This window comes from Taudactylus pleione, unplaced genomic scaffold (assembly GCF_031769625.1).
Source record: "Taudactylus pleione unplaced genomic scaffold, aTauple2 ptg000156l, whole genome shotgun sequence".
Taxonomy (NCBI): domain Eukaryota; kingdom Metazoa; phylum Chordata; class Amphibia; order Anura; family Myobatrachidae; genus Taudactylus; species Taudactylus pleione.
In genome coordinates this window covers 7,040,567-7,184,745 of record NW_028284558.1, presented here as the reverse complement: position 1 = coordinate 7,184,745, position 144,179 = coordinate 7,040,567, and the positions used below count along the sequence as shown (strand labels likewise).

Below are 144,179 nucleotides of genomic sequence, written 5' to 3'. Positions count from 1 at the left end.
AAACAAAGGTCCCTGGTGTGGGAAGGTGACAGATAGCACTTGTTCCAAGATTATTCGGCTGAAGAGACAAGGGCCTGTAAATTCTCTGGGATTTTCAGTTGACTTATTAAAAAAGGCCATAAATTTGCCTTATTGTATTCTTCTCTGCTTATTCACTGGGAACTCCCTGACTGATTTCACCTCCCCAGACGATGCTCTGGCATACTTGCTATGTCTCAAGAATCTAATTCCAATGACCCAATGAATTTGCATACTGACACTTGACTTTTGATGTTTCCTGTTCATTAATCTGGTGTTCTGCTTTTTTGTTTTGAGACTGGATAAATCTCTCAGGACCATTCTCTTTCATTGCTAGGAAGAACATTCCAATCTGTAATGTTTCCAGCATATTTCAACATCCCCCTGTGTTTGATTTCTGCAGAACTATTTAGATTAGGGGAGGGCAATAAGCAGCCCCCCAGATGTTGTAGAACTACACATCCCAGCATGCCCTGCAACAGTTTTGCTATTTGGACATGCTTAAACTGTTGCAAGGCATGCTGGGATTTGTAGTTCCACGACAGCTGGAGGGCCGCTTATTGCCCACCCCTGATTTAGATGCTACTTACCTCCTATGCTGGACCACTACTGTCATGGTTTTTCTTCATCTCCATGTTTTCCGCTCCTATGGTATTGCCTGCGGATTACATTTAACTTTATTGCAGGATTTGAATTCCTCCTATTTGGCTGCAAAATGACCAGCAGCTGGGAGGTAAGAGGACTTTTATCAATGTCCTAATGCGTGGAGCTGGACTGGCTTATCACAGGCAGTGCATCAACTGATATTCTAGTGGAGCCGAGCACAATAAGGGCTCATGGAACTAACAAACCAGACATATTGACAATAATAATTATTTGGACTTATTAACATCACATTACTAACCAATTTCATGCTTGGACTGCAACAAACTATAATATTGTGGATCCAGTCTAGAAACAAGCATACCATTAACAATATTTTGGTCTATAAGATCTATGGCTGCAAAAACAGTATAAAGTATTATTTTTGTATCTATTATTCTACATATGACATTTATAGTGAACTTATAATTTATATGTATTTTATTTTCAATCGTCATATGCAAATATTTTTTATAATGTTGAATATTAATTGTGTCACATATTGTGAAATAAAAAAAATATTTAGGAAAACAATGCCTCCTATTGGAAATCTTTTTTTTCTATTATTCTTTTGCTGACTATTATCATTTACTGTTGCCAAAAAATATAATTTTACGTAACAGTACAGTACTGTTCCCACTCCACCATCCGTGGAAGCTGTCAGACATTTTTGCTTCACATTTTGTACTAGGATAGGAGGACCATGCTGTCCCACATAGAGAAATTTGTTATCCAATGTTATGCTAAATTGGGCTTGTGTACCCCAAAAAATTATTCCATGAAAAGAGAGAGAAAGAGAGAGAGAGAGAGAGAGAGAGAAGGACCACTCACTGACCTGTATACAGGGTACTTTGAAACGGGTTACGAAACATCTAATTTTTTTCTATATATTGGAAGCTTGGAGAGCTGTATATACTTTAACCGCAGTGCTCGAAGTGTGCTGGTATACAACGGTATGGTATACCGGCACTTCAAGCACTGAGCCCAGTCACGTCCCCAGTACTAAGGGGAATTGAGATCAACCTGTGTGGCAATTAGGGAGACGCTGGGCTGATCCGGCGGGGAGTGAGGAGAAACCAGTATGTGTGGGAGGTGTGAGGGGAAGGTAACTTTTGGAGCAGAGAACCTTCACAACAAGAAACTTGGGAGACCGAGTCCCTACTGCGGGAGGAGAGGAGCCCCCCCTCCCCTGAGGTAAGTTGCTGCCATATTGCACTTCTCCTTCCGCGGTCTGGACAGGTCCTGCTGCTCTGCACGTCTCTCCCTGCATTCTATCAGGGCTCCCAGCCAGGCTGACAGGTCCGCGTGTCACTTGGAATTTGCCGACCTTGGAGCCCTGGCAGGCCACAGGAGGAGAAGTGCAGAGCAGCAGCAGCTTACCTCAGAGGGGCTCGGTCCCGTGGATTTCTAGTTGTAGGCAGTCACTCTGCACCAAAAGTTAACTCCCCCGGGCCCCGCTGCTGCTGTCACCTTGATCAGGACCAGCATCTCTCTGCCCGCTGCTGCTTCCCACCCTCCAGTCCCTCGGGGCTCCGGCTGTTTGCTTAGTGCAGAGGAGCCACCGGCTCTGGAGCAGCGCTGATTGTGGAAAGGTGCTGACAGGAGCTGTCAGCTACAGCGGCAGCCAAGGCAGTGAGGGGCCGGCCAGGCATCACACATTCTGGGAACTGGGGCCAGCCTGTCCAACATTACTGGCTGGCCCCTCCCCAAGGGTCACCAGCCTACCTATCACCGCACTCAGTGGGCTGCATGGATCAGCCATCCTCTTCCTGCTCCTCGACTGAGACACTCACTGCATGTGCCTCCTCTGTGTCCCCACCCCCCTCACCACACTGACTGTCCTGGCTCCCTGCTCTTTTCACAGGACAGGAGGACAAGGTAGGAAGAAAACTGACTGTACCTGCATGTGGAGGACTGTGTCATTGCAGGAGGTCATGGGGCTAAAACATGCAAACACTCAAAGCACCCACGTGTTACTTGCCTTACAGAACCATTAGAAATAAATAACACAAAAAAAATAAAATAAAAACAGCTAATCACATTTAAACATGTTTATGTAAACGTTTCCATACCATAACTTGAGCATTTGTTTACTATTGCGCATTCACAGTGATCGCAAAGTGAGTGACAGGACAGCATTTGGAGGAGTTAATGGGGGGGGGTGGTCCAAAAAATGCAGGTGTGTCTGAATGTTTGAACACCGTTTCATGGGCGTGCATAAATTAGCCCTTGCAATTGCATTCAGAGTATGAGACCTCTCTGCGTGTCAGGAAAGGTGCAGTGTTTGTGTCTGATGACTGCCCGATGTACGGCGATAGTACCGATGTGTACACGGTTGTACGTCGGCATACGTTAATGAAAAGCTGGCAGTGGGCGTCCCTGTGCTTGGCTGTGCTTTGGAGGGCATTAGCATATTTTAGCAACTGCGATCCGTGAGAGAATGCAGCTGCGATTGTACTCTAGTGAATTAAGCTTTGTATTCTTCAATGGGAAAACTGACTGGGAGTTTGCTTTCCTTACCAAGATCTCACATTAAAATATCTTTAGTTCTGAGAAGTGAAAGGTTTCTGAATGTTGTTGATAGTTCTGTTATATAATTTGCCTTGTACTTTAGGTTTGGTGACCCCTTACGTAGCATTCACAAACACAATACAACAATCACTTTCAATTAGGTTGGGTACGGACCCGGCGGTCACAATACCAACAGCACCCTAACCATCCCACCTGCAGCCTAACCCTCCCCCTAGCTCCTAACCCCTAGCCCTAAACCTAACCTGCCTCCTAATCTTAATACTTACCATCGGGATTCTGGTGCTAGGATTTTGACTGCTGCGCCCATTTTCGTGCGACGTCAGGATGTCATGCGCACAATGTCATGAAGTTGCACACTTAGTGTTGGCGAGGCCGGCACAGGCTGCAACTGTGCCCTGTTATGGCCCAGATCTCACCCCCCTCTACAGACCCCGTCCCCTCAACTAAGATCACCTCAATTAGGGCTGCTTCCAGAAATGGTTTTCCATCCCAATCCACCCCTGAGAACTGTTGCCCGACTATATACATTTAACTTATACTTTGTCTCCTGCCTACTCTCTACTTACTTATCTAACACCTGCCTACATACACTGTGTACTTACTAACTACCCATTCATTTACCTACTACCTACCTTACTACTTATCTACAGTCTGCTCTCTACATACTGACCACTTGCTTACATACCACCTACCTGCTACAAACCTACCTATTGTCTTCATACCTACTGCCCACTTTTCTACTACATACCTTATTACTTACCGGTCTACTCTCTACTTACCTATGACCTGCCAACATACTACCAACCTGCTATTAACCTACCAATTGTCTACTTACCTACTGCCCACTTTCCAACTACCTACCTTACTACTTAATGATCTACTGCCCACTTACCGACTATCAACAATGCAAGAGAGATGGTTTTGTTACACATGTAGCATTACAGGAGGTGGTTCCTGATTGGCTGCCGGTCTGTGAGCTCCAATTGTTTAGCAGACAGTGGGCGGGATGCATGATGCATCGCACTCCTGTTGCGATGCATTCCGCCAGTAAATGCATGCTGTTCCCCGTAAAGGACCGCTCTGTTGGTAAGAATGGCCCTTTTTATGGTGGAGGAACTTTTGGGTCTATGACTGTCTCCATTCTGTGGAGAGAGAAGCCCATAGGCTTCTATAGGGTAACGCCATCAGGAAGATGGCGTTACCCACCGCAACTAAGTCCTAGAGTGCATCGCACTCCGGGGCTTGGAGCATATGAAAAATGCGGTTAAACCTGCATTTTCAGGGCCTGACCGCATTTTTACCCTTGATGCATCTCGCCCAATGCCAGATTAAAAATGACACTGGCACTGTGCCACTGTCCCTCCATGGATGTCTGCCTGACCCATCACCAAATCCACACCTGCTGCTGTGGCACATAAGGGGGAGGTCTGAGGCTGCTGCTGGTTTCCCCATGATGCGGAGGTGAGATGATGCTGGAGGGACACAGGGGGAGATAAGAGGCTGTGGGGAAGGGGGGGGGCAATTCTGAATGGCATAATTTGTAGAGGGCATTACTGTGTGGCATCATGTGTATAGGGCATTACTGTGCGACATAATGTGTAAGGGGCATTACTACAGCATGGAATAATGTGCATAAGGGGTACTACAATGTGGTACACTACACTGATGAAAATTGGCGCATCTTAAGAACACACCCCTTTTGAGGGACCACGCCCCCTTTTCTGACACATAAGTACGACCTTAACTATTCCATACCCCCACTTCAAAATTCCCACTTCGACCACTGCTTTAACCTATACGGTCTAATAAAGGCATACTGTATGTATCCCAAAAAATAATTCCTTGAAAAGAGAGAGGGAGGGAGAGAGAGAGAAATGTAAAAGGACCACTCACTGACCTGTATACAGGGTACTTTGAAACGGGTTACGAAACATCTAATTTTTTTCTAATAGTTTTTCCTCTTTATTGTTTTATTATTCTTTATTGCTTCATTATTCTTTATATATTACAGTAATTTCAAAACTAAAAGAACAGCTTTTATTGTGATTGTTTTGACAGAATACTTTTGCCGAGACATTATTAAAATAGATTCACTACTCAGTAAATGTAAATGTCTATGTAAGTACTTGTCAAATATAATTATATATTTACTATTTTACAAGATATTATTCATATAAATATTTTGTTAATATAGTAAGTATTGTTTAGTGATATTCAATACAAAAGCACATTTTAACTTGAAGTTGCTGGTTGTTTGCTATGGTAATATTTCTGAGTATTGTATTAACCTTTGTCAGGTGCCCTCTTGGAAAACTGAGAATTTGAGCATTGAGAATAAGACTTGCCACATCATCTGGAGGTACCTGAGAAGCAATGTTGAGCCAAATACTATGCAGAATATAAGTGGAACTATCAGTGATGGACTTTGGATTGAGATAGAAACCAAACCAATGGTCCACAAAATAATGGGAGGAAAGTTTAATATTATGACCATTCAAAGTCCTTTGGCTGGTGGATGGAGGAGAACATTAGCAATATATATAAATATATATTTCCTGTTTAAGAACAAATGTAATAAAGCCATAACCTAGTGGTTGCCAAACTGGGTGCATGGCACCATGGGGTGCCAAAGTGCAGTCACAGGTGTGCTGTGGGTCGTCCAGTCCCCAAATAAAATTATTTGAGTAAGTTAATGATAGGCTGGGCCATGCACTGCCTGTTAGCCTTAAAGATGCTGCGTGCAGCCATTTACATGGGCTACATTGCTTTTGTGTGGCTGTGCTCTCCTCCTCTGTGCGGCAAGCTAAGAACAGGTTAATGAGCACTGATACTGCCAAGACTTTATCTCTAAATATTTATCTCTGCTGACAACCAAGTGGAATACATCATGGCTCCCGGCTGAATTCAATTTAAACAGAGTCCCATCTCATCGTCTGCTAACCTCTGATTCTGGTCTCCCCTCACAAATTTCTTCTTCAGGGTCCATACGGTCCACAGGATCTACCTTGGGGTATGTAGTTGGAGGGATCCATTGCACCAAACAGCTACAGCTTTAAAGCTCCCAGCATGCACTGGTCCTCCTCCCTATATACCCCACCTCCAGCCATAGGCATTCAGTTTTTTTGTTTGGTGTGCGGCAAGTATTCAGACGCACCTGTTTAACAGCGGGACTGCCTAGGCAGTCCCAGGCTTTTTCCTTTATGATTTACCTTAGTTTTTTTAACTTCTGAGTTGAGCAGTACTAAGCTCAACTCAGGTACTGCTACTCCATCTACCTCCGCCGATGCCGAAACGCTAGTACCGCTATATGCCCTGGGGATTTCGACGGGCCTCAGCGAGGCTTAGCTAGCGGCGTCGCTGGGGTCTGGACTCCGATCGGATTCACGGAGATGGCAGGTAAGTGATTCCTCATGAGGGGAATCGTGCGTGACGCAGTCCAGGCCTCCGGTGTAGGAGAAGCACCAGAGGTGGCTGCGGGTGAAGGCCTCGTGTAATGTGTACTCACTAAGGCGGCCGGGGCCATATTATTATTATTATTATCCTTTATTTATATGGCGCCACAAGGGTTCCGCAGCGCCTTACAATGTACATGAACAAATGAGCACACAAGAAAACAGTTATTAACAGTACAAACAATGCAGGACAGATACATGATTAATACATTGCTGAATAACACTTAGATAAGCAGCATGGTGCGGGCAACCAAGGGTGGGGTACTGTTGTATAATCAAGTGAAGGAGAAGCACACGAGGGAAGAGGGCCCTGCTCGTGAGAGCTTACACTCTAAGCGGAGGGGGCAGACCAGTGGCAAACTCAGGATTTTGAAAGGGGGGTTTCCAATTTCCGAATACAGAGCCAATTAAAAAAATCCACAGACATACACACATATATATATATATATATATATATTTTTTTTTTTTTATTGGAAATTGGAAACCCCCCTCCAACGGTGCTGATTTGATATAAACCCAGATGAAAGCAGCACTCGTTGTTTCAAATATATATTTATATATATATATATATATATATATATATAAATATTTGATAGACTGTTCAGCATTACACACACACTAACAGACACACTCACAAAAACTGCACACAACGACACAGACACACTGATAGGGCACTCACAAAGACTACACACACATACACTCACAGACACACAAAGACTACACACACATACTGATACAGACTATACACACATACTGATACAGACACACTGATAGGGCACTCACAAAGACTACACACACACACTGATACAGACTACACACACATACATACAGACACACACACTGATAGACACTCACAAAGACTACACACACAGCCTGACACAGACTACACAAACACACACTGACACAGACACACAACACATAATCCTTTCACTTACAAACATGAAAGCAGGCAAACAACTACTGCATCGTTTAATATAGAAATCCCCCTCCCCCCGCAGGCAACCCCCACCCCCTAGCACCCACTCCCCCCTTCACTGCGGCCAGGAGAGAGTGCCGGGAATAGTCAGCACCCGGCGGCAGCTCGGCTTCTCAGCCGCCTCTCACAGTGCCCCATCGGAACTACCTGGGAGGAGCTGCGCGCTGCCGCTGCTGCTCCCCCTATGTTCAGCCAGCAGCCAAGCCCCAGCCAGTTTTAAGCTGAACTCCGGGCCCGGCTGCTCCTTCGCTTTACAAAAAAAAATAATTCAGCCGGCCAGAGATGGAGCAGCGGCCAAGGGGGGTTTCTAGGTACTCGGAATCCCCCCTGCGTGCGCGTATGCAGACAGACAGGGGTGACACAGATGGGCTAGATACAAGGGTGACAGTAATATAACATTTATGGAAAGGTTAGTATAACTTTAAGAGGAAATAACAATGATTTGATCCAAATTTCACCAAGCCTCAATATTTGGGGGCCACAACCATGGTCCATTAGAGGGGTCAACTTGCTGCATTGTTTGGTATGGCATAGTTGGAGTGGATAAGCAGATTACATGAAGAGGTCAGGAGGGATGTGAACAGCATTGGGGATCCAGGTACAGGCACAATCCATAGGCATGTTGGTTTTTAAAAACAGTCCTTAATAGCAGGATTAGTTGATTTGTTAGTTTCTTCTTCTGTTCTCCCCCTGTTTAACTCCTCCTTTAAATTGAAGCCGGAGTTATTCAGGTCTCCTCCTGAATAACTCCGGCTTCAATTTAAAAATTCTAGTTACACTTTAAATTAAGCACTTCAACATTAAGCACTCTTGCAAACACAGCCCTGGCTTAGCAGCCCAAGATGTAAGTAATAAGTATGGCTGAAACCAGGTGTCCACACTGATTCTACCCCTCCCCAAACAGTAAAGGGTCAGCAAGCAAATAAACAAATGGTCAGAGAACAACCCACAAACACAGATACAGAGTAATTTCCTGCCTTGGTACAGATTTTAAAACTATATGAAATACTCTATAGTTAGATTACCTAGCAATTTTAAAGGCTGTGTAATAGAAACACCAAGCAGCAAGATATGTTGGAAGCAGTAGTTAGATTACCTAGCAATATTGTCTGGTGCCGGGGATGGGTAGTAGATGCACTAGAACGCACTAGTTAGCGTCTACTACTGTGGGGCCAGCATACCCGTTCCATCAAAATCGCAGCTTAGGGGACATAGGCGCTCCCCCGGTAGCTCCTCCCCCGACCCAGATGCAACTTCTCTTTACAGATTCCCGCCTCTGAGTTGCTACTTCTGACCATCTCGTGTGTGTGAGAGCAGCTCGCAGTTCACAGTTGTGCGTACTGCTGCAAGCTGGTTGTCTCAGAGGCTGGTCTGTCTCCCTGTATACCTCTCATCTGGGTCTGGTATATAGCGCTCTATATCCTGCCAATACCCCGGCGGGGCTGGCCAGTTGATTCAGAGTCAATTTGCAATAGCAATGTTTGTATTTTATGCATTGTATGTGACTTTCATGCTAGCTGCTGTGTATATATACTGTCTTTTGTTTTCAAACTGTCAGTTATACCTATCACTGTTTCTCCTCATCCCTCTGAAAAGGTGTGTGAAGTGGGTAAAGGTGAGAAGGGTGGGCCTCCGGTGCTAAAGTCATGTAAATCCTGTTTTGCAGGCCTGTCTGAACAGGATTTTGTGCAAGATGGATTTTGTAGTGCCTGTTGTAAACAGCCACCTTTTCTATCTGGTACACCTGCACCTACACAAGAGCCATCTTGGGTGGCGTCTTGGTCACAGGTTTTGTCGCATATGGTGGACAAGGTCGCAGCGTCGCGTGCTCCTACCACAATATTGCCTCCTACTGTGGGATACCCACAGCAGTTGCATCCTTCTATGTACATGTCCCCTATGAATCCCTTTTGGTTTGATTCTTCTGCTCACTCTAGTCAGAGTATGCTGCCATCTATAGCCCCTCAGCAGGTGGTACAGGCAAATAGACCAGTGGCAGTAAATAAGCAGGGGCATAAGAGAGGCTGTCTTCAGACATTGCCTCAGGATTCTGACCTAACTCCTCATCACACTCTGATACTCAGAGTTCTGGCTCTCCATCAATCCTCTATGGATGTTCCCTCTCTGGTGAGAGTGGTTAGATCTGTCCTCAATATAGAGGAAGAGGAGGTGTCGCCGAAAACCTAGGACTCTGGTCTTTAGGCGTCAGAAGGTGGCTAGAGATTACTTTCCTCTGAGTCTGAGCAACTGACGAATCTCATGTCTGAAGCATGGTCTACTCCAATAAGCATTTCCAAGGAATTTAACCTCTCGATATCCATTTGCTCAGGGTGAATGTAGCAAATGGGAAGTTCCTCCATCAGTAGATGCTCATGTGACTAGATTGATCAAGAGCTCTACGTTACCCATTCCTGCAGCATCCTCTTTGAAGGAGGTTTTAGATAGAAAACTTGATAACTATTTAAAATCAGTGTTTTCATTATCTGGAGCTATTACCAGGCCAGCTATGGCTGTAGCCTGGGTAGCCAAGGCTATGGAATAATGGACGAAGTCTCTGGAGGATAGCATGCCTGATGCTACCAGAGAACAGCTGTCTTCCCTCTGTCATATGCAAGAAGCAGCTATATATATGGGGGAAGCGGTCATTGACGCAGGTATCTTAGCTTCTAGGGTATCGGCAGCTTCAGTTGCAGCTCGAAGAACCCTTTGGCTAAAACCCTGGAAGGCGGATACAGGTTCCAAGAAAGCCTTGCCTTTTGTGGGGAAGGTACTGTTTGGACCAGAGCTGGATGACATAGTGTCTTCTCTGGCGACATTTAAATCTGCGGGGGTTGCCATCTACGACTACTCCTAAAAATAGGCAGTCATCAGCTTAGTCCTTTAGCCTACAGAGTAGGGCAAAGGGACAGTCTTCCTCTAGACAGGATAATTCCCACAGGGGACGGCAGACCAAGAAATCCTGGTCATCCAAGCATCCTGCTACCAAGCTGGATGGTGAGCCCACTGCCTGATGAGGCGAGCCTCCCCCTGGGGGGTCTCAGGGTTGGAGGCTGACTCCTACAGTTTTCTCAGGCCTGGCATCAGACCACGACAGATGCATGGGTTCGAGAGGTGGTCTCTCAAGGTTACGTCATCACGTTCCTGAGGCATCCCCCTCAAAGGTTTGTTGGTGACCCGGTCAGGTACTCGGCCTTCCGGGAGTCTATTGGGGCCCTCCTGAGGTCAGGAGCCATAATCCCCATTCCTGTGATGCAACAGGGAAGGGCTTATTATTCAAATTTGTTTTTGATTCAGCAACCAAATGGGTCACATCGTCCTATCCTGAATCTGAAGTCTCTCAACAGATTCATCCATGTGCCCAAATTCCATTTGGCAACCCTAAGGTCAATTATGCTAGCAATGGAGCCTTGAGATTTTATGGTCTCACTGGACATACAGGATGCATAGCTGCATGTTCTGATTGCACGATTCCACCAAAGATTTCTAAGATTGGTGGTAGATCAGCAACATTACCAATTTTAGGCTCTACCCTTTGGGCTGGCCACAGCCCCTCAGGTATTTACCAAGATAATGGCAGAGATGACGGCTCATCTCAGACGACAAGGGGTCAGGATACTGCCATATTTGAACGACCTCCTGATATTAGCACAATCGCAGGAGTTGTTACAATGTCATCTTCAGATGACCTTTCTCTGCTTACAAGAGCATGGCTGGATAATAAATTGGAAAAATCCTCTCTTTCTCCAACTCAGCGGATGGTGCACTTGGGGGCACTGCTGGACTCTCTGGGCCAGAGGATTCTCCTACCAGAGAAAAAGATTGCGGCACTACAGTCTCGTGTGTGCAGTCTACTCTGCAAACAAAGTGTGTCAGTTCACCTTGCAACGCAGGTGCTGGGCTCCATGGTATCCACATTCGATATGGTGGCATATGCCCAGTTCCACTCCAGGTTCCTGCAGCAATGGATTCTGTCTCATTGGGATGGTCACTATCATCGGATAAAGTCTCAGATGATCCGCATCTCGCCAGAGGTTTGGCTCTCACTCGCTTGATGGCTGGAGACGACTCATTTAGACAAGGGTCATCAATTATGGGTCCCAGATTGAGTACTCCTCACCACGGATGCAAGTCTGTGAGGATGGGGAGCAGTGACAGGGTGTCACACCTTTCAGGGAAGGTGGACGAATCAGGAAAGTCACCTACCGATAAATATATTGGAGCTTTGTGCAGTGCACAGAGCACTCAGTCTGGCGCAGGACCTTCTTCATGGCAGGCCTGTCCATATTCAATCTGACAATGTGACCACAGTGGCATACATCAACCATCAGGGAGGCACACGAAGTCCGGCAGCCATGAGGGAAGTGGCGAACATTCTGCTGTGGGTAGAATACCATCTTCCAGCAATCTCGGCAATATTCATCCCAGGAGTCCTCAACTGGGAAGCAGACTTCCTAAGTCATCAGGATATTCACGCCGCAGAATGGGCTCTTCATCCGGACATCTTTCAACTCCTGGTGGACAGGTGGGGACTACCAGATGTAGACCTCATGGCATCATGCCACAACCACTAGGTCCCCAGGTACGGATCCAGAATGAGGGACCTCTCAGCTGCCTTCGTGGACACTCTGGTGGTGAGGTGGAACTTTAGGTTGGCATACCTATTTCCTTGGATATCCCTCCTCACAAGAGTCATCAGAAAGTTCAAGCAGGAAGGCTTGGGATTTGGAATTCTTATTTTTGTTGGTGTTCCCAAACAAAATATGACCCTAAGGTTTACAAGGTTTCAAGAGTACTTGCTTTTCTGCAGGCTGGGTTAGACTTAGGTCTGCGCCTGCCTACCTTGAGGGTTTGGGCTTCTGCTTTGTCAGTTTTGTCCCAGCGCAGATTTGCGCCCCTGGCAGATGTAAGAACATTTTTGCAGGGGTTTGTCCGACTGCAACCTCCATTTGTCCCTCCGGTAGCACCATAGGATTTATCCTTGGTTCTCAGGGCACTGCAAGCTCCCCCTTTTGAACCCTTGGATAGGGTGGACTTTAGATTGTTGACAGCGAAGACACTTTTTCTCCTCGTTATTTTCCTCAGCTCGTAGAGTTTTTGACTTGGCAGCACTGTCATGACGCTCGCCATATTTGATTTTTTATCAGAATAGAGCTGTCCTTCGTACTAAGGCGGGTTACCTTCTGAAGGTAGTATCCCGTTTCCATATGAATGAGGAAATTCTAGTCCCGGCTTTTCAGTTTTCAAACCTCTCTACAGGTGAAGCTTCCCTGGATGTGGTTCGAGCCCTTCATATCTACGTGGATCGTACCAGCTCCATCAGGAAATCAGATTCACTCTTTTTGCTATATGGGTTTCACAAATGAGTCTGGCCAGCAAACAAACAGACTTTGGCTCACTGGCTGCGTACCACTATTGCTCAGCTCTATATACAGGCTGATCTCTCTGTTCCTAACAAGGTGACAGCACATTTTACTCGGTCTGTTGGACCGTCGTGGGCGGTTAGACATGGCGCCTCAGCTAAACAGCTGTGCAAGGCAGCCACTTGGTCTTCCGTCCATACTTTTATAAAATTCTATGCATTTGATACTTTTGCCTCCCAGGATTCTTCCTTTGGGCGGCAGATTCTCCTCTCTGCTCAGGAGCGTCCCCACCCTTAAGGGAACTGCTTTAGGATATCACCAAGGTAGATCCTATGGACCTTGAAGAAGACAATAAGAGTTATGGTATAACATACCTTAGTTAACTCTTTTTCTTCAAGGTCCATAGGGTCCACAGGGCACCCACCCCGACGCACGTGTCCTCAGTTGGGATCGGTTCTTGCTTTTTTGTATCACTGATTCCCTCTTCGTATTTTGAGAGTGTTTCTTGGGTACATTGTACTTCCTTTTCCACTTTCCGTCTCTTGCCATTAGGCTTGTTTACAAACTGAATATCTGTAGCTGGAGGAGGATCAGTGCATGCTGGGAGCTTTAAAGCTGTAGCTGTTTAGTGCAATGGATCTCTCCAACTACATACCTCAAGGTAGATCCTGTGGACCCTATGGACCTCAAAGAAAAAGAGTTAACTAAGGTATGTTATACCATAACTCTTATTTTTTCATATCCTCTGTATATGTCTTAGATCCCCCTATGTGCCTATGTCTGTCACCTCCTTTGTGTTAGCCTCTCCGTCTCCAATTTTGAATGTGCACCAGTGTCTCTATCTCTCCATGTGTGCCTCTCTGTCGCCTCTTTTTGTATATGTCTTCCATTCCCCCCCATCCCATCTATTCCCCTTACTTTTTTCTTCTATGTACCCACAACCCACTGACCACTTGAACCTTGCCAAAACATCTCCCCCATGGCCTAGGGGTGGCATGAAATTAAAAATACTGTGAACCTATGATGAACTACAAGAGTTAGGGAACCACTATCATAATCTATTCAAATTTTATTTCAGATTTGTGAAATGGTTATTTAGATGTTACTGTCCCAGAAGAAAAATGTGTCTTACATTACAAACGTAATAATGTTTGATAACACCTTTATCCAGGCATTCATATTTGATAGATACAATTACTGTTTATATTTTCAACCTAATGTGCCAGATTGCTAATACTGCAATTAGTCCTCTGCTCTATTGGATACTAACTGGAGATGGCGGGTGGGCATGAATTTAATGGTGCATGATTTTTTTGGGATGGGTATGAAATGCCAATGCCGCAAGCCCGAACAAGCAGAATCCCGTCGGCTAAGTTAAGTTCTTTGCTCAACCCTAACCTCCTCCGGTGGCGCCTAACCCTAACCCCCCCTTCCCCTAGCCTAACCCTAACCCTCCCCGAGGGTGTTGCATAACCCTAAGTCCCCCCGGGAGTGCTTAAACCTAACCTTCCAGCCCCGCGGCTAACGCTAACCCTGTCCCCGTTTACCTTTATTCGGGAAGCCGTCTGTTAGGATTCCGTTGTCAGGCTAAAGATAGGTGTCGGGATTTAGACGCCTATCTTTAGTCCTAAATCGGGATTTCGACGCCGGGATTCCTTCAGACGGCTTCCCGGGCGTCTGTATTCCTACTACATCCCAATTTTTTTATGGGCCCAGACTTTCTAAGTATAATTCTGGTTGCTCATGGGACAGAGCCACTCAAATGATTTTTTACAAATAAAAAACCCATTAGTATGAAAATAAATTAAATGTTTTTATAAAAACAATGTATTCAGTACTCTGATATGATGAAAAAAACCCATTAACAACATAATGTGGCCATTTCTTGGAATTTTTGTAGGAAAATTGCAGGGTGTATTTTCTTCAATACGAACACAGAATACGACCTTTTTAAATCTGAGCTGAAAGACAAATACTCAGATTCCTGTTCTGTGAAATTGCTGTAATAAATACACACATTGGCCTTAAAGTCATGTGTAATAATTATAGTAGAAATGGCTCAAATTATGTCTTGTGATATTGGATTATGTTATAGTGTTGTAATAATTGAGGTTTAATACGGATTTTTAATGTGCGTAGCAACTGGTCGAAGTGACAATATGTCATTTCTATGTGTGCATTAGCCTGTGTGGTGCGTTTGATGGGTTCTCTTATAAGAACACACATTACCGGGGAAAGTACATTGAGGCCTTGGGGATTTTTTTAACAGCTGCCTGAATTTGATAACAGCACAGAGATGACCATCTGTTCCATAGTTTTTGGAAATTTTCTCACTGCCTTATATTATATATTGTCATTGTTATGAGGATATAATAAAATATGAAGGTTAAGCTAATATTGGATTTTTATTCCATAAATTTGGCTTGTAGCAGAGTGACCTGTTTAAGATGATGTATTCAATCAGCTAAATGTAATTGCTTTCATATCACTCAGATACATTTTTGTTGCTTTTTCACCTTTTGTTGCTGTTTCTTTTATGAGACCAGGAATTTATTTGTTTAAGGCAAACAGTTGACGACATCCCTGAATACATTTGAAATTTTCTAGGGTCCCTTTGCTGTTGGGCAAACAGATCTGTACTCACTGCAGAAAAAATCCTGTATGCACATGTCCGTAAAGCGAGTATACGCCTATGCACGATTGGTGAACACATCTATCAGAGCTAGAATGGGCATGGAAAGGAGCAATATGGGTGATACAAATTTTGGACCAACTTTGCATCATCCACAAAATTTGCATCTTCTTTTGCAGCATTACTGTTTAGAGGCCCCCATACATCAGCAATTGATTGCAGCAATTGTGCAATTTGCAATCGATTGTGTACAAAAATCTTTCCCTTTTTCAATCATTTGTGGCAATCCTGCAATCTGCAATCGATTGAAAAAGGGAAAGATTTTTATGCACAATCAATTGCTGATGTATGGGGCGCTTAACTCATATTGTAATTAAACTCAGGTGTGAGTTACAAACGAGTTGAACTAAAGCAGCAGTTTGCTGGGAAAGCAATACCTTGGGCACAATTCTATTCTATGCGATGTCAATAGCGCCAGGAGTGAGCTCCCGGAGCTATTCAATACACTGCGCTGCCAAGTCCGACTAGGATTTCTTCTCGCATCCCCCCGGGGATGAGAGCAGAAATCCGACAAAAGTCCTGGCACGAGGCTGTTTTCTGCCCTTAGCACCGGGAAAACAGCATCGCGCCGGGAAGTTAGGTCGGGGAATGCCCATTATCACGCCTTAAACAGGGTGTTTAGTCGCGAGAAAGGGCATTCTCCGACTAAACACCGCGCACAATTGAATAGCGCCAGGAGCTATCTCCCGGCGCTGTTCACATCGCATAGAATAGAATCGTGCCCCTTGTGTCAGTTAGGATTCCTAAAGTACTTTGCGTTCTACCAAAATATTATGCATTTATAATTTGCAAAATGCTGTATAAAGTCTTGTTCTGCTTCTGCAGTGCTCTAAGTATACGTCTAACCGTATATGGCTAGGATCAAGGTTACACCTTGGTTAATATTAGTCTTATGCCAGGTACACACTAGACAATATGTCATCCGATCCGGCCGGATCGGACGACATATCAGGCACATCACCTAGTGTGTACCCTCTATGTCTCTGACAATGAATGCTCACGCACGTAATCAGCGACATCACCTGTCGGACCTGTATGCAGGTCCGACAGGCGACATTGTTAGCGTGGGCCATGCTGCCAAATGTAGCATGGCCCCTGCCGTCGCCCTGTTGCTGCAGGCATCGCCAAGTGTATGTGCCCCCTGCCGGGTAGCATCGCTAACGAGGTCGGTACACACTAGACATCGTCTAGTGTGTACAGGCCTTTAGGGCTGTGGCTAATGTTAGGTACAAGGTGGTTATGACCGGCTAGGTAATGTTAGCTTATATTAGGGTTAGGGTTACATTCTTATACTTCCCTGATTTAAATGGGGCAGTCCCATTCTGCATAGCCTGTAACTCCACCTTCATACTCACAAATACAGTCTCCCTCAACTTACATGAGAATGTCCCATTTAGCAACTGATGTGCATATAACTCTGAACTGCTTGTAGGTTCGTGCACCAGGTTCTGATGCATGCACAGTTGATAAATATCGCAAGATCCGTCCACAGAAAGGCCTTGCATGCAAATCTGAATCAGGCCTTAAGTCTTTATGTAGACCAGCCCCAGTGCCTTGTTTTTGTTTTGTAGCAGGGTGGTGCCGTATACTGTATATTATTTATGTATTACGGTACATATAATGAGGCTATGCTAAAAAGTGGTGGAGGCATTTCTAAGCTAGAAGGATAGTGGGAGTAGTGTTACAGGAGTGCTTACCCTTGTTCCTCCCCGTCTCCTTAGTTCAGTTAACCTAAAATAAAAGGGGGTATATTTAACCAAAAATGTTCTGCAGTTAATATTATTGTCATCTTCAATCCCATGGCCAGAACCTATATCCCAAGGGCATTTATGTAATATAGATATTTATAAAATGCACAAATATATATGTAAAAGTTTCAGAGGTTGTCAGAACTTTGAATAAAATGTTCTGCTCACAAAGGTGTGTCCCGACACACAGAAGACACTGTCACTGATTCCTTTGAAGGACACTGCAAACATTTCTAGAAAATTCCCTGATAACAGACAACAGTAGCTTGGACTCATCTCACAACGTACGTAAACAGAATTTCCAATATGTCATGTTCAGTATATTTACTAAAGTGAGTGTTTTTAGAAGTGGAGATGTTGCCCATAGCAACCAATCAGATTCGATTTAACATTTAACTAGCACCTTCTTGAAGATAATAGCTAAAATCTGATTGGGTGCTATGGGCAACTTCTCCACTTCTAAAAATGCTCACTTTAGTAAATTTACCCCCTAGTATGGGAACTGTTATATATATTTTAACTTTTTTTTTTTTAAATATATATATATATATATATATATATATATATATATATTTATTTGTAAATGTTAACAGAAGCTCTTTTATATAACTAGCTGATATGCCCAGTTTCACCCGGGTAGACCTTAGATATTTACTATTTCCATCATAATATTTTAACTTAACTTATATGCTTAGTTCATTTTATGCCTTTAGGGTAAATGAGTGTGGTAGTATCAAAATTAAATAAGTTCAGTTGTTTAACCTTTTTTTAATAAGAATGAATTGAAGGTGGGTTATAAGACATTTGTAAACCTTTTTTTCTCTACTTAAGGATTTCTTTGTGAACCACATTGGTGGTTCTCTACTCAGGTGCTAGGATCACCAGGCTGCTGGGTGAACTAACTCTGGAGCAAGTCACGTAGAACTGCCCATGTGAGAAGCAGTCCTCCCTCAAGTCAATCCCTGCCACCTTCAGCGACTGCCCCTTGTACTTATTGATGGTCAATGTAAAGCAGACCTTGAAGGAGGAACTGCAGCCTCTTGAACGCGAAGGGATAGTCTGATGGTATGAGTGGTATGAACACTCACTCCCCCCGAGCACAGCCGGTGAACACTGTGGCCTCAACGACGTACTTTACTTGCAGCCTGGTGCCATTGCTGAGGATGGGCAAGTTGAGGTTCCAAACCATCATCTCTGGAATCCCCGCCTTTGAGGAGAAGCTTGTGCACTGGGAGGCCAGGAGGGTTGAGGGTGTTGAGAAATTCCACGGGGTAATGGACCGCTTCCACAGACCTGTACTCCTTTTCTGTCCCTTCGATGACTGAAGTAGAGTGTCATTAATGATGGTAGCCATGCCGTTCTTGGGGATCAGAATGGCACACTCGCACAGACAGTCCATGGACTTTTTTTTGGATATCGGCAATATCAGGGTATATCCTGGCTGTGAGGTCTGCTAGGGTTGTCACTACTGTGCCTAGGCCTACAGGGATTGGTCACCTTTCCCTTAGACTTGAGATAAGCTTTAGTTCCCCTCGGTACTACTGGCAGAGTCTGCCGGAAGTCTCCAGCTAACTGTATGGTGACATAACCAACTGTCACTTCAAATGCGACCAAACATCACTGGCAGTTGGTGTGGCTCCCCTATTTGAATATTGGACTGCGCTGCAGCCACACTTCTGAAGCCGCAATTCGTCTCAGACAATGAGCTTACAGTCCCTCAGCACTTGGGCCATGTTGTTGTGTTACCCAATTACCTCGGTTGAGAGGAAACATTTTACCCCTTTTTAGCCCCTTAGGAGTTGGCTTTTGAAAAAATCTCTACTTAGTGGGAGCTTATGTCATGGAAGTGTCCTACTCCCCAAATTTCATGCTTCTAGGTCCAAACAGGGCTGGACTGGCGATCTGGCACTTTTGGCACATACCAGAAGGACCGATGGCCTGATGGGCCAGTCAGGATTCATTACTCCCTGAATTTCATGTTTCTAGGTCCAGCGGTATGGGCTGTGCGTTGATGAGTCAGGATGTTTGTTTATATATATTAAAATGTCTTGTAGTTTAGGCTTAATGGTCCTTTAATGTCCTTTGATGTTTACTACATTCATTTCCAGGGCATTCACAGTAGGTTATATGCTTTGATTACACACAATTTCTGCATTTTGTAAAATCACAGTGCGAAGTTCTCTTAATGAAGAAGCCATTGTGCACTAATGTCTTCTCACAGAATGACTAACAATTTAGTCTTATGATTTTGTTTTTTCAATTGCAGATCACCTTAATTCCTAACTTTTAATTAAACAACAAAGAGATACCTTCTGAAACTCTTGAGTCATCTTTTTATTCAAGATAGATTTCCTTACAAAATTACAGTCATTACAAAATATTTACATGCCTCAGTAGCTTTTGCCTTGTACATTAAACAATTTTGTGTTTGCACACTATGTTCTCATATATTTGCATAGTTTCTCAGTAGGTAAGAAAAATAAACAGAAGCTCATCAGGTTTAAGCTATGCTAGTTTTCTCTGTTGTTGGATAGAAAGTTAAACTAGAAATAAGATTGTACCTTTGAAACAAAGGAAACCTTTTTTTCCATGACATGGCTATACAGATAAAACACTCAGGCCTACCGCAGGTATATACACAGAGGGGTTGGTTACGGGATGCTGGCAGTCGGGATCCCAGCAGTCGGCATCCCGACAGGGTTAGTATACTGATACCTGTCGGTAAGTAACCTTACCCTATCTCTACCCCTAACCCTCCCTCCGCGCAACCTACTCCTAACCTCCCCCTAGTGCCAAAACCTAACCTTCCCCCCTAGTGTCTAACCCTCCCCCACTAGTGGATAACTCTCCCCATAGTGCCTAACCCTTACCCTCCCCCTAACCACACTACTTACCGTTAGGATGCCAGCACCAGGATTCTGACTGGTGTTGGGATTCAGGTGCGAGCATTCTGAGCACCTGCATCCCGACAGCTGGTATTTCACCTCCTTACACAGAGTGCGTGGTGCTGCAGTGAGGCAAACATGACCGATCAGTTCAGTGTGCGTGTATAGAAATATTAGGGATGTTCGCAGACCTCGTGTTTGTTGTGTTTTAGTTTTGGGAAAACCACCCTCATGTGTTTTGGATTTCTTTAAAAAAATAATAAAAACATGTGACTGGCATCGGGGGACATGTGGTTGGGTACAGCTAGTATTATTAATAAGAACATACTCCCGAGGATACTCTACTTGCTCCAGACCCTCCCGATACATGTGCCTAGAAGCTGGTTACAGAGCATTAACCATCTGGTAAGGGAATTTGTCAGGGGTGTGCGACAACCTCATTTCACACATGATGTGCTCTTCCAACATAGACATTTAGGTGGCTTTCAGTTACCCCATTTTCCGTATTATGAAGCAGTGTCTCTCAGTAGAACTCTAGATGGTCTAGACCGGATTTGGACAAACAGTGGGTGAGGATTGAAATTTAAGGACTTATCGTGAGCCTTGGACTTGCGCCGTGGCTACCCACTCTTCCTTCTATTTCTCACCCTACTGTTAGCTCAACTCTGTCTATATGGAAATCACTATGAAAGAGATCCTGTATTTTTCCAAGATCTCCCCTATGACTCCGCTCTTTCATAATCCCGACTTTCCCCCTGGTATGACCCCTGTGTCTTTTCATCTCTTATTACAGGCCAGAGTTGTGCGTATTGGCCAGCTGATGTCTTCATTTGGTGTACACTCTTTTAGCCAGGTCCAAACGCCTTGGGGCCTGTGAGATCTGTAAGTACCTTCCTATTAAACACTTCCTTTCTAGCAAATTGATACACAAGGCTTCTTGCAGGTCACCTACCTTTTTCAAATCACTTTGCCAGTCCCAGGATCAAGCTCAACACTTTCTCTACTTATGCTACCAAATCCTCATAGTAGATACCTTCTCAGTGCTACCATGTTTTACGGCAGAGATCTTGGCATACAATTGGAACCTAAGAATTGGGATCTTCCAGACCACTATGTCATGTTCGGTTAGCTATTCGGTAGTAGAGACTCAGTTTAAGGTTCTTGCCCGCTGGTACAGATGTCCTTCAGTGCTTGCCAAAATGTTCCCGGGTGTTCCCGCCACATGTTGGCGATATGCCTCAGCTGTAGGCTCCCCGCTACACATCTGGTGGGATAGTGTACCACTATGCTCCATTTGGAATGTAGTGATACTCTTGTCTAGAGAGATGTTGGGTCGGGAAGTCAGTGTGGAACCTATGTTTTAGCTTCTCAATAAGATCACTGGCCCTGTGTCATCTTATAAATGTTACTTCTGAACTATTTCAATAGTGCAGCCAAAGCTGTAATTCCAGTTCACTGGAAATTTACGACTTCTTCTATTATGGAATGGTTCACCAGATTGGAGCTCTATATGACTATGGACGATTTCATGATATCCGGTGCCACTAAATTTTAAGTGTTTAGTGCATTTGGGAGCCCATGGCTCCTACCTCAGTAATGCTCAGGGTGCCAATTAGTCACTTAAGTGGCCTCATTACCTAATTGTAATCTTTCTCTGGTGGTTTCCCCTTTCCTATCTCCCCTCCTTTCCCTCTATCTCTTTTCTTTGCTCTTTTATTATAACTAATTGTTTTGAGAAATTGGTGCATATGGTGTGAGTTATTTTGTTCTTTTATAGTGTTAAATCCACTATTGAATATTTGATTGATATTGAATGTACTCTGTTTTGTAAGGATGGTTTACACCCTGTGTCAGTGATTCTGGTGATCTTAATAAAAACTTTTATTGCAAAAAAACAAATGAATAGCTAATATCAAGTAACTTTGACCTGTTTGTGCTCCTATAGTGTTATTAACATCAACAAGATTAATTTCCAATCATATCTAGTCAAATTTGACCACCTCACAGCACCTGCAATCATGAGGGAGGGACTTAAATGCAATCCAAAATATGCAAGATATGTTTTTTAGATCTGAGTTCTGAACTTGACGTGAAGACCCGAGTAGGGGCTCCATTCTACTCTGAACCCCAAAGTGATCTAAGGCAGGACTCGGTTCAACCTCAGAACCCCAAAGTTCAGGTGTGTTCAGTTTTCTGCAAAACTGATCTGCTCATCTCTAATAAATATGTGTATATATATTTGTGCACGTGTGTGTATTATTATTGTTGTTCTTTATTTTTATGGTGCCACAAAGGTTCTGCAGCACCATACAAATGAGCAAAAAAGGAAAACATTGACTTACAGTACAAAACAATGCAGGACAAGGCCTTCTGAAGATTAGTACAGAAGTGGGGAGTCTGAAGAAAGGGAGAGAATTCCAGAGGTAGGGAGCAGCATGGGCAAAATCTTAGCGGTGGGAGTGGGAGAAAGTAAAAGTTTTTTTTTAAATTTAATATGTTCATACTAATGCCACAATTGTCACAATTAGTAGTACAAATAGCAGTGCTTTACAATAACCAATCTTTAGAATGATCATCATTATTCATCATGACACCATCACAGCCTACAGATGTCACAATTTCAGGATCTTCTCCTTGTAAGGGTATTTTTTGTCAACAACAATCATATTAATTCCAATACACATACATTAGGGATGTAGTCAGGAAGCCGGCGGTCGAAAATGCCGACCGCCGGCTTCCCAACTGTGAAATCCCGGCATGGGACTAATGATAGGCGTCTAAATATCGATGCCTATCATCAGCCCCACGACAAACTCATGATGCCTGGCATACCGAATGTAGGTAAACCGGGTGTTGGGAGTACTTAGCCACGGGGGGAGGGGATTAGGCACCCCCCCGGGAGAGTTAGGTCTAGACTAGGGGAAGGGGTGGTTAGGGTCAGGCACCACCGGGGGGAGGCTAGGTTCAGGTACCTCTGTGGGGAGGTTAGGGTTAGGCACTAGGGGGGGAGTTAGGGTTAGGCACCCTTAAGGGAGGGTTGGGGGGGGAGGGGAGGGTTAGGGGTGTTACTTACCCTAGTCGGGGATCTTCAGCTGCCAGCCATCCGGCGTCTGTATTTCATCCGCCGGGCTTAGGTCCGGCGGTGATTCATACCGATTCCATACATTAAGGCACTTACAGTATGCTGCATATATTACTGTTTGTTTACTAAACTGTATACTTCTATTATGACTCTACGGATAGTTTGTGGTGGTGCCTAATAATAATAGTAATAATAATAATAATAATAATAATAATAATGCCACAAATAGAAAGACCATCTAAGCTTTATTGCAAATACATAAACAATTTTGGAAGCTGCTTGGACTTGTAGGGGGTACCATAACTAAGGATAAATTCACTATCAACAGCTATATTAATGAATATTTATATTGCAATATGTGCAGCTCCCCAATGCTTGTTTATGTACACAAATGCACCTACTTGTCACTAGAGATGAGCGGTTTAGTTTCTGAGAAATCCGACAGAACCGAATTTTGGGGTACCGAGTCGAAATGAGGCATGCCTCGGCCCCTTCCAGCAAATTTATCAGATCCCGAATATTTTGGATTGCATATAAGTCCCCTCTGTCATATTTCTTCTACTTCCTCTTCCACCCTGAGGAAGCTCTGCCTTTGTGGGTAGGCTGAAAACACTGCACAGATCAGTATGAGGATTCATTACATGTTAAATATAGAAGAATAAGTTTCAAAAATAAAAGCAAATTCATAACCAGCCCTCGACCTCTGAGCCTGGTCTGGTATTGGAAATAGGGAAAAAAAATGTGTGGGATTCCCCCTATTTCTCAAAAACCAGCACCAGGCTGAACCAGCTGGGTAATCCTATAGCAGGGAGACACACATCGTGGGGTCCTCCTGCCATAAAATTAACCAGCCCCAAACTGGTCAGCCCAAGGTTGTAATCTCTCAGAAAGTCAGGACACCCAGAAAATAGTTGCAGCGCTCTCAGCCAATCAGCACTTCCCCATTTATTTCTATGGAGTGAACAACAGTAACCTGTCACATTATTTGAGGCTCTGCTGCGATTTTTTGACAAGTGTCGAGATGCTACATGGAATGAAGAGGACGTGATCTCTGCATTTTGTAAGTAACAAATTGGTGTAAAAGGGATGTGTGGGGTATTGTTTTTTTACTAAATGTATACAACATTGTCCCTCAGAAGGGGGGATCCCATTTTTGGGGGGTCTGACTTTCTGAAGTATCTCAGCTCTGGACTAACCAGTTTTGAAGCTGGTTAACATTATGGCAGGTGGACACACTATGTGTCCACCCGGTCCCGGCTGGTTCAACTTGCTGATGGTTATTGGGAAACAGAGGGATACCCACAACGTTTCCCCTATTTTCCAGAACCAGATCAGGCTCAGAGAAGTTAATAATTTATATTTTCTACTAGGCTTTTCATTTTAGGCTATTAGTTATTGATTAATGAAAAAACTCTATATAGGGTAATATATAATCTGCCATTCTGTCTGCCACTGCTATATCACCATGTTTCATAGATGGGCTGTGTTCTTTTACATTTCCATATGTTTGCTCACTGCAGACATTGGCCAATATTGGTGAGAACAATATTGTGAGTTGTGATGTGGTCAAATTGACTGGTAATTAATGTTGTTGATGTTAATAATACTGTAGGAACTAAAACGGGTCCAAATTACATGATTTTAGCTGTTTTTATACATTTTTAAAGAAACCCAGATCCAAATCCAAATCACTTGAGGATGGTTTTGTCATAACCAAACCAAAAAACAACGATGATTTACTACCAAAACCAAAATACAGGGGGCTATTTTAAAGTACACACACTTCAAAGACCTTACAACCAGTCCGCAGGTTGTTGGATAGTCTGCAAAATACACTTAGCAACAACAGTATAAATGTAACCACACGGTATACCTCATATCCACTTTGGTGACACCTATCGGTTGAATCATTGAAACTTTTTGTCCATAAATACAGCTTATCTTGAAAGAGTTTTAAGGTATCTGATATTGGTGTTTATTTGATATTTTTAATAGGACACATTTTGCATCTTTCAGTACACTTTTATGGAAAAGAGCATTTTTAGTGGCAAAATAAAATAATGTTCAAAGGTCACACATATAATAAATATTTTGCTGTTGTTCCATTACTCTCATAAATAATTTAGGAAATAAATGAGGCTAAATTGAGCAGCATTTTAGTAGAAAAAACGTGAACTAAAAGATCTTAAAGGTTTCATTCTTGTACCACATCCTTGCAGAGAGGCAAGGATTTCAACAGATGTATTTGCATACACACAAATGCTGAGACTATGTATAAAATAATTATTGTAATTTATTACGCAATTTAAGAGGAAAGGAAATGGTCCCACTTATGTAAACATGAAAAGGTTCAAGCACCTTCTACACAACATTTAGGGGGATATTTATCAAACCTTCTAAAGAGATGGATGTGTTGCCCATAGGAATAATTTTCTAGCTATCGCTTTATAGAATGCACAAGATAAATGATTGCTAGAATCTGATTGGATATTAATGGGCAACACCTCCACTCTTTAGAAGGGTAGTTAATTCCTCCTTAGTATGGCATGGAACTATTGATCTCTCATCAAGAATTGCATACAATTAAGGTCTTCCCATCTACAGTATGAACATCCACAATTGAACAAGTGGCAACGAAAAAAATGAACAAATTTAGTGGTAACACAGGCAATATACTCAGGAGGAGATGTAAGAAGTGGTGTTACCTGTATTTTTGGTATTTGCACGTTATGTGCTGCAGTTACCTCTTCCCTGCATGTAAATATACAGGGAAGTGACCAGAATGACAGGGGCACTAGGGTGCCGATCTAGTGTGGCAATGTATGAACAGTCAGTGGCACTGACTGTTCCAACAGCTGCAGCTATCAATTTTGGCCGCTGCAGCTGTCATTGCCCGACCACACAGCACTGTCCCTGGCTGTCAGTTCTAACAGCCAGGTATTGTGCATACAAAAATTTTTTTTTTGTTTTTACCAAAGCCACAGTAGCCACTGGGAGAAAATGACCACGCCCGCTCAGAATCTATACAAGCGTCGGTCACACAACAAAAAGAGGGAAAGCACAATTTGCAGGACAGATGGATTACCACTCTGACTCATCGCCAAAACAAATAATAATACATGAGGGTGGTGTCTGGACCTGCTTCACCACAATAAAAGCAGGTCCAGACATTTACTGCTCATTAGCCGCCACTTCATACATCTCCCTGCAACACTTACCACACTTAGGGGCATATCCAATTACCCGCGGGACTTCTCCTTCGAGTAATTGAGGCTTGAAAGTCCCGAGGCGCGGGGTCAAGCTATTCAATAAAATAGCTTTTTCCCTATGCCGTTAAATCGGCTCTCGTGCGTGAGAACACACTGTGTCCGCGAGAAATGCGGAAACAGTGTGTTATTGCCTCTCGCGCAAGGCCGATTAGGGCGGCTTCACACAGATTTTACCTTGCACCTACATGAGGTGCGAGGAAAAGCCCGACAGCGGGGACTCGCGCGCGGGGTCTCGGGGACACCCACGCGTGCAATCCCCGCTAATTGAATTCCGACCAGCATGATAATTAGCCGTGGGGTAAACCCCGCGGCTAATTGGATATGCCCCTTAAGGTGCATACACATGGGACGATTCGCTCCATAAACAAAATCATCCCGTGTGTCCCCGGCAGGGGTGTGCTCAGTGTCGTTAACGACACTGAGCACAAACACTGAACGATTTCATGAACTAAATTGTTTAGTGCCAGGCTCCCTCCCTCATCCCCGAACATGTTCAACTTGACAATATCGTCAGGTTGGACGGGAGGCTCGGGCGATGAACAATAACTACCAACTTCAAACGGGAACGCACATTGGTAGTTATTGTTCATCGTTTTGGGGCGTCCAAAAAATTGTCCCATGTGTAAGGAACCTTTATACTTACATCTAGCAACACTTTATATCAAGTATATACTGTATTTGTGTAACTTTTTACTTAATACTATTGTATTTAAATAAATGAAAACATTATTTTGCTTTAGCTAGTGTCCAGCAGTTAATTGTTAGAGCCCTATAATATGGCTGTGCATACCTGGAACTTTGAAGGTAACCTGAGTTACAAAGAAATTTTGTGCAAATTGGGGCCCAGTTACCTTGGTGGCTAACAAACATGTTGGGCCAAATGTAATAGGATGACAGTTTAGAAAATGTGAGAGTTTAGCAGTAAACTCTCACATTGGTCGGGTTTTATCTTCAAAACGGGAAAACATATAGATGAGAGTTTAAATCGTGAGAGTGTTACTGTTTGCATGTTCTCAGACTCTATTACATTGGCCGAGTTTAAAAAGTGTGATAGTTTACTGCTATAATCTCTTACATTTACTAAACTCTCAGCCTATTACATTTGGCCCATAAAGTGGTTAATCTCTTTACACAAGTTAAATAAACATTTCATTGCTGTATGTTAAATAAGCATATGATAAGTGGGCTGTAATCGTGGGTGAGGTATTAAAGTTTGACAGTGATAATGTTGCATTGAATATGTACGACACCATAGTGTCGACAAGTACAAAATCCGACATTGAAAATGTTGACAGGTACAAAATGTTGGCAATCAAAATATCGTCGTGACACAAAATGTTGGCATTCAAAATATCGGCGTGGTACAAAATGTTGGCAATCAAAATATCGTCGTGACACAAAATGTTGGAAATCAAAATATCGGCGTGGTACAAAATGTTGGCAATCAAAATATCGGAGTGGCACAAAATGTTGACAATCAAAATATCGTCGTGCTACAAAATGTTGGCAATCAAAATATCGGCGTGGTACAAAATGTTTACAATCAAAATATCAGCGTGGTACAAAATGTTGCCAATCAAAATATCGTCGTGACACAAAATGTTGGCAATCAAAATATCGGAGTGGCACAAAATGTTGACAATCAAAATATCGGAGTGGCACAAAATGTTGGCAATCAAAATATTGGCGTAGTACAAAATGTTGCCAATCAAAATATCGGCGTGGTACAAAATGTTTACAATCAAAATATCGGCGTGGTACAAAATGTTGCCAATCAAAATATCGGCGTGGTACAAAATGTTTACAATAAAAATATCGGCGTGGTACCAAATGTTTACAATCAAACTGTCGGCGTGGCACAATATGTTGACAATCAAGCTGACAACAGGCACAAAATGTGGTAATGTTAGAAAATGTTGATGTGGTACAAAGTGCCAACATGCAAAAAAAAAAAAGATCAATCAAAATGTAGTTAGTTGAATTTTATGTTAGTATTTCCTGCAAACATCTGATTTTGGATTCATTAATATAAAATATAATGGAAGAGAGGGCAAGGATGTGGTCCGGGTTGTAACTTGTAAGTGATCGGTGCTAGGCCCACTAGGGGTGATTGCTGGGGTTTTCATTGTTGGTATTGTGACCGCATACCGATTAGGGTACTGTACTGTGCGGATATGGGTTTCTGTATATGATATTGCCTCTCTTTTTGATAAAAAAAAAATCACATACAACAGATGTACCGTACAATATTGCTCGTACATTTAGAGATGCATCAAACCTTCTAAATATAAATAGTGGACAAGTAGGGAAGTTGCCCATAGCAACCAATCAGATTGTATCTATAATTTTAAAAAATGTACTTGATAAATACTAGCTAGTAGCTAATTGGTTTGCTATGAGCAGGGCTCTAGTCATGAAGATTGGTTAGGTCGATGTTGAATCTTTTCACATCTCTCAGCTCTCTTCGTGGAAAAAATCTGGACCAATACAGTTGTCGAATCTGGAATTTTGCGAATGGCCGCCTAAGCGCCATTTTAGATAAATTCACACTTTAGTACATGTGGCGATATTACTATTAGCATCATGCGATTGCATCTGTGACCATCGCCATAAGTTACGGCGATTCATCAAAAGCCCATTTCATGACTTTACGTAGTTTGGGTGCTCTGGATAAAGTGTGTATATTATTATAATTCCCCTAAAGGATATATTTCAGAAATGGCTGTACAGTATGTCAAAATTGGATTGCATTAGCTAAACAGAGCAAATGGCCACATGACAACTAGCCTGTGTAGACAAGCTTCATGGACATAACGTCTGCTCTCACTCCAGGTGGCCCTGCTCGAATACAGCAAGAGGGTCGTTTGTAGCACCTTACATTAGCAGGCTTCCTACAATAAAATACCTTCAAAGCCAAGAGTGTTATCTGAGGTTTGGGTCTTGTAGCTGTGCTAATTTGCATCCACACAGGCCCTGGGAGAACAAAGACCAGTATTTTGGAGCCTGAAAAGGGTGGGGGCTGCTGGGGCATGAGCAAGTCATGGAACTATAAGGCTCAGCATTCCGCACTGCTAGGTGTTCACTTAGTTTAAGTGAGATTTAAGTGCACCATTTCTCATACACACATTAATACGCACAATTGCGCTGTTAACTAGTCGCATATTAGCAAATGCATAAGATCCTGTATGAAAACGCTGTTTATTAGCTTCATGCGCACGCATCTGCCTCAAGTTAACTAGCGTCTTTACATCACACCTCTCATACTTACACATTACATATTCACATAAAAGGTTTAATAAGCTTTAAAGTATAAGATTTAAGTTTGTTCATTTAGCATAAATGCTGTGAAATAAAGATTATTTGGTAACTAAGGTTTTATACATAAGTAAGCCATGTTTGGTATTGTACTGATGCGTACTCTTTCAACAGTATTCCGGTACCATCGGTGTGGAGATCGCATCATGCATTCTCAACTTATGGACCGCAGAGACTTCAAGCAACAAAATGTACATTATATGAACAACTGTTAGGATGTTGCGTGAGGCAGGAAACCAGAGACCCCCAGTTGTTATAGGCAGGGTTGTGTCTATTTGAATCAACCTGTTAAATGCCTTGTAACATATGCCCTCTCCTTTAGGACCAATGGTATTAGCAACAAACTTCTCTATTGTGTTATTTATTTCTGGGGGGTATAAATATGTGTGCTCTGACCCTGGGTTCCTAGTCTTTGTGCTGAATGCTGATTGACGAGGGGTTTCTTGCTGATGCCTACATCTGGACCAGAGAGCGCTGCGTATGTATAATTGTACTTGGGTCTGTATAATCTCTTTGCGCTAAGATTATATGAGGATCATAGCGTGTAACTGCTGTACTTTTACTTGAATAATACTTTGTGCTTTGGAACCACAGGTTCTAGGTCTGGAGTCTATATTTACTGGATGACTGCGTACGCAAATTAGCGTCATCCTTAGAGGTTTATAGGAAGGATATTAGAAGGTATAGGCAGGGGTATATAGAGGTTCAAAGGCAGTATTGTTACAGTCCATTGATCTGAAGTGATAAAGCTGACCCCAGCGAAAATCTGAAGTACAAAAGTAATCCCAATTGGCTGCAACCATTAAAGAGCAGTGTGCATGCACTGTCTGTAGCTGTGCAGGGACAGAGTATTAGTGCTCTTGAGGAGGTGAAGAGCCCTGTTATCATAAGGTGGATCGTGAAACAGGGATTTTCTCTTCTTCATGAATAGAGGGCCTGATTCAGAGATGGTCACTGTACACATCGCTGCAGTGATGTCAGAATATGCTAATGTAGCAGGAGGCATTTGTGGAGAAAAGATGCCTTCTGATTGCTTTGCAGATCCGAATAGCTGCGCCCTAAGATGCGGATCTTCTGCTAGACCATTGGCCATCAGAGTAACCCTGAGGTTACTCAGGGCCGCAACTAGGGGGGGGCTAGAGGTGCAATTGCACCGGGTGGGGATTGCCGGGGGGGTGAAGAAAACTGACAGCCATCCGGCGGCCATCCAAAAATGGCTGCCGCCAAAGAGGAGACAAATGCTAGAGGTCCTTACTGGAGCTCTAGTGTCTGTCTCCTGCTTGGCGGCGGCCATTTTTGGATGGCCGTTTTCAGCAGATTCCATGCGGACTAGCCTTCCGCATGGACTCTGCTGAAAACGGCCATCCAAAAATGGCCGCCACCAAGGAAGAGACAGATGCTAGAGTTCCTACTGGACCTCTAGTGTCTGTTAGCAGAGCACAATGCACAAAGCATTCCCAGAAGTGCCGGGAACGCTGGCGCTGCCGGGAGAAAATGCTGAAAGCTGCATCTTCTCCCATAAAATCCCCTGGCAATGAGCATAAACCCCCTGGAAACAAGCATAAACCCCACTGGAAATGAGCATGTAACCCCTGGCAATGAGCATGTAACCCCTGGCAACGAGCATATAACCCCTGGTAACGAGCATAAATCCCCTGGCAAAGAGCATGAAAACCCCTGGCAATGAGCATGTAACCCCATGGCAATGAGCATGGCACCCCTGGCAACGAGCATGGCACCCCTAGCAACGAGCATAAATCCCCTGACAACGAGAATAAAACCCCTATGGCAATGAGCATGAAACCCCCATGGCAACAAGCATGAAACCCCATGGCAACGAGCATGTAACCCCAGGCAACGAGCACAAACCCCCTTGCAACGAGCAGGTAATTTTAAAGTAATTAGAAGCCTTACTGTGGGGCATAAAATGGTTTCGGACAAATATGTAAGTGGCACTTTGGTAATAGGCATTACAGTGTGTGGCATAATGTGTAATGGGCATTATGGTGTGTGGCATAATGTAAGTCACTATACCAGGGACGTCTGAGTAGTGCACTGCCTTATGGAGGAGCAAGGACAAAATCCAGGTACAGGAAGGGAGGGGGCGAAAAATTGCTGCCTTGCACCGGGTGACGGATATCCTAGTTTCGGCCCTGGGTTACTCAGCTTGGCCCATGCAGCTATGTAGCCAAGGCTAGGACGTCTGCACCTGAAGAGCAGACCCTGGCTTTGGTATTCCCAGAAAATGGGGTAACACGCCCCCGTTTTCCAGAACTGTGACCAGCTCCACCCCTACCCAGCCCCCAAACAGTTGCAGCCTGTCAAAGGGACACATGTTTGGGACTTTCTTTTAGAAAAGTAATTACTAGCTCTGGAAAGTTTGTTCTGTTAGCTTAGCTATAACTATGGCATTCTGCACTCTCAATGCATTGATTACATTGTGTTACTTTATCTTACAGATATTCACACAGCCCAATAAATACCATATGGCAGCTTAGACAACATAGTAGTTTTTATTTGCTTCCCACACCTGTATGTCAAACAAACAGACAGACAAACAGACATGCAAACAAACAACCCCCCCCCCCCCACAAAAAAAAAGAAACACATAGGGGCATATTCAATTGGGGGCGAGAATAGCAAAAATTCCGCACCTGTGAGGTTTTTCTTACAGGTGCGGAATTTTTGTTATTCAATTAGGTGTGTGTGTGTGTCTGAGGACTAATTAAGCAATTGGAAGTTTCCAATTAGTTAAATAAGACCTTAATTACTTAACTTCTGCATCGCTGTCTCTTCATCCGTCGGGTCTGCAGCAGAGGTGAGACACCATAGGGGTGTGTGGTTACATCTACTCAGCCCTTCTGCATAAACTATGCTAATTAGTGGTACATCAGCTAGCATTGCTGCATCACAATACAGGGGTCATGAGTTCAATTCTCGACCAGGGTCCTATCTAGCACCGTAACAAGTTGCCAGGTGCCCTGTCTTGGTCATGCCCCCTGAGCACGTGACATAAGGGTGCAGAGCCACCAGCACAGGGAAGAGTAACACTGCCCAGAGCTGGCCTGGCCAACCTGTGGCTCTCCAGCGGTTGTGAAACTACAAGTACCAGCATGCTTTACCAGCTGCTCAGGGGGAGGGCATGCTGGAACTTGTAGTTTCCCAAAATTTGGAGAGCCACTGGTTGGCCAGGCCAGGCCCAGAGCATCCTGAGGAAACTATGAAAGCCTACACAGACTGCAGGATGCCTGCCTGGAGTGTCCAAAGGATGCTCCGGACGGCACTGCAGCAGAGATACTGGCTGCAGGTGCCGCTCCAGGCACCCTGTTAGTCAGTAGCAAGGTTTGTGGGACAGCAACAGTGCCACCCCAGGGCTTGACGCCCCGTGCGGCGGCGCATGTCACATGCTCCTAGTTACGGTTCTAGCCTTATCTGTGCAGAATCTATACGTTCTCACTATGCTCAGGTTTTCTTTCATACTCTAAAAATATACCGGTAGTATTGGATTCTGATAATTAAAGATTGTGTATATGCTTTAGTGGTAATTATACTGTCCTGGTGGCGCTATATAGATAAACTATAAAAATATTCCAAAACATATTCAAAGTAAAAATGTCAAGAAAAACCTGACTGTTGCCTTTTGATACTTAACTATACTTTATTTTTAATCTTTTTCGGTTCATGGAAAATGGAAAATAAATTGCTGTCGCTATTGTACAATGCTAACTGGCACAACACTTGATATTTCCTGCCAAGTTTACTTTAAGCATTTCAAGGATGAAAACAGATTAGTGATTTGCTAAATATGCATTTATTTTGTAGCATTTTAGTTTTGTCTCTTAATCTTGCCTTAGAAGAGTTTGCATGGGGTCAAGAAATTAGATCTTATACCTTGGATATGTTCCTGTAAATCAATACATTAAACAAACTAAAAGTCAGAATACTTCTGTGTTTAGGGACAAATGGATAGATGTTTGCTATATTATGTTTGTCTTTCAAATATTTTTGGTTTTTAACATCAGCAGAGAACTTTGATGATTAATTTCTAAAGCCCCTTGTGAGCCTAGTCAGCACTAAAGCTGTTTATCTAATTAATAACCCTCTATGTTTCAGCGGCACCAGTAACCAGCAAAATATAAACAAGCCGAATGACAATCGGTTGCTTTTAACCATTATTGCATATTTTATTTTGATCAATAAGTGTATTTCATTATAATGTTAGCAGTTTATTACACTGGTCTAAATGAGCCAGGGATTATCAGTAACCCCTTTATGACCTTTACGACCACGAGCTGTGCTTTGCAATAAGTTATCTACACTACTTTCAGCAATCGCCGTCCTACCAGCAATGTTATGGGCAACATTAATGGAGTAGTGATAGGAAAGGGAAAGGAAGAATTTTTCCTCTCCTTCTCCTACAACAGTGATTTTCAACCTTTTTCAATTTGTGGCACACCGAACAACATTTTAAAATTGCTAAAGCACACCATCAGTCCCCCACAGGAAAAAAGCACACACATTGGCTCCCATGGAAAAAACACTCACAAATTGGCACCCCACAGGAAAAAGTACTGACATTGGCCCCACAGGAAAACAAACACACATTGCACCCCACAGAAAAGAATAAAACACATTGGCCCACACAGAACAAAAACAAACACATTAGGCACCACAGAATAGAAAAATAAAACAAAATGGTCTCCACAGAAAGTAAACAAACACACACACACACATTGGCTCTACAGAAAGTAAACAATCACATTGGTTGGCCCCCACAGGAAAAACATTTACATTGGCCCCCCCAACAGAATAAAATGAAATAACCAGCTGAGAAGGCTCACTGTTGTCCCTGTCCTCACACTCAGTGACTGAGCCCACAGGGCCTGATGCAGCAAGGATCGCAGTAACAAAGACGCACGCAATCTGTCGATTAAATTGCATTGCGCATTCGTATGCATCGCAGTGCGTGAACTAGCAATTGCGATGGGAAATGTGGTTGCAGAGACTACGCAGACCCAGAGCACAGTGATTGACAGGAAGTGCCGTTTGTGGGTGGTGACTGGGGGGGGTGGTCGGCGAACGCAGGCATTCCAGTGCGTTGCAACGCTGTTGCAGGGGCGTGCATAAATTATCCACTGCAATACCATATGCAGCCTGAGGCCTGATAGCGTGTGCTGAAGTTAGCAATTCCTGAGTGAGGTCTGACCTGCCCTAACTGTGCGTATGGGTCCGATGTTACCAATTAATTCGCTATGTTGCCCAAGTATACGGATGTGAGTAAGGGGAAGTGGGCGTCCTTATGGTAAGCTGTGATCGCAATGCAATTGCAAACATTTGCATTTCACTGTTAATATTAGCAACTGCGGTGCGTGTGTTTTAGTAGTATAGCGATCCTTGCTGAGTCAGGCCCACAGTGCAGAGCTGGGAGCAGTGTGCAGGCAGGCGTGCGACGGGGCATGCGTGACCGATGTCATGCCGCCGCATCTCCATAGGTAACGCCTGAGCCTCCCAGAAGAGCCCAACACTGCCAGGGCCAGCAGTACACGTAAAGTCAACTCTGACTTCGCTGACTTCGTGGCACACTAGTGTGCTATGGCACAGTCGTTGAAATACGCTGCCCTACACTAATCACACAGTCAATCACTGGGGTTTTTTTAAGACACACAAACTGGCATAATACAAATCCCTCTATGGTGGCACCATAAACCTCGATTTACAGAGTTGTGCCTAGATTTTCACCAATGTAGAAATAGATAAAAATCGATAAAACCAGCTAAAATGTCCGGAACTAAAACCCGAGTTACAAACCGGCAATAGATCCAGACCGGGACTCGGTTCGAACCAGGTCACAAAAGTGAATCTGACCCTTGACCCGGTTCTACTCTGAACCCCTAAATTCAGGTGTTTGGATTTCAGAAATCAGGACCTGCACATCTCTAGTACAAATCAACCGAAGAAATTCCAGCTGAAAGTGTTGGTCATGCTTTGATAAGCAAGAAGGTAGTATTTACGGAGCAGTAGAAGTTTACACAGACTGACGGGAAGAGTTGGGCAGGATTTAAGTATTTCTTGCTCAGTATGGCGTAGATGCACAGTGCATAGGTGCAAAGACAATATACTCATTTTTTAAGGCATGATTATTGAAGTTACATGGGGTGGAAACATACATTATTTAGGTGCGTATCTTGTTTTGTAGAAAGATGCACAGCCAGTTACACTCCACAAAAACAGTTGCATTCTTTTCTAAAATAAATTTTTTTATCGGATTTTAAATGCAAACAGTGAAACAACTACGCTAGTGCCAAATCTTCAACAGGAACAGTGGACCTGATACAAGATTGGCAGATGCAAACTATGTGTAATGAATACAAATTTTAGCCATGGTATTTAGATGACTGTATCAGGAATTGATTTGTGGTCATTGAACTCTGGGCCAGTGCTACCATTAGGCAGCTTTAGCGGCTGCCTAGGGGCGCCTGCAACCTGAGGGCTGGCAGTGTGTGTGTGTATGTGGGTGGTAATGGGCACTGACATATATTGGAGCACAGATGTGTGGCAATATATTGGGACATGAATGTGTGGCATAAAGAATTTGGGGCACATGTGTGGCATATGTACTAGGGGCATTGTTTGGCAAAATTCATGGCTATGTGGCATACAAGAATTTTGTAGCACAGCTGTGTGGCATATGTATTGGGGGCACAAATGTGTGGAATATTATGTATTGGGGCATAAACATGTGACATATTATGTATTGAAGGCATTGATTGTAGCATAATTATGAATTGGGGATACAGCTGTGTGGCATATATTGAATTGTGGAATATAACATATTATGAATTGGGGCAGTGTTATGAGGCACAGTATAATTTTGGGACTCTGCTGAGTAGCATATTATAATTTAGCATCACTAATATGTGGCATGGTATGAATTGGAGGAAGCAGGGGTGGTGGGTGAAATGTTGCCTAGTGCACCTAGCAGTGGCGCAATTAGGGCAAGGCCGCCAGGGCTTGTGCCCTGGGTGCCATGGGACTGGAGGAGCAGGGGTGTGTGTGTGTGTGGGCAGGGACCCCCACCGCCAGCCGTGGTACAGGCTCTCCCTAGTCACTCAGTGTAGTGCAGACCACAGTCTGCAATACACAGTTCCACACGTATCGCCACCGGCGCTGGGTAGTACACTCGTACTACCCGGCGGCAATGTGTATGTTTTAGCAGCCATTGAGAGTCAGACAGACTCTCATTTACTGCTGCGCCCACTGCCAGAGCCGGGCTGGAGCTCACTCATGAGCTCCGCCTTCTGGCTCCTGCAGTGGATGATGGAAGAGACGTCATGACATCTCTCCCATAGTACCGAGCGGGAGGACGGAGGACGTGGCAGGAGCAGGGATTTAGGTAAGTTAGTGAGTGTTTTGTGTCTGTCTGTTATGCACTACTGGCTGGGGGCACTACAGAAGGCACTGTATGAGGGGCACAGCATAGGGGGGATCACTACTGGTGGCACTGTATTAGGTGCACTACTGGGGCCTTCATAAAGGGGATCACTACTGGGGGCACTGTATAAGGGACACAGCATAGGGGGGATCACTACTGGGGCCTTCAAAAGGGGGATTACTACTGGGGCACTGTATAAGGGGCACTACTGGGGTCCTTCATAAGGGGGACCACTACTGGGGGCACTGTATAAGGGGCACTACTGGGGGCCGGCATAAGGGTGACCACTACTGGGGGCAATGCATACTGGATGTACTGTATAAGGGGCACTACTAGGAGCCTGTATAAGGGGAACAACTACTGGGGGCACTGCATAGGGGGGACTGTATAAGGGGCACTGCATAGGGGGGCACAGTATAAGGGTGCACTACTTACGGCACTGTATAAAGGGCACTACTACATGGAGCACTGCTACTGGGGATATTGCATAAGAGACACTACTGCAATGGGCATTGCAAGAGGGACACTACTACTCGGGGCATTAAGGTGCATATGTAACGGAAAGGAATGTTCCCAGAGTGACAAGTAAGGGGTGTGTGTCATGTTGACATGCCCCATTTTTCAGTGACCATGCCCATTTTTTCGGCGTGCGCACATAGGGGGGGGGGGCTCCATTTTTTACTTTTCCCTGGGCTCCATATACCGTAGTTACGCCACAAGCGCCCAGACACCTTGCACCGGCCCTGATTGAACTTGTGAATTCTATCAAATTTTTAACCGGTTTGACATTTTTGAGCTTCTCTGATAACGATCCAGCATCCCCAAATGAAGACTACTTGCTACAAGACAGTGAGAAGGTTAGTGCAAATGAACACACAGAAGTAAAAAAAAACTGTGTGTATGGAATGCACTATGTATTTTCTTTTACAATGTTTAGTACATTCATGGAGATTGACCCATGCCCTCAGAAAAGATGGTCAAATAAGACTATTAAAAGGATCAAACAACGTCAGAATTTCTCCTCCACTATATATGTATATGTACAGAAGGGGTTGGGTATGAAATCCCGGCTGTTGGGATGCCGCTATTCAGAATACCGACAGCCAGAATCCTGATACCTATAAGAAGGGCTGGTAAGTATTTTCCCAACCCCTACCCTAACCCCTACCCTAATCCTCCCTGGTGCCTAACTCTAACCCCCCCATAGTGCCTAAACCTAACCTGGGGAGGTTAGGGTTAGGCACCAGGGAGTGTTAGGCACCCTAAACCTAACACCCCCTCCCCAGTGCCTAAACCTAACCTAGGGGAAGGATTGTTAGGCACCAGGGAGGGTTAGGCACCGTAAACCTAACACCCCCTCCCCACTGCACAAACCTAACCTCACTCCCAGTGCCTAAACCTAACCTCCCCTGCCCCGCACCCTACCCCTATATGGATATCTAATTAAAACCTCTATGCAATCCTGTCTATACCTTCTAAAATCCTGCCTATACCTTCTAAAATTGTCGCTATTTAGTGTAATGAGTCGCACAGTAAATAAATGCTTTCAGACTTTGAATATGGTTCCAAAGGACAAAAAGTTATTATTCAATATAAAACAGATGGTTACACGCTGTGATCTAAAGACAATTAGCACAAATAAATCATACAGACCCAAGGTACAGTTGTTATATACGCACGCGCTTTGGGCCCAGATACCGGCATCAGCATTAGAAACCTCCGTCAACAGCACAGCAAGAAGACTCAAGACTGGGGTCAGAGAGCGCACATATATACTCTTACAGGGATAGGCAATACAATAGACAAGTTTGACATGATTCCATTGGTTCTTCTTAAAGGTGCTTCTGTTACAGGATAGTTCATAGGTCAATTCGAATGGACACAAACAGCCTCTAACAACCCTTTGTGTCCTTTTTCCGCTGCATGCTAATCTAAGATGCTAACATTACAGAGTACATTTTAATGTTTTAACTCTCTATAGTCCATAGTTTGCAGACGCATGTTGCGATCTTCTCACCGATGATACCGGAAATCTGTGGAGACACAGTGGATCAGTACAACACCAAACACGGTCTGCTTACCATGTACTAAACCTTAGATATCAAATAACTTTTATTACGGAACATTAATAATTACTGCATAAACCTTGGATGTTACACTTTAATGCTAGGGAACCTTTTATGTAAGTGTGCAGTGTGCAATTATTGGGGAATTGGGAAAAGACGCTAGTTAGCGTTGTGCGACTATGTATTTTGTGGAGTCCAACATGGTACGTGTTTTGCAGGGATAATCATTTTATATGTTTTAGTGACTGTCTGTATTTGCATGGTGAGGACCTTTAACTTCTTTCTATTGCGTTGGAATCGTAATATAGCATCGCCGTATGTACTTATAATGGCGAGTTTCACTAAAATGGCGCTGGGTGGCCAGTCGCAAAATGTTGTCTCATTACCATTCGCAAAATGGCGTTGCCCCGATCTAATTTTAAACCGATCCTGTCTCAGCCAATTATCTGGCTTCGACAGTCCAAGGATGGACTGTCATGCTATCATACACTGATCTGAAAATTAATTTAGGCTTCCATTATGACATATTATTTAATGTTATATTATGGGATGGCACAAGGTGGTACTTAATCCATCAATAATGTGTCTCTAGGAGGGGACATAAAACTACCCCTATACGCACACTGCGGATCTTGGGAGATAATGGGAAAGATGTGGGGAGGCACCTATCCTATAAAGGAAGTCTTGAGGGGGAATAGGGACTTACATTATTTAAAAATAACATTTTAATAACACATTTTATGCATGTCTAAATCTTATACATTATACGATGGTACCTTCTAGTTCAGGGTTGTAATACAGTCCTACATTTACCTCAGTATTCATATTGTTACTACTGACCACCATCATAATTTCATTCCTTTGATTCACCTTATCTTTACATTTTCCACATTTCAACACAGTAGGAACACACCTGACACATATGCCAATTACTATGATGACAACCAGTATAAGGATCAGGAGTTTACCTATGCTCGCAATCATTTCCTGGACCCACTCTCCTAGACCTGTGAACCATTTCACTGGGTTCAACCATGAAACCCATTCCTCTACCTTCTCCTCCACTTCAGCCACTGAAGTAAAATGGTTCTTTCGAAATTCCCATTTTAGCTGCAGAATTTCATCCATTTTCCGGTCTATCACCTCCTTGGGATCGCTGGTATCGTTTGTAATGTAAGTGCAACATTTTACACTAAATTGGGTGGCCAAAGTTATGCAATACCCTCCAGTGACAGCAGTTAAATTATTTAACACTAGTCTATGTTGCACGAGTTCTTACTTGTACGCTTGCAATTCCCTACCTGTATACCTGAATGTGTCATCATACATCTCGGTGATATTATCTATTAATTTAGCAAGATCTTGGATATATCTAAAATGTAGTGTAACCCGAGCGATCCTGGTGGAACTTGAAAGCCAGTTGTCTCACTAATTAACTGAGTGGCTTTATGCACGTCACCAGGTATCATATATCTTTTGTCTCTGTGTTCATACTGTGTGTGAAGATATGGTGATGGTGTGTTTTTATGAATACCAAGCATTTCACCATGTGTGAGGGTCATAACCTCTGAGACTACTCTTCCCAGGTAACACAAACCTTCGGAACTCGGAGAGAGCCACTTATATGCTTTCCTTCCACATATAAAATATACATCATCGGGGAGAACATAAGGAATAGTATGCACCATGATCATCAAACACATTTCCGTCACAAATGATTCTATCACAGGTCCTCCAATCTGGCAAATACATGTTTCTGGTTGTATAACCTTAGCACTGTACGCTTCTGATATTCTACCAATCATTTCTTTGGTGTTACTCAGTGTATATTTATACCGGAAGTGTCTTCCACCTGACCTAATTTTGCGTAACAGTTCATAATTCATAGGCTTATGGTCAGCTCTTTGTGAAGTTCATCGTCTCGTTATTCCCAGTCACTTCCCAACTTCCTGGTTCATTGGAGTTGGTGATGTTTAAACATATGTGTTTTATCTGCCTGGTACTGGTGGAGTTTAAAATGGGGTGGTTTAGTATAAAGAAATTTTCCATCCAGTGTCTTCCCTTTTTGCAATTCTAAAATCTCAGAGATATTTAATAGGAATGGCACTAATCCTACATTATGTTGTCCTTGCGGCATGTGAGAGCACACCCAACAGTCGGTTTGGTTCAAAATTTTGCCCACCATGGTGTGATAATCCTCTAAAGGATACCCACCCCAATACTGGTTATACTTAGGTTGACACTGTTGGATGAATCTCTCATTGACTACGGACCCACAGAACTCACACATACAATAATCCTCAGACAATAGAACTTCACACTGTCTCCGAGTATCCAAAATAGCAGATCTCTTAACAATTACAGTACTAAAATTGGTCAGACACTCCCCTGATTGGCATAGCACTCCTCTTCTCGACTCTACTCCATCAATTAGCTCCCATCTCCTCTATCGGTCCCCCGTCACAGAAACCAGAGATCCCCGAACAAACCAGGATGATGGAAACTCTGGAACAGAATACAAAAATGAACACAGCAGACCAGTCCATTGCCGTAGCAAGGACCTGCAAACTTCTTTAGTTCAAATATCTCACTGCAACCTTTTAACCCTCCCAGAACAAGCTCGTGATCGACAGGTCCACGTTATCAGCCTCGTCTCCGCCTTGTTTCTCCACCGGTTGGTTGACCTTCTTGCAGTGAGTGGAATAGACCAGGTATCTCTCTCGGCCACCTTCAAAGATGTGGTACTCATCAGCAACACCTGACATGGACCTTCTCAACGATCAGTCAAACAACCTGAATGCAAGAAATTTGTGATCATAACATATTCTCCAGGTTCAACATCATGACAGTTTGTTTCAGGCACATCATGGGACAACAATTTCAGTTTCTGCTGTTGCTGTTTTAACTGTTTACTCATTGTTATAAGATACCTTACAGTTACCTCGTTGTTACTTTTCAAATCTTCCTGCGGACTTATAATCAAATAAGGTTGTCTACCAAACAGTATTTCAAATGGGGACGATTTAGAGGGGGTCTAGGAGTGGTCCTTATGCTATGTAGGACCAATGGTAATGCTTCTGGCCATCCTAGTCCAGTCTCTGCCATGATCTTACTTAATTTATTTTTAATAGTACCGTTCATACTCTCCACCTTGGCACTGGCTTGCAGTCGGTAGGGGGTATGAAGTCGACTATTAATACCCATCAGTTTACACATATTTTGAAAAACATCACCTGTTAAATGAGTACCCCTATCACTCTCGATAATTTTAGGGATACAGTATCTGCACACAAACGCCTGAACAATTTTCTTGGCAGTGAACGCAGCAGTATTAGTGGCAGCTGGGTATGCATCAACCCAATTGGAAAACACATCAGTGCACACATATATACTTGAGATTCCTGCAGGTTGGTAATTGGATGAAATCAATTTGTATTACCGGGAAAGGTCCGTCAGTCGGAGGAATGTGGGATAGTTCTGTTGGGGTCGTTTTCCCAATGTTTTTCCTCAAGCAGGTCAGACAGGACATTGCTCAGTTTTTCACTTGAGAAGAAAAACACATTGCGCACCAGTATGCTCTCACCAATTTACACATACCTTGCTTTCCCAAATGAGTCAGACCGTGCGCTGCCTCAGCCAGGCTTGGGTAGTATGCCTTGGGAGCCACTAGCTTACCTTGTCTATCTCTCCAGAGTCAAGAGGACTCTTGCCCACATCCCTTGGACCTCCAGACTGACTTTTCCTGGATAGAACACAAATTTAGCATCTCAATTAATTTCAGCATATCAATTGTTTGAATAGTCATGATTTGTTCAGTTGGTACATTCATTTTTAACCCTGCTGCCCATTTTGCAGCTTTGTCTTCCCTGTTGTTGCCCAGTGACACCGGAACATCCTCACATGTATGGGCTTTACACTTAATTACTGCCACTGCCTTTGGCAATTGGATTGCTGTTAGTAGTCCTTTTATATGTTTGGAATGTGTAATTGGTGTGCCTGCTGCTGTCATAAATTTTCTCAGACGCCATAAGGCACCAAAATTGTGTACTACCCCGAAGGCGTACCTAGAGTCATTGTAGATATTAGCAGCTTTACCTTCCGCTAATTCACACGCTCTCTTTAGTGCTACCAGTTCCGCCACTTGGGCCGAGTGTGGTGGGCCTAAAGGTTCGGCTTCTATAATGTCCTCATCATTTACCACAGCATAACCTGTACCTAACTCTCCAGTGTCAGTTTGTCTATGACAACTCCCATCCATGTAAAATGTCACATCTACATTTTCTAAAGGTGTATCCTGTATGTCAGGTCTTGCAGTAAAGGTTTGATTCAGATATTCCATACAATCATGTGCATCAATATACCTGCAGAACTCACCTGTTGCCAGGCTCACCTCTCTCCACCCTTTGTGCATCATGTTGCACATATGTTAAATATGTAGCTGGATTTAACGTACTGCACCTTTTGATGGTGATGTTTGCAGGTGCTATTAAGGCTGGTTCCCATTTTGTGAAACTAGCTGAGGAGACATGTGTGGTTTGGGCAGAGTTTAGCAAAGCAGATACAGCATGGAGAGTATAGACAATCATATCATGGCCTAGTACCACATCCTCACTCTTACTGAGCAATAGAGCAGTTGCTGCAACACTTCTTAAACATGTTGGAAGTGATATTGCCACAGTGTCCAATTGTGCACTGTAGAATGCTACGGGGCCTACTGGCGTCACCATGTTTTTTGTGTGAGGACACCTGCTGCACAGCCATCGGCTTCCGTACAATACAAATCAAAAGGTTTTTCATAATCAAGTATTCCCAATGCAGGTGCTCTTGTCAGACTATCCTTAAGATTAAGGAAAGCCTGCTCTGATTCCTCTGTGTGTATGACACGATCGGGCTTTGAGGAAGAGACTAAGGACCTCATTCAGAGTCGGTCATTGCGGCCGCACGGTCATAAGGGAAAAGGGGCAGGATATGCAAGTGATGCACTCGCAAGTTGCGTCCTTAAGATCGGATCGTTAGCTGGCCGACCAAGGGGAGGATGCGGCCGTAAGACAAAAAATACGCTCCCTTCTCGTACGCATTACACGTAATCTCAGGCCATATAAGGATTAATCGAGACCATCGGTAACCATCGGAACTGGTCGTAGAGCTTAAGGTTGACCATACCCTCTCTTAAGCACTACGATCAGGTCAGTGTACAAACCACCCATGTCACGTGTGCCATGACACTACTTTGTTAATTATGCACTCCCATAAAACGCCGTTCGCATAATTAGGCACGCCTGCGTTCGGATCTCCACTCCCCCGTTTTCAAGCACCTTCCCCTGTTACCACCCACAAACGCCTCATGCTGTCATTCAAACTACCGACCTGGCTGTGTTCAAGGAGAGAGAAATTTCTGATCGTAGCAGCTAGTTTGCGCAAGTGCATTGCGAACTTTATGCATGCGCAGTTTAGCAAACATCGGTGGCGTACGACCGTGCGGCTGACTCTGAATGAGGTCCTAAGTCCTGTAATGGCAAGGCCCCCCAAAAAACAGCTGGGATCCACATTCTGCAGTATCCACACATTCCCAAGAAGGTACGAATTTGCTTTTGGTTCTACGGCAGTGTCATGTTCTGTATGGCCTGGATTCTGTCATTTGTGACATGTCGTAACTACTGAGTTAGGCAGTGTCCCAAATATTTAACCCTGGACTGGCATAGCTGTAGTTTGTCTTTAGCAACCTTGTGTCCTGTTTGCGAGAGATGAAGCTACAAAAGTTTGGTATCATTTAAACATGACATAAATGAATCAGAACATAACAATACATCGTCCACATATTGTATTAGAACAGATTCATTGGCAGGTTGAAAAGATTGTAAACAGTCGTGTAAGGCCTGGGAAAAGATACTGGGGCTGTCTATGAAACCCTGGGGAAATCGTGTCCATGTGTATTGTACACCCCTGTATGTAAAGGCGAATAGGTACTGACAGTCAGGATGAAGAGGTACAGAGAAGAAAGCAGAACAGAGGTCAAAGACAGTGAAATAGGTTGCATTTGGTGGGATCTGCATGAGAATGACAGCTGGATTTGGCACTACGGGAAATTGGCTCTCTACCACTTTATTAACCCCTCTAAGGTCTTGTACCAGCCTATAATCCCTCCCACCACTCTTCTTTACAGGAAAAATGGGACTGTTGGCTACACTTGCTGTACGAACTAAAATTAACAATCGCTGAATTATGGGATAAACCCCTAATTCTACCTCCTGTTTTAATGGGTACTGGGGAATTTTAGGAGCTTGCCTACCACTTTTTAGATTTACCGTTACGGGACTTACATTTGCCATTAATCCAGTGTCCTGTCCATCCTTGGTCCAAAGTGAATCTGGAATTTGGGATAACATTTGATCTACCTGAGATGAATTTTCACTTAAACCAGTAGAGTGATACATTATCCTTTGGGTAGTGTCCAACATATCCCTCACCTCGTGCGCAACTCTCTCTGGGATATCTAGAAATACACCATCAGTGGTACAATATATGACACATCCCATCTTACATAACAAATCCCTTCCCAGTAGGTTAGTAGGAGCCGCTGCTGCCAGGAGGAAAGAATGCCTGGTATGCAATGGCCCGATAGTGACCTCTGTGGATTTTGTTAAAGGATAATGTTGCACTTTACCTGTTACACCCATTGCTGGTACCGTCTCGCTGGTTACCTGTAAGTTAGCGGGAGATTTTATCACTGACCTGGTCGCTCCTGTGTCTACAAGAAAAGGATATTTAGTACCAGCTACATCAACCATCATCACCGGTTCTTCCCTAGTACTTCCCGTTAACCTGACTATCTGTAGACTACAGGTATGACCTGACCCCTAGCGTTGACTCTCACTCTCCAATACAGCATTTACGGCCACAATTGGAGCTGGTGACTGTTGTAGGTTTCCTGTACTCTGTGTATATCCCTTATGGGGATATCCAGGTACTCCCTGGTTAAGGGGTCCTACCTTCTTCACCCTACAGTTCCTACTTCAATGTCCCACTTGGTTGCAGTTAAAGCACCTTCGTGAGTGGGGTGGGTGAAAGGATTGCTGTGTGGGTTGAGCGGAAGGGAAAGATGGTGGGTGTGGGTAAGGATATTGAAGGCAATATGGTGGTTGTGGATAGTATGGGTTTTGTGGCTGTGTGTGATAAGTGGGGTAGGGTTGTGTTTGAGGTGGTGCAGGATTGGTGAGGACGTGTAGCTGTGCAGGTGCATGTGTGTCTGTTGGCTGTGATGTTTTAGTCATTCCTTCTAGAGCTTGAATACTAACAGCCATTAGCTTCTTGCTCTAGGTCTCTTTTTAAGGATGTTCTTATCGTGTTCAATAGTGGATTCTATGAGGGTGTCTACAGTGACTCCCCTCCGGCCAGGTTGTGAGGTCTGAACTCGGGTCTTTAGATTCTCTTTTAGACCATCCATAAGTACAGTGATGATCATTCTCCCGTGATGAGTGCTATCTTTAATAGCCTCTAACCCAGTGTACTGGGTTATAGCCTGCAGAGCTCAGTTACAATAATCCTCTGCAGATTCACTCTCTTTTTGTTTTATGGTGAAAATTTTGCTCCAGTTAACTACTACTGGAAAATATACACTCAATTGAGTTATAATGCGGGAAATGTTACCATGGTTCATTTCGTCTGTTAAGGGAACATCTCCATCACACAATCCGTGCTAAACTTTGTCACGTCGGTATTGCATGGAAGACAAGCCCTCAACACCACTCGCCAATCTTTATTGGTTGGCTCGTGAGCACTACCCAAATTTTTCAAAAATCTTTGGCATTTGGCTAATTCCTTTTTAGGATCGGAGAAATCATTCATTATGGAATTTAGCTCCACTCTTGTCCAAGGACAATGCATTGCTGCCTCCCTTGTGGGCACTACACCGTTCGCATCCGCATTCCCATTCAGAACAGTTACTGTCAGGATGGGATGCAGACTGGCCGCACTGCTACTTTTGACCTTGTTACCTGGCTGAGGATTTAGTCTATTACTGCTACGTATGTTGTTAACAACTTCCTCTACGGGTGCAGTGGATGTTAACACTTCCTGTACTATCACTGATGAAGATGGCGGCACCACTTGTGCTTGTTGTGGTGGAGCATCTAACATGTGTACAGCATGGGAAATGGCAGACATAACAATAGGCTCATCATCCGCATCATAAACATTTTCTTTATGATTACTTAAGAGAGGGTACAAGTTACTTGTTACATTTTTATGGGTTTAACTGTACCTGCACCCCCATCCGCATAGGATGTACCTGCAACCCCATCCGCGGTGGTGGTGCGCGTAAACCACTGGCAATACCTTCCACAATGCTGCCTTGCTGCACGTGCGCTGCATGTGTACTCTCTGGTAACGTGCTCGCGACGCTAGTTTGCGTCGCGTGCACACCTTTAAGCCACGCATCACCCTCACGCAGCCATAATTTTAAACACTCATTATATTTTACCTTTTTCATTCGAGAGCGCACCATACAGATGCTATCTCGGACAATGTTCAATACCTCCTTGTCAAAGCTGCCAATTCTGGGAAACGGTCTAACACTCTTCATCGTCATTTTAAACCATACATCACAGTACCTAATTGCATAAGCACCGTACTTAGTATGCATAATATGGCGTGCCGATCCAAGCGGCACTTCGAACAGCAGCACATTATCTAACATCTCTACTGTTTGCTTAGCCCCCATTCTGGGAGAACCCTAAGCTTTTCAATGGAGATTTAAACTGGTGAAAGACAATCAAGATACTTTCACTTACCTGTGGATGTCTTAACAGGACGCGCCCACAAACCTATGGAAGAATACCCAGGCTGCTTCCACGCACCTAATTCCTTTTTGACTACCTTTCAACTGCTAGCATGTAGGTATTCCAATAACACCTAACCTTTTCAGTGATTTCGTCCACCCTCTACCTCTACCCAGTTCACAATCAAAATTTAGCCAAAACTGTGTGGTTCAATTACAATGCTCAAATAACCCTAACTGATCACTGAATACTGTAATCACACTAGGAGCTGAACCTACAACCAAAACAACAACTAAACCTGCTTATGTGTTAGAACGGTATCTACTACCGAGCTACTAGGTAGATCCTTTTGCCTAGTCCTTAAGGATTCTACGATACCCTTAACTAGGGAACTGTTGTCCCTACCAACAAATATTCACTGTTACACACCCTTTTCCTGCGCAGAAAAATACACGTTTTCCCAGAATATGGCAACACTGATCAATGTATTTACAACAATGCCATCTATCAATATCACCGTTCACTCTTAACGGCTTTATTTAAAACACGTGGCAGCAATACAGGAAATACGTATACGCTACTGTGCGACTAGTCACATACACAATAATTCGACTACTACATAACACGTATTATGATTTTTTACTCTATAGTGTGACTAGTCGCATACACAATAATGCGACTTCCCCTTTTTAACACAAAAAAAATATTGATGAAGGAAAACAAACTTTTTCCTCCCTTGTCCCTGGATTCTCAATCAGCGCTCCTAAAGCCACAATAACAAGTAGCGGACTCTCAGCAACAAAGTGGTAGCAGATTTCGAAGGCACAATGCGTTCTCCTGCTATGGCGCCTCCACCCTTTTGCTGAGAGATCGCTACCGAGTGTTACCAAGTGACCGGTAGCGTGATTAACACTGCGAGCCCCCAACTATGGATATCTAATTAAAACCTCTATGCAATCCTGTCTATGCCTTCTAAAATCCTCCCTATACCTTCTAAAATTGTCGCTATTTAGCGTACTGAGTCGCACAGTAAATAAATGCTTTCAGACTTTGAATGTGGTTCCAAAGCACAAAAAGTTATTATTCAATATAAAACAGATGGTTACACGCTGTGATCTAAAGACAATTAGTGCAAATAAATCATACAGACCCAAGGTACAGTTGTTATATACGCACACGCTCAGGGCCCAGATACCGGCATCAGCATTAGAAACCTCTGTCAACAGCACAGCAAGAAGACTCAAGACTGGGGTCAGAGAGCACACATATATACTCTTACAGGGATAGGCAATACAATAGACAAGTTTGACATGATTCCATTGGTTCTTCTTAAAGGTGCTTCTGTTACAGGATAGTTCATAGGTCAATTCGAATGGACATAAACAGCCTCTAACAACCCTTTGTGTCCTTTTTCCCGCTGCATGCTAATCTAAGCTACTAACATTACAGAGTACATTTTAAGGTTGTAACACCCTATAGTCCATAGTTTGCAGACGCATGTTCCGATCTTCTCACCGATGATACCGGAAATCTGTGGAGACACAGTGGATCAGTATAACACCAAACATGGTCTGCTTACCATGTACTAAACCTTAGATATCAAATAACCTTTATTACACAACATTAATAATTACTGCATAAACCTTGGATATTACACTTTAATGCTAGGGAACCTTTTATGTAAGTGTGCAGTGTGTAAGTATTTGGGAATTGGGAAAAGACGCTAGTTAGCGCTGTGCGACTATGTGTTTTGTGGAGTACATTATGGTACGTGTTTTGCAGGGATAATCATTTTATATGTTTTAGTGACTGTCTGTATTTGTATGGTGAGGACCTTTAACTTCTTTCTATTGCGTGGGAATCGCACAACGCTAAATAATAGCATCGCCGTATGTACTTATAATGGCAAGTTTCACTAAAATGGTGCTGGGCGGCCAGTCGCAAAATGACGTCTTATTGCCATTCGCAAAATGGCGTCACCCCGATCTAATTTTAAACCAATCCTGTCTCAGCCAATTATCCGGCTTCAACACCTAACACTCCCCTAATGCCTAACCCTAACCCCGCTACCTATCGCTAACCTCCCCATAACACCCTGATACCTTCGGGATGCAGATGGTTAGGATACTGGAGCCAGGATCCTGACTCCATCCCCTTAGGAACTAGGTTGTATTCCTGGCTGCACCTTGTGTACTTCTTCCACTGTTTCCTTTATGACACACATCACCACATACCCAAGGTGATCTCAGCAGTGCAGACATGCATCCAAGTATGTGTAGGACTTCAGGTTTCTTAATATGTGCATTTGCTTTGGATGTTCTGTCTGTCCAATAAATGACATCAAAGACAAAAATTGCAAACATTTTAACGAGATATACCACCTTCATTGTGATCTATGAGTTGAGCAATAAAATGTATATCTGGTTTATAATGATCCAATGTGAACTCGACGTGAATGCTACAGAAGGAAAAATAACAAGTACACGTTACATCTTTTCCACCTACAGCTAATCTCCTGTTGCTAAGTACATGTGTTGACACTTACCATGTTTGTTCTTTTCAATTGGAAATTCTCAAGTACATTTCTCATGGGAAATTGAGGATGCAAAGTCACAACAACAGTGAGGTGACTGCAGTAATCGTCACATGTGTTGACAATAAAATACATTCATGGTACAGTACCTACTGTATGTTGTGCAAATGTATACCTGTGCTTAGAATGCCTGCTGTCAAGAACCTATTATAGAATGACAAACATCAACGCCCAGATTCTTATGCTAGATTCAGTAACTGGGCCTTTGATGATAATATAATTATGGGTAATGGGTATTAAAAAAGTGGGAAGGCAAAATATTTATGAAGTGAGTGTCAATCTACTAACTGTCTATCGGTTAGCTGTTAGCGTGCCATGCCTACCAACCATCGCAAATTTGGTGAAACAGGAGACTGTTTGGCTGTCCTGCGATCAGGACTAAGGATGTTTGCAAGACCATTTTTGCTGAATTTGGATTTGGCTCTGATTCGTCGTCTGTCTTTGGATTTGCCAAACCTGCCGTGACTGGTTTTGGATTTGATACAATAATTGCCAAAAATGCTAAAATCACATAATTTGGGCTTTTATTTTGTTCCTAGAGTATTATTAACCTCAATAACATTAATTTCCAATCATTTACAGTCAATTTAGACCACCTCACAGCTCACAATATTGTTTTCACCATTGTTGGGCAAAGGCTGCAGTGAGCTGGCTGGTTACTAATCAAAAGAGCAGTGGCACAGGCACCACAGTTTAAAGCACTTCTATGAAACATTGCCACTCACTGCGGAGCCACAGTACTTGTGTGTTATGGACACACAGAGGGCTAAGGGCCAAGGTGTCACAGTGCTTTTATACACAGAGGGCTACTGCCCAAGGAGTCACGGTGCTTTTAATTTATACACAGAGGACTACTGCCCAAGGAGTTACGTGCTTTTATACACATAGGGCTACTGCCCAAGGAGTCACAGTGCTTTTATAGACAGAGGGCTATTGCCCAAGGAGTCATGGTGCTTTTATACACAGAGGGCTACTGCCCAAGGAGTCACGGTGCTTTTAATTTATACACAGAGGACTACTGCCCAAGGAGTCACGGTGCTTTTAATTTATACACAGAGGACTACTGCCCAAGGAGTTACGTGCTTTTATACACAGAGGGCTACTGCCCAAGGAGTCACAGTGCTTTTATACACAGAGGGCTATTGCCCAAGGAGTCATGGTGCTTTTATACACAGAGGGCTACTGCCCAAGGAGTCATGGCGCTTTTAATTTATACACAGAGGACTACTGCCCAAGGAGTTACGTGCTTTTATACACAGAGGGCTACTGCCCAAGGAGTTACGTGCTTTTATACACAGAGGGCTAAGGCCCAAGAAGTCACAGTGCTTTTATACCCAGAGGGCTATTTCCCAAGGAGTCATGGTGCTTTTATACAAAGAGAGCTACTGCCCAAGGAGTCACGGTGCTTTTCATTTACTTTATACACAGAGGGCTACTGCCCAAGGAATCACTGTGCTTGTATACACAGAGGGCTATGGTCTAAGGAGCCACGGTGCTTGTATACACAGAGGGCTAAGGCCCTCATTCAGAGCCGTACGCTCTGAGCAGAGCGCACGCTCTGCATGAGGGCCGGGCTCCTTTTTCATGGAGCGTCCTCCTGGACGCTCGTATAGCTGTGGGTCACCACCCACAGGCTATACGAGCGTGCATTTTGATGGCCGCGATGGTCGTGACCATCGCGACCATCGAAATTGCGAGCCGGAGCCTGCGGTTGAGGTTTTCAACCGCAAGCTCCGGAGTGATTTTGGCTCTATCAGAGCCAAAATCACTCCCACTGACATCACTAGTGATGTCAGTGGGCCGGCTTCTGACGGGAGGCGTTCCCGTTGGAACGCCCCCGTCAGGGAGGCACGCCCCCGGCACGCCCACCAAAGGGGGCGTGCTGTCAATCAACATTGACAGCACGCCCCCTTTGATCGGACACAACGAGCGAAGGAAAGTCCTTCGCTCGTCGTGTCTGGCGCATGCGCACGACGGAGCTCCCTCCGTCGTGCGCATGCTCAGTGCAGACCATCGACCCACTTGCGAGCGTACAGCCGCTCGCGAGTGGGTCTGAATCAGGCCCTAAGTCCCAAGGAGTAACGATGCCTGTATACACAGTGGGCTACAGCACCAAAAAATGTTTTTTTTATTTTATTTTATTTTTTAAACTTTTACATTTCTTGAAAGTTTTTTTTACTTTTTGAAACTTTTTTTTGTACACACAGCCACTTTAATCAGCAGAGTATAGCGCAGCATACATCAGTGTGCAGTGTGCCCCCTTACACAGTCACTTTGTCAGCACAGCCACTTGTGAGTCTCTAGACACAGCCACTTAATCAGCAGAGCAGTGTGCAGCATGCTGAGCGTGGTAGTGAAATGGCGCCGAGTCCCGGTCTCGACGCCTTATGTAGAGGTGAACTCTCGCGAGAATCCGACGTCAGGAGGATGACGTTCGGCCTCGCAGTGGGATCCAAGTCAGGCGGGAACAACCGAGCCGCTGTTCAGAGCAGATCGGATTCCACAGAATCCGAACCGCTCATCCCTAATCAGGACATATGTCCCATTTGTTCCTATGGCCCAGTGGACACTGAGGGGCCCAGATTAGTCATACCCATTTAGTGTATATGGAAGGGGGGAGGATGGCTTATACCAGTACTTTGCATAGTGCTACATGGATTCTTAGTCAGGCTGTAAACTGAGGGTGCATTCAATTCGGGAGATTCAATTAGTGGCAAGAATCTGCCAGAACCTCTCACTCTAATGCAATGTAGGTGATACTGCAGGGAAACCTCACTTGTTTGCAGGGCTGCCATCAGAATTTGTGGGGCCCAGGACTGACAAAATGGGCAGGGCCCCCCTCAATATCCCTCAACCCCCCTTCTCCTGCCCCCCCCATCCACAAGCCCACTACCCCCGCCATCCCCACAACCTCCCTCATAGTATCATCAGTCATTAGTATAATATATGTGGAGTGCTGGTATCTTCTTCCGCAATATATATATATATATATATATATATATATATATATATATATAAAAATCCAAATTTCTACTTCAGGGTCCATAGGGTATCCACAGGATACCTTGGGGGTATAGGTGTGATGTCAGTCATCGGGCACCATAGAGTTAAGCTTTCAGCCTCCCAGGATGCACTAGGGTCCCCCTCCTATAACCCGCCCCCGAGCCAAGGCATCTCAGTTTAGTTTGGTGCCTGGCCGGAGTCGGGTGCACCTGTTGGAGTGGGGGCTAAGAAGAGCCCTTGAAGTTTTCTGCATGCAGCTGTGGATGCACATCTGGAAGTACAGCATGGACAGTCAGTCCTGACGTCCATGCTGACTTCCCTACACCCCCGCCGGTACCAGAACGCCGGTACCGATCCGGGGATGCTGGTGAGCATCTGGGGTCACAGCTAGCGGTGACCCCAGATGTTCCCGACCATGGCCGGAATCAAGGGGGACAGCAAGGTAAGCAGCGGTGTCCCGCGGTGGGTCCCCGCTGTTACATGGTCCAGAGTCCCCAGGCAGGGGGCTCCCTGGGGACTGGCTGCACCGTGGAGCCAGGTATATAACCTGCGCTTCCACTACCCCCCTGGGACAGCGGACCGCAGCAGAGCGGTAGCGCTGCGGTGTCCCGGGGGTTAAATGCATGCCAGGGGAGCGCGCCTTCCCTGTCTCACAGCCGGCACCTCCCCCGCTGCACACAGCCCTCTCTGCAACACGCCGACTGGCCCTGTGGCAGCGCTCCTCCCCCAGGCCAGCCTCCTCTCTGCTCCTCGGCGGCCATCTTCAAGAACGCATGGTGAACGCTGCTGGAAGTCTGGACGGAGGCATCGTGGTCTTGGTCCCCCCGCATACCTCTCCTCCGCTGTGGTCAGGTCTGTGTATGCAGCGCTGTGTCCTACCAGACTCTGTGTCTGTGTAGTTGATTTATCAGCGCTGGATAGTGCAGGAATTGAGTTTCTTTGCATTGTATGTGACTGTGCTAGCGCTGCTGCCTGTACTTTCCATTTCTGACTGTCAGCCTTATTACTGTCCCTGTTCTTTCTGCTAAAGCCCTTGCGGTGCGGTGCTGCAGGGTGGTCTCTCGCCTTTTTAAAACAATTGGTGAGAGGGGTCACATATTTTTTCTACCATCATGTCTGAAAGTGACTTTCCTCTCCGGCTACAGTGTACTATGTGTAAAGTACCTTTAGCGGAGGGGGAGGGTAGCGCGGAGGGCCTCTGCCGGCAGTGTTTGTCAATGGCACGGCCTATTACGTTTACAGCACCGGTACAGGAGCCGCCCTGGGCTTGTTTCGCTCAGGCGCTTACAACCTTAGTGGGCCAGTTAGCTCCGCAGCCCGCGTTTACGCAGATGGGTTTGTCCCAGCAATCAGTGGTGTCGTCACCCATGCAGGGTTTCCCAAGACAATTGGTGGTACCCCGCAGTCTCCCTATTTCCCCTCTCCCGGTTTCTCAGGAGCCGGCGTGGGTTAACTCCCTGACGAGTTCTGTACAGCACTTGTCGGATGTGTTGCAAGGGGAGTCTGTGATGCGGCCACATAAACGGCCAGTGGCGTCTCTGCCGGCTCCTTATGGGGATGACGAAGGGACGTCTGATGATGGGGAGATTCTGGATCCTTACGATCAGGAACCTCTCCATATTAAGGACGCAGACGCTAGGTCCAAGGTGTATATTCCTGGAGTTATTCGGGCAGTCCGCACAGCCTTGGTGATTGAGGACGAAGTTCCCCCAGTGGCTAAATCCAAGTATGCCTTTTTTAAGGATGTGAAGGGTGACGCCACAGTCTTTCCTCTTTCGGGTCAGTTGGTGGACCATTTAGAGGAGGCGTGGAAACAACCTGGCAAGCGATACCAGCCGCAGAGGCGTCTGGCGGTGGCTTATCCGTTCACGGATAATTATTTTGCTAAGTGGGAATCCCCTCCACAGGTGGATTCTCATGTGACACGTCTTGTCCGTAGTGCCACATTACCAATGTCATCCATGTCCTCCCTTAAGGATGCTACGGACCGCAAGGTGGAGATCTGCCTGAAGTCCGCTTATTCCTTTGCGGGGGGGCAGCGTGGCCGGCTATGGCCATATGCCTGGTTGCCAGAGCTATGGAGCGCTGGACGGATTAGTTGGAGGCGTCCTTCGATTCCGACTGTCCGGCTGAGCAGGCGGAGTTGATTGGTAATCTCCGTGATTCAGCCACTTATATCAACGAGGCGGCCTTAGACATTAGTACCCTGGTGTCTCGAATTTCTTCAGCAGCGGTGGCTGCTCGTCGCACCTTGTGGTTGCGATCCTGGAAGGCGGACGCTGATTCCAAAAAGGGTTTGGAGGCTTTGCCCTTTAATGGAGAAGTTCTCTTCGGTCCAGATCTGGACAAGATTGTAGCCACACTGGCGGCAGCCAAATCGGCATGTCTCCCGTCGGCCGCTGTCCCTTCTGGTTCAGGACCATCGTCCTTTCGGTCTTATAGGGCCCAGGGCAGGCCCAAACCACAGTCTTTTCCCCGACAGGCTGGTCCCAAGAAATCGGCCAAGCCCCGGAAGCAGGCCTGGAGTACCAGATGTCCGGCCCCTAAGCAGATGACAAACCTGTGGCCTGATGGTCCGGGCCTCCCTTTGGGGGATCCCAAAGTGGGAGGCCACCTGCTGCAGTTCGCCCGGTGTTGGTCGGTCACCACGACAGACACTTGGGTTCTCGAGGTGGTTTCCCACGGGTATGCCCTCTCTTTCCGGCACAGACCCCCGGCTCGATTTTTCACCATGGGTCTACCATCAGACCGGAACAAGGCCACGGAGCTGCGGAAGGTCTTGCACACTATGCTCCAGGCTGGAGTTATAGTGCCTGTTCCATTCTCAAAGAGGGGCCAGGGTTTCTATTCCAATCTCTTTTTGGTGCAGAAACCCAATGGGTCGTATCGTCCGATTCTCAACCTCAAAGCTCTCAACAAGTCTTTGCGGGTGACGAAGTTTCGGATGGAGACCCTACGGTCCATCATTCTGGCGCTGGAACCTGGGGACTACATGGTGTCATTGGACATACAGGACGCTTACCTGCATGTCCCTATTCTTTTGCGCCATCAACAGTTCCTCAGGTTTGCAAGCCGCAGCGACCACTTTCAGTTTCGGGACTGCCTTTTGGCCTGGCGACAGCACCGCGTGTGTTCACCAAGGTGATGGCGGTCATGGCGGCTTCTCTGCGGCTGCAGGGAGTCCGCATGTTGCCGTACTTGGACGACTTTTTATTAGTGGCAGGCTCTCTGGAGCTCCTTCTGCGCCACTTGGACCTGACCATTGCGCTACTGCAACGGCACGGCTGGTTAATAAACTGGCAGAAGTCCACTCTAATCCCGTCACGGCGGATTCTGCACCTCGGAGCCTTATTGGACTCGGGACAGCAAAGGATCTTTGTGATGGGGGAAAAGATCTCTGCTTTACAGTCGAGGGTGCGCAGTTGTCTGCACAGTCGCCGGGTGTCTCTCCACTCGGCGATGAGGTTACTGGGCTCCATGGTGTCGGTGTTCGACAAGGTGGAATATTCCCAGTTTCACTCCAGACCTCTGCAGCATCTGATCCTGTCCAAGTGGAACGGGCTGCCTCAGTCTCTCAAATTCCAGACGATAGTGCTCACCCCGGAGGTTCGCCTGTCCCTTGCCTGGTGGTTGCAGACGACCCATCTCAACAAGGGACGTCCGTTCTGGGTACCAAATTGGGTCCTGTTGACAACGGATGCCAATCTTCGGGGCTGGGGAGCAGTTTCGGGTCCACACTTGTTCCAAGGCAGGTGGACGACAGAAGCGGAGCTTCCAATAAATATCTTGGAACTCTGAGCGGTTTTCAATGCCCTCCAGCAGGCACATCGGGTTTTCCAGGGTCGCCCAGTGCAGGTCCAGTCGGACAACGCTACCACCGTGGCCTACATAAACCGGCAAGGCGGAACCCGAAGTCGGGCGGCTCTCGTAGAGGTGTCTCAGATCCTGGTATGGGCGGAGCGCAATCTTCCGGCCATATCAGCTGTCTTCATCCCGGGAGTGCTAAATTGGGAGGCGGACTTTCTCAGTCGCCAGGACGTTCATCCAGGGGAATGGTCCCTGCACCCGGACGTTTTTCAACTTCTGGAGGACAAGTGGGGTCTTCCAGAGATTGACCTCATGGCGTCCCGGCACAACAACAAGTTGCCGGTGTACGGCTCTCGCACAAGAGACGAAAAGGCGTCTCTGGTGGATGCTCTGTCCGTCCGGTGGACGTTCTGGTTCGCTTACCTGTTTCCTCCGGTTTCCCTTCCACGAGTAATCCGGAAATTCAAACAGGAAGGAGGGACACTCCTGTTGATAGTTTCCGCGTGGCCCAGACGGCACTGGTTCTCAGACCTTCAGGGTCTGTCCGTGGACAGTCCTCTGCGGTTGCCGCTACGACCGGACCTTCTGTCGCAGGGTCCTTGTCTTCACCCGGACCTGACTCGGCTGTCTTTGACGGCGTGGCTGTTGAGACCGCCATGTTAATGTCCAAGGGGTTCTCCAGCTCTGTAGTGCGTACCATGTTACGAGCTCGGAAACCGTCTTCCGCGAGGATATATCATCGCGTGTGGCATACGTTCTTCCAGTGGTGTCGACCGAGAGGTTATGCACCGCGGGAGTTTCGTCTGTCTCGGATACTCGCCTTCCTACAAGCGGGACTAGATCATGGGCTTCGCCTGGCTTCTTTGAAGGTACAGGTTTCGGCCCTGTCTGTCTGGTTTCACTGTTGGATTGCTACAATCCCGGATGTGCGCACCTTTATGCAAGGTGTTCTCCGCATTCAGCCACCCTTTGTTCCACCTGTGGCGCCTTGGGATTTGGCTGTGGTCCTGAGGGCTCTCCAAGGACCGCCGTTTGAACCACTGGGCTCAGTGGATCTTAAATGGCTAACAGCTAAGACTGTTTTCCTTCTGGCCATAGCTTCGGCTAGACGTGTTTCTGATTTAGGGGCTCTTTCTTGTAGACCCCCTTTCTTGATTTTTCATGGGAACAGGGCAGTGCTCCGCACTCGGCCTGAATTTCTTCCCAAGGTTGTTTCCCAGTTTCATGTTAACGAGGAAATCGTTGTTCCGGCCTTTAACTCACCTGGCCTTTCAGTGAGTGAGGCCACTTTGGATGTTGTGCCGGCCTTAAGGACTTATGTTGACCGCACTTCTTCGTTTAGGAAGTCGGACGCCTTGTTCGTCCTCTATGGCTTCCGTAAAAAGGGTTGGCCTGCTTCAAAGCAAACTTTGGCAGCCTGGATCCGTATGGCTATTTCTGAAGCTTATCTTCATGAAGGTCTGCCGGTTCCTCCTTCTCTGAAGGCTCATTCCACTGACCTAGTGGGTCCTTCGTGGGCAGCTCAACATGGTGCCTCTGCAGTCCAGATCTGCAAGGCTGCTACGTGGTCCTATGTCCATACCTTCGTGAGGTATTACAGGTTTGACACCTTCGCCTCTCAGGATGCTTCCTTCAGGCGGCGGATTCTCCTTTCAGCACAGGAGCGCCCCCACCCTTAAAGGATACTGCTTTGGGACATCCCCAAGGTATCCTGTGGATACCCTATGGACCCTGAAGTAGAAAATATGAGATATGGTAAGAACATACCTTTGTTATCTCTATTTCTACGAAGTCCATAGGGTTCCACAGGACTCCCGCCCTGTCGCACCTGTGCTGCAGATGGGCTTTACTCTGGTCACCGGTTTTTCCGTCTCCATCTGGTGAGAATGTGATTCTTGTGTGTATCCAGACCTTTTTTCTCTCTCTTCCTTCTCCTCCTCCGGCCTATGGCTTGGTAACTAACTGAGATGCCTTGGCTCGGGGGCGGGGTATAGGAGGGGGACCCTAGTGCATCCTGGGAGGCTGAAAGCTTAACTCTATGGTGCCCGATGACTGACGTCACACCTATACCCCCCAAGGTATCCTGTGGAACCCTATCGACTTCGTAGAAATAGAGATAACAAAGGTAAGTTCTTACCATGTCTCATATTATCTGGCACTCAGTCGGCCGCTATAGCCAATATCTCCTTGCTTGGGTGCCTTCCCCAAGTGGGATACACCCCTCTGATGCAGAAGTCAAAAACTGAGGTGGCACTCCATGGCTTGTAGCTTAATCAACAATGGTGCTTTATTGCTACGTTTCAGCGCCCCTTCGTCAGGACACTCCTATAGATATATATATGTTATATATATATATATATATATATATATATATAGGAGTTCAAGACCCAGTAGCACTCTTAGATATAGAGGCAGGGGAGTGCACGGTACATAAAGTAATGGTAGGTAGTATGCTCCAAGAACCAGCACATCCAATTAGTAAATGCAAAAAGAGTCTGTATTGATAAAAAATACACAATAGCATCATGAATAGAGCAGCAACTTCAGTGATTTCAGCCAAAAATAGTCCAATAAAGAAGTGAAGCATGACATGATAATGGTATACTTAGCAGAGCCAGGGTGGTCACCAAACTGTCAGTACGTGCATGCATCTCACAGGACCCTAAGGCACTAAGTCTAATCTCGACAGCTGTTTCGGCGCTGCATGCGCCTTCCTCAAGAGCACTTATATATAATATATATATATATATATATATAAGATGTAGGATATAACATTATATGGATGGCACCTGGGATAAATATATCCCAGGTGACATCTATAGTATTAAGCAATACATAGCAGGGAATGGCGGCACTCATGGCATATATAAAAAACAACCTATCTAGTTCATTTTAGTCTTTATAGAGTTTTGTTACGAAGTGAAATGTTGAACTAGATAGGTTGTTTTTTATATATGCCATGAGTGCTGCCCCAAACATTCCCTGCTGTGTTTGTGTGTATATATATATATATATATATATATATATATACACACACACATATATTATACAGTGCTCTGCGGCGCCGTCTGTATGACGGCAGTCAGGTCAGTGTGGCTGGCTGCTACTGTAAGTTAGCTGGTGCGCTGGCTGGCGGGGGCCCTCTCAGAGGGAGGGGGAGGGGGGAGCGCTCGGAGGTACTTGCCCCCAGGGTTTCCCCTTTATTCGGCTATGCGGCTGAGTGATAAGTGACCTACTGTCACTTTTTTACTCATTTTATTGTGTGGCAGCGGCGGGGCGATAGCACTGGATGCGTGCAGCCGAATGGCAGGCAGACGGGCAGGCCCCCCAAGTGTCCAGGCCCGGGTCTAATGACCCAGCAGTCCCCCCTGATGGCGGCCCTGCTTGTTTGTACTTGTAGCCCATAGAGGAGCAAGCAACAACAAGCAAGTTTTTCCTCCCATAATTACTCACAACGGGCCTGATTCTGAGACAACCGCTAAGTGCACGCATGCTGATGTTATTAGTACCGCGCATGTGTTTGTTACCTCAGAGACACGGAATGAATTTGCATGCAGGGAGAGTGGATTTATAGTGGGCATACCTGGCAAGTACCAGGGGAGTGGTTAGGCAGGTGCGGGTGTGTAGCTTACAGCGGATGCGTCCAAAAACGTAAAGCCGCTCACACAGGAGTCCATGTTCAGATAGAGAAATTGCATCTACCATAGGGCTGGTGCAATTTTCGATGGTGCTATCCAATGATGCACAGACGGTGCTATCCGATGGTGCACAGATGGTGCTATCCGATGGTGCACAGATGGTGCATCCAATGATGCACAGATTGTGCATCCGATGAAGTGTCTATAGATGCATCAAGACAGATTTCCAAAAGCGCAAGATGCTGCAAGTGTGCTTCCCCGTTTTAAAGATATCGGCCCCGCCATTAGCAAAAGACATGGCTGCAGTAGCTGGCACTTCTGAATCAGGCTCAGTGTGAGCAATAGATAAATGTTTAATGAGTCCTACATTCCTGAGCTTTTGTAGTACATTGGAAGCACCGTCAGCACAATACACTCTTGGCGCCAAACAATACACTCTTGCAGACCACTAGCATTTCTATACTAAATGAAATGATTAAAAAGCAAGCATATCAGAACTATATGAAAGCACATTAAACATAGGACAAATAAGTGAATGATGCAGTTCCCATCATTGTATTGTAAAGTGTTAATATCACATTAAAAATGTCAGAACACAGAAAGCCATACTTCTCATAACGTAACTGTTAGTGCGCACTACATGCACAATTGAAAGTCTTTGTAAAAGCACAATACATGACAACACAGGGGAATGGGTTAAACACACATCAATAAGGCGCATATCAGTTTTCAGCCATTTTCCAGCCTGTACGTGAGAACGAGCCCTCATCTCATTTTGATAACATTTCAAGATTGTGCTCTTCACATCAAACCTTGATTAGAAGTTTGCATACATGATCTAACATTGCAATCTACTTTGTGCTTTTCGTCATAAAGGGGTTAAAAGGCTTTGGATGACTGAGCGAAACATGTTGTCTTGATCTGACAATGGGGTCTTTGAAATTAAATATTTTCAGTGCATGTTGTCAGCTTTTCTTAAGTATTCCAAACAACAGAATCAGAATGTGCTTCCAAGGACAAGAGGAGCCTTGGGAAGACTGTGATTGGCTGTTTGTTAGTGCTCTCCCATAGTTAGTTTTAATTGGCTTTGAGTTTAGTTAGGATCACAGTTTTCTGTCTGTGCTGTATTAGTACAACTCTGCAATATCTGACGTGACTGCATAACCTGGACTATTATTGTAAGGAGTGCAAATATGAGTTTGTATGCAAGGAGAGTGACACTGCCTGCAATCACCCCACTGGTGCTACAGAAAAGGGTAGGACATCAGTGTTTGCTTTACTTTTCCTGTATGACATGTTCTGTCAGTGCCTGTGAGATGGGATATACAGCCAGATCTACTATTCCTATTATTTTTACTGTGCCTAAATCGTTCATATAGTTTAGCGGTGTTTTAAATACTGTACTGCATTTATTTCTGACTATCAAATTGTAGGTATGCAGTATTGTATGTCACACTGCCAGTATCTCAGAGCGTTGTTTATTCCACTGTTAAAGTGACCTATCCAGGACATAAAAAATGGGATTTCATGCAATTTACTTTGCAAATTCATAGTACAATACACAAAAGTGTAAAATTAGGGGGAGGCTCAAAACCCCGCACAACTTTAAGGGTGATATTCATGAAGGCTTGGAGATATAAAATTGTGAGAGATTAAGTACCAACCAGTCAGCTCCTAACTGTCATTTTCCAAACACAGTCTGCAAAGTGACAGTTAGGAGTAGATTGGTTGGTACTTTATCACTCACAATTTTCTCTCTCTCCAAGCTTTCATGAATATCCCCCTAAGTATAATAAAGAAAAAAAGTCTTATTGTGTTAATCAGTTTGTTTCAGCATGTAAAGTGTTAACAACCTGTACAGTAATATAAAATGTCATTGTGAAACCAAGGAAACATACTGTACAGTACAGTATCAGTATCAATGTTATCTGAGCATAACTATCCGTTCCTTATGCTTTATGTACTGTGCTTAGTAACTTTTGCAGTAAAAGTGCTGTGCTGAATGCTTGTAATAATACAGAATAAAACTACTATATATCACCACAACAGTGCAAAATAATGTACTGTATCTGGGTAAACTCTGAGGTGCAAAATATGGGCAAAGTGGGTTAAAAATCAGGGAATGGGCCACTTGAAATGTACTGTATCAAGGAAGTAAAAGTCTGTACATGTCCTTTACCTGCCCTCATATATGATGTCAGGAAGCAAAATATTTACACTGATATATACTGTACAGTATACATCCTTGAGAAAAGAGGGGAAATTTCCTAAGGTCGATTAAAATCGAACCTTTAGTAAATATTACCCCCATGCTCTCTGAAACATCGGAAAATAAGCACATATTAAATTTTTTTACCTTGTCACCAGCCTCCGAGTACCGCATTGTCTATTTGCCTATATATTTATGTGTGTGTGTATATAAAATATTTAGAGATACACAATAGATATATAGATTATACCCTAATACCCTACCCTTCCCTAAGAATCTCGATATTTAGGTAAAATTATTCAATAGGCAAATATATATTTGCACATAAATAGATCAATTTAGATAAAATTTCAAAGTTATATCAAACGTATTTTATTATTTTACATGAAGTCACATTCAAATATTGTTATTTTTTTTTAGTACTTTTAATGGTGATTTTGCTGACACAATTGTATTAGATCTCCAACAGAACACAAATGTTTTTTTTTTCCCCAAACAAACCTAAATAAATATATTATCATCAGTTCAGAACTATTGCAGAACACAAAAGACAAGTTCAAAGCACAAAAAAAAAAAAGGTAAATATAGTACAAGACTCAAATTACATTAATAAAATATGATTTTCTATCGCCGGGATCCCTATGGTAAGTATGCGGGTTAGAGTTAGGGTTAGGTTTACGGACCTCGCAGGGGGGGGGGGGGGGGTTAAGGTTAGGCACCGACCGGGGTTGGTTAGGGTTAGGCTGCGGGTTGGGGTTATGGTTAGGCACCACCGGGGGGAGGTTAGGGTTAGGCACCACCAGGGGGAGGGTAATAATAGTAGCATGTATAGTGTTATACTACTAATGTAATTATATTTAGCATATTATATTCTTTTTTAGAAGACTTGTTCTTTAATTAAAATTGGCATATAATAGAAAATACAATTAACCCTGTCGCTTGTTTACATTGATTGAATGGAGGCCAGTACAACCCCGGACGTTTAATGGGCATTGGCTTGTATCCGTATTCTATGCATTAAGCAAACAGATTTGCAGAGCTGTTTAAACATGCTAACAATAGTGTTTGTTGTTGGCTTCTCATTTCATTCTTTAGTTCAGTGCAATATGTTTCTCAGATATCACAAAAGATATGTCTGTGGGGTATACATACTTTCAGTATTTCTTTACATGCAGTATACCAAATCTGCACCAGTTACCTCCAGTCTGTATCAGGTACCTCCAATCTGTATCAGGTACCTCTAGTCTGCAGCAGGTACCTCAAATCTGTATCAGGTACCTCCAGTCTGTAACAGGTACCTCCAATCTGTAAAGGTACCTCTAGTCTGCACCAGATACCTCAAATCGGTTTCAGGTACCTTCAGTCTGTATCAAGTACCCCCAGTCTGCCTCAGATACCTCCAGTCTGTATCAGGTACATTCAGTCTGCAATAGATACCTCCAATCTCTTATCAGGTACCCCCAGTCTACACCAGGTACCTCCAGTCTGCTCTAGGTGCATCCAGTTTGTATCAGGTACCTCCAGTCTGTATCAGATACCTCCAGTCTGTATCAGGTACATTCAGTCTGCAACAGGTATACCTCCAATCTCTATCAGGTACCCCCAAACTGTATCAGGTACCCCCAGTCTGCACCAGGTACCTCCAGTCTGTACCAGGGACCTGCAGTCTGCGCTAGGTCCATCCAGTCTGTATCCGGTACCTGTAGTCTGCACCTGGTAACTCCAGTCTGTACCAGGGACCTGCAGTCTGCGCTAGGTCAATCCAGTATGTATCAGGTACCGGTAGTCTGCACCAGGTACCTTCAGTCAATGGCAGGTATCCCCATTCTGCACCAGGTACCTCTAGTCTGTATCAGGTACCTCTAGTTTGCAATAACCGCAAACATGCAAATAGTTACACTTTAGGCAGCACACCTACAGACATTCTAATCCTGATTTATTTGCACTTTTCTTTATGTGTTTCTCCCACAATATACCAATAAGTAATTTCCTAATGACATAGAATTGGATAGTTAGTTGGTTTGTCTTGTTTGGCAATAATGAACACTGTTTTATATTTTATATTTATTTATTATGGAACGTTTTGTTTAATACTTAGTTTAGATTACTAATGCTGGGCATACACTACCAGATAAAATGTCTGTCAGACCGACAGACATTTTATCTGACCGGCTGCCAACCGCAGAAGTCGCCGGCATACACTGTGAGAGAAGTCTCACAGTGTATCAGCCTGACATCCACGCACCGCCCCCGGGGGCGGAGACATTTCCCTGTTCCTTCCTACGGAAGGAACACGGGAAATGTCTGTCTGTCGGCCGCGGCTAGGCATACACTGCTCGATGCCGACAGTTTACCGGGAAATATCGCATCGGACGGGCATACTGGACAATCCAGCATGCCCGACCGAGCAATATTTAACCCTCGGTCGCTCCCCCACACGCTACAATTATCGCGGCGATCCGCCGATATCGGGCGGATCATCCCGATAATTGTAGCGTGTATGGCCAGCATTAGTTTAGACACAATATAGGGGCTGGTATAAAAATCCATTGCCCTCTAATTGTGTGTCTGCAATCTCTATACCATGGGATTAGTTTTCATCTCGACTTCCATGTGCTTGGATGTTTTGTATATATGACAATTATTATTTCTATCTTTACTTTTACTTGCCCTTTGTATTTATTATCCTACTTTGGGAAGTACACTGATCTAAACAGTATGTAGTTACAATGTCGACATTCAGAATGTAATTATTAGGGCCGTAACTAGGGTAGTGCGACCAGTGTCGTGGCACAGGGCACCGCAGGGTAGGGGGCGCTGTTTGGACCTGTCAATTTTCCTGTTTATTATCATTCTCACTTGTAGCTTCCTCTTCTTTTATCCCCAGCATCTCCTGGCCTCCCCTATCTCTTCCCTGGCCCTTCCCCATGAGGCCATAGCCCTTTTTCAGGTGCACTATCTTGTGTCCCTATTTAAAAAAAATGTGGGGGGGGGGGCTGGGTAATTATTAGGGATGTGCGCCGGACCATTTTTGCCGGATTTGGATTTGGTTCTAATTCATCGTCCGGCTTTGGATTTGGATTTGCCAAACTGCGGTGACTGGCTTTGGATTTGGATTTGGATTTTTTTACAAAAATTTACAAAAAAAAGCTAAAATCACATAAATTGGTCTTTTTTTTCTTCCTAGAGTATTATTAACCTCAATAACATTAATTTCCAGTCAATTTAGACCACCTCACAGCTTATAATATTGTTTTCAACATTATTGGCCAAAGGTTGCAGTGAGCTGACTGGTTACGCGACAAAGCAGCGGCACAACGACGCAGACACCACAGTATAAAGCACATCTATGACACATTGCCACACAGCAGTGGCAGAAATGAAAAGTAGTGCACCCACCCAGTGGGGTACGGTCAGCAGAGTCACAGTACTTGTTTACATATTGGGCTACGGCCCAAGGAGTCACAGTGCACAATCTTATTCACATTACACCGCACATAGGGCCTGATTCACATTACACCATAAAGTAGTTTCTCTTATTTATGTTACGACACACAGTAGTGCCCCTTTTACACAATGCCCACAGTAGTGACCCTTTTACACAATGCCCACAGTAGTACCCCTTTTACACAATGCCCACAGTAGCGGTGTCCCTTACACAATGCCCCCAGCAGTGGTGCCCCCTATGCAGTCCCCTTAGTAGTAGGTCCCCTATGCAGTGCCCCCAGTAGAATGCCCCCCAGTAGTATGCCCCCCATTAGCAGGCCCCCCCAGTAGTATGCCCCCCATTAGCATGCCACCCTGTAGTATGCCCCCCATTAGCAGGTCCCCCCAGTAGTATGCCCCCCATTAGCAGCCCCCCCAGTAGTATGGCCCCCCCAGTAGTATGCCCCCCCAGTAGTAGGCTGCCCCAGTAGTAGCCCCCCTGTAGTATGCCCCCCCCAGTAGTAGTATAGCCCCCCCAGTAGTATGCCCCCCCCAGTAGTATAGCCCCCCCAGTAGCAGGCCCCTCAGTAGTATGGACCCCAGTAGCAGACCCCCCCAGTAGTATAGCCCCCCCAGTAGCAGACCCCCCCAGTAGTATAGCCCCCTCAGTAGCAGGCCCCTCAGTAGTATGGACCCCCAGTAGCAGACCCCCCCAGTAGCAGACCCCCCCAGTAGCAGACCCCCCCCAGTAGTATAGCCCCCCCAGTAGCAGACCCCCCCAGTAGTATAGCCCCCCCCAGTAGCAGCCCCCCCGCACCCCCAGTAGCAGACCCCCCGAGTAGCGCCCCCGGCCCTTGCACAAGTAAAAAATAAAAAAATAACAACTAACCTGTATCCCCGCTCCCGCGCCGTCTGTTCTGCTGTCACACGCTGAAGAGGGAGCCGGAAGACGGAGCTCATGTGTGAGCTCCAGCCGGCTCCCTCCGTGCAGCAGCCAATGAGAGTCTGTGTGACTCTCATTGGCTGCTGTAACAAACACACAGCTGCCGCTGGCGGCTGTATGTTTGTGTCTGTGTAGGGCAGAGCGCTATCACAGCGCTCTGCCCTACACAATAGGAGCCCTGATGTTGGATTCTCTAGTGAGAATCCGACATCAGGCGGCCGCCGTTCGGCCCCGAACGGGGATCCGAGTCAGGCGGTGAACACCCGAACAGGGTTCGGGTGGACTCTGATCCCCAATGTTCGGAGCGGTTCGGATTACACAGAATCCGAACCGCTCATCTCTAGTAATTATTTACAGGTTCAGAATGTAGATTCAGCCATTGATTCATTATTTTTACATTTTAAAAGTTATTGCGAACCCTCATCTGTATTATATAGTTTTGTCATCAGGACTGTGGTATTCTCCTTGTAGTGTAGGCAATCCCTTTGAATTGTTTTCAAGTAATAAATTAGTTTGGTAGTTTACATTTTTACCTCCTTTAACTTAACCGCCCTTGTTTTTGCTTCCTCATTTTTTATTAGCTGTTTGTTATACTTGCAGCTAATACCTCATTTTTAATAAAACGCTCTTTCTGGAATGCAGGCATTGACATGGCTGATTAGTCTGTTAGGTTGATAATTCATGATCTCTGGTGATTTATATTAAACTAGAGATTAACTCTATTTTTCAGGAATAAAAATATCCCTGACTAAAGGGCAGACATTAGTTGAAAATCTTTTAATTATTGCATCAGCACAAAACAGGCTAAATTAAGCTGTTCTTATTCTTAATAGTACAACATTATGATTCTGGTTTATAGTAAAGTAGTTCAGTTATGATTCATCAAGACAGTATTTTAAAAAGGCACAAAGGTGAACATTTAAATTATTTTACAGCAACATGATTTTATTTTAATTGGTAAAGCCACCTCCTATTGGCCCCTGATTATGAAGTATCCAACTCGCCGTGAGTTATGGTAGTGGATACTTACAGTAAGTACCAGAGCAATTCAGTATTGCTCCATTTGTGGGGAAGCTGCACTAAAAAGTAGCTGTCCTGTGATCCCTATCACTAACACTTTCACTGCTAATTACTACTGCCGGGCAGTGTAAGTGCGCAGGTGTGAACTAAGGGCCTAATTCCGAGATTTACGCTAATCGCAGCTGCAATCCCTTTAATGGACTGCAATAGTGAAAATATGCTAATGACAAAAATGCCAAAAGCTTAGCCGAGCATAGAGACGCCCACTGCTGCCTTCTCATAACCGTCCGACAGGGCCAGACTGGCCACTAGCACTTCTGGCAAATGCCAGAAGGGCCCATGGCTTCAGGGCCGCCTAGAGGAGTGCAGCTGTAACTGCACAGGGCGGAAGTCATCTTCCAGACTTTGGAGGTGTTCCCGCTCTCCACCCCCCTCGCCGGAGTTCATGGTATGACCTCAGGGGGAGCGAAGGGGTGTCGGCAGCGACTGGCCGGTGCGGTCTGCTCGACTGGGAAGAGACGGGGGCGTGCCACATGGCTAAGGCCCCCGTGACTGCCGGCAGGCTCCCTGTAAAAGTAACCATGCCCCCTTTGCGAGCACGCGCGCACAGGGCAGATTGCCAGGGCTGATCTACAGGCCCAGTCCATCTCTGCGGTCCGATGATGTGCAATAGCATAAACATCAGTAAGATTGAGACAGCTCGAGCAGACACGCAGCTCGTAAGTCAAGTCTGACCTGCGTCAAACACTGCGGCTCTCCTGTCACTCTGAGAACGCTCCTGCTGTGAAGAAGATGGCAATGGTGTTTAAACGATCAGACACGCCTGAATTTTTCTAATCACCCCCCATTACCTCTCCCAAATGCTGACTACCTGTCACTCACTTTGCAAGTGAATCCTCTGTGTGAGCGTAATCGCAATACATCCGCTGAGCATGCACACATACACATGCGCAATGGCTAACAATCGCTCGATCTCCGTACATATTAGCATTGCGGGAATCTCGGAATCAGGCCCTAAACTCACGCATGTGCACAGAAAGGAGGCAGAGGCGTTATGGACCATCTCACTAAGGTTTTTGTGCATGCCATTCATCTTTATTTTTTATTACTAGCTTTCTGTAGCTATTGTTTAAACATTATATTACTCTCCTACCTTTATATATTCATATTATATTCTATAGCTGCTAAATTATAACATTTCAATTATTTTTTTTTTTTAGGTATACAATTATTAGGAATTTACTTTTAATACTTAAGACCTCAAATTAAAGTTTGGGTGTAGTTTTCCTAAATATTTATGTGCAGAGAGTTACTTCGGCGCAGACCCTGTCCTCTGCACCCCCAGGACACAGGGGTGACACGTACACGTTTCTGAGAACACTATTCAGCCGCCAGGATTTCATACCCATTCCGTCCTGCAAATGTACAGAACAGGTCCTGCGCATACCCAGGTGCTCTACCATCGGAACTGTACGCAGCCCTGAGGAAGGCAGATGTGTTGAAATGCGTTGGCGATTTACGAATTTATCGCTGCCTGAAGTGAACTTGGATACTCTATCTGAACAACCAGAAGTTTGTCTGGGAAGCTGTCCGGGATCTTACATTTTTATGAATGATGAATTTGAAATAACTAATTTTTACAACATAAATTATATCTATAGCATAAATGTATATCCTGACACAGAAGCACAGGATTTCTCTTTTTTATTTGTATGTATGTTTAAGGTTTGATAACACCTGTGTAATTTCTAAGCTGCTCTGGTATATGTGCACAGTGACACACTATGTCTTGTGGCAAGGACAGCAGGATTTCACTGGTTTAAATGTGGAACAGCAGTTGAACATCGATCCAGTCCAGGATTTCTTTAAGGTCAGAGATGAACTACTGCTAGGCTGATTAGTATCACCTGTTAGCTAGGTTTAAAAATGTTGTTTGTGCACAGGGATGATAATCCTGACGGTGAATTAGTCGCCCAGGTTATAGGCCCCGGGGTGACTAGGATTAGGGATCCTGGACCTGTGAGTCCACTAAAGAACTGTATTGCTGTTTGGAAGGTTCTATTTACTAGCCTGTAACATCTTGCCTATGAACACTGCACTGTCCTGTGTACCTGCCTGTGGTGAGAAAATAAACGTTTGTTGGATTTTACCCGGTCTATGTGATTTATGTCACATTATTCTATAACTTACAGTACTAGTATGTTTGTGGAGTGTGGGATGAAACCAGGGCACCTGGAGGAAACCCATGCAAACATGAGGAGAACATACAAACTGCACACTGATAGGAGTATAGCATTCTTAAAATAAGAAGACATATGCAATCTTCTAGAAAAATCATAGCCAACATTGCCAGATAGGATAATACACAGAACTTGAAGCAAAGGATTGTACAGTCATTCTAATAATCATCCTTGAATTTAATTCACAGCATGTTGTACTTTAAAACCTAGAGCCTGATTCGGAGATGGATGCTGTCTGCATCTCTGCTGCATTCAAAAACGCAGTAGCAAAGGCGTTTCAAGAGAGGGGGGGCCTGTGTACAGCCTCAGTGCTGTCCCCTCCTCTCTCCAGAGGTCCCACAGCGCAGCACTGGCAGTAGATTCTGGCTTAGTGCCAGAATCTACTGCGCATGCGCGAGTCACCAGGAAAGTGGCCACCGACATTTTCCCAGTGATTTTTGCTGCTCTGCAGCGCTGGCTCGGTACTGCAGAGCAGCACTTCAGACAGGTAAGTATAAGTCTCTATGGGTGCAAGGTGTGCAGTGTGGGCCCCCCTGGACCCACCCTGCACCCATTATAGATACACCCCTGCGCATCAGTGATGCAAAAAAAATTGTAATGCTACAGGAGGAGTCTGAAGGAAAAAGACGCCCATTACAGATATGAGTGCTGCGTCTGAAGACACATCAGATCGTCAGATCACCATAGGCAGCCATCTGTGTCAATATAAGCATAGACATTTGGGAAAAAGGGATCGGTGTTTGGTATCGCCACACTGGTTATAGTAAGTGTTCAGGCGTTATATCCAATATTCCTTATGTTGGGGCTGAATTTCACACCGCAATTGATGGTTGTGGTGGTGCTTCCCAGGGGCGCAGAGAGAGGGGTGGATCGAGCAAGTACTAATTACAGGGGCCAGGGCTTGTCAGCAGTAGGAGACTGCTCACTGCTGCCGCTGAGCAACAGCAGCAGTCTCCTCTCCTTTGCCTGTGGGGGGGAGCAATCACACTGATCGCTCCCCCCCCTGGATTTGCGCCGGGCTGAGAGGCTCACAGCGCCCGCCTCCCTGGCTTTGTGGTGCTGCAAATAGTATTTTTTTTTCCTAAGGGGTCGTGGCCACACCAGCCCTAACTAGGCCACACCCCCATCCAGGCCCGCCAAGAGCCGCAGCGGGCCCGGGTAACGGGGCGTGGCCTAATCACGGGAGGCGTGTCCATGCCCCCTTCCCTGTGCGCTGGGGAGGGGGGGCGCTGTGTGCTGGGTTGCTGTGAGGGAGGGGGGGGCGGCGCTGGACCCCTCATGATGCCCGGGCCCGGGTAATCTGTATCCGCTCCCCCCCCTCTCGGCGCCCTATCAGTAACCTGGCGGCTCTTGGCGTCACTGGTGCTTCCTAGAGTAAATTGATAGTTATATTGAGGGGCAGAGGGGGCAAAGTTTAGTTTAAAAGTTATATTTTTATTACTACTTTATCTATTAAAAAGAGTGCTCCTATATTAGAGTACTTTGCCCCCTCTTCCCCTTAATATGCTGTAACTCTAAGCTTACTCAGAATGCCGGGGCCAGGAAATCTGTATCAGAAGACGAAGACCCTGGCCTCAACACACCTACAAAACGGAGGTTGCCCCTTCCCCACATGACCGCACCATTTCAATCATGCTGCGGCGTGGGGGCACTGCGAGCAATCTTGCAGAAGGAGAGCTGCACATGCGCAGTACTGATCCTGCGCATGCACAAATCTCTCAACATCTCTCACCATCAGGTTTGCGTACAACACTAAATCAGGCCCTTTAGTTAAGCACATCAGTCCGTGCCCAGTTAAGATTTCAGTAAGGCTGCAGACTCACAAACACAGCAGAGCAGGGGCGTATTTATAACGGGTGCCCTGGGTCCAGGGGGAGCCCACACCGCACACCCTGCAGCCATATTTTTTAATACTTACTCCTCCGAAGTCCCGCATCGGCTGCAGCGATGCACATGCGCATTAGGGAAACACAAGAGCGCCATTTTCCCCGGCGTTTTGCACATGCGCATTAGGGAAATGGGACAGCGCCATTTTCTCGGTGACCTGCCCATGCACAGTTGACTGGGCACAGACTAGTGCCCAGAGTTTACTGCTGCGGTCACTACGCGGCCAGCTGCCGGGGTGAGAGGGGGGCCCCGGATGGGGAATGCACACCGGCTCTCTCCTCTCTTAATACGCCTCTGCAGCAGAGCCTACTTATCTTCTACACATATGTCTCTGGACTGTGGAATGCAATCAAGGGATGAACAAAATACTTGCCGACTTTGGCCAAATGCATGTCCGGAGAAGACACGCATTTGACCACTTTGGGGGAGCAGCTCCTATGTCATTAGGCCCCGGCGGGGCTAAATGATGAGGTTTCACATCAATTAGCCCTGCCCCCATGATTCCTGGCAATTATCTCCAAATCTTGCTCACTTCACTAGGAAGTGGATGTGATGCAGGAGATCAGAACGCTCTTTCGGGGGTGCAGGGGGCTACCCAAAAATTTGGGAGCCTCCTGTAACTTGTGGGAGAGTAGGTAAGTATGAATTAAACCCAAATCCCCATCACTGAACAACAGTGATGCAGGTAGTACTATGCGGGTAGAGACATATGAACAAATAATGTCCTTTGCCTATTTATATTATTTTTAAATAATTCAGGGACTAATTTGCTTAACTAAAGTTGTAAAGTTAAAATACAGTACATACAGTATGTTAAGAGGGGATTGTGGTGTATTTTAGTTTGCATGTATCTGGATTAAGGATAAGCAGCAGACTGTTATAATATTTGTTTGACTTTGAACACAAGAAAAGTCACAATAAAGTTGCAATTCACAGTTTGTTAAGAGCAACATCTAAAGTTATTATTGGACATTAATATGCGTCTAAAGCTGGGTGCACATTAGACCACAGGTTCTCAAACTCCGTCCTCAGGACACTAAACAGTACATGTTTTCCAGGTCTCCTCACAGAATCACAAGTGATATAGGCCCTCATTCAGAGCCACTCGCTATTTGCGGTCGTTCGTTCTAAAACAAGGGGTGGCTATTCAAATGAACCGTTCGCTGTTTGCGGTCTGTTCACGCCTCTAGGTCTGAACGAGCGAACAAAACTTGGGTTCGTTTTTTGGAAAAATACGCCCCCTGGCCGCTCGCATCCTACGTCATGTCCGCTATTTATTAGATTAATCGAGTACATCGACCAGGGTATGAACTGCTCACTATTCTTGTGGTTGGTTTTTGCTACCACAATTTTGCGAGCAGTTCTGGCTATAAAAGAACCCAGTGACGTGGTCAATGACGCTGCTGTTTTAAATATGCACACCCATAAAACGCCCGTTTTGACCTTTAAGCACGCCTGCGATCGGATCTCCACTCCCCGTTTTCAAGCACCTTCCCCTGTTACCACCCACATACGCCTCTTTCTGTCTCTCAAATTATCAGGCATTCGCTATTTTGCGAGCACATGAATTTCGGCTGCACTGACTGGTTCGCGCATGCGTATAACGATCCGTACGCATGCGCAGTTGGGCAAACATCGCTCAGAGCGAACGAGCTGCCGCTTACGAGTGGCTCTGAATCAGGCCCATAATTAGCTCCACCTGTGGATCTTTTAAAATGTGTTAGTGAGTAATGAACACACCTGTGCGCTTAATGGGAGACCTGGAAAACGTGACCTCTGTGGGTTCCTGAGGACCGAGTTTGAGAAGCTCTGCATTAGACAATATGTGTACCCAGCATTGCGAATGGCGATCACATATGTTGGCACAGGCCACCCGCCGCATGTGGTCATCAGTAGAGATGTGCGCCGACCCCCGGGTTTTGGATCTGGATCTCCCGTGGTTTTGGATCTGGATTGGTTTTGCCAAAACCTCACCTCCGTGTTTTGTGTTTTGGTTTTGGATCTGGATTTTTTCTTTTAAAAAAAATCATAAAAATAGCTAAATTCACATAAAATAGGCCTGTTTTTGTTCCTACAGTATTATTAACCTCAATAACACTTATTTCCACTCATTTCAGTAATTTTTGACCACCTCACAGCTCACTGTATTGTTTTCATCCAGTTTAGGCCCAAAATTTACACCACAGTAGCTAGGTGACTAAGTTAAGCAGCAGCAGTGGGCGGCACAAACACATGGCAGTTCAACTTCCAACATGGCACATCAGGAAACAAATGCTTTTATTATTCAAGAGAGGCCTGAGGGAGTTGGATTATGTATGTAGTTGAAGGTAGGGCAGGGAGAGGAAGGGTTCATTGGTAGTAAATGTAATAATTTTTTTTGATTCCGAAGAAAATTTATGAGGGGGAGGGGAGGAGGCATTTACAAAAAAAAATATTTGACACATTCACATCAGTCCTTGCCCCAGAAAAACCCTTGAGCGCCATGCATGCTGCTGCTGGGAATGGATTTTCTCATCTTAGAAGGGGACCAAGAAGACTTGTAGTAGTGCTTTCCGCATGAAAAAGCATTTCCCAACCTATACAGGGACATTAGATAAACATAGTTAGTTAGTGGGCTCAAAGTACCACTTAACCAGCACAGATATGTGGTCAAGCATAAGATCTATGATTTAAGGCAGGGGTAGCCAACCCTGGTCCTCAAGAGCTACCAACAGTGCATCTTTCCATGTCTCCTCACACAATATAGTTATAAATAATTAAATGTGTTGGTGAGTAATTAATAAACCTGTGCACCAGCTAGGTGGTCTGGAAAACGTGAACTGTTAGTAGCTCTCGAGGACTGAGGTTGGTTACCCCTAATTTAAGGCCTTACTTTGTGTCTTTCTTGAGAATCCTGCATATGCTTCTGCGGCTAGGAGTAGATTTTCATCCCAGAAGGGCATTTCCCAACCTGTATAGGGACATTAAAAAAAAACAGAGTTAATTAGTGGCCTTCAAATTGCCGTTGTTCCCACTGTCCACTTAACCATATCAGATATGTGAACAAGTGGAACAGAGCATTAAATGCAACATTTCAGATGTAAGGTTTAAGTCTTACTTTGTGCCTTTCTTGGGAATTCTTGAGCGCCATGCCTGCTTGCTGGGAGTGGATTTTTCCCAGAAGGGATGAAGACATTATTTTTTCGTCCCAACGGACACAGATCTGAAGAGAAAGAGATACATGTAAATAACTACTGGCAGGAAAAAGAGTCAATTTGGGGCTAATTTTAGTTTTATTAAAGTTTCTAAAAATGAAAAGTGCTCATGTTGCCCATAGCAGCCAAGCAGATTGTAGTTATAATTTCTCTATTGCATTCTACAAAATGATAGACAGGATCTGATTTGTTGCTATGGGCAACATGAACACTTTTCATATTTAGAATCTTTAGTAAATAAATATACCCCTTGGAGGCCCTTACACAAAAAACTGCCTTTACTTTACTTGCTCACCTTCCAGTGTGTACTCAGAAAGAGTTTTAAGCACAGCCTTGTCAGTGATCGGCCTGAGACTACTTCCCCAAAATGTTGAAAAGATGATGCTCATCAAAATGAAATAAAAATTCTATGAAAAAGACCTTTACCGTCAATTACGTGCAAAGATTACAGAGGCACCTGTAATGGTGGATTCCCCCGGGGACAAATTAATATCGTGTGAAGAAGATGATGTATACATCACCCCAGATTATACCATCACCAAAGCCTATATCGTCATCCCATCCTGTGTTGTGTATAAATTACAGCTGCGCTCAGTGGTGGATCCAGGGAGGGAGGGCGATTGGAGCGATCACTCTCCCTAGCGTCCTTGCCTGTCTGCTCTGGCTTTGGGACTCCGAAGTAACTGAAAACTCCCCAAGACACTCACAACTGCGGCAGTGCTGCTCTTGTGTCCTGGCACAATGCACAGCACTCCTAATGCCAGAGGAGCAGCGGCATTACAACGGCTCCTCCTTCCGCCTAGCCTCTTGTATCAGTACCCCGGGTGCCGCTAGTAGCGCACCGGCGAGTACTCAGGAACCCCCACTGAGAAACCAAATGTTTTTTTTTTTTACCCACGCCCCCCTTACAACATTATGTCACGATTCGCGGGTCTATGGAGAGGGGCGGAGCCTAATTATGTAAATTACTTGGCCCCGCCCCCATCAACAACCTGCTGCAGGCAGCATGTCAGGATGCCAATGTAAGTGAAAGTGTGTATGTGCATATGTGTTTGTTCCTATCTAATATATGTGTGTGCTATATATTTATATGTGTGTGTGTGTATGTGTGTTTGTTCATATCTAATATGTGTGTGCTATATAATATATAATATTTATATGTGTGTGTATGTGCATGTGTGTTTGTTCCTATGTAATATATGTGTGTGCTATATAATATTTATATGTGTGTGTATGTGCATGTGTTTGTTCCTATGTAATGTATGTGTGCTATATAATATTTACGTGTGTGTATGTGTCCATGTGTGTTTGCTCCTATGTAATGTATGTGTGCAATATAGTATTTATGTGTGTGTATGTGCATGTGCATTTGTTCCTATGTAATATATGTGTGCTGTATAATATTGATATGTGTGTGTATGTGCATGTGTGTTTGTTCCTATGTAATGTATGTGTGCTATATAATATTTATGTGTGTGTGTGCATGTGTGTTTGTTCCTATGTAATTTATGTGTGCTATATAATATTTGTGGGTGTGTGTATTTGCATGTGCGTTTGTTCCTATGTAATATATATGTGGGTGCCAGGGTAGAAGAGAGGGGGAGTCAGGGTTATTATCATTAAACCGCGCCCCCTAAATGAAAAGTCTAGGTCCACCACTGGCTGCGCTCCCTGTTAGATTGGGGATTCATTGTCCACTTTAGTGGATGTGAGCTCCATTTTAGTCCATATCATCACCACAACCCCTACACATCTTCTGACCTGGGCTACAGGAGGAGCAGCTGCACTCTGGAATACAGTTGCATAGAGTTGCCCCTCTGACTCACTGAAATTCAGGTAGAGGGGCCATGGGTAGGGAGTAGGGACACTATAATCAGAGAACACAGTTTTAGCTGCTTTATTTAATTTTTTAAACCATATCCTCTATTTTCACCTTTGAAAATGTTTATGCCAATCTCAGCAGAGGCGTTTGTGATGCCATGGCTAACGCGCACACACACACACACAGGAAAAAAATACACATTGATTGACTGATTGATTGAATTTATTTTTTCTTGGCACTTGGGAGGGAGAGCCCCCGAACGAGGCAGCAGCCTCTTGATAAACGACACAGGCAGCACCCCTGACACACACAAAAACAAGATTGATTGATTGAATACATTTTTTGGGGGCACTTGGGAGAGCACCCAAACGAGGCAGCAGCCTATTGTTAAACGACACAGGCAACACAGCACCCTTGCGCACCTACTTTGCTGACAAGTGTGGCTGACATGCACACAGAAAAAAAATGTTTGTTTTTGTTTTCACACGAGGGGGTGGGTGAAGAGCACCCCTGAAAGAGGCAGCAGCCCCTTGAAGACAGCAGCACAGCACCCCCGCGCACCTACGTTGATGACAGGTGTGGCTAAGACGCACACAGAAAAAATTGTTGTTTTTGTTTCACACTGGGGGTGGGTAAAGAGCACCACTGAAAGAGGCAGCAGCCCCTTGACAGACAGCAGCACAGCACCCCTGCACACCTACGTTGATGACAGGTGTGGCTAACACGCACACAGATTTTTTTTTTCACACTTGGGGTGTGTCCACACCTTATGGACAGAACACCCTCTGGACAACACAGCAGATCAGCCAGCCCCTATGGACAACAGCCAGCCAGCCCCTATGGACTACAGCCAGCCCCTATGGGCAGGACAACAGCCAGCCCCTATGGATGGACTGGACAACCTCAGTCACAACAACAGTCAGCCAGCCCCTATATGGACAACAGCCAGCCCTTATGGACATTAAGCAACACAACTGTAGCCAGCCCCTATACACAGCAGCTCAGCATAGCTCCCAGCTCCCTCCCTCTTCACTCCCCACAGCCGGAATGAAAAATGGTGGCGATCGCAGGACCTTTATAGAATCCAAAACCCGCGAGAATCCGTCAGCGGGATGATAACGTTTTGCCTCGTTTTCAGATCCGAGTCAGGCTGGAAAACACGAGTCGACTCGGATCTGACTCGGTTCCCCTAAGTTCGGGTGGCTTTGGTTCTCAGGGAACTGAACCCGCTCATCTCTAGTTGTCAGTCACATTGACAGATTGAGCTGCATGTAGGGCCAACCTGACGATGCAAATGACGACCAAACGGGAGCACGCATGGCCTGATATAGAGCGTACACATTAGGCGAGTTTGACAATATATTGGGCTGATCCGTTGGAATGGCCAAAATATTGTCCGTGTACCCAGACTATGTATAACTGATCTGAATAATCTACTTGAAGCAATGGAACTGTTTATACTTGGATCTGCTTATACTTGGAATGTAAGCCCATTCAAATATTGAGTTCTTTGATCTCTGACTTCCCACTAGCATATTCCATCGGGTTGGATACGGGATGCCGGCACTCGGGATCCCGGCGGTCAAAATACAGACGTCGGCACCCCGACAGGGTTAGGACACCGACACCTGTTGGTAGGTTTCCTAATCCTTTTCCTACCCTTACCCCTAACCTTCCCTCCCCGGTGCCTTAACCTAACCTCCCCCCTAGTGCCTAAACCTATCTCCCGCATCCCCGAACCCTAATAACCCCATCTAGTTCCTAACCCCTAACACTCCCCCAGTGCCTAACCCTAACCCCTATGCCTAATGCTACCCCTCCCTTTAACCCCGCTGCTTACCTTTGGGATGCCGGCTCCAGGATTCTGACAGGTGTCTGGATTCCAGCACCGGTAATACTAAGCCCTGGCATCCCCTTAGCTGGGATATTGACAGGATCCCCTTCCGTCTTGCAATTGGCATTTGTGTAAACAATTCTAACATTCTAGACAAATTGTTTTAGGCTAATATTCATCTCTGTACTGCCCTCTATTGCCTATATACAAGCCCGTACAAAATGATCTTATTGCACCTTTAAAAAATCTCACTAAAACCTCCTCATCTCTAATGACACTATTACAATGTTAATACATGCAATCATCATTTCGCAGCTAAATTACTGCAACTCTCGACTAATCTTTAGGAGCAGGGCCGGATTAACAATGGGGCGGGTGGAGCTACAGCTCCAGGCCTCCCATTGAAAATAGGCCCTCACAGACAGCAGTGCATACAGGAAAAAAAAAAGTTTTGTTTTTTTTTCCTGTCAGTCAGCTCTCTCACCCAATGGCTGCCAAAATCAGCTTAGTGAATTCTGACCTCCCCACCTGTTCCCCTCCACTTGAAGCGGATCGATAGGCCAGGCCAAAGGCCCACTCACCCTCGGACCGATGAAGCCCCGCCCACCTCTGATGCCCCGCCCACCACAGACCCGTCGAAGCTCCGCCCCATTATACCGAGGCTCCGCCCCGAACCGTTCTACTCCACTTGAAGTGGATCGATAGGCCAGGCCAAAGCCCCGCTCACCCTCGGACCGCTGAAGCCAAGCCCACCTCTGATGTCCCGCCCACCACAGACCCGCTGAAGCTCCGCCCCATTATACCGAGGCTACGCCCCTGAACCGTTCTACTCTAAAGGCAGCTCAGCCCAGCATGTCATTATTTTTACTCAGGTCAGTGTAATGTCTGGCCCCTGTCTATATATGCATGTAAATATATATCTACTACCTATCTATCAATCAAATTAGGTGGGTATAACAGCTTATGTGTATAAGCTCTTATACCCACCTAATCTGTTTATAAATGTGTGTATATATGCACGTACATTTGTGTATATGTATGTATATATATACACACACACGTGTGTGTGTGTTTGTATATGTACTGTATGTATACACACACGCGTATATGTATGTACGTACTTGTGTGTGTATATATACAGTATATAAATATATATATATATGTGTGTGTGTATATGTATATACACACACACACTTGTGTTTATATACATACATAAACACACATATATATATACAAATGTACGTGCATTTATATATATATATATATATACACACACATGTGTATATATATATATATATATACACGTACGTGTGTGTGTGTATATATATATATATGTGTGTGTGTATATGTATATTACATACACACACACGGTGGTAAATAGGGATGTACAGGAGCTTCAGGCACATTTAAGGGGACTGTGGCAGGTGTGGAATAATATGTAAACATTCATCATGTTGATAGGAGAATGTCAACATGGTCATAATGTTGAAGTTGTCCGTGTCGACATTCATGTAGACAGTGATGGAATGTCGACATATCATCCCTGTTGGCCCAGCGCTCACTGACCTGCTCCTGATGGCTGCAGTGACTCCAGCACGGCTTCCGGGTCCCAGCGGTCATGACCTCTGCGGCTCCAGTCTTCCAGTGAGTATCCCCCCCTAACCCTAATGCCTACCCCTAACTTATAGTACCTTTCCCTAACCTCCTCCCGCGCAGTTTAACTGTAACCTCCCCCTAGTGCCTAACCCTATCCTCCTCCCCCCGTAGCCTAACCCTAACCTTTCCCTAGTGCCTAACCCTATCCTCCTCCCCCCGTAGCCTAACCCTAACCCTCCCCCTAGTGCCTAACCCTAACCTTCCCCTAGTGCCTAACCCCCCCATGTAGCCTAACCCTAACCTTCCCCTAGTGCCTAACCCCCCCATGTAGCCTAACCCTAACCTTCCCCTAGTGCCCAACCCTATCCTCCTCCCCCTTTAGCATAACCGTAACCTTCCCCTAGTGCCTAACCCTATCCTCCTCCCCCCGTAGACTAACCCTAACCTTCCCCTAGTGCCTAAACCTATCCTCTTCCCCCCGTAGCCTAACCCTAACCTTCCCCTAGTGCCTAACCCCCCCATGTAGCCTAACCCTAACCCTCCCCCTAGTGCCTAACCCCCCCATGTAGCCTAACCCTCCCCCTAGTGCCTAACCCCCCCATGTAGCCTAACCCTAACCTTCCCCTAGTGCCCAACCCTATCCTCCTCCCCCTTTAGCATAACCGTAACCTTCCCCTAGTGCCTAACCCTATCCTCCTCCCCCCGTAGCCTAACCCTAACCTTCCCCTAGTGCCTAACCCTATCCTCCTCCCCCCGTAGCCTAACCCTAACCTTCCCCTAGTGCCTAACCCCCCCATGTAGCCTAACCCTAACCCTCCCCCTAGTGCCTAACCCCCCCATGTAGCTTAACCCTAACCCTCCCCCTAGTGCCTAACCCCCCCATGTAGCCTAACCCTAACCTTCCCCTAGTGCCTAACCCCCCCATGTAGCCTAACCCTATCCTTCCCCTAGTGCCCAACCCTATCCTCCTCCCCCTTTAGCATAACCGTAACCTTCCCCTAGTGCCTAACCCCCCATGTAGCCTAACCCTAATGTCAACATTTTCATGACTGTCAACATATCACACCACACCTGCTTCGGTCCCCTTAAGTGTGCCTCAAGCCCCTGTACCATCACAATTTACATGTATATGTGGGTGTGTATGTGGGTGTGTAATGTATGTACACACCCACATACACATATATATAGCAGTCAAATGGGCGGCACTCTGGACGGCCTGTATAAAACACACTAATACTCAGTTTAAGTTATCAACGCTTCAGAACTTGTATTCATTCTTTTGTCAGGATTACTGAAGGGACGAATACAAGTTCTGAAATGTTGATAACTTAAATGGATTTTAATGTGTTTTATACAAGCTATCCAGAGTGCCGTCCATTCCACTGCTACATAGTTCCCTCCCTTCACAGGCAGTGGTAATTAGGAGGGCACCAGACGCCATAGCACTATCCTTTGCACAGGAGTGCTGGCCTACACATGCACAGTCAGCGGCATAGCAGGGCTAACTCCAGAGCGCCCTGTGCTGACCTCGTTCCCCTTAAGTGTGTAACGTCATGCCATTGCATAGATGTGTTGAGGCCACCGGCACCTGAAAATGCAGCACTGCCCGGAGTGTCCTGGGAGAACGCTGCACTGGCCACACACCTATGTAAACCAACACCACACCGCACTGGTCATGACCCCACATTACCAGTCACACTGCAACGGCACTTGTCACCTCCCCTGCAGTGACATACAATAGGCTCATCATAAATTTCAGCTCCAGGCCCATGTGGACATTAATCTAGCACTGCGCATTTGCATACATACAGCACACACACACGCATTATATTTGCATACATACAGCACACACACACGCATTATATTTGCATACATACAGCACACACACACATTATATTTTTATACATACAGCACACACACACGCATTATATTTGCATACATACAGCACACACACACACACGCATTATATTTGCATACATACAGCACACACACACGCATTATATTTGCATACATACAGCACACATACATATTTGCATACATACAGCACACACACACGCATTATATTTGCATACATACAGCACACACACACGCATTATATTTGCATACATACAGCACACACACACATTATATTTTTATACATACAGCACACACACACGCATTATATTTGCATACATACAGCACACACACACACACACACATTATATTTGCATACATACAGCACACACACACGCATTATATTTGCATACATACAGCACACATACATATTTGCATACATACAGCACACACACGCGCGCATTATATTTGCATACATATAGCACATGCGCATTATATTTGCATACATACAGCACACACACACACATTATATTTGCAAACATACAGCACACACACACATTATATTTGCATACATACAGCACACACACACACATTATATTTGCATACATATAGCACACACACACGCATTATATTTGCATACATACAGCACACACAGATGCATTATATTTGCATACATACAGCACACACACACACATTATTGTTGCATACATACAGCACAAACTCACACATTATATTTGCATACATACAGCACACACACACACACATTATATTTGCATACATACAGCACACACACACGCATTATATTTGCATACATACAGCACACACACACACATTATATTTGCATACATACAGCACACACACACACACGTGCATTATATTTGCATACATACAGGACACACACATTATATTTGCATACATACAGCACACATACACACACATTATATTTGCATACATACAGCACACATAAACGCATTATATTTCCATACATACAGCACACACACACGCATTATATTTGCATACATACAGCACACACACATGCATTATATTTGCATACATACAGCACACACATGCATTATATTTGCATACATACAGCACACACACACATTATATTTGCATACATACAGCACACATAAACGCATTATATTTGCATACATACAGCACACACACACGCATTATATTTGCATACATACAGGACACACACACATTATATTTGCATACATACAGCACACACACACGCATTATATTTGCATACATACAGCACACACACATGCATTATATTTGCATACATACAGCACACACATGCATTATATTTGCATACATACAGCACACACACACGCATTATATTTGCATACATACAGCACACACACGCATTATATTTGCATACATACAGCACACACACATTATATTTGCATACATACAGCACACACGCACACGCATTATATTTGCATACATACAGCACATACGCATTATATTTGCATACATACAGCACACACACACGCGCATTATATTTGCATACATACAGCACACACACACACGCATTATATTTGCATACATACAGCACTCACACACACATTATATTTGCATACATACAGCACACACACGCGCACATTATATTTGCATACATACAGCACACGCGCATTATATTTGCATACATACAGCACACACACACACGCATTATATTTGCATACATACAGCACACACACACACACATTATATTTGCATACATACAGCACACACACACTTTACCTAACCCAGGGGCGTATTAAGAGTTGAAAGGGCGACAGGTCCCCTCCTCTCTCCCCAGCAGCTGGCAGCGCACTGAGCGCAGCAGTAGACTCTGGGCACTAGTCTGTGCCCAGAGTCTACTGTGCATGTCACTGGGGAAATGGCACAGTTGCCATTTTCCTGGTGATTTCACTACTGCGCATACGCAAAACACCGTGAAAATGGCTGGTGACCATTTTCCCATTTTCTAGGTGATTTATGCAGCCCTACTGCAGCGGACACGGGACTCTGGAGAGGTGCACCCCTGTCCTAACCTTCTCTGTAGTGCCTAACCTTCTCCCCCCCGCAGTCTAACTGTAACCTCTCCCTAGCTCCTAACCCTCCCTGCAGTGCCTAACTCTATCCTCCCCCAACAGCCTAACCCTAGCCTTCCCTAGTGCCTAACACTATCCTCCTCCCCTCACAGCCTAACCCTAACCTTCCCTTCAACATACCACACTATGGCCCTCATTCAGAGCTGGACGCTCTGAGCAGAGCGCACGCTCTGAATGAGGGCCGTCCTCCATAATTATGGAGCGTCCTCCTGGACGCTCGTATAGCTGTGGGTCACCACCCACAGCCTATACGAGCGTGCAGGTTGATGGCTGCGATGGTCTTGACCATCGCGACCATCGCCACTGCGAGCCGGAGCCTGCGGTTGAGTTTCTCAACCGCAAGGCCCGGAGTGATTTTGGCTCTATCAGAGCCAAAATCACTCCCACTGACATCACTAGTGATGTCAGTGGGCCGGCTTCTGACGGTAGGCGTTCCCTTGGGAGCGCCCCCGTCTGGGAGGCACGCCCCGGCACGCCCACCAAAGGGGGCGTGCTGTCAATCAACATCGACAGCACGCCCCCTTTGATCAGACACAACGAGCGAAGGAAAGTCCTTCGCTCGTCGCGTCTGGCGCATGCGCACGACGGAGCTCCCTCTGTCGTGCGCATGCGCAGTGCACACCATCGACCCACTTGCGAGCGGACAGCCGCTTGCGAGTGGGTCTGAATCAGGCCCTATACCCGCTTGGGTTCCCTTAAGTGTGTACCCTCCCAATTTACTATCTATCTGTCTGTCTGTCTATATAATGACATTTTTATAACACTTATAGAAAAAATATGCCAATAGTTTTGGATTTCTTTTTTTGTTTTATAAATCTACACTATTCTAGCACACAAGGTAAGGCAGACCATACAGCTTACATCCTTTCACAAGGTTGAAGGTAGGCGCCAGCTATGCCCTCCATGGAACTAAACGCATCCACAGCACAGGCCACATCCCTATGTAAACCACACCTACACCGCACTGGTCACGACCCCACATCACCAGTCACACTACTGCGGCACTTGTCACACACCCTGCAGCGGCACACAATAGGCCCTTCATGAATTTCAGCTCCAGGCCCATGTGGACATTAATCTGGCACTGTTTAGGAGTCTATTCACATGTCCATAAAACTGCAACCCTACTGTAGTTATTTCTAGTATGTAACCCCGGGTTGTGTATGGGATCCAGGCGGCCAGAATGCCAGTGGTCAGAATCCCAACAGCAGCATCTCAACAGTCAGTATCTCAACAGAATTAGGTAAGTATCCTATCTCTAATCCCTTACCCTAACCTTCCCACTGCAGCCTATCCCCAACCCTTCCCCCCCCCCCACAGCCTAACCTTCCCTTTAGTGCATAACCTGAACTCCTAACCCTCCCCCTAAGCCAAATGCTTACCGTCGGGATTCAGGAGCCGGGATTCCGACTGCTGTCGGGATTCCGGCGCTGGTAACCCCAACCTCGAATTATGTTCTGTTTGTTATATTTTTATTTTTGAGTCATTCGTTACTGTGCATTATTCTGGATGAAGATATGGAGGTAAATTTGATGACCTGCAAATCCTCAGGTTTCAGTGATTCAGCCACGAGATAAGTGGAATTTTTTTAAAAGGCAAAACTATCTTTGATTTGCCCTTTAAATCTAATTTCATATTGTCGCTTTAAATCTAGCCGCTAATTTGCCAAAATCTTGCTGCTGCCTTCAACTTGCAGGTCATTACTTACATTAACCCCTTGGATTTCCAATATATTCAGCTGCATCATGGATACTCTATTGCTTCCAGTAAAAGAAAGTTTTTTCCGTGGAAATTGACATTTATCACAGTCAAGATGACAATTGTGTTTTTAAAACTCTCATGATAGTATGGAAACTTTTACTTAACAATTTGTGAGCTTTACATTCCGTTTAGTGGAATGTACATGCTGTAGTGTTATCTATGGTTTACTGTATGTACAGTATCTACCTATGGTAGTGCTTACATATCTAATATTTATATCGTCTTCAAATAAGGTGTAATGCTAGGATTACTGCACTTACTAAAACTAGGAAAAACAAATAAAGGGAAAACACAAAACAGTTTTATACAGAGATTGCTAATCAGCAAAGTTAAACAAGGCAAAAAAAATAAACAGATAAAGAAGGAATGAAAAGCACTTGCCATAAAAAGCTTGTATTGTATTTGGGTATGACTAAGTAAACCATTCTCTGTCTGATACATGTCAGCCGGAACTAGGGCGAAACAAGGGTTGTATTGTGGTGTTTATAAGAGAAATCTTTAACAATGACAGGTTGAGAAATTATAATGTCAAGGTCAGAGAATGGAAGATGTTAATGATATCTGTACACACTGTAGAATTGAGGAAATGACTTGTACTGTACTACCAGGACTGTACTGGAGCACTGACAAATGAATTCTTTGACTGATCTGCAGATATATCTGCAGATGATGGTTGTACATACACACTGAACAAACATTATCTGTCCACGGGTCCCGCTGGCTGCGGGTTGTGCCACGACCCCCTCCCCACGACCTCCACTGCAAGTGGGCGGCTGATCGTCCAAACACACAGCACCATGGACAGATATATCTGCCATGGGCTGTGCAGCACAGCCGATGCGATATGTCTGAGAACGACGTCGTTGACAGACATATCGCTGGATGATCAATTGATCAGCCAATATATCTGCCAGTGTATACCCAGCTTAAGGACCTGATTCAGAGATAGACGCAATGCCGATGCTTACGTAGTTTGGGCGATCATCGGTAATCTGCACGTGTCTGAGTTGCACTACGCATGCGCCAATCTGCGCGACCATAGGGTTACTCAGAAGTCTGATAATTTGACCGATCTGCATCCGATGATGCGTCTATGTATGCAGTCACTTGGATTTGTGAAGCCGTTGGTGGGTGTCTCAATACAAATCCCGGCTGCAGTGACATTTGCACATTTACACACAAGCGCCGCATATGGATTCGCAGCTGCGGCGGTATTAGCATACCTCCCTGCATCAGGCCCTGAGTTTGAAACAAAGCATAAAAAAACAAAACATGTAACTGTGCACTATAGTAAAGCCATGCTGCACTGCAGGTGGGGGAGATTTAGAATGTGCAGAGAGATTTAGATGTGAGAGGGTTGTGTTGTACTATATGCAAAAAAATAAATGTATTTCCACCCTATATATTAGATCATGGTCTGTAGAGATTAAAGTTATTTGCATTTTTTGCTTTACCACCAACTCAGAATCAGTTTTAAATTAGTTAAATGACTGGTTTAACGGAGAGTTTGCATGTTTCTATATTATTATTAATTTCTATTCCAGAAGTCTACTTCCATATTTTATTGTTTGTTCCCCAAATACAGAATGCTCTCTATGGGACCTATGTTTCACAAAAAAATTTGTGGGATATCCTCCCAAAAAACAACCATTTTTGGGTGATATCCATACATTTTTAGCATGTATCTAGGAGAGGACCGCAGTAGATATTGGAGATATCTACTGCAGTCCCCCATTTTCGCTCGCACTAGTAGCCCCCGAGGGTTTCGATGAGGGCAGCTTTATTGGCAAGATTTACCTTTGCATTCCGGGGCTTGGCCCCAGTGGCTAATGCCATCTTCAGATGGCGTTAGCCCATGGTCAGGCCCGTCAAGGGCCCCAGTAAAAAAATGGGCATGGCCTAATCGTGGGAGGTGCAGCCACACCCCCTCTGCGTTCTGGCGAGGGGGGCGCAGTGAGCCCCCTTAGCCCGGCGCATAACCAGTGGTGGTTGCGATCATAGGCATAGGAGACTGCTGTTGCTGCTTCTTAGCAGCCGCAAGCAGTCTCCAAGTGCAGCCCAGCACACAGCAGCTTGTGCTAGGCTGCTGTGATGTAAGAGGGGTGGGGGAGTGGTGCCGGACCCGAAACTGTGAAACTGCGACATGAATCCAACTAAAATGCAGACAAACCACCAGTCAGTGTTGTCCTAATGCCCCATCTTACTCCACATGCAACTTAGGTGGCACTGCCACAAGGGAGAACTAATTTTGGTAATTTTTGGTAAACAAAATGAATAACAGCCCAACAGGCTCCCTAAGTACATAGTCTACATACCCTTAAATGCCTGTAAGTCATCTTCTACAAATAAGTCTTTAAGCTTTGGGCAAAACCCAGAACATCTGGACGAAAACTCATCGAACACAAAGTTTATGATATAGGGACCTCTTCGAAATGTAACCTAGGGCTACAGGACTGCAGATCAGCAAGGCTAACCACTGTGCCACAATTCCACACATTTGGTATTTTAAATAGCCCACAAATGAGAAGACTGTTGTTACATATACAATAAATGTAAGTAAGTGACTAAGTATGTGTGGCCATTCTGCATGGAGAACCACAATTTCCAAAGTACCTTTTTTTACACGTGCTTATGTTTTATTGGATCAAAATGCTAGCATTTACACTGCTGAGATACAGTGTATTAATCATTTGAATGTATGTATTATATTATATGTGTTTAATAAAATAAGACCATTCACATTATTGCAGGTGATTAAAGTTTTCAGTGAAGACGGCACCAGCAGAGCTTTGGAGGTGCCAAATGACATAACAGCCTTGAATGTATGCCAGCTATTGATTCAAAAGAACCATTATATTGATGACCAGAACTGGACACTGTTTGAGGAGCTCTCCACATTATGCCTAGGTTAGCAATTCTGTAATTCCAGTTGTATTTTCTTATAATCTAGTTTAGATCACAGCATCAGTAGCTAAATGTATTTGTTTTTTTTATCAATCATGATTTATTTACTCTAATGCGTTTCAATAAATACTGTACTTGTCATTATTGCACATTAACCACAAAATAGAACAATATAAAACTATAAAGCTGCCCATCCAGTAGCAGACCTCAAAATGACTGCACGATTATGACATTGTAATCATATTGTTATTAGTCAGTCTGTGATGGGCCTACACTGTACGAGCAGTCATTCAGTGTAGGCACATCAATCATATGCAAACATGCTGAACCTGACGTTATCGTCAGGTTGTCCAGCATGTTTGCCCGATGATAGATGTCTAAACGACCAAGCGGGAGCGCGCATCGCTGGTCATTTTAGACATTTTTGCAAACGATTTATGAACGATTGAACGATAACGATATTGTTATCGTTCAGTTGCTCAACTTAATCATCTAGTGGATGGGCACCTTAAGTCTATATTAAATATCAACATCCTTGATTTATAACTACTGTAGGAATTTTTGGTAACACATTTATTGTATTGTAGCGCTCGCAACCTTAGATCCTGGTTATTAAAGAGTGGGCTTTCTGTCCACATTGTATAATAGGTTTTCAAATCATCCCTGAAAATGAAAGTAATGCTCTATTGTTACCCCGTCTCCAAATCCATCAGTATCTTGAAAGTAGGTAGAAAAAAAAAACTGTGACTCTACATTGCATTCTGGTATCACTGGCTACAACTCTATACTGTCTAATAATGTCACCTGTACAGTGGATTGAAGCTTTTCTGTGGGATTCCCATATCCCGCTGCAAAATTGTTAATATTTTGGAAGATTACATTTGGTTTGCACTGTGCATGATATCGGGTTCCACACAATTCTACCAGGATAAAGCTCTGCTTCCAATGCAATACTGCAGCATCCACCATGCACCCATTTCACTGCACAATAGCAGCAGTAAAATCCCTTTAATTGCCCCGTGAGTATTCCATTTAATGTATGCATTTTGCTTTAACTCTTACATTCCCCTGATGCAGGCAGATGTTCTAAGCCTTGAAGCGTGATAAAGTGGAGAGAGATATAGTACCAATCAATCAGCTCCTAACTGCCTTTTCACAGGCTGTGGGCGGGATGTACTAAGCATCGCATTAGCGATGCCGTACATGCCTCCTGACTTCGGGTATATACCGCGGCTCATTACTGCGGAATGTACCAAGACTTTCGCAAATGACAGCTCTCCCGATAAGAGCTGCCGGGCAGAGGGACTTTTTACCGCATTTTTACCTTTAGTACATCCCGTCCTGTATTTGAAAAATGTCACCTAGGAGCTGATTGGTTGGTACTTTATCTCTCTCCACTTTATCACTTTTCAAGGCTTAGTACATCTCCCTGGGAGAGAGATAAAGTGGAGAGAGATAAAGTACCAACCTACCAGCTCCTGTCATTTTTCAAACACAGCCTGTAAAATGGCAGTTAGCAGCTGATTGTTTGGTATGTTATCTATCTCCTAGGCTGAGTACATCTGATTTTATACTCTACAAAATTCAATCATCAAATTGTGAATGGTATTCTGTAAAATAATTCGGAATTTGTTAGTTGGCTTTGAAATGTACAGTAAACATTAAACAGTAGATTTAAAAAAATAACAAGACATTAAAAACTGTTAACTTTATAATCACCCTTTTACATCCTCAAACTGCATTTTTAAATAACTTGCTTGCCTAAACTACCTCTAATAAAAGATTTGTAAATTGAAACTATTGTCCCTTAAAAAAGCAAATAGTTCTGTGAATGGAAAGGAGTCATTCCAACCCTCCCTGACTTCCACCTACTGTAGAAGGCTACATTGATAATCTATTAATAATTCATGATGACTTGTTTTTTTTTTTAACTTGACCATTTGATGATTAGACTGCTTAGGGAGAACTGAGATTTTGGTTCCCCAAAACAGTGTGCAAAAACTTTACGGGTGAAATGTGTCTATCATGACTATTAAAATGAATAATTAAATGTACAAAGTAACTATACTGTTGATAGATTCATTGCTCTTCAGAGAAAACATTTTTCAAACAGTAATTGTGATTAATTGCCTTTAAACAGGTTGTTACATCAAAAATACACTTTTTGTTTCAGATCTTCAATGAGTATTTTAAAGGTATTTTACATGTGTTTAATGCATTTAAAATACTTGTTAATGGGTCTGACTATTGCATCTAGTGTTAACTAGAGATGTGCACTTTGGTTCTCCAGGAATCCAAATCCACCTGAAATTCATGAATCCAGACAGATCCGAGTTACGGTTCTAATCTTCTGAGATGATCCGGATAAAACCGAGTCGCTGTTCTGATCTTCCAGCGGTCTGGATTTCGGATTTTAAATCTGTGTTTTGGATTGCAAAAATGACACGATTTTAGCTGTTTTTCAAAACTTTTTGTAATTTTTTTAAAGAAAAAAAATCCAGAACCAAAATCAAAATCAAAACACTTGAGGGTGGTTTTGCAAAACCAAAACACGAAGATAAATCCAGATCTAAAACCAAAACACAGGGCTTAGCGCACATCTCTAGTGTTAATGTATCCAATAGCATTTTTGCTTGTTCTGTAACTACCGCACATACATTGAGCTTTAAATTGAGGTAAAAATGCAAATAAAGACCTTAGTGACAGCGAAGGGGAAGAGGGATTGAATGGGAGACTACACAAACACACGTTTTACAAAGCACACAGTAGAGCCTACAGCAATAACCATCACCAGCAATCTATTACTAATGCTGGACATACAGTATACAATTATCTGTCAGATATCTGTCCAATCTGGCTGGTTGGAATGAAAATCTGGTAATATATGGGAGCAAATAACATATATCATTTGCTCACAAACACTGGAAAACAGACAAATTGGTTAGAACACATGAATTTAACCAATTTGAGCAATTGTTTTTTTGTCAGTTTTTCAGTGTTTAAGACCATATGATTGACTGTCATTTGCTCCCATACATTACCAGGTTTTCATTCCAACCAGCCAGATTGGACAGATATCTGTATAGTGTATGCCTAGCATAAGGATTTCTCTTTTCCTCTTTATAATTACTAAAATACCTGTATTTGTAAAAACTGCCAGTTACATAATTCTCACATGTGTAAAAAACATGTTTTATTTGCAGAAAGAATTATAGAAGATCATGAGTTGGTGATTGAAGTTCAGTCAAAGTGGGATATGGAGGAAGACTGCAGGTTTTACTTCAGGAAATATTATACAAAATATGAATTTTTTAAAAATCCAGAGGTAGGGTCACATTCAAAAGTAGCCAAATACCATTATCTTACACATGCATTGCTAATTGTTACAGATGTGTCCTCTTGTATCTTTGCCGATCACGCTACAAACGTGCGCACGCAGCACACCATGCGATTAGCCACGCCATGCCATGTTCTGTGTTTGCGCTGTGTGTATTAGTGTGTAACTGTTGTATGTGTGTTTTAGTGTGACTGTGTGTATTAGTGTGTGACTGTATGAATGTGTGTGTATTAGTGTGTAACTGTATGTATGATGTATGTGTGTATTAGTGTGTGACTGTATGAATGTGTGTATTAGTGTGTAACTGTATGTATGTGTATATTAGTGTGTGACTGTATGAATAAGTGTGTCTGTATGTATGTGTGTAACTGTATGTATGTGACTATGTCTGACTGTGTGTGTATTAATTTGTGACTGTATGTATGTGTGTATTAGTGTGTGACTGTATGAATGTGTGTGTATTAGTGTGTAACTGTATGTGTGTATTAGTGTGTGACTGTGTGTATTAGTGTGTAACTGTATATATGTGTGTATTAGTGTGTGACTCTATGAATGTATATTAGTTGTGTAACTGTATGTATGTGTGTATTAGTGTGTGACTATGAATAAGTGTCTGTGTGTAACTGTATGTATGTGTGTATTAGTGTGTGACTGTATGAATGTATATTAGTTGTGTAACTGTATGTATGTGTGTATTTGTGTGTGACTATGAATAAGTGTCTGTGTGTAACTGTATGTATGTGTGTATTAGTGTGTGACTGTATGAATGTATGTATTAGTGTGTAACTGTATGTGTGTATTAGTGTGTGACTGTGTGTATTAGTGTGTGACTGTATGAATGTGTGTATTAGTGTGTAACTGTATGTATGTGTGTATTAGTGTGTATTAGTGTGACTGTATGAATGTGTATTAGTTGTGTAACTGTATGTATGTGTGTATTAGTGTGTGACTATGAATAAGTGTCTATGTGTAACTGTATGTATGTGTGAGTAGCATATATGATGCTATTAGTAGTGAAGAGGGAATGATGTGGGAAATAATAATAGGGTGAGAGCAGGAGGTGGGATGAGTCTGGGTGCAGGAGGAGATGGGTGCCTAGATGTGGGAGGAGATGGGTGTCTGGAGGTGGAAGGAGAAGCATAAGTATGTGTGCAGGAGATGGGTAGGTGGAGGAGAAGAGGCATGAGTCTAGGTTCAGAAGTTGGGTATCTGGATGAATTAAGAGAGATGCTTGAGTCTGGGTGCAGGAGATGGGTGTCTGGAATTGGGTTGAGAGGCATGAGCCTGGGTGCAGGAGATGGGTGTATGGAGGTGTGAAGAGATGGGTGTCTGGAGGTGGGAGGAGAAGCATGAGTCTGCGTGCAGGAGATGGGTAGGTGGAGGCAGGAGAAGAGGCATGAGCCAGGGGGTATGCAGTCGGGATGCCGACAGCGACTGTTGGCATCCCGACTGTCTAATCCCGGCAAGGGTCTAATGACAAGCGTCGAAATCACGACGCTTGATATTTTACATACGCCGGGAGCCCGAAGCCGGCATCCGGATCGAAGGTAAGCTGGGCGCAGACAGCCAGGGGGGGAGGGTTAGGTTAGGGGCTCCCGGGGGGGACTTAGGGATAGGCAGCCCCCTGGGAGGGTTAGGCTAGGGGAAGGTGGGGTTAGGCACCCCCAGGGGGGTGGTTAGGGTTGGCACCCCCCCAGGGAGACTTAGCGATAGGCTGCGGGGGGGGGGATTAGGTTTAGGCACTTAGAGGGGGGTTAGGCACTTGGGGGGAGGTTAGGGTTAGGCACCCCTAAGGGGGGGTTAGGGTTAGGGGGGGAGAATGGTTAGCGATACTTACCTTAATTAACGATCAGGATTTTCACCCTTGTCGGGCTGCCGCCGTCGGGATTTGAACCGCCGAGCCAGGGGCCTGACATGGAGAAGCCTGGGATCTGCTATCAGGCAGTGATGATGAATAGGAAGATGTCACAAAACTAAATGTAGCTGTTGTTCAGCAGCTACCTAATAAGTTGGACAAAAAAAATGTCCTGACCCGCAAACCCGCAAACCATATCTGAGAAGTACAACTCACTTCCCCCATTACCATAAAGGAAAACATTGTGCCGTGAAGGAAAGTATACTTTACCATAGCCTGTGTCACTGAATGCAATACCAGGCTGTGCTCTCTATCACCTACAACTATAGGCAACTGTACGGTGTAGATAGGCAAGTGGGTAGGCAAACCGTGGCTGCCTAGATAAAGTACATTGCTCTGGTGCAGTACAGGGGCCTTGCAGCATAGAAGCAACAGAAGACACAGGGTGACAGTGGCAATATCACAGAGACGATCAACATCAGGCAAGTTTGGCTGGGGTAGGTAATTGGTATAGTATTTTATTTCAGTCACAAAAATGCTCTATGTAGTGTATGACGGTCGCAAAATACTCCATTAATTGCATGGGAGTCATGAAAATGTACTCTGTATTGTTTGGCGGTCATAAAAATGCTCTCTAATTCATGGTGGTCATTACTATGCTCTTTGTCTTGTATATCTGTCACAAAACTGCTCTCTGTTTAGTATGGCACTCATAAAAAGGCTCTCTGTATTGTATGGTGGTCACAAATTTCTGTATTGTTTAGTGATCATATAGATGCGCTTTGTATTCAATTTCAGTCACAAAAATGCTCTTTGTTTTGCACGTCTGTAACAAAAATGCCCTCTGTTTTGTATGGCAGTCTCATACGGGATTTAGTCAGCGTGTGAAATGCCGACGGTCTAAATACCGGCGCCGAAATCCCTACAGTGTCGGGATCCCGGCACCAGTATCCCGACAGCTGGCATCCCGAAAGTATCGGCAGTTAGGGGAGAGTTAGGCACTAGGGGGGGAGGTTAAGTTTAGGCACTGGGGAGGGAGTGTTAGGTTTAGGGTGTGGAGAGAGGGAGGTTAGGCTTAGGCACTAGGGGGGAGGTTAGGTTTAGGCACTGTGGAGGGAGAGTTAGGGTAGGGGTTAGGGTTAGTGCTAGCATACTTACCTACAGTATGGGTATCGATGGACAGCACACTTGTTATCCTGACCAGCGGCATCCCGAATGACGGCAATCCTTACCCAACCCGACTCTTACATGGTATATAAAAGGAGGAGGCTGCATTCTGTGATATCCCTATATCTACTGAATTGCTAAATCCTAGCCAAATCAAGTGGACATTTATATATGATTACCAAGTTTAAGGATTCAGCCATCGCATCCTCCCAGTCAGCACCGCATTTGGCTCTCCTCATTGACTGATACTGGGTGGAGGCGTGGCCGCCTCCTTCCAGCATCAATCAGTGAGGAGAGATGGAGCCGACTGGGAGAGGGGAGTGAGGAGGGTGCAGGGGGCGCGGACCAAGGGCAGGGGCCGTGGACCTACGAGGGCCCGTCAAAAAATTCTATGGGGCCCCCCTAGATCTAGTTACGCCCCTGCATGTGTGTAACTATGTATTTGTATATATGTGTGACTGTATGTATGTGTATATGTATGTTACTATGGGTGGGATGTACTAATGGCAAAACGTGGTCAAAACTCTGAAAACTGCTGTTTTCGGATATTTAGACACATTCCCCATGTATCAAGCTCAAGCTTGTACCTGATAGGCAACACCTTCTATAGATGACATTGCTTATAGAAGCCTACGGGCTTCTTTCCACATAACTCTCCAAAAGGGATCCATTAGGATCCATGCCAGTGTCCCCCGCACTATCCCCATGTCCCAAATTATTCTCTTTAGGGTCCCCTAGTCTTAAGTGCCCTGGGGCCCCCAAAACTTTAATCCAGCTCAGCCCGGCTCCCAAGCTCCATCCCGTCTCCTCGTCTTAGTGCCTCCTCCTCTTAAGGGGGACAAACAAGGGGATAATCAGGAGAGGCACAGAGAGAAGTCCCCATGACGAGGGCGCTATCTGGCAGATGCCTAGAAGGGAGGTTAGTAAAAGCAAAGTCAGGGTGCAGTATGGGGGAGACTGGGAGAAGATATAGGTGGAGGAGATAAAAGGGATGAACAGAGTGAGACGTATTTAGGAAAAGTGGAGGAAATTAAGAGGTCATTAGGAAGGCGGACCAGGATGGGGCAAACGGAGAGAAGTCACAAAGGACTCAGAGAAGGGATAAAAAAGATTAAAAGAGTGACAGGTCAGAATAGGAGATTGATGTAATCAGGGAGCAGGGACAGATTGGGGGAGAGAGTGATGTCATCAGGGAGCAGGGACAGATTGGGGGAGAGAGTGATGTCATCAGGGAGCAGGGACAGATTGGGGGAGAGAGTGATGTCATCAGGGATCAGGGACAGATTGGGGGAGAGAATGATGTCATCAGGGATCAGGGACAGATTGGGGGAGCGAGTGATGGGAGCAGGGACAGAATGTGGGAAAGAGTGATATAAACAGGGAAACAGGGCAGAATTGTGAGACAGGGAGAGTTTGTAGTGGAGATGGAGCAGATTAGGAAAGTAGTCCTCAGCGAGTTGATGCAACATTTATTTATTCAGAAGGAAGAATGTAAAAAACAAAGGTGTAGGTTTAGATATAAGATACCCAAGTGCTTCATTATTGTGAGTGTGACAAGTGCTGTACATACTTAGGCCCTCACTAGCGGCAGTACGCTCGTTCCGAGCGATGTTCGCACATCTGCGCATGCGTACGGTTTTTAGTACGCATGCGCGAACCAGTCAGTGCGGCCGAAAAACATTTGTACGCAATATAGCGAGTGCCTGCTATTTTGAGTGACAGAATGAGGCGTATGTGGGTGGTAACAGGGGAAGGTGCTTGAAAACGGGGAGTGGAGATCCGTTCGCAGGCGTGCTTAAAGGTCAAAACGGGCGTTTTATGGGTGTGCATAATTAATACAGCAGCGTCAATGACCACGTCACTTGGTTTTTTTTAACTCAGAACTGCTCGCAAAATAGTGGTTGAAAAAACCAACCACAAGAATAGCGAGCAGTTCATATCCTGTTCGATGTACTCGATTAATCTAATAAATAGCGGACATGACGTATGGTGCGAACGGCCAGGGGGCATTTTTAAGAAATAAAAGAGCGTATGTTTTGCTCGCTCGTTCAGACTTAGAGGTGTGAACAGATTGCAATGTGCGAACGGATCATTTGCATAGCCACCCCTTGTTTTTGAACGAACGAACGCAAATAGCGAACGGCTCTGAATGAGGGCCTTAATTTTTATGTCTCTGTGTGATTATAAAGATACAGTCATAGTAATTTGTTTTAGAAAAACTTTTCTTTTTATCCTGTTTGTTTTGGGCTGTGCAATAGAGTAAATCTGCCTCTAGTTTAAGACTTGTAATCCAGAATGTTACCATAGGATAGAATGGTAAGAAGAGGTAGTAAGTTGCCATGTGCTGGTAGAAAAGCTGGAGCCACTTGATTGCATGTGCCCCCCAGACTAAAAGTTGCCAGCCAGCCCTGATTCCTGAGTCGGTTTTGGGTGTTCCCGTCTGACTCGGAATCCAAAACGAGGCAAAACGTCATCAATCCTGCATTGGATTCTCGCAGGTTTTGGATCTATCCATCCAGGGGTGTGCTGTGCTGTCCATCCAATGTGCTGTCCATCCAGGGGTGTGCTGTGCTGTCCATCCAATGTGCTGTCCATCCAGGGGTGTGCTGTCCATCCAGAGGTATGCTGTGCTGTCCACCCAGGGGTGTGCTGTCCATCCAGTGTGCTGTCCATACAGGGGTGTGCTGTCCATCCAGGGGTGTGCTCAACTGTCCATACAGGGGTGTGCTGTCCATCCAGTTGTGTGCTGTCCATAAAGGGGTGTGCTGTCCATCCAGGGGTGTGCTCAACTGTCCATCCAGGGGTGTGCTGTCCATCCAGAGGTATGCTGTACTGTCCACCCAGGGGAGTGCTGTCCATCCAGTGTGCTGTCCATACAGGGGTGTGCTGTCCATCCAGGGGTGTGCTCAACTGTCCATACAGGGGTGTGCTGTCCATCCAGTTGTGTGCTGTCCATACAGGGGTGTGCTGTCCATCCAGGGGTGTGCTCAACTGTCCATACAGGGGTGTGCTGTCCATCCCGGGGTGTGCTGTCCATCCATTGTGCTGTCCATCCAGGTGTGCGCTGTGCTGTCCACCCAGGGTATGCTGTCCATCCAGGGGTGTGCAGTCCATCCAGGGGCTGTAAAAAAAAATCAAGAAAAGTTTTAAAAAATTGAAAACAATAAGTTTAAAAAAAGTTAAAATGTAGTTTTTTTCGTGCTGTACCCCAGTGTATGCATATAAGCACTGTGACGCTATACGCCCTACCCCCCCAGTGTATCCATATACAGTAAGCACTGTGATGCTGCAGGAGGGCGTACCCCCTCCAGTGTATCCATATAAGCACTGTTGCACTGCAGGCCATACTCCAGTGTATGCTTCCTTACCCCAGTCTATATAAGCACGGTGATGCTGCAGGCCGTACCCCAGTGTATCCGTATAAGCACTTTGACGCTGCAGGCCATACCCGAGTGTATCTGTATAAGCACTGTGACGCTGCAGGCCATACCCCATGGCTTGCTTCAGTACCCCAGTGTATCCGTATAAGCACTGTGACCCTGCAGGCCGTACCCCATAGTATCTGTATAAGCACTGCGACCTTGCAGGCCGTACCCCAGTGTATCCGTATAAGCACTTTGACGCTGCAGGCCATACCCCAGTGTATCTGTATAAGCACTGTGACGCTGCAGGCCATACCACAGTGTATCTGTATAAGCACTGTGACGCTGCAAGCCATACCCCATTGTATGCTTCCATACCCCAGTGTATCTATATAAGCACTGTGACCCTGCAGGCCATACCCCAGAGTATCTGTATAAGCACTGTGACCTTGCAGGCTGTACCCCAGTGTATTCTTCCGTGCCAAAGTGTATCTGTATAAGCACTGTGACGCTGCTTGCAGTTCCCCAGTGTATGCTTCCGTACCCCAGTGTATCTATCTATATAAGCACTATGATGCTGCAGGCTGTACCCCAGTGTATCCGTGTAAGCACTGTGACGTTGCAGGCTGTACTCCAGTGTATGTTTCCATACCTCAGTATATCCATATAAGCACTGTGACGCTGCAGGCCATACACCAGTGTATCCATATAAGCACTGGGCATTTGTGCCGTGTGTTTGCGCCGCTGTTCTGACGTTTACCTTTTTTTTTCATACTGTACACAGGTACAGGGTATTAGACTGCCTTGCACATAAACAGGAGGCACAAAGTATTAGACTGCCTTGCACATACACAGGTACAGGGTATTAGACTGCCTTGCACATAAACAGGAGGCACAAAGTATTAGACTGCCTTGCACATACACAGGTACAGGGTATTAAACTGCCTTGCACATAAACAGGAGGCACAAAGTATTAGACTGCCTTGCACATACACAGGTACAGGGTATTAGACTGCCTTGCACATAAACAGGAGGCACAAAGTATTAGACTGCCTTGCACATACACAGGTACAGGGTATTAGACTGCCTTGCACATAAACAGGAGGCACAAAGTATTAGACTGCCTTGCACATACACAAGTACAGGGTTTTAGACTGCCTTGCACATAAACAGGAGGCACAAAGTATTAGACTGCCTTGCACATACACAGGTACAGGGTATTCGACTGCCTTGCACATAAACAGGAGGCACAAAGTATTAGACTGCCTTGCACATACATAGGTACAAGGTATTAGACAGCCTTGCACATACACAGGTACAAGGTATTAGACTGCGCTGCACATACACAGGTACAAGTTATTAGACAGCCTTGCACATACACAGGTACAAGGTATTAGACTGCACTGCACATACACAGGTACACGTTATTAGACAGCCCTGCACATACACAGGTACAAGGTATTAGACTGCGCTGCACATACACAGGTACAAGTTATTAGACAGCCTTGCACATACACAGGTACAAGGTATTAGACTGCGCTGCACATACACAGGTACAAGTTATTAGACAGCCTTGCACATACACAGGTACAAGGTATTAGACTGCACTGCACATACACAGGTACACGTTATTAGACAGCCCTGCACATACACAGGTACAAGGTATTAGACTGCGCTGTACATACACAGGTACAAGTTATTAGACAGCCTTGCACATACACGATCACACGGTATTAGACGGCTTTGCACATACACAGTACACAGGCACAAAATATTAGACTGCCTTGCACATACACAGGTACAAGTTATTAGACAGCCTTGCACATACACAGGTACAAGGTATTAGACTGCACTGCACATACACAGGTACACGTTATTAGACAGCCCTGCACATACACAGGTACAAGGTATTAGACTGCGCTGTACATACACAGGTACAAGTTATTAGACAGCCTTGCACATACACGATCACACGGTATTAGACGGCTTTGCACATACACAGTACACAGGCACAAAATATTAGACTGCCTTGCACATACACAGGTACAAGATATTAGACTACCTTGCACATACACAGGTACTACGTAGTATAAGACTGCCTTGCACATGCACATGCAGAAGACTCTTGGCATACACAATTGCTGATGCCGGGAGCGATAGCGCGACAGCGGGGACCATGCTGCATTCGGCAGTTTAAAATAATATACTATAAACTTATACTATGGAGACCTAAATTATCTATATTACATCGATTGTGTTAATATATGTTTAAGTTAAAATTAGTAAATTATATCAGTATAAACATTGTAGTTAGAAGTTAGTATGAATAAAATACCCACTAGTGTAAATTAAAGGAGAAATTAAAGTTCACTGGATACTTGTACTCTGTATATAACCAAACACATTGTATTATGACATCTTTCCTTTGACTCTTAAGCTGGCCACACACATAGCGATCTGCACACGATCAGCCGATGTGTACAATTTGTGTACGATTTCCCTTTTAACTCTCCCCGGCAGCTCTGCACACGATCTCCACACGATTTGGTGTCCAATCTTCATAGATCTCTCCTGTATCCAGACTTTCACAGTGCATCGCCTCCTAGATTGTCAGATCTGCCCATGCACGGCAGATCTGACGATGCGATGTGCGACCAGCGGGGACGTGCATCGCATCGTGAGTGGGGACTCACGATTTACTCAGGGTTTGGCCATAATTTACACGATCTGTCGTTCCAATATGTCGGAATCGGCCAGATCGGGTAAAATATCACTATGTGTGTGGCCAGCTTTACAGCTCAATCCAATTAGGAGCGAGTCCCACGCAGCGCGAGTCTTTGCAGCTGTTTGCCGCACTTAAAGAACCGCTGGACTCGCACATTTTTGTTTGCAGCCCCATATGGCTGCGAGCAAAAATGTGCGAGTGCGGGGTGAGATTGGACCGCGAGGGGGCGAATTGTACGCCATTACAACGTGTCCCCTTTGCTCCTAATTGGATAGTCATTAATATGATTATAACGTACATAAGTGGTCCATTTTTCCTATATATAGTTAGTGTTCACTCTAGCTCCGGCGGCATGCAGGGCGCCGGAGCTAGAGAGAGCAACCATGTGCGCGCGTCCGAAAAGGGGGCGTGATCATGAAAAGGGGGCGTGTTTATAAGACGCATCCCCTTTTCCCCTTGGGGGCGTGCCCGGCACTTACGGACACGCCGGGCAGCCCCCAAGCGCTGCACAAAGGGAGAATAGATGCTGGGCGCATGCGCCCGGCGTCTATTCTCCGGCGGTGACCGGGCCACCGCACATTTCTCCACCCGGGGGACACTGCGTCCCGCGGGTGAAGACGGCACCCGCAGGCTGTGAGGGCAGGGCGCTTTTTGCCCTCCAAAAGGAGGGGAGGGCGCCGCGCCCCGCCAAAACAGCCTAGCGGGAACGCTATATAGTAATGAAGAGAAACTAGGCAGTCTGCCAGGACCAGCAATAACTATTGATAGTACTTAACCAAAGTACTTGATTCTATTTGTAATATTTTTACTTTAATATTTTAGACCTGTAAAGAAAATGTTATGCTGTATTTTCACTTGTAAAGGGATAGGAATCATTGACATGCGCAATGGGGCCTATTTGTCAAAGAAAATGTGTGGGTGTTTTCTTGGGGGATACTCTACCTGAAAATTTGGAATCTCAAAGAAATTCTAGGAGAATGGCCAAACATGTTGCAAGCATCAAGGTTTCTAAAAGTGTAAAATGTAGAAAAACAGATGACTATTTTTGCTACTATAGATAAGTGTGCATGGTTTTATTTGTATTTAATGATTTCATGTTAACAGAACTATTTTCCAGATTTAATGCTGTCCTATTCAAGCGAAGTTAATGGTGCAGCAAAGTCTGTTGATACAGTAAAGGTGAGTAATGGTCTCTCAGCATCATATTTTTTTCTCTACCCTACAAGGTTATAGTCAAAGATAAGGTCTGCTGTTTGGGATGACATGTTTTACATTACAGTGGACCTGTCATCGCAACTAAAAACTCTACAAACTATCCTCTCAATTTGTTTCAGAAATCTATTTTTTTACCTATCTCTTACCTATTCTGCACTGTCAATACTCTGCAATGCTAGTGAAAACATGGACTAAGGAGAGAAATAGTAAATAAGCAGTTTAGGAGTCTAGGAAGATATTTGGCTTCCGTGTGTAGATTTTGAAAATAGAATTAAAAGTAAAAAAAAGTTTATCTCTGTTTGTAACATACAACCGTATAGTAGCAGTGCTAAAGATATAGGGACTGATGTAAAGTTGGATGCACGTCCATTTAGTAAATAAATGCTAAAATGCAGTTTTTAGCATAGCGTGTGCTCCATATGGCAGGCAACTAAGTTGTATGTAACTCAGGACCTGATTCAGCAAGGAACGCAGTTGCTAATATGCACGCAATTTTCTAATTGTTGTGTACTGCGCATGCATCGCATGTACGAACCGCTCACTGCAGTCGGGACTGCGCCGACCCATCGCAGAGTGATTGACAGGAAGTGCCGATTGTGGGTGGTAACGGGGGGTTGGGTCGGCCGAACACAGGCGTGCCAGTGCGTTTATACGCCGTTGCAAGGGCGTGCATAAATTATCCACTGCGATATCATATGCAGACTGAGGCCTGATAGCATGGAAGTTAGCAATTTCTGAGTAAGGTCAGGGCTTTTGCAAGTGTGCGTGAGGCTGCGATGGTACTCGATTGTACCGATGCTTTCGCAGTCTTGCTAAACATTACAGATGTGTGTAAGGAAAAGTGGGTGTCTTTATGTAGTGCAGCGGCGGCATTGTGATCGCAATGGATTAGCATGCTATCGCAGTTGAACTGTGTGCGTAATCGCTATTGCATTCTCAGTTTCGTTCTGTAGTTTAATCATGCCCTCAGTCTCATCTCCACTTGTGGCCATCTGTGTGACCACGGGGTGTTCGTACCTGGGCTAAGTTTTGAGAGGGTGTGTTGAAGTTGTTAGACAGTACAGGTATTGTGTAGGGATGTAGTCAAAAAGCCGGCGGTCGAAATGCCGACCTCCGGCTTCTTGACTACATCCCTACACAATACCTGTACCGTCTAACAACTTCACTTGCCGACAGTGAAATCCCGGTAAAGGATTAATGATAGGCACAGAAATCCCGACGCATATAATTATCCACCCGTCGAAATCCCGACACCCGGCATACCGAACAAAGGTTAGCCGGACGTCACGAGCGGACAGCCGTGCGGGGGGGAGGGTGAGGTTTAGGGGCTCCAGGGAGGATTTAGGATTAGGCACCCCCCCCCGGAAGGGTTAGGTGGTTTACTCCGTCGGGATCTGCGCTGTTCGGGCTGCCGGCGTCGGGATTTGAACCGCCGGGTTCATGTCCGGCAGTCATTCATACCGATCCCATTGTGTAGATGGTACAGGCTATGCATAGTTTTTATACGCAGAGATCCTACTGTTTTCAGAGGGGTCTCTTTCATCAAGGATAGGGCAGGTGCCAGTGCTCACTGAGGGGGAGATTTATTAATTATCGCTTTTAGAATGCAATCAGTAATGGACATCATGGCATCAGGGCCATCTCTTCCATTGGGCTTGTTGGGCAGTTGCCCAAGAGCCTGAAGCCCGCCAACCCGCCCTCCTGCAGCTGCGGCCAGTTGGTAAATTTGTGATGTTTTTATAAGCCGGATGCCGGTGCACTGTATTCTGATCTAACCTCACCCGCCCCATCCCCCCCTGGTGACGAGTACTCACCTCACTTCATCCACCGGCTTCAGACCAGTCAGACAGAGTCTCTCTGCATGTGTGGGAGGTCTGATGGGCATGCAGGAGAGTTTCATTTTATTGACCATTTACATTTTTTTCCCGTAAATGGGTGGGTAGGGGCCCCAATGCATTGCTTTGCCCAGGGTCCACACTGCTGTTAAGACAACCATGCATGGCATACTTACCTGAGGGATCTTCCTCCGGTATGCACCATCTTTTTCTTGCCAGGGCAGCACCACGATATCCAGCTGTCCCAACGATATCTGAACTAATGTACAAGGGTGGCCATCGGGCTGCACCTGCACTAGTGGCCGCTATCAGGAAATTAACCTTTCTGGTCTCTCTCCGGGCCACCTCGTGAAAAGAAGCCCATATGCTTATATAGGCAATGTCATCTATAGATGGCGTTGTCTATGGGACACTAGCTCTGGAAATGTCACTTTCCGGAGGTAGGTGCATACCGCCACATCACAGCCCCATACTATTCTATGGGGGCTGCAGTGCTGGCGAGCCGCAGCGGATATCTCAGATATCTGCTGTGGTCCACTGTAATACCTATGGGGAACCATATGTAAAAAAACGTATCTCTGTGCTGACCCCTCACATTGCTCTTATTGTCTTCTCCATATCTCTGTCATTGCCCCTGCTTAGCTCTATCATTGCTTCCTCCATAGTTATACCTTTGCCTCCTCCATAGCTCTCTCATTGCCCCCTCCAAATCACTCTCAATGCCCCCTTTATATCTCTCATTGCCTCCTCCATAACTCTCTGTCCCATTCAAAGCTCTTTCATTACCACTTCCATTTATATCTCACTGCCGCTTCCCTATATATCTCATTGCCCCTCCATAGCTCTCTCTTCGCCCTCAGAGCTCTCTGTTCCCACACACAGTTCTTTCTGCCTCATCATTGTCCTCTTATCTTTTTAATCAGTGGAACAAACGTCTGCTGCTCCTCTGTCCATTGGCTCCAATGGGATGCTGCTCAAACAGGATGTGACGTTTCTGAGTGGGAGTTGTGGGCTGTCTGACTTCTCTGATCCCTCGTACACATTTTAACCTTATCATGCCTTGACCCCTCTCATATCCTCTGCAGGGGTCCCCATATCCAACAACCAGAACAAACGTCCATTTTCCTCCCTAGTTTTTCCTCCTGTTTATATCTCCGTGTTTTTCAATGGAAACCAAAGCTACTGCTTACCATTTAAGGCAGCAATTGTGCAGGGTAGGGGGATATGACTGTTTGTTATGGCTTGGAGCCAGGGGCGTAGCTAGAACTTTGTAGGCCCCATAGCAAAATTTATAAGAGGGCCTCCCAAGTCAGGTATCCACACAGTTTTCCTTCCCTCACCCTGTAGCACCTCACACCCCCCACACCTCATAGCACCTCTCACTCCCCTCACCCTGTAGTACCTCACTCCCCTCAGCTCATAGCACCTCTCACTCTCCTCACCTTGTAACACCTCACTCCCCTCACCCTTTAGCACCTTACTGACTCACCTCACCCTGTAGCACCTCACTCTGTAGCACCTCACTGACTCACCTCACCCTGTAGCACCTCACTCCCCCCACACCTCATAGCACCTCGCCGGCAGCAGCGGGAGGGGAATGTATTGTTCAGATCAGCAGCAGGACTCAGGAGTGTGTTCGTTTGTCAGCAGCAGGAGCAGGGAGAGTAATGTAGGGTCGGGACTCGGGCCGGCACTGGGGGAGGGCCGGGGTGTACTCACCGTCAGCAGCGGGAGTCCGTCTGGTCTGTCTGCGTCCAATGCCGGCTTCTCCTGCAATGCTTCCAGACTCGCATGATGATGACGTCATCATCTCGCCAGTCTTTTGCATCTTGCAGGCAGCTCTCGCTCTCCTCAGTTCGCGACTCCTGGTGAGACCCGAACGGATCTTTACGTAAATTATTATTAAAATAATAAAAATTATATTGAAATGATTAAAAAATAAAAGTTCATATTGCTTGCTGGGACACGGGTCCCCTAGCGGCGGGGCCCTATAGCAACTGCACTCCCTGCATCCTCCATAGTTACGCCACTGCTTCACTCTCCCCTCTCCTTTGTATCAATTTCACCTTTTGTTTTATTTTTAGATGTTTCTGAGTACAAGCACATATCCAGAGGTCCAAGGTTACTTATACATGTCAGAAAAGGGGAAAAAATCATGGAAACATTTTTTTTTTGTCTTACGACGCTCTGGACTATATTTTTCAACTAAAGGAACATCAAAGGTATAGTTCACATTGACAAGAGCTAAACATAATAAGAAAAGAGAAATGTTATACAGTATGCTAACATTTTAATATTTCCTTGACGTCTTAAATTTGAAAAGCAATATACTGTATAATGTGTTTTCCAGAGGTTTTCCAATGATCGTTATCTTGTCATGTTATGAAGCAAGGCTTTTTGCCCTTCGTTAATTGCACTTTAATGGCATTTTCTGCTACGCATCAAATATGCAGCACAACATGTTCCTTTTATATATGTTTACTACAGTTCTTTTCTGTTTATAATTTGCTGAGAAAACATGGGCCTGATTCAGCAATGATCAGATGTGCTAATACGCACGCAATCGGCTGATTGTTGCGTTCTGCGCATGCGTATGCATCATAGTGCACGTGCTGGCCACTGATCAGGACTGCGATCGCAGTGACTACGCAGACCCATCGCAGAGTGATTGATAGGAAATGCCATTTGGGGGTGGTGACGGGGTGGTCGGCGAAACGCAGGCATGCCAGTGCGTTTGAACGCCTTTGCATGGGCATGCATAAATTAGCCACTGCGATGCAATATGCAGCCGGAGGCCTGATAGCGTGCGATGAAGTTAGCAATTTATGAGTAAGGTCAGTGGCCCTGATTCAGAGCCGGACGCTTTGACAGAGCGCTCGCTCTGAATCAGGGCCAAGCTTTTTTTTTTTTGGAACGGCATCCTGGCCGCTCGCATAGCTGTGGGTGACCACCCACAGCTATAGCGAGCGGCCAGTAAGATGGTCGCGATGGTCAAGACCATCGCGACCATCGGGCTTGCGACAAGACCCTTGTGGTAGGGTCTCGTTGCCGCAAGCCCCAGAGAGATTTCGGGTCAAACAGAGCCGAAATCTCTCCCACTGATATCACTCGTGATGTCAGTGGGGCCGCCCCCAAACGGAGGCGTTCACATAGGAACGCCTCCGTTTGGGTAGCCACTCCCCCGGCCTGCCCACCAAAGAGAGTGTGCTGTCACTCAACATCGACAGCACGCCCCCTTTGGGACGAGACCCAGAGCGACGGATTGCCCGTCGCTATCCGGGTCTCGCGCATGCGCACGATGGAGCCGGCTCCGTCGTGCGCATGCGCTCTGGGCCACCATTGACCCGGTTGCGAGCGCTCAGCGCTTACGACCGGGTCTGAATCAGGCCCAGAGCTTGTGCAAGTGTGTGTGAGGCTGCGATGGTACTCGAGTGCACCAATGTTTTCGCAGTCTTGCTAAACATTACGGATGTGTGTAAGGTAAAGTGGGCGTCCCTGTGTAGTGCCGCAGCGGCATAGCGATTGCAATGAATTAGCATACTATCGCAGTTGAACTGCGTGCGTAATTGCAGCTGCGACCGCAGTAGCGATCCTTGCTGAATCAGGCCCCATGTTTTCAAAAAATTTGAGATACAGGCCACCTGACAGACTAACAAACTATATTATATTATTCATTATTATTATTCAGTCTTCAAAATCTACATTTGCTTCCCAATCCTGTGAAATAGACATTACATGGGTTTGCTATTTGTACAGTAAATTTGAAATTTTTGGAATTAATAGTCAATAAACAATGTAAATATAATTGTCAGTCATTCTGCAGTGTGTAGTATGGGAACCCTGAGAGATAGGTTTATCACAGCAAAGCATTGAAATATTATTAAATGCAGCAGCTGAAATGCATACAATTTATCTTATTTGATTTGATTTACCCAAATAATTATGATTAGATCTGCCCATTGTCTAGTAGTTTCCAAAGGTTGCGCACACATGGTACGATAAAAATCCACGATATGAACAATAACGATATCGTACATATCATGCATTTTTCGGTGCCTCCAACGACCTGTGTTGCGCGGGCACATATGGACGATAAAGAGTCCATCGATTTTGCATGCAGGCCAACCTGGATGCTGGCTGTCGTTGGTGGTGTGCTGGATGATCGATATCGATCATCCAGCACACCGGGAAGGTGCATGGAGATCGTTCAGCGATATCGTTATCATTGACGATCATCCTGTGTGTATGCAACATAACACACATAGGACCTCATTCAGAGTCAGTCACGAGCGCCGATGCTCTCGTAACCAACTCAATGGTTTGGCCCACGCCTGCTCAGCGGCCGCACTGCGCGTGCGCAAGCCCTGGAGCGACAGAGAAACTCTGTCGCTCCGGAGCTCATTATCAAAGTGGCGGCTGTCGATATTGATCGACAGCTGCCCCCGTTTGGTAGGCGGGCTGGGGGTGTGGTTTCCAAAACGGAGGCGTTCCTTTATGAACGCCTACCGTTTTGTGGGCGGCCGCACTGACATCATCAGAGCAGAAAGCTCCCTGGGGCTTACGAGTGCCCAGACCCAACCCTAGGGTCTGGTCGTAAGCCCCGATGGTCGCGATGCTGATCACCATCGCGACCATCAACCTGGTCGGTCATTAAGCTGTGGGTTACCATCAACAAGGAGGCGGCCATTCAGGATGCAAGCGGCTGCTCTGATTCTGTGCGACCGCTTGCAACTAACGACCGCCACTGAATGAGGTCCATACTGCTTACTGCGAGAATTGTTCTGTAACTGTTGCAATAATGATTGTCTTTCACAATCTTATATAAAGGTATCATTTACACATTGTGGTCACCATCACACTGGGGGGTAAATTTACTAAGAATCGAGTCTGGGAGAGTTTGTTTTTTTTCAACTCGAATAGCTTCACCTAAACTCAGGTGATTTGAAGCTCCTGAGACTCGCAAATTTACAAAGAAGGGAGTTTAGCTGAGAGTGAGATGGGCGATGTTGAAGCAGAACGAGATTTCACTGCCGAGTAGCAGGTTTTGCAGGAGATTTCTCGCCCGAGTAGCAGGTTTTGCAGGAGATGACTCACCCGAGATTGCAGTGTCTTCTCTCTGCAAAACTCTCCAGAGCAAGCAGCCTGTACATATCAGTGAGATATGTGTAAACTGCTTGTGTTGTATCTGTAAAAAAACGGGTTAAAAGTGTTAAAAAAAAATTACATAGCCCCCCCCCCTAAAGCTTATCCAGCCCCAGGCATGCCAGCTTGTCCTGAAAGGGTCTCCGGGCTGTGGCATTACAGCATGGCCGTTTTGGGTCTGGTGCTGGTTTTAAATATAGGGGGGATACTACGCAATTTTTTTCCTCCTTGTATTTAAAACCAGCACTTGCCCTGAAGCCTGGTGTTGGCTTCTAAATTATGGTGGAACCCTACACATTTTGTTCCCCATAATTTTAGAAACCAGGACAGGCTGGCAAGCCTGGGGCTGGTTAGGCTTTTGGGGGGGGACCCTATGTCATTTTTTTTCAGATATTTAAATTTATTTTCTATATTTACAGGCAGAAACATACAGTACATGGATCACAGCAATCTGTGTATGTTTCTGCCAAACTCTCAGATCACAGACAGTTGTATTTTTTTCACAAGTTTTTACAGGAGAGTTTTCCCATCTCATGAGAGTTTAGAAACTCTCTGCTTGGTAAATTCCAGAATCCTATCTTCACCAGTGAAAAGGTTCTCAAGTTTTGCCGATGGTGAATTGAAGAGAGTTTGCTAACTCTCCACTATTTTCCTGTAGCAAAGGAGATCTCTCTCCCGAGTTTGACATTAGTAAATTTGAGAATGGGAAAAAATGCCCAAACTCTTCAGAGTTTGCAAACTCTCCCAAACTCTCAGCTTAGTAAATTTACCCCTGGGACTCATGCTGAGTTGAAAATACACCTATTTTGTTTAATGTAAAATATGCAATCTGTCCTGTGCATTCCCACAAAAACATATATGCCTAAATCCCTATGTAGATTTCATCACATCTGTCATTGCACTACCTCATGCTTAGATGTGCTTTTTGCTCTCAAAATAGATGTTAAATACTATATTTCAGTTGCAGTAATTTTATTAGGAACTAACAGCATTTTTTCAAAGCTTTAGAGCAGATGCAAAGTTGGGTAAAATCTCTATTTTAAGGTGAAAATATTAGGACTTGGTTCAGAACCTCTGGGACACCCCCATCCTAATGACTAATTAGAATAGAACATATACAGTGCGCACCAGGAGATAATTGGATGTTCGTTGTGTGCTGCTGGGTCAGAAGTATGCCAATCCTTTGTTAATGGAAACAAAATTTATAACAGGAGAAGCTGCGCTCAAAACTCCTTCAAATATCTGTACATATACAAAACACTCTGTTCTCTGTTTAAAAGTGTCAAATTTTACTTGTATCGAATGATGTAAAATCAGGACATATAATAGCAAAGATAGTCTAACAAAAATTACTAATTAGACAACTGGAAGTTTTCAATTAGTTTAATTGGGCCAATAATGACACGTCATTATTGGAGTGAAAAGAAAAAAATTGGCCTCAAATTACTCCAAAATCAACTTTTACATTTTTTATGCTCCCCAAATATGTACTTATATGAAAAAAAACTTTTTATATTTGTTTTTTATATTTTTTTTAAGTGGCCTCAAATTACCCCAAATCATTTTTTTTTCAACTTTTTTAATTTTATGAATTTATATTTAAATCAAAAATTTGGAATTTTAAAATTTTAATAATAATGTTAATAATTATAATAATAATAATAGCTATATGATACACATTACTGAGCTACAACTATCGATGTCTAACCTGTCACAGCTTATAAATAAAATGATTAATAAGTTTGACTGACTACAGTTAGTTACTTAATAAATTTAGTCCTTTCAAATAATGTACTTTATATGATGGACATATTGATGCTGGTTGTGTCAGGGTGCAGAGTCTCCAATCTTAACCATAAATCACCGCCAGGTGGTTCGACCTTCGCTAACTGCCCCGAAACATGTCTAGTCCAATTCAATATCTTGTGCCAGAATGCAGCTAGCATCAGGGCCGGCTCGAGGCCCATTCCAGTGGAGCAGCCGCACAAGGTGCCACCCCATAGTGGGCGCAGCCTCCGGGACCTGCACCCACTGCTCTGCAAACAAAGATTTTAGTTTTTATTAACAATTATAGCTTCTGCCAGCAAGGCCGCCGTTGATGGGTTCTGGGAGTGAGAGGATCACCCGCTGAAGCGGGCTGAAATTACTGGTTCCAGACAGGGACACAGTGTGGACAGAGCTGCAAACACTGACAAGTAGTTAAGGGCAGGTGTTGGCACAGTGATGTATTGTGCCAATCATCTTTAGCCCTAGGACAGAGAGGCAGCAGAAAATGACGGAGCTTCTTCATTCAGGACCCACAGCTAGCTTTACATACAGTAAGAGGAAGACACTGTGATTCCACCTGACCTGTGCTCCTCCTCCCCTTTGTGCTCAGTTCCTGTCTGAACACCTCTGCCCCTTTCCTGCTCCATTTTCTTCACACTGTACATCTGACAGTAACCAGTCTCCAGGTTCCCTTTGTGTAAGTCTCCATGTCGTCCCTCAGACCCTAGTGTGTACTGTATGTCTCAGTTTCCTCCCTCATGCCCCAGTGTGTGTATGTGATGTCTCCTAAGGGCCTGCACACACAATAATGGGCGATTCAGATTCTTACTGTATGCATCTCAATGGGATCCCCACTGATGACTGAGTGGGTGTCGAAGGAGTGGCGGGCTGTTCAGAGGTCAATGTATATTTCTGTTTTTAACATACAACCAGATACTTGCAGTGGAAAAAATATAGCGACCTATGCAGAGTTGCCTGCTAGTCAATATCTTGCATTGTTTTTAGTTCTATGAGTGATTGAAAGTCATACTTAGCTCAGAAGCAGCTCCACATGTGGCTGAATGGGTAACTGGGTGGTCACTGGGCATTAGTACCTCAGCTATGTTTAGTGAGGGCATGTTGAAGGTGTAGAGAAAACTGGTAGCTGTGCAAACTTGTGCATGTCTTCAGGCGGATCTCCAGCACCAAGGATAGGGCTGCTGCAAATGCATGCTAATGATGATGATGATGGCTGCTTTCACTAGCGCATGGAATGGGGTGTTACGTTTGAATAAATGCCGCTGAGTCTGAATACAGGTGGAGATCTGCATTTATTTCCAAATGCATAGAGTGGTCGCACTTGCAGTGCTGATGCCGGTGGTCAGAATCCCAGCATCGTAATACAGAAGGTTGGAAATCCTGATGCATGCAGATAAGTATTAAAATCCTACCCCTAACCCACCTTTCCCGCAGCCTAACCCTAACTCTCCCATCAAGCAACCTAACCCTAACCCTCACCCCCATCTGCAGCCTAACCCTAATCCTCCCCTCAAGCAGCCTAACCCTCACCCCCATCTGCAGCCTAACCCTAATCCTCCTGCCGGCTAACCCTAACCCTCCCAATAGTGCCTAACCCTAACCCCTATCCCTAATATTTGCCGTTGGAATATCAGCTGCCGGGATTCTCACTGCTGTCGGCATTCCGGTGCCGGTATTCTAACCTCCTGCATTGTGTGCGCCGGATGCTGACTGCATTCCCTATGAGTGGACTGGTGTGTGTGTTGTCCTGCAAGTTTGCTTTAGGAGTGAGATATACTGTATTATATTCATGCCTTATTTCTGTAACTACAGATTATTCACAGTAGATACTGATAGCTTTCAGTTGTTACATATATAGAAGCAACACACTGACCTCTTGTTTGTAATATCTGGAGGTGAGAGTGAAAGTTGAATAGAACTTGTCCACAAACTTTATAAGTAAAACTTTAACATTAATACATAATACTACGAGGGAGGTTTTGCCCTATTACCATTCAAACTTGGCAGAAAACCTATGCTTATTGCCTGTTTAATAATAAATGGAGTCAGGGTTACTTAGCAGTCAGCCAGCCATTGTTTCCTCAATGATTGGTTTAAGTTTACACCAGCACATTCTGGTAAATTTTAAATTAGCCATTTAATCTAATAATCCATTTATTTACTTACATACAAAGATGTACAAATACTCTCCTACAAATACATTATAACACAAGCTCGCTAAGAAATCCTAAAGCAATAATTGCCTGCATTGTTTTTCTGTGTTTAGAAATAGTGTAACTTTGGTGTATGTTAAGATACAGAAAAGTACTATACATGTATTGCATTGTATTGGTGCCAACTTTGAAGGGGTCATTGCAGTTTTAGTGCAATGTCCCTGCCCAGAAAGGAAGGGACCACAAGAAATGCCTTCCCCTTCCCTATGATCAGAATTAATCAGTTCCAGTGTCGATGGTCATACAGCCCGTAGCCCATTGCCTATAGAAAGCACAGATGGGAGTAGAGCCTACATAGAGTAATAACTACACAGAGTAGGTGTCTGAGGGTATATGACTGGGACTCTTATTTGCTTGCCCAATGGCAGCTCCAACCCGTATTTACCAAGATTTTCCCCCTCTGGGAAGTTTTCCTGTGGGGAGATGCAGGAGACCACTGGTGGAGTGGCTTATTTGCATCATTAGGTCTCCAACGACACAATCTCACTGACCATGGCATCACACACAGGGTGCATCCTGCCAGGTGCAAATTAGGAGAGGAGGGGGTCCCTGTGCAACCTCCATTTTGGGCCCGCCTCTCTCACTGGTATTTATGTCGAGCAGACTATGTCACTGTGCTAGAGTCTACAATGCATGCTCTGATCTCTGAGAACATGGGGCCCTATGCATACTCCCAGACATTGCTCTACTGCGCATGCGCAAATCATTGGTGATTTCTGTGGTACCGATAGATAGCAGACAGGTAAGTATAGTCTATGGGTGCAGGATTATGCAGGTGGGCCCCCCTGGTCCCATTGTAGATACGCCCATGCATCCTGCCCGTTTCACTAAGAAGTCCACCAACCTACTGGGGAATCTTGGAACTATGAGTCTCCTGGATGGTCCAGGAGTGTAGGAACATATGCTTGTAGCCCTGGTGCCCCAGTAGTTAAGCCTATGCTGGTACATTGTGCTGGGACAGCAGCACGCTGTCTACCCAATTTAAATGCATACAGTATGCTCATATACAGTACATATAGATTGCAATAAGTAAATCACTTGTACTAATAGTAAAGCTGATAAAACACATATATATATATATATATATATATATAGCATAGGCAAACGCAGGGGGGGTTTCCATCTGCCTGGAAACCCCCCTCCCCAGCCCACACCGTGACCACAATAGAAATAGTAATATAATGGAATTTTACTAGCGCTGCATGTTCTTCTCAGTGTCATAAATGAAATAAATAGCACCACCTGTAGATCTTTTAACATTTATCAGCCAGTAATAAATACACCTGTGCACCAACTACAGTAGGAGATCTGGAAAACATTCACTGTTAGGGATGTGCTGCTATAGAGCCCAATATGTACATATATGTCCAGGGAAGTGGTAGGTCCTTCTGCTGCTCCCCCAGGCTCCCGGACTTGCTCCAATGTTCTGGAATGGTGCCCACATCTAAAATAAATACATCCAGCACAGGCAGGATGGCCCTACTGCCGCATATAATGGCTTACTGTGATCGCTGGTCCTGTATATGCTGGAATTATGACACACAATACACTTTATATGACACATATTAAAGCTGGATAAGTGGTAATCCCACCCTCTTCATGGACAGGCCACACTCACTCTAAAAATCAAGCATTTGGAAACCCCCCTCTAGAAATCCTGCGTTTGCCACTGTATAGTATTCCCCAAAAGTAATGTACTAATAAACATGCATTTCTTTCCATATAGGATCCCAGACACCTGCAGTTTTTCAGTGATTTTAGCCAAAGTAATGTATATATGTTGCTATCTGCAAGAAAAGTATATGGAGCACCCACAGACTATGGATTGTGTCTAAAGGTATTTATATTTGTATCATTTTCAGAATGACTTAGAAATGTGCAGCAGAAAATCATTGTAAAAGAATGTGGTGAAGTGTAATAATGTTTTGGATATTTAAGTAGGAGAATTTTAGTGACTTTTATTTCAACAGGTATTGCCTGCAAGACATGCATTAATCAAAATGTGCTGTGGCCTTCTAGCCTAACAAGACAGGAGGAGCCAAGGAGATGAAACTGCTGTGTGCAGAGAGCGAAGGGAGTAAGGTCTGCTGGATGACAGCAATAAGATTGTACAAGGTACTGTAACGTGTTTCTACTACAAAAGCTGTTAAAGCGTTTTATGTATCCAAGTTTACAGATAGAGGGCCTGATCTACAGACTTGCACAATGCCGATATATATCCACAGATCGAGCAGTTGTTAGTCATTGCACATGTGGAACCAGCACTGCACAGTGCAGTGATTGCATAGCGATTTCTCTTGTCTAGAGGATTCACTCACAAGTTGAGTGACAAGTAGTCAGCGTTTGGGGGAGGCAGTGGCGTAACTAGGGTATTTGGAGTCTCCACCCTTCCATGTGCACGCGTCGAAGGAGCGCACAGCGAAAACTGGGTGTGGTCACATGGCACAAGGGGCGTGTCCACTGAAAAATGGGGCGTGTCAACATGACACACACCCATTTCTCGTCACTCTGGGAACATTCCTTTCCATATGTACCTTAATGCCCCCAGCAGTAGTAGCCCTCATGCAATGCCCACTGTAGTAATGCCCTTTATACAGTGCCTCCAGTTGTGCACCCTTATACAGTACCCTTTATGAAGTGCCCCCAGTAATGCACCCTTATACTTTGCCCTCCTAAGCAGTGCCCCCAGTAGTGGTCCCCCTTATGCAGGCTCCCAGTAGTGCCCCTTGCACAGTAACCCAGTATGCAATGCCTCCAATAGTGGTCCCTCTTATGCAGGCCCCCAGTATGCCCCTTATACAGTGCCCCCAGCAGTGGTCCCCCTTATGCAGGCCTTCAGTAGTGCCCCTTATACAGTGCCCCCAGTAGTGGTCCCACTTATGCAGGCCCCCAGTAATGATCCCCCCTATGCAGTGCCCCTTATACAGTGCCCTCAGTAGTGGCCCCCCTTATACAGGCCCCCAGTAGTGATCCCCCCTATGCAGTGCCCATTATCCAGTGCCCCCGTAGTAGTCCTCCCTATTCAGTGCCCCCAGTAGTCATACAGTGCCACTAGTGCCCCTTACATAACACACACAGACATACACAAACAAAACACTGACTTACCTGCTCCTGCCACGCCCGCTGCTATCTGATCATGAGTGAGCTCCAGCCCGGCTCTGGCAGTGGGCGCAGCAGCCAATGAGAGTCTGCCTGACTCTCATTGGCTGCTGAAACACACACATCACCACAGAGTAGTACGAGTGTGCTACCCAGTTCCGGTGGCGATGTGTGTGTAACTGTGTAGTGTGGAGCGCACTCACTGCGGTCCGCACTACACTGACTGACTAGGTTGGATCTCCGTGACCTGTACCGTGGCCGACGGCACCCCCTCGCGCCGCCGGTCCCACGGAGCCCAGGGCACGAGCCCCGGCGCCCCTGCCCTAGTTACGCCACTGGTGGGAGGTAACAGGGTGGTGGTTACAAAAATGTAGGCGTGTCTGACCATTTACACGTCATTTCATGGGCGTGCATAAATTAGCCACTGTGATCTCATTTTCTAGCATGAGAGCTTTCTGCGTGTCATGAGAGCTGCAGTGTTTACGGCTGGTCAGACTTGCTGCATATGCTGAATGGCTGCCCGATCTGTTTAGCTGTTACCGATGTTTGTGCTGTTGTATGTCATCGGACGTCTATGAGAAGGCAGCAGTGGGTGTCCCTGTGCTCGGCTGTACTTTGGGAGGCATTAGCATATTTTGGCAACTGAGAGAATGCAGTTGCATTTGCATTAGTGTACATCTCTGAAACAGACCCTGCGGCAACAAAGTTGCACATATACCTGTCAATAGACATATCACTTGCGGGTGCTGGGGATCTGGTGCAAATGCGCACTGCTGATGATTCGCTAGCACTTGTTAGTAATTTTTGGCTAATTGTGAATTCACCTCTAAAACTGATAGGTCTTTCTTCCTTGATTGTGCCTACATATATATGATTACACGATTTTCAAAACTTTTTTTTTGCTCTATTTATTTGCATGTCTAAAGAATATTTATAGGCCTGATTCAGATGTACACACAGTAGCCACAGCGGCTGCGTCGTTTGCAGGGCCGTAGCAGTGATAATATGCAAATGCTAGTTTCAGCCTCCCCTTGGTTTACTAGATTGAGCCATTCTGGGAGCCAAAATCGGCATTCCGTGCAGTCAGCGTACATCCCTGAATCAGGGCCTATGTCTGCTGTATCATGGAAGTTTTTACCCATTGCAATGAAATGTAATAGCTATTGTGTTCTTCGTGATAAAATCAAATGTAACCATTTTTAGTGTGATTATGGCCTGGTTGAGTGTAAACGTATATGTGTATAAATCTGGTACATATATATGACTGCTGCAGGAACTGTATGCACCTTCAGATGTGTACATGTCAGCGTGTTGGTGCTATTTTTATATATACTAACGTTCTAATATTGGATGTGTATTTATTTTCAGCAAGGAAAACAGATTTACCAAAATTACTTAAGACCTCACCAAAAAAGTGATCCAAGCACTCAAAATTTCTCATCTATGGTATGTATATCTTGCTTTTTGCAAATAAGTAACTATAACATAATCATTACAATTATTAATACCATTTATTTGCTCATTTGTAACTTCCGAAAGTATTTAGCAACTTTATTACAGAAAATCTATTAGTCACCAGGAATCATTGATGAGGGGAACAATTAATGCACTGTACATTGTTGAAATAATAGGTAAATAGCTAGAAGACATTTTCTTCATTATTGTCATAGTCAGCCCTTTTCTCTGCTCTCATTTTAAATTCTTATGCCTAGTTCCAGAAACAGGTAGGAGTCGGTTAAATCATTTCAGAAATAAGCAAGTGTCTGAAGACTTGTCCAGGGTATAGAAGCTACTACTACATACCTTGAATTAACTCGGACATTTGTATGAGAACCAGAACCTTGTTTCATAAAAATAAAAAAAATTCATCAAGAATTATTTAATTTCATTGTTTGTGTGGACTGAAAAAGATCCTATGACACTATTCTCCTGTAATGTTTTACAGCCCATCACAAGGGGATGTAGTTCCAATTCCGGCGGTCCGGTTGCCGCCACTCCGAATACTGATGCCGGAATCCCGACAGCAGTTGGAATCCTGGCGCCAGAATGTTGACCACTGGCATCCCGACAGTGTTAGGGTTAGGCACTAGGGGTAGGGTTAGGTTGTGGGTGGAAGGGTTAATGTTACGCTGCAGGGGGAGGAGTTATTGTTAGGGGAGGGTTAGGAGTTAGAACACTTACCTAGTTGGGTTGGGATTCTGACTGTCAGAATGCCGATGTCAGTATTCTGACCATCGGTATCCCGACCGCTGGGATTCCGTACCCAATCCATCACAAGACCGCATTGAAAGCTGTAATACTTTTCTGAACATATAAAATATCACAGGAACAGTGTCATGTTCCCGCCAGAGGTGGGGTTTATTTTATAAAGACTAGGGATATGGAAGGTTTTCAGGTACCCTCAGATTTCCTCCCCATGATTGTCATCTCTCAGATCTCCACCTCCCCACCTTAACTGTTTATTACCTGTGTGTATCAAGCAGGGGGAACAGGGTTGCAGGCAGAAGAGGGGAATTTCAGTGTCACTGCTGCTTTCAGGTCATAGTGACAAAAACACTAAGGGCCTGAGACAGAAGTAGACGCAGAAGCACACCTGGCAGCATCTATTGGCGGTCGCCCGTCTGCGACTTTATGCAAATGCCACTACAAACTCCTTCCCATGTGTTCATTAGAGTGGCTGAGTGTGTAAGGTCTGAAACGCCCAATCTCAGCATTTGTGCATTCAGTAATACTAATTGGTGTGTCCTTAGACACCTTCATTGGTCGCACCGTAGAAAATTGCACCATCCCTAAGGCAGGTGCAGTTTCTCCATCCAAGTATGGCCTCCTGTGTAAGTGGTCGATCGTCTGTGTACGCAAATACTTGCATCGACACTCCGGCGACACTTCCATAACACGCCCACGGAGCGGACATTATTTTCGTTCATTTCTAGCCACCCCCAAGTCACCGCTCAGGAATGCCCATCACTTTTTCACAACATTTCTGATGTGATCCAGATGGATCGCAACTAATGGCAGCTCCAGAGGTGTGGCTGCAGTGCAGTCAAAAATTCAAATAGGGGAGCTACAAACTACAAGAAGCGACAAAACTACACTGCCAGCTTACACTGACTACTGGGGCTTGCAGTACTTGTACATCTGTGTGCGACTAAGTAACAAATCTGTGCAAAAAAGGTTCCAATACTAGTGCCCATGGCTATTCCACCCACCACGTTATGCAGAGTCTGAAACTTTGTACATAGGTTGTACCAATTGCTTTGCAACAAAAGTAGCAAACTAATGTATCTGGCTTTGTATGTGGCTACGACGCGAATAAGATGCAATATTTACTGAAAAATATGCAATATGGCGTAAAACACGCTTAATGTATGATGACATATCCGTAGATGACATATCTGTTTGATTGTATATGTCACAGTAATTGTTTTTAATCAAATATAGAGTCAAGTTAGAATAAAATGGTGCAGATAATTAATATTGCCGATACTAATGCAGTGTATTTATAAATTCACATCATGTATTTTTAAATTTAAATCATTGACACTGGATGTGGGATGGCATTTTGGAGAAATATGGTAGTTTCAGAATTGAACCTGTGACTGAGTCCCTGAGTTTGAAGCGATGTAGTCAGATTATCAGCGACCACAGCGTCGGCAATAAGAAAGTAGGCAGCGTGATGTCAAACCGAGCATTCTGACATGGTGTTAATGTGATGTAAAGCATTGTAACTGTGTCGGCTTTACAACTGTAAACCTGATCATAAAGCATTGTGAATGTCGATCTCACATGCCTATCCCGTCTTCAATTCCAAGGAAACACAAGGCTATATAAAATTATCTTTGTGGGTTTAGTGAGTAAGGTTAAGCTGTCATAGATCTACTCTTATGGAATACAAAGTTTTAAGTATGGAGCATCACACAGATAGGGATGTGCATTTCTGAAGAATGATACTATCTTTCAAAGTTATTTTGATAACATATTTTTCTTTTCTGTGTAGAGGAGTATATCAGAAAATTCACTAGCGGCAATGGATTTCTCAGGCCATAAAAGCAGAGTTATTGAGAATCCCACAGAAGTGTTGTCTATTGCTCTACAAGAAGGATTGTTATGGCGGGTGTGTATGATATCTACATTGCTCTGGGTATTGTTTGATAATGTTCTGTACTACGATAAGGTACAAGGCTAGAGATGACACAATGTCCCACAGTTTATTTTGCTTCTATTTGCTATATTGGTATGGGCTGAGTTTCTGTCAAATTTAATGGCTAATATTTTATTCCAAGATCAAGCAGAGAAAGTGGTTTACAAAAATCACATGAGTGTAAGGTTGCAGTGTCAGATTACTTCCTATCCACTGCAGCCAGGTTTAGATAATAAACTGGTAAAGCGTGCAAGCTATGGTATTTCCCACTAATGTATGCATTATATCACATAAATTAAATATTAATAAACACCTGTGCTAAAGTATATAGTATTTATATTTTCTATTTTATATTCTATTTATATTATATTCTCTTTATATTATATTTCAGTATTATATTTTGTTTTTATAGCGAAAGAGCTGTGGACGTATCAGTTCCCATGGCATCCCCACAACTTCTCAGAATTCAACAATGAACTTCGGTATGCTTAAATAAACAAAAAAATTAAGAACGAGTCCCAAGGCACAAAGACCCCTCTTGCAGCCACCTGTAAACAAAAGACCACTTAATCCTACAGTATATGGCACAACTAAACAATATAAAACAGGTTTGGCGCTGAGTTACGTTCCAGATAGTTACCAATTGTAGAAACCAATGGCAATACCTGTATCCTCGTTCACACCGGGTTTTTTAGATATTGATATTCACAGCCAAAATGTTTTTTTTTTTTCGTAATAAGGATAAACAGGATTTGTAGTTGCCAAATAAATAATCAAAATAAACACATTATAGCATAGTCTGCATATAAATTATATCACAATACATATGGCCATTTATACAGTAAATTATGAATCAGTAAGAAGATACAAGATCTATAAAGGTAGATAATTGAATCCCAGTAGACCCAGTGATAAGAATAAAACACAATGTGCACAGTCTAATAGAAATAGGTAGGGGCCCCGACCCTGTTGGTCATCTGCTTATTATATATAGTTATGTGCATAAATATTGGGACATTGACAGAATTTTCATATTTTGGCCTCTATTCACCACCACAATGGCTTTGAAATGAAACAAACAAGATGTGCTTTAACTGCAGACTTTCAGATTTAATTTGAGGGTAATTACATCCAAATCAGGTGAACGGTGCATGAATTACAATGGTTTCTATATGTGCCTCCCACTTTTTAAGGGGCCAAAAGTAATGGGACTATCAACTCAAAAGCTATTTCGTGGACAGGTGTGGGCTTTTCCCTCGTTATTTCATTATCAATTAAGCAGGTAAAAGCTCTGGAGTTGATTCTAGGTGTGACATTTGCATTTGGAATCAGTTGCTGTCGACACTCAATATGAGATCCAAAGAGCTGTCACTATCAGTGAAGCAAGCCATCATTAGGCTGAAAAATCAAAACAAACCCATCAGAGAGATAGCAAAAACATTAGGTGTGGCCAAATCATCTGTTTGGAACATTCTTAAAAATTAAATCTGAAAGTCTGCAGTTAAAGCACATCTTGTTTGTTTCATTTCAAAGCCATTGTGGTGGTGAATAGAGGCCAAAATATGAAAATTCTGTCAATGTCCCAATACTTATGCACCTGACTGTATCTCCTTAATATACTGCACATATCGATTTATCAAGTATTAGTCCTCCCAGCCGATGCAGAAATATATCAAAGATGGTACAAAAATTGAACATTTAATTAGACCAATAGGTCAATAAAATAAAAGGTTGGCTATAGTTTTTGCAGCATATGTAATCTATTTTACTGTCTATTAATTAGTGGTTATTGATTTTTATATGTTCAGCTCTCCATTTGTCACAACCCTGGTTCCACCACAGAATATCAAGAGACGAATCTCAGAAACTGATACTTCAGCAAGGACTTGTAAACGGGTATGTTTATATTTCCATGCGGTTGTTACATTTATGTTATTTTATTGTCTATATTCTGGGACACATTCTTACACTTCCAATTTATACTGTGCATTTTACCAATGTATTTTAAAGAGTTTTTAACTCAGAAATAGATTTTTTTTTTGTTAAACTTCATTGATGGATAATACAGTATACTTTACAGTCTGAGTTAATGTTTTCATTTCTGGATCTGAGAGACATTTTGAAGTTCAGCTCTCATGCGAACCAAGCCAGCTGGTGTACTACACAAACTTGACAGTTTGGACCTATAGAGATGAATCAATACCCAAGCCATTGAAGTTTCTTTGAAAGCATAATCATACTTTTCAGTATTATATCCTTCTACTTCTAAGCCAGAAGAGTTCTATTTATAAATCCCATCTGATTTTCTGAAAGCTTTCTAACTGCCGTATAGCACTATTGAATTCTAGCCTCATCTGTCGACCAACACATAAAAAACTGGTCGGATAAGTACAAAAACATGAAACTATTCTTATAGGGCTTTGTAATAAAGATCAATGAAATTTTCAAAACTGTTCTGCATTTGGTAACGAAATGGCATGTTTCACCAGTGGAACTTGGCTTTAAGAGTTTACAGTCCGGCCCCAACCAAACCACACGGAGAATGAATTGAGCATCATAGTCCTAGCTCATAGCCTCATAGATTACGATGTGCACAGGTAAAGGAAAAGTAACGAGATACATTTACAGAACAATACAGACATGCAATTTGAAGGTAGAAAAGAACCTACTGGTCCAGCAAGTCTACTTTATTTTCGAGATGTGCGCGGATCCCTCTGTTTAGGTTTTGGTTACGGATCTGGATTCATATTTGTGTTTTGGTTTCGCATAAAAATCAATAAAAAAATTGATAAAAACTAAAATGTCCGAATCCAAATTCGGGTTGAGCTAGGTTTTCAGAAATCTGGACCCGCACATCTATACTTTATTTATTTTGCTTCACAGTTTTAGATCTGTGCTAGATTTACTAATAATCTAAAAATGTAGTGATGGTTTCCACCTCAAATTTCTCGAATTCACTATCCAGCGGTTTAGAGCTGAAAAGTTGAACAGCCGGCAATGTGTTTGGCCGTTTTAAAAACCTTTAAAGTGCCGGTAGTTTTGATAGAATCACCGGATAACCAAGGTGGTTGTGAGAGGCAAGACTGCCCATACCATAACTTGAGCTCTTTGGTCACTCGCCAAGTGATGACCTTAGTTTTATCAGAGACCAATTATATAACAATAGATTATGGGGGGGGGGGGGGGGGCAACTGAATGTATTATTATATTAAATGGGAAATATTAACAATTATTGTATTAAGGGTGCAATATTATTTCAGTATGCGTGCACCATTTATAGTACCATGAATCAATAAGTGTTTCCCCCATTTTGGTTGACTGAGTGCATTCTGGCCACCTCATTTACCCTAGTAACAAGTACTGTGTATTCAGTATGATTGTCTCTATCCAATCATGTACAAAGGACTGCTCGTGCCCTAGAGCAGACATCAACCCAACCTGCAAGTGCATTCTGCCATTAACATACTGTACCTCCCATATAAAATAAACCCTGCCGTATATCTACCTAAAGACCACTATAATTCGCATAAACCCTACTCAGTCTGCCTGGGAACACCCGATTGTGGTCAAAACTTTGCGTTGTTTTGTCTCCATCAGCCTTCATTCATTTGTAAGATTATTTTGTCTTTAACATGCATTTCAATTTTTTTTTTTTTTTTTTCTAGAGTATTCTTGGTCCGGGACAGCCAAAGTACTCCAAAATCATTTGTACTTTCTATGTGTTATGGACAGAAGATAAAGCATTTTCAGATTGTGCCAGTAAGTAATGTGTATCACATTTGCCGATTTACTTTTATATAAATGCATGGCGTGCAGTATTCAGTTTTACTGAAATATTGGAGCTGATGCAGAGCGAGTACTACGCTAGTTTGCGCAGAGTATGTTGCTTGCATACGCACTGCACATGCTCAGGAAGCGATTGCACACATCTGGCAGGCGCTGCATGCGCACAAGTGGCGGTGGCACCTCGTATGCACATAATACTGGCTTCTAGGGACGTGCAGTCAGGGTAGACAGAGGAGGCAGAGCCGAGATTTTATATAAAAATGATTAGAATAATACAAATAAGATAATTAAAACTAAACATCTTTGTTTATTGTAATCATTTTATGGTTAACACTTACCAGCTTTGTGGAGGTCCCTGGGACTGCAGGGAGATGAGAGATGAGGCAGCAACAGCTCAGCCTCGCTTCTGTATAGTCAGACATTGCTTCCAGGGCTGGGGGCGGGGCCACACCATGGACAGTAAGGTGCACAGAAAGAGAGCTAATAGAGGCATGCCTCTGAGTATTGGGGGCAGTCCTTGAGCACTGATGGACACCTTGGATGTGTCATGTGACCAGGAAGTGCACTGCAGTATTTAGAGATCGGAGCCCAATCAGCAAAAGCAAGAGAAGACACAGTGATGCAGGTAGGAGAATCAATGGACACTGAAGCTTAGTGTAGTGAGGGGACAGTTACAATGAGTAGGGGGTGAGACAGGCTCCCAGCACTCAGACCCATCTCCATGTGTGCCTCCCCAGCCATTGACCTCACTGCACATCACTGGGATTAATAAATAATAAAGGTGGCCCAGTGACTGAAAAGGGCTGCCAGAGAACAGCTGAAAACCGTAGGTGATGTATGGTTGAAAACTGCACACAAAACTGCTCAATAGTAAAGGGTTAATCACTGTCAAAACTGGTATGACTTTTACCATATATTTGCCCATTGATCTAACTAGTTAGCGGCGTCTTTCCTGTTAGTGAGTGTAAAGTGCTGTCAATTATGTTTTGAAAACACTTTAATTTATGGGTTTTTAATATTTGTCATTTAAAACAATGCGCAAATATTACTTAATTAATTTCATTCTTCTATTAGTATTTGTTGAAAAACAATATTTAGGGGTCTATTTATTTAGTTTAAAACCGATGGACACTTGTGCATGGTAGCTTCTTGCAGGGCAACTTGTAAGTGTTAATATCATTCTTAGTCGATGAGTATACAGTATAGGGTGTTTTATGTAGCTGGTAAGGGAGCCAAAAAAGGACCTGATTCAGAGCAACATGGCTGCATCTGCGAATGCACTGCGTTCTTGAAAACAGCTGCATACTTCCACTTGCACCGTCGCTATACATCAGCTTAAGAGGTTAGCCATCATCACGATCAGCACCGATGTGCGCCAACCCTATCCTGAGTGCAGAAGATCCATTTGGAATCACTGCACCGTTGTATACGCTTACATCTGAATAAGCCACAATTTTATCTGCATTGCCACGACTTGTTCGCAGCATGCTTATGCTAATTGCCAAAGCCCATTATACCCATTTAGCTGCAAATGGAGATATGGCAGCACTGATTAATCTTCAAATGTTCACCTCAGACGACCTTGGACGCAGCACTTTGCGAATAACACACAAATGCAGCGCTTAGTGCACGGCTCTGAGTCAATCCCACAGTGTACAAATAGAAGTGTGATAACGAAGGCGCTAATATATAAAACACCCATCAAATTCGCACAACTAGATGTATTTACTTAGCCAGGAAGTAAAGCTTTTTGCTAGCCGTGAAACACTTCACAGTGGGGAAGGGGCTTTGCTGGGACAGCTCCTTCTTGGCTGCTCTGTCCTAGCAAGCAAAATTGGATAAAGAGCGCTGAGAAAATGGAGCAAACTTTTAACTAACAACTTGATTTGTTATTTCTTTTTAGAAAAAACTATGATAAATAGTAAATAGGCCCTTTAAGCTTCCATGTAGCAGTTAGGGTTAACTTTTTTGCAGAGTTCTGCAATAATGTTCCAGAAAGAATAAAACTGACAATACAGTAGTTTGTCTGCCTAACAAATTCTATTGTGGTGAACAAGGAAGAAAAGGAAGATAAGAGAGCTCGCCTGCACACAAGTAGATATGTTAGAAACAATTTAAATGTATTAACACTCTCAATCACTAGACAGCAGCCAACCTAGTAACAATACTCTGCAATCATCCTATTGCCATTAGACTTATCATTAAAGTTACCTTTTGAAGGCACAGAAATTGTCAGTAATTAACTGCTGCTTCTTCCCATCTGCTCTACAGATAGAAAACGGAGGAGATCTGTTTTATACGCTAGACGAAGGACACACCAGATTTACAGATCTCACACAACTTGTGGAGTTTCATCAGCTGAACAAGGGAATACTGCCCTGTACGCTCAAACACTACTGTACCCGTGTCACTGTCTAACATTATCACAGTTTTGATCAAATAATGTAAATAATGCTGAAGGAATATTTTTATTATGACAGTTTTCTTGTATATACTTATTGCTAAAAAAAAAAATATTTTGTGATTAAACTGAGGACGAGTTAAAAAGTCTCAGTTAAACATTTTTTTTTTAAAATTGCTGTCATTAAAAAAATAAACCATCTTAACTGACAAATATGAACACAGTGGATAACTAGGCGAGTTAGCAGCTCACTGTAACATAGAACAATGTGACATAAAGGGATGTCATTTTATAGAATTGTTGCACCCTCAGGTTGAAATCCTAGTTGCTGATGTGACTGTGTTCCTCTCTCAGGGCAGATGGCACGATTGGTTTATCCTTGGGCAATATCCAATCACGTGCCATCTTTGTTGAAAGGGGTATGTCCCGCTTTCAAATTTCATATGTCTTGATCACTATCAAATACAGTCAGGGGCGTAAGTTCATACCAGGAGCCTGGAGGCGAAATAGACAGTGATGCCCCCGTGGTGTCTCTGGCTTGCGCATGCCCTGATGTCCGTTGCTGCACATGCAGTAGCACAGCTAAGGGGGCAAAGATAGAAGTGCCAGTAATCCTGCCAGTTGTGGATAATCTCCAGCCTCATTTCCCTGTGTTTTTTGCAGTTCCAGCCCCAAAGTGACTCTACAGTCCCCAGTGTCTCTCTAGCCCTTCAGTCTCTACACCGACCATGTTGCTCCAGCCAGCCCCCTTCTGTCTCTCCAGCACCCCAGTCTCTCTGGCTTCAGTTAGCCCCCTTCTGTCTATTCAGCCCCCACTGCCTCTCCAGCCAGCCCCCCAGTGTCACTCAAACTCCAGCCAGCCCCCTTCTGTCTCTCCAGCCCCCTAATTTCTCTTTAGCTGCAGCCAGCCCCCTTTTGTCTTTCTGAGTCCATCCAACACAATTCTCTCTCTCTAGCCCCCCATTCTCTCTCCAGCTCCAGTAAGCCAATTTTGTCACTCAAGCCAGCCCCAGTATCTTTTCAGTTCCAATCATCCTCTTTCTGTCTCTACAGCCCCCAGTGTATTGCCAGCTCCAGCCAGTCCCCCAGTGTCTCTCCAGCTCCAGCCTAACCCCTTCTGTCTCTCCAGCCACCAATTTCTTTCTAGCTGCAGCCATCCCCCTTCAGCTCCAGCCACCCCCTTTTGTCTCGCAAAGCCTTCAATTGTCTCTCCAGCTCTAGCCAGCCTTGCAGTGTTTTTTCAGCTCTAGTCCCCACATACCTATGGCTCCAGTCCACAGACACTGAATACAGTGTTTGGGCTTTTTACTCTGAAGGTGTGAAGGCAGAATATCCAGAGGACTTTCCATTCTTATAATATTTATTTAGTAATACTTGCACTGTGCACAAAATTGTTCCACTCACAAAATGTATTTGAAACAAAGTTCAAATCAATATTTAAGCAGTCTTAACTTGAACTCCACAGACACTGCTCCTTTGCCTGTCATGGGATAATATTTTTCCAAAGTAGCTCTTATCATTTTGCTGCCTGAGGTGCTGTAACAAAAAACATGTCACATTTTCCAATATTCCCACACACTGCCATAAATATATGTATACAAAGAGCGTATACTATATAGGACGGCAATTGTCATTTTAATAATCATTAGACATACCAGCAAGGTGGTATCCATCCATTTAGCTTTTGGCAGCAAGAAAATTAGCTTTTCTACAATTTGTTGCCTCTCTAAACCTGAGATAGTTGCCTCAGTTTCCCTCATCAAGCAGGACATTTCTGCTTGTTATAGTAAGTCTTGCATGAACGTGAAATGTCTGCCATCAATTATACCCCCCAAAACGGAAGAATGTAACATTTCCATCCTTATGTTTAGTAGGACTATTGTGTAGTACTGTATATGTGAATTTTACTGCATAAATTTGTACAAGCTAAAGTGTAAAGTCCAGTAGCGTATAAAGGGCCACATGGACCGGGGGCTGAAAATTATCATGAGTCTTATATGAGAGCTGTTACCAGTGCTGTGTGGGTGTGGCCAGTGCCATGTGGGCGTGTACACCCCTACACTATCAGCTCCAATGTCTCTCTTTGTCCCATATTCAATTCGCGGTGGAAACTGACATTTTTTTAAAATTACCCCCCAATTTCTTGGTAAGTTGTGTACTTTGGCGAAAAACGACCAGTCAAATTTTGGATGAAAAAAAAAACAAAGTTGAAAATGGGTTTAACGTATTGGGTCTGGTATTTCGGGGGATGGTATGAATGCGTCAAGTGTTTTAAACATCGCACGTGGCCACAGCAGCCAGTTTTTTGTTGGTTTTTAAAATTGCGCTTTTACAACACAAAAATATACTTGCACCCATTTTAATGTACCCCCAATTTACGTGGAACAGTAATTTTCTGGAAAATTTTTTTCCTTTCTATAATTTTTTTACGTTTTTCCGTATACGCAAATTACCGCCAACTGACGCAAATTTAAGTACCCAAAATACTTTTATTACAGCCAATCGTACACTTCTAAAATAATTTCCGATGTACGTCAGTCATTTTTTGGGGTACAGATGCAATTTCCAGAGTTTTTCACCTATTTGATCCGGGTTTTTTTCGGTCCTCCCGTTTTCAAATTTTTTGGGCAAAAATCGTCCGAATTCGCCATTTTTGGGGGCGAAAACTGTCCTGGGGTTCAAATCTAAAACCTCTGACCAGAGCCGTAACTAGACATTTTGGTGCCCAGTGCCAGAAAGCGCTTTGGTGCCCCCCTCCCTCCATCGTAAACAGTGACAGTGCACGCAGCAGGCACGCGGGCCAAAAAGGGGCGTGGTCTAATAGGGAAAGGGCATAGCACACTATAGTACCCCAATTTATATTACGCCACAAGTAGTGCCCCTTACTTACATTACACTACATAGTAGTGTCCCTTATTCACGTTACGCTAAACTGTAGTAGTGCACCTTACACATTATGCTCACAGTACAAATTCCCCCCCATTACACATTATGCATATATTACAGAGCCCCCCATACACACACTATGCCACAGCACAACGCCCGCCATTACGTCTCTCCCAATCATGGGCAGGAAAACACTACAACAGACGGGGAGGGGGCCAGAGCTGGATTAAGACACAGGGGGCAAGCGGCCCTAAAAACACGGGGCCCCCGTATGGTATAAAATTAAAAGCATTTTGGGAGGTTCTGCTGCTGAATAGCGCATGCACAGCCATATATATATATATAAAGTGTGTGTAGGTGTAGTTATGTGTATATATACTATTTTATATATATATATATATATATATATATATATAATGAAAACTTACTTTCTGTTTTACATTGTCAGGCCAGCTCTGGTTTGGTCAGTGTGGGGCATTTGTTCAGCTCCAATAAGGTCTCAGCAGCACAGCACACTTGCGGGTACACTGCCTCCTAGGACCTAGGCTAAAAAGCTGGGAGATCTGTTAGGCTGGCGAGGGCTAACTCCCCATTCCCTCAACAACAGCCTACTATTCATGAGGGAAAGAAACGCTGGGGTAGATGGAGGGGAAGGGTTGTCAAACGGGCTACTGCTGCGCTTACTATAACCATACCTCACAATATGACCCTCTCCAGGAGGGACACAATGCTCTGGTCCAGGACTTCCCTGGTAAGAGGTGGGGCTGCAGTACAGTCCAAAATTCAAATAGGGGAGTCACACCAACTGCCAGTGAGTCCCAGCCAGTGATGTTTGGCAGTGTGTGAAATGACAGTTGGTGTGACTCCCATATTTTGAACTGTGCTGCAGCTCCGCCTCTTACCAGGGAAGTCCTGGACCAGAGCATTGTGTCCCTCCTGGGGAGGGTCATGTTGGGAGGTATGCTATAACTGAAATAAAATTGAAAGGGCCCGTCCCCACCTCCTCTGCAGCTTGCGGCTGAGAGCAGCTGACAATCAATTTGAGTACATCGGCGGCAGCCCATGTCTGCAGTGCTGTCAGTAATGATGGCTCACAGTGGCTGCCGGTGCAGCGCTGTGGATTAAATAAATGAAGATCCGATCCAAGTGTCAGGGGGGCCCAGGGGTACACGTCCCCTGCGCCCCCCATTAATTCGGCTCTGGAGGGGACGGACCACACAGGGTATGCAGCTGCAGCGCTGCCCGCTGTAATGTGTATTAGTAGCGGTGCGCCCGGCAGAGAAGGAGCCTGGTGCACCGCTACTATTATACATTGCAGCAGGTGGCCACAGCAGATGAGAGGGGTGATTGCGGTGGAGGTGGCCGGTTCCACACTACGGCCCTGCCTCTGACATTGCAATCAGACACCACATGAAGCTATTTGCTCTTGCATTCGAAAGTTGTGAATTATAACTACCTCGTATATGAAGCTACTTGTAATTGTTTTTCAACTAGGCAGATCTATGTAGTGTGCAGCCACATATCCAGTCCCCTGCAGCCAGACACTACGTAGAACTGCTCAGCTGCAATTACTTATTCTGCCAATTACAAGTAGCTTCATATAGTTATAACTTACAGGCCCCTAATAATGAATGGGCCCATTTCTTGAAACATGCGTTTCCGGATCTGTGAAGGGCCCATTAGTAATGATGAAAAGGCCCCTGAAACCGCATAATCATCACAGCACAAAGCAAGCTAAAAAAGTAATAAAAAAATTAAGTAAATAATCACTATATGAAACAACAATATATTAACACTGATAATAAATACATACAGTATAACAGGTATAATTGATCTATGTCCTATTTTTGACTTATCTGTTTTTTTAAATGGCCTTATATGCTATTGATCAGCTGTACATACAGTACTGTAGAGACCAATGAATCCTATTTTTAGCTTCTTTCAACTTGCATTCATTAATAGGAGGCACAAAAGAAAGAACATGTGTAAGATCCCAACGGAATCTATCTTTTCTCTGAACAGTTATGTTACAAAAGATATTAGCAGATCTTGGTTGAATCACTTGAGATGTGTCAATATTTATTAAATGCAAATCAAGATGAAATGATTGTCATTTGACTGAAAAATTATGCAGTAAACTGTTTTAGGTTTTCCACTTTCAAAAATATTGTGCTTAAATCCCATTTTCCCTATAAGAGGCTGAAGCCTGACAAGGAAAGACTTATATAACTTTATCATAACCACACCCCCAATAATCCTATAGGGCAAAACACATCAGATGACATAACAGACAATCTGGCCTCTGCCTTGTTAAATACTCCACACCAGGCTATGGCAGCCATCTGTTTATGTTTCCCCTACTGAGGACTTATATGAGGTACTACCCTTGTGACTATATTTAGCAGGGTCCTGCTACTCATGTTTCCGGCTCTACAAAGCAGTAGATATTCAGTGCATGAATGTTACCTGCTGATTGGAGGATTAGTCGTCTTCTACAGTATTTACAGACACTGTGGGGGCGATTCAATTGTTTAGCCGGTGGCTATTTTTTAAGGTGCACGACAGAGCAATTCAATTGATGCTCTGTCTGAGTGCGATAGCCGCTGACGCCGGCATTTCTGCTCGCACCCTCAGGAGGGTGCGAGCAAATATGTATGAGATACCCGTGGTTAGGGGGCACTGCAGTTAGGGCACTCTAACCAGGACTTTAGACGGGTTTAACCATTTTACTACGACTCAATCTGGTCTAATAGTGCGTGAAGAAGGGGATAATGAGTGCCCAAAACAATTGAATTTCAAAACTGGGTGCTCATTGATTATTGCCGCCAAAGCAACAATTGAATCGCCCCCTCTGATGGATATCTACAGTTTTGGAGGGGGTCTATTAGTCCTGTAGTAAGAAGTCAGGGATTTGATCACTTCAAAGTAGAAAACACCCATTAAAGATCAAGTAAAGCCACAATTTCAGCTTAATGTTAAAATAATATATTGATATATATCAAATGCTGTGTATTATTACGCTCAGTGATATAGCTAACATAACTGGAAGGTTTATATATAACTAAATATATCCACCATACATTGTTTTACCCCTCTTCAGCAGATTGTCTTGTTGGAAAGCAGGTGATTTTCTAACTAATCATAGAGGAAGTACGGTTGCACAATTGTCATTTTGTGGCATTACAAGCCTATTTTATGGAAGGCCAAGTATTAGAGTGCCAAGGCCCATTACTCCTAGAACTTAAGCACTTACATTCAAAAATAAGACTTCATATTGATTGCCAATATTTTTTAAAAGAGATTGAAGAGGTGGAAATGGGGCATTTAGTGTGTCATTAGTTACCTACTTAGCCGGGGGCTGCAGATAATTTCTCTCTTTGCAAAGTTAGTTGAATTGAAATGTACTTAAGAGTTCCACATAATTGGGAGCTATCCTTTCATTTCACTGAGACACCTTTGGTATCTTCCCAGGTCTATTTATATGCTATCAATGTGACAAAAACATTCCAACACGCAAAAGTGACACATGTAATACCGCCACAATATGTACTTTCATGATTTGAGAAAAAAAGGCCAGCTACTGCCAAGCACTATTTCAAAAAGAAAACAGAAAACATTTGATTAATAAATTGGATAGTCCTAGAGTGCTTGTAGACAGGGCTTTGTAGTAAAATTTTCACTCTCTCTACTCCATATACATTTCCAGTTGGAATCACAATTATACATCACTCTTTGAAAAAGCCCCCGTTGAAAGGGGCGCAACGCGTCAGCCATTCCACCCTACTACACGGCATTTCCTACTTGTGGATGATCTCCAGTGGTACCGCCAGCTGGTTTATTTGCAGCCGCACCTTGTTCTCCGCGGCAACACTGCAGAGAGGCATCGGCATTGTTGCTTTGGCTAGGCAGTGTTGTCAGGTGAATGGAGACGAGGGGAGACTGAGTGACTGCTGATTCCAAGGACCCACACTCCAACGCCTGCTCACTTTGGAGAAACCGGCTCCCACTACATACAGCGGCGCTGCACCGCTTGACCTGTATTAAGGACAGCTGAGGATAATTTATCAGAGCAGCAGGAGCCAAGGGAGACGGTATGATTGTTTGTGCCTAGCCATATTTGCTATAGCACTAACCCATTTCATTGGAGAAATTGGCATTCTTTTGCTCGCCCCAACGCTATATTACCTGACCTGTACAATGGATTAATATTACGTCAACACAGCGGTTTTACAATATTCGGCTGGCAAGTCAGTACATGACATTCAACTGTTGTGTGGTGGTTATAGGATCAATATTCCAATTGGACTGCTCTGGGTTTTTTACCCCTTGTATTGATTTCATAAATTTATGCCATATTATGTACAAGTAGCGAAGTGTATTTGAGTGTAGAGATATATGCTCAGTAGAGGTCTATTGTTTTGTGTATTGTATATTTTGAATTATGTGATTTGTATTTGACTGTAGATTATGTGTATTTGTAATTGTGAACAAATATCGGATTAAAAATTAATATATTAACATATTAGTACATATTTCCTATTTTGGAGCCATGACTGATTTATGTATGCATGTGAAGTCTGCTATCTTGCAGTAGATCTATATATACGAGCGCAGTCTGATACATATTGTATATTTGGAATCACAATTATGCAAAGAAAAAAAGGCTCCAATTGATTTTCCAAGTATACTTCCAAACAAAAACTGTGCTACAGGTAGGCCATGCTATTAGATGCATCTTTGCAGCTAGAAAAGCTATGTGTGCTGCCATGTTTTGGACTTTCATATGTAGTGGCTGACAGGCTTGCAAACTTGGGAGTTGATGGTTCTGAGTTGGGAAAAAGGACTTTGACCCGGACAATCCAGGCTGCATTGCAAGAGGTGCAAATATTTTTTTTTTAGATGCAGGGTAAATACTAGCTGTTCTTGCAAGTAGTCCACAAATACTGGACACATTGGCATATATCTATAATGGGTGCAGAGTGTGCAGTGCACACGGGTCTTTGGCCCCACACAGCACACCCAGGGGCACCGAGAGGGGGGGGGAGAGCAGTTACTACTTACCTGGGCCCAGGCATCCCGGAGGGGCTCATCGGGGGCCCGGGTCCAGCATCGCCCCTCCTCCCTCTTTCATTACAGCAGCTCAGCACATGCTGCTGTGTGCTGGGCTGCACTGAGAGACTGCTAGCGGCTTCTAAGTAGCAGCAGCAGCAGCAGTCTCCTATGCCTGTGGGGGGAGAGATCACACATTGATTGTGCTCCCCACTGGCTATGCTCCGGGCTCAGGGGTCTCATAGCGCTGCAAAAATAGTTTTGTTTTTTTTTTAAATTCCCCTAAGGGGGCATGGCCACACCTCCCGTGATTAGGTCACGCCCCCTTCACAAGGGCGAGTTGTTGCTCTTGGCGCGTCTGAGCATACCCTGCACCCATTCTTAATACTTACCTCTCTCGGCTCTACAGCAGCACATATCACAGATAAAATGTCACAGTTGCCACTTTCCCGTAGCTTTGTGTAGGCGCAGTAGAGATGCTAGGAGTCTACTGCACCACAGAGAGGAGGAGGCCCACACGGAGGGGGCACACATGCCCCCTACTCTCTTGAATCGCCCCTGACTGGACAGCTTTATATTTAAACTGCCATTTAGATTTCAGTTTGGAGAAATCCTACTCAAATCCATATCTCTGTGCACAGTTTATATGTGTCCCATTTACAGTGCAGCATTGTTTTACCAAGGTGCAAAGTTACTGCAGTTGCCTTTTTATTTTTTGCTTAGCGCCAATCTCAGAATCACTCCCTTGTTCTGCAAATGTTCACTTTGTGGATTGTTATATTCACACACAGAGGCAGTACCAGTCAGGGTTGGACTGGCCCACAAGGGTACAGGGGAAATCCCCGGTGGGCCCCACTGCCTAAGGGCCCACTCCCTCTTCAAGGTGTCAGGTTCCAGACCTCAAATTATACATTGTTACTCTATTAGATGGTCAGTTATCTGGTGGAGCAGTACCACTGAACAATATGGGTGGTTGGTTCTCTTCTATAGAATCTACACCAGACTTATTGATTAGCCAAGCATTTTGGGTGACTGGCCACACCCCCTCTGGTTAACCACACCCCTTAAGCATGGGCCCCTACCACTGCATTCCCCGGTGGGCCCTTCATGCCCCAGTCCGACACTGGTACCAGTACTAGGGCAAATCATTATAGTCTATGATCACATTAGGACATTGCCCTACAAATGCGGCAGGGACCCCATGGTCTGAAATTAAGTGTGACGGTAATATATTACATTTACCAGCACTGCTGTGAAATGTCAGGTTAACAAAGAACAATGTACCTTCATGGATCATATCTGATCACTTTAATTTGGGGAGTTAGTGGTCCTTTAAATAGAAAAACAATAAAAGTGCTTAAATGTCTACTCATATATAAAATCATTTAAAGATATTCTCACAGTAACATCTGACTAAGTAACGTTACTATTAAACAATTGTTTTGCTGAAGGTTATCCCCATTGTCCTTGCTCTGCTACACACAACAGAACATATTATGTTTCAAAGCCCTTGTCCCTTATTAAAGCTGCACATAACAAATGCAAAAAAATTAAATAATGGTAATTCAAAGAGAGAAAATTTTATTTATTTCTCTTATTTTATTGTAACTTCATTTCAGAATCATTTGTAAATAAAATGAGTTGACCATATTTAACACTGGCCTCTGGATGTCAGCAACGCACCATTAAGCATCTGTGTGCACTCTGCCTCGGATAGTCTCCCATCATTAAATGCCTGGTCTTTGCACACCTTTTAAACATCCATGCTTTTTTATAATTGTATAAATTATTTACTTATTCTGTACCAATTAGTTCTACCAATTGCTAGGTTTGTTATCAAGTTAGGCTTTAAGATAAAAAACTGGACTCGAATGCTGATTAAAAATTCATCAGCAGAGAGGATTAAATATGCACAGATTCCGCTTGTGAAGCTTGTTCTTAAAACCATTATGTTAACTTTTTTATTCTAATGATTTCTATAATTAATATAAAGGATCCTGAAAAGACTTTTGAAAGCATAATGAGACTTTTTCAAAAGGGGTGAGATGCAAATAAGGCAGCTAAGTTATTGCAAAGAAACCCCATTTAAATTGAAGTCGACACAGCTGACCACCTCTCCTCCTTAACATACTTTATCCTACCGGACTCGTGACATTGTCGGTGGCCTTAGTTTTCTTCCAATTCTAATTTTCGATCTTTAATACTAAACTGTGTAATGTGTTCACTCTACTTAATGAGATGACTCTGAAGTGGACTAGAGACCTGTTTCTCAATCCCTGTGGGAACTTAATTCCCAAACCTGGAGAGAGGGACCATTCACTTATTAACCAAACCAACGCTTTAATTTGTAAGTATTTTTCCTAATCAGGTATGGGGTTACCGAGATAACTACGTAATTAGCATCCACGTTTCATCTCCATCTATCTCCAGGTCATGTTTCATTCACAGATTCACATTAGTGTTTTTTTGCGTAGTGTTTGAATTTGAGTTTTAGTTACGATGCACAAGCTCTATTACAGGGACACAATACACACAATGACTTATTTTAGAACACTCGATCTACAATATCTCGGACGCCATTCAAACATTCGGCATATTTACATGATAAGGACCTAGGGTACAATGTTCTGTTGAAGTGTATAGAGGATGCATCAGTACACCATAGTTATATATATAGTACACGTTAATCTCATATTAATTAATGCAATTATAGTACAATATATAAATATAGTACAGAATAATTTATTTGTACAGAATAATCTCTATATACATGTTTTATGAACATTTGTTTAAAAATAAGGTAGACATAAATTATTAGTATATTTTCTATATAGTACAAAGTTAAAGACTTTTTTTTAGATAAGTAGGATGTATACAGGTTTATACTGTGCTATAGATCCTCATCCGGAATCCTATTCAAAGTAATGTCAGTGTCACCTCCAAGTGTGAAACATCACTGCACCACTGTGCAAAGCAGAAAATGTCTTCATGTCCAATCACACATGCATAACCCATTTTTTTTCTTTAGTAAGCCAAAGAATAATTGTCAATAGATAGTTATATATACTGACTGCATTGTGAGTTTAGGAAATATCAGAGGGATTTATAAAAATCCTTTGCAGGGATAGAGCTTGCGTTAAAGCTCTGTCCCTGCGAATCCTCTCCGCAGTGTTCTCACTGTATTTTTCGTACAAATTACAGTGAGAAGGTGTCCGTGCATGCCCCGCTAACTCACCAACCCCCCCATGACCGCACCCCACGCTTGGCTTTCACTTATTTTGTTGATCGGTGCTCTGTTGAAGTCCTCCATTTGAGGCTCCAATCAGCTGTTTTGGCTACTCTTGCACTGTGACCCTGGTCAGCTGTTCTATGCAGAAGCTGACCAGGGTAACAGTGCAGGAGCCGGGAGACCAGTTGACTGGAGCCCAGGGCCGGTGCAGGGTTTCCGGGCGCCCTAGGCAACATTTCACCAACTGCCCCTGCTCCCTCCAATTAATAATATGTCATGCATCAGTCTCCCCAGTTAAATAACATGCCACACAGCAGTGTCCCAAATTCATAATATACTATATAGAATATTACACACAGCAGAGCGCCAAAATCATAATGTACCTCATAACACTGCCGCAAATTCATAATATGCCACACAGCTGTGCCACAAATTCATTATATACCACTCAGCCATGAATTAAGCCAATAAATTTTGTTTTGGTGGACTCAGCGGCGCCCTCCAATGGCCGGTGCCCTTAGGCGGCAGCCTAAGGTTGCCTAATGGTAGCACCGGCTATGCCGGAGCCCCAGAGAACATCACCGGAGCACCGATTACCGGTCCTTGGAATCAGGTGTTTTTTTTTGTATTTTAGCTATATTTTTTTTCTAGTGATCAGCTCAGGTAGATCGCATTTCCCATTACAAGTATGGGAAATGTGATCTGCATACTAAAAATATGCAAATTAAAGGGCATAGAGAAGTTTGTCATGAAAACTGCTCTAATTGCCCTTTAATAAATTTATGTGATACTAAAATAATGTGAAAAGGGTGCTCCCGGCTCACTGGAGAAGAGCTCGGGGAGCCGGGAGGCAGCTTCATGAAGGTAAGAGGACACAGCAGGCAGGGATCTTTTCAGATCCCTCTGCTGCATCGGATGCTGTACACCATGTCAGAGTTGCGTACAGTATCACTGTCAAGTTCCGAAAAAAATGCTTTTTCAGAACTTGATGAATTTCATAATTTCCACATGGAAATTATCGGTAGACAATTGTAACCAGCAGATATCAGTGATATCTTCTGCATTACAAGAATAATGAATTACCATGGCACTTCATTTCTACAAAAATAGGTGAAAATCTTAATTTTCAGCTATTTTTGCAAACGTGATGATGAATAGACCCTTATATGAGGTAATCAGCTTTTAAAACATACACATTGCAATCATATGTAAAGTAAGTGCCCGTACCAGAAGGAAGGGTAACATGAGCTTGTATGTCCAATGTTGTGAAACTATGTTGGATCAATGTCGCTCCTGTAAGGTGTCTGTCATCCACTAGTCTTGGCAGCGGGATTTGCTTCACTCAAAAGTAGCTAGTCAACATGTTTCAACCCACAAAAAGACCATTTCTCAAGACTCTTATCATGTTATCCTTCCATCTGCCTGTGCCACCTACGCCTCAGGGTCACACCCCTAGTGGTGGCACATCACTGCTTGCACATACTTCTACCCACATAGGAATTTTTAACTAATGCTTCAAGGTCTGGCATAACTGCAAAGAGGATATTCTTAGGGCCAACTAAATTAGTTTGTGAACCCCTGATCTAGAGTAAATATTTCCACTTAACATATGATGACATCTTGCCATGCAAAGCCATGTGCCACAAATAAAAACTAAAATGGGGGTACAATTACTGTTGATGTTATGTTTTTTTCCAACACAACAAAGGTAAATTGTTAGTGCTCAATAGTTCTGCACAGTTTGGTTGTAAATGCCCTTGGCAGCTATCAGTAAGTAGGATTTCCAGTGGATCTTAAAAAACACTTTGTAGTAGGGGAAGATGTCACACTCACTCATCGCAATATCACACAGCCTCTCTCCAGCACCGAACGTCAAAATACAGTATGTCATACCAACGCATTTGGTCACAGCAGGTACAATACGCCCTTATATAATTGACTATAACTTACTATGAGTATGGATGTTATAGTGGTTAGCATTACTGCCTCACAGCAGTGAGGTAATGACTTCAATTCCTGGTCTCCTGTGTAGACTGTGTATGTCCTCCCATGGCATACTCTGGTTTCCTCCCACACTCAATAAACATATTGGCAGGTTAAATGGCTTCTGACAGAAAAACAAATAGCTCTAGTGCAGGTGTGACCAACCAGTTAGGTGCAAAAAGCCCCAAAACATCTGTATGTATGTCAAAGAGCCGAGATCATACACGCTCCGAAAGCGCATGTGCAAAAAGGGGCTTGGTCAGCCATGTCACACCCCTGGTATGATGTTTGTAGGAGCATGAAAAAGCGCATGCACACAACCACCGTGGAGGTAACTATAAATGGGAAAGAAAAAGGCAGAATAATATAAAAAAACAGATCCACATAAAATACACTGAAACAAGCCACATCCACATAAAATACACTGATAAAGCCATATACCGACAAAAAAACATTCACATAATACAATCCAACACTCCCTGGTGTCATTCCAGGCCCTCCATGTGTCACTCCAGCAACCCCCCATGTGTCACTCCAGCAGCCCCCCATGTGTCACTCCAGCAGCCCCCCATGTGTCACTCCCCGGGCCAACCCAGTCCAGCCAACTTCTCCCACATGCCATCCCACTCCACGGCCCACTCCAACCCCCCACATGTCACAAATATAATGACAAAATAGGAAGGCTCTGGCATCTGTAACTGCATCTTCCTTGTGGCTGCAGGTTCAGTCACAAGTTGGGCACCGCCTCCTGTTTGCGGCATGACATCTCATCGCCCATACTGTACATGCCTCCGGGGCGGAGAAGACTGCTGCAACAAAGGACGGGCCTCCTCTGAACAGTTGTCAGTGTCAGTCTGGGGAGCAGCATCAGAACAATGGAAGAGCCGCATGTGTAGTGCATATACGCGTGTTTTCATGCAATGGGGAACATAGAAGTTTCACTGGAGGAAGGACTGATGTGAACGACAGAAATGTTCTCTGCAAAGTGCTGCACAATATGTGTACATTACATAAATACAGTAGCTGTTAATAAATCAAATAAATGTCTCTTGTGACAGAGTTATTAAAAACATTTTAAAATGTTCTAGAAGTAGTACACATCCTAGACAACTGTCAGTTATTGCCAGTTTAAAAGCAGATTGTAAATTTTGACCTTTAATAAAAGATTTACCATCAAGGTCCTGAATGATCCGATGCTATGGGGTATATTTACTAAAGTGTGGGTTTAAAATATTGGAGATGTTGCCCATAGCAACCAATCAGATTCTAGCTATTATCTTCTGGAAGGTGCTAGATAAATAAGTAAAATCTGATTGGTTGCTATGGGCAACATCTCCATTTCTATAAACCTGCATTTTAGTAAATATACCTCTACACAGTATGTGTTAGGGAGAGGGTTTGCATTGGGGTTTGTGGCTAGGCTCAGGAATGGGGTTCTTGCCCGTGTATCAGGTACTGATAACTTTCTCTTAGGGTGGGGAGACAAAGTTAGGGTATTATTGTGTTAGTATATGGAAGTTTCTAACCGCGCTCTGCGCCTTGTAGAACTGTGTGTGATGCGTGAATGAAGATGATTACACTCTTTTGGGCTAAAGTTCATTTTAATTGTGCAATTCTAATTACAGGTACTAATCAAATGCTAATGTGACCAGCATACTATGATAAACATTGTGTTCTCATGTTGTCATGCCTACACAGAATATGTGCTGTTAACAATATATACAAAATGGGGGAATGGTCTTATTATTGTGTTAGGGCCATCTTTATTCTGTCCACATCTCAAGTGAAACTGTTGTGTTTGCTGAATGCAGCCACAAATGTGAGCATGGTTAGTAGTGAAAAAAACCCAACACATCACACGTCATGTCCTCTTACTCATCTCTGTGTCTTGTCTATGTCCCCCAGTCTTACCGGTTTTCTGCCTATATCCAGGGCCGTCTCTTCCATTGGGCTTGTTGGGCAGTTGCCCAAGGGCCCGAAGCTTCAAGGGGCCCGCCAACCTGCCCCCTGCAGCCACGGGGCCTTGACTGCTGCGTTGATGCTCCTGGGTTGCTGCTGGATAGAACTCCGTTCCCTGTTCCCCTCCTCATCTCCACTCCCTCCCTCTGTGCTTCCCCTCCCCCCTCACTTGACTACTGCTGCTCCTGGCTCCCGCGGTTACCGATGGTCGGAACTCCGGCCCCTGCTCCCCACTCCGCTCCGCTCCTCATCTCCAGACACAGAGTGGCTAGCTGACAGTCTCGCTATGTCACAGTGACATTCCAGCTGCAGTACAAGAGGAGCCGATTATGGATAGTAGTAGCTTTCTCCTATACCGCCACAGACAGTACAGAAGCCACCGCCGGCCTCATCATGGCACAGATCCTGGGGAAGATGGCAGAGGAGCTGACTTACTCCATCAGTCTGGGCATCTTCTCCGTCCCAGTCACCCTCCCGTGTGACTTTTGCCACAGCTGCCTGGACCTCACCTGCAAGGACTCCATCGTGTCAGTGTATAGCTGCTCCCAGTGCAGGTGCAGCTTACTGGCCAAGCCGGCAGAGGAAGAACATGCTGCTCTGCAATCTGGTCAGCCAGGTGGTGGCAGCCCGGGATGAGAAGGAGAACTTCCTCTGTGCCTCCACTCCATTTCTTCTTACTTGACTGGTGCTGTCCTGGCTCACACTGTGTTGTGGTTTGCCGCTTGATGGAACTCCAGTCCGTGCTCCACTTCTCATCTCCACTCCCTGGGCCTCCCATCCCCTGCTCCTTCTGGCTCCCGCGGGGTTGTGGGTTACTGATGATTGGAACACTCCCTCATCTCCTTCTATGATTTCCCTACACTGCCTCTGGATCCCTCTCAGCTTACCTACCTGGTCTCCGCAGCTCTGCTGTCTGGTTACAAAAGTAGTTGTGAGTAATACCATCCATGGTGCC

At 44.4% G+C, this 144,179-nt stretch overlaps 1 protein-coding gene across 1 annotated transcript; it reads left to right on the top strand.

Moving 5' to 3' along the window:
• Window positions 1–62,439: 62,439 nt before the first annotated feature.
• GRB14 (growth factor receptor bound protein 14) lies at window positions 62,440–128,248 on the top strand. The gene is made up of 13 exons (XM_088474891.1): window positions 62,440–62,543; window positions 89,902–90,058; window positions 93,259–93,380; window positions 103,606–103,680; window positions 107,636–107,773; window positions 116,418–116,528; window positions 116,711–116,806; window positions 119,159–119,236; window positions 121,788–121,904; window positions 122,344–122,413; window positions 123,740–123,827; window positions 125,597–125,690; window positions 127,989–128,248. The coding sequence occupies exons 1-13, from the start codon at window positions 62,481–62,483 to the stop codon at window positions 128,133–128,135; spliced, it is 1,356 nt and encodes a 451-aa protein (XP_088331017.1). The 5' UTR covers window positions 62,440–62,480; the 3' UTR covers window positions 128,136–128,248.
• Window positions 128,249–144,179: the final 15,931 nt, after the last annotated feature.

What these genes read in the sequence shown, in the direction of transcription:
- GRB14 (XM_088474891.1), top strand. Translation starts at nt 62,481, where the DNA reads ATGAGTTTGTATGCAAGGAGAGTGACACTGCCTGCAATCACCCCACTG. An exon ending in CAACTAAAGGAACATCAAAG is followed by an intron (nt 107,774 to 116,417) that starts GTATAGTTCACA and finishes CTTTCCATATAG; the next exon opens with GATCCCAGACACCTGCAGTT. An exon ending in CAGCAATAAGATTGTACAAG is followed by an intron (nt 116,807 to 119,158) that starts GTACTGTAACGT and finishes ATTTATTTTCAG; the next exon opens with CAAGGAAAACAGATTTACCA.